This window comes from Thermobia domestica, chromosome 13 (assembly GCF_964235325.1).
Source record: "Thermobia domestica chromosome 13, izTheDome1.hap1.1, whole genome shotgun sequence".
Taxonomy (NCBI): Eukaryota; Metazoa; Arthropoda; class Insecta; order Zygentoma; family Lepismatidae; genus Thermobia; species Thermobia domestica.
In genome coordinates, this window is record NC_137466.1 from 15,962,257 (window position 1) to 16,106,435 (window position 144,179).

Genomic DNA, 144,179 nt, shown 5'->3' on the forward strand with positions numbered 1-144,179 from the left:
ATGACATTTTTCGTACCACAGTTGTGAAGAGAACCGAAAGATCACGTAACAGATTGCTACTTTTGTTTAACAAAAGTAAAATGAATTATAAGTAAATCAAAACAAAGAGTTTCATATCCAAATTCGGGATCAGCAATGCGCCCAGTTTCGCATTCCGATTCTCAGCCAGTTCCAAAACCACTAGCGACATGGACACTTGAAGATCAAACATACGATGGTAATGACAAACAAACAGATCACGAAAATCCTGAGCGCATGCATCTACATTACAGTCCCAACCACAACCACTGCCAGAAGCAGAATTGAATGATCTTGTAAGATCTAAATCTTTGAAAAAGGCAAGCTTAATTACTTGGTTGTCATCCTCAAGAAGAAAACTTACTACAACCGAACACTAAGATATTCCGTAAACGACAGCTTGGTCTTGTCACCTTTTTTGCAATGAGTGAGAATTTCGGATATTGTAAAGACATAAATGGGCTATTTGCAGAATTTGGATTAAATCACAATCCAGACGAATGGCACCAATTCATAGATTCCTCAAAAACTAGTCTCAAAGCTGTGCTCTTGCATAATGCAAACGAGAAATCGATACGAGTGGCCCATTCCGTTGACTTAAAAGAAACCTACAACAACATAAGACTACTTCTAAACTATATTGGCTATTCAAATTACAAATGGAAAGTCTGGGGCTTGTGCTGGGAATGCACACTCGTTACACAAATATTGCTGCTTTTTTGTCACTGGGACAGCAGAGCAAGAAAAGACCATTATATAGTCAAACATTGGCGTGATAAAGATGGCTTCAATCCTGGTGAAATGATGTGGTGCATGAACCTTTTGTTGACAAAGACAATGTGCTGTTACCGTCGTTATATCTGAAATTGGGCTTCATGAAGAATTTAGTGAAAGCAATGGACAAAGATGGCAGAGGTTTTCAAATTCTGATGTCCAAATTTCTATGATTAGTACACCAAAAATTAAAGAAAGTAGTTTCATTGTGCCTCAGATTCGTAAGAGAGTACCTTTCAAGAGATGCTGACAAATACTGAGAGGGCAGCTTAGCTTGCTTCAAAGATGTATGCAACAATTTCTTCGGTAATACCAGATCTGAAAACTACAGAGAACTGATAGAACACATGCTGGATTGTTACAAATCTATGAGGTGCAATATGTCCCTCAAAATACATTTCCTACATTCGCATTTGGATTTTTTCCATCTAATCACGAAGATGTCAGTGATGAACATGGTGAGTTATTTTACCAAGATATCTGTGCCATGGAAAGATGATATAATACGAGATGGTCACGAAACCTTTGGCAGATTACTGCTGGACTCTCCTGCAAGACGTTTCACCATCCACCCACAAACAGAAAGTTTCCAGGAAAAGTTTTCTAGCTACACTTCACGCTGTTTTGTAGATTTCATGTTCGTTTTTTCTTAATGTTTTGTAACAGCAAATGAATAGTGGTACACGATCTGTACCTTTTCCATCTATATATTCCTTCTGTACTGCAATCGAGTGTTTTTCACGGGTCGGGCACTTTGCTACTTTGATATTTTTATTAATTACAACGTAACGCTAACTGTATGCAATACAGGCTAAGTGGTATATATGACATATCTTATCCAGGAAAATTGGTACCTGATGGAACATTTCTGATTTCATTTTCATAATCATCGTATACCAATTATTAATAAAGAACACCTTCTTTTATCTCCCGGCAAGACACAAAGTTCAAATTGGTTGCATTGTTATGAATGTAAGTATGCAATTAACTATGTAGTTCAATTAAAACAGAAGATGTCTAATATAGGTACAGTATTACTTAATTAATAAGAAGGGTCTGGGATTTCAATATTTATTTTTATATAAAAAATAAGTTACATTTTTACATTATTGTAATTGAGGTAATGCGAGGTACTTTAATTAAACTCCTGTGTTTGTCTTGATCCATTCTCTGAAAGGAGCTATCTTTGTATAAACACTGTATTTACCGGGTCGACCACATCCAATTCCCCAGGAAAAAACTCCCACTAACTTTCCAGAAGCCTCAAGTGGTCCACCAGAGTCAGTCTGTAAAGAAAGAAAACAATGTATAGCAAGAAATATGGTCGTTTGAGATGATAAAAATATGCACTTACATATATTTGCTGGAAATTAACACTCTTTTAACACAATATTATCTTTATCTGAACATGACGTTACATTTTCCCGGCATTTTGACATTTCGAATAAGGAATAGAAAATATATTTCTTGACTTCCGGCATCTGTGATCATTCAAGCCGTATTGTATGATAACATTACCCAACGGGAAGGAATAAAGGAATGAACAAGGAAGGAAGTGGCCTGGACCCTTTCTTTTAACTAGCATCCTGGAATTTGCATTCCTGGTGTGAATGAGGAAAATCCAGGAAACACCTCAGTCAAGATAGCTAACTCTTACCCATTTACGACCAAGTGTTGAGACCGATGAAACTTCGACATGTATGATGAAAGCAACGCCTATTCCTTCCTTCTAGAAATTCCTCCACCTTTACAGCTAGTAGTGTTGTCTACAAGACGAAAATAAATAAATAAATAAATACATTTTCTTGTCTCGTCTCGTAATCTTTGTCGATCTCTCGTTTCCTCTCGAATCTCAAAGAAATCTTTCTTATCTGATCTCGAACCTCTTCAAGCTTTTATGGTTTCGACTCGGTTTTTCTTGTATCATTTTGTAAATTCATGTACAATATTTGCGGCCATGATTTTCTTTTTAATTTAATTGGAAGCTATCAGAATCCTTCGCTAGAACTTAATTAAGGATGTGATATAAGAACAATCAAAAGATATTTGTTATTGAAGTAAAATGTGGAAGGATTTGTGCGTCTTTAAACGTTGATAAAAACTCTTCATTGTATTCGAAGAATCATTTTACCAACTTATAGTTTCTACTATGAATCATCCAAATCTGAAATAGTCTCCTCGATCTAAGATTTAGGTATATTAGTGTTGCCCATGAGAAACGAAACATTTGTAGTCTCAGCTCGAAACCAATAGAAAATTGTGATGTTTCACATCTCGAATTGTCTTTTGATCAACATCAATACTTTGTCTTCTTAGCCTGGAAAAGTCATTTCTTCCTTCTTAAAACATATTTAACAAATTTCTTTAAGCACTTACACAATACCAATATTTCTTAATTGTATTTATACTTACTGCATTATATCTCTAAAGTGAGTTACAGTAGTATTGGACAATGTTGACCTGACTAAGCTACCACAAAGTTTAGGGGAGTCGTAGCTGGCGCCAGGGATGCAAAACTGCCAATATAAATATTGGAAGGGACCGATTGACACACTATCTTAAATTTTGAATATCTATGTTGTTCAATTCCTTTTAATTTTCGGGAGGGGCTCATGGAGTCATTCCCTGAATTTAGGAGATCATCAAAAAATGTAGGGCTACTGTATATCCGACCATTTTTGACGGATATTCACATTAAGAGATACCGCGCCACCACCACCGATCATGTTCTATTAGATCTTCACCATTATGGACTAACACACGGCATCGCAGTTTCCATTGCAGGAAGCTCCGGCGAAGGACACACATGAGAATTCTGTCTCACTCCTCCCTGCTTGGGAAGTATCTTATATTCACCTTCACGTTTTTATTCATCTTGCGTATCATCAACTTACCCTCATATCCGAATACCGTAACAACCATAAAGCCACAACGGAAACTTTACCTGCACTGACGAACAGGGGCGGATCCAGGATCGACTTCTGGGGGGGGGGGCGGTGGGTTGTCATAGTGCTACTTTCATGGGCTCCAAACTTTGGGATGGGTTTTATTTATATATATATATATATATATAATAAGAAAGTTCCCCCTTCTGGGGGGCAATCGCCCCGATCGCCCCCCCTCGGATCCGCCCTGCTGACGAACAAAGTTGCTGCGCCCTTTCTTGCCAACGTCACGGAATGTAATCGCCCGAATGTGACTACCAGTATTGAGATGAACATATTATTCATCCATTGTTTCAACTTTCTTCCAGTTGGAACCCGCTAAGTATTTTTCATACAGTTTCCTGCAGTTCGCTTTACGTATGGCAATGTGACGCGGTAGCAGATGGTGTACACGGGTCTTTCACACATACTTCAACCTGAGGCGCTTGCGAACTTTTGTTCACAGTTGACGGAGCGAAGTGGAGTCTGTAGCCCTTATGTTGCGTCGGGCCATTTTCTTGGCACGCCAATCTATGGACTCTTCTTAGCACTATGGGTGTCACTTCTTTGTTTGCAGCTCTTCTCCTACTGGTTTCCGTAGGTGAATGTTCAACAAGGGGAGTGTGTTGTTGTTTGTAACGGGTCACAATAGCTCCCTTAGTCGTCTTTCAGAGTTTTAACGCATTCTCCCGACACTGTTTCACAATGCGTACGTACGAAAACTTATGGAAAACGACCACTACATAACCCTCCCAATACCGGTGGATTTTCGGCGCCATTGGATAAACACTCACTACCAATACTCACGCTCCTACAAGGTCAGACACAACATTGTTCGCACCAGCAAACCCATAGTTCCAGCATACTACACCAGGCGGCAGCACCAAATCGAAAGTGGTCTGATATACAGTGAACAATCTTCTGTTGAACTACTGTATGTACCTCTGAATGTTTTGATCTTATTCCCTGTATCGATAAATATTGTAAAGAACTTAAATATGGAGGTTCTTCTAATTTATCTCCTATGCTAAATTGTTTCTTACAACATATGGTCCCATAGATGGATATGAGTCTACTCTCTTTTATAATGCACACTTACGTCCACAAGTTCTCTTACTGATCTTTGAATTTGAGGTAAATCTTGCGAAAGAAAATTTCATTTGTCTTGTTAGAAGTGTACAGAAAAAGAAAATGCGTATTTTCAAAATAAATAAATAAATAAATAAATTTAAAAAATAAAAAAACTAACCACACTGAATCTCTCATAGTGTTAGTTATTATACGTATTGCAAGTACTGATAAGCATAGGTTTTGATCATTTTACGAGTTGCACACCAAAAGTACGTGGCACTTCGTTCTAGTTTCATGCGATTTTAACAAATATTCTGTGTCCAAAAACGTATTCTTGAGGAATATGGGCCTTCAGTTAAAATCTCACTGGAATGAGCATTGGAGGAAACCTTTATTTTTTGATAAAAAGTATGACCATGTAGCATCAAGGCTCATAGGGCATTCCGTAATATTCTTTTTTATCTGTTTTTTTTAATTCATTAAACGCGGCACATAAGGCAAACATCCTGTAAGTCCTTCACCTTTTCCTTATTTCCGCTTATGTTTTCATTATGCTGTTTATTCGTAAACTCATTAAGAAATGCTGAATGCTGAATTTAAGTGATTGCTTCCGTGTTCAGTAACAAAGAAGATGAAAATCACTGAGGTTTGTATCTTCCGGGGTATCCACGTATTGGAACAAACAGAGACACCTTAATCAGTCCAGAGTATCTGAATCTGAACCTCCGGACTGCAAAGCAAGAACGCTTAGCTCTAGACTACGCCCGCTTACTATTATACACGAATAGCGATTACGTTAGTTTTGCGTCAACAAAAATGTGGATTCATAAACATGGAAGCACCTGAATATTACACACTAAAGTTCTTTTATGCACTTTAACTTATAAAAGTCACATACCATACACGCATCATCTCCACCCCAGCTGTAACCTACACATAGATTAGTGATAGGTGATATAATTCTGTGCTCAGGGAAAGCACTCCTACAGGTCCCGTAACTGCGAATAGGTATTACACTTCTGCGAAGAAGACCGTCTCTTTTCTTCTTATTTTCCTATGAAGAAAGAAACATATTGTTAACGTCAAGAGAAGAACAAAAAAGAAAAAGAATTTATTCATGACATTATATGTATGTAACAAAGAGCAAAAAACAAAATTTGAATGCTCTTCACACAAGTTATTCCCCTGGAGCAAAATAATGATAGCCCACAAAATTCTAATTTTTGAGATCAGTACCGAACAATATACTGTATGAAGGGCATGGGAGAAAACAATGCCAATTCTAAATTTAAAAACGAGTGAGTTTAATAAAGGACAGAAACGGGTAACACTCAGTGTTGCCAATTTGGGGGAAAAGTCACTAAATCTAGGGGATTCGCCTTCCAGAATTGCGACAAAAAATAATTTTTCCGATTAGCGACTTTTTTTTTTTGTGATTTTGGAATGACGATTTGGCGACTTACTTACAAATCTAGCGACTTTTGCGCTGCGAACAACTTGTCCTAAAATAAGTACTGTTAACTCGAATCAGTTCAGATATATGAATATTTTTCTTTTGCTTATTTCAATCAGTTCAGATGTTGAGCTGGGAAACTAGGCTACGTAACATTTACCTCTATATTCCCCTTTCATTGCTGTTATCTCTTATCTTCTAACGGGAACCAACTCCAACTTTTAATGTCCTATAGTTTACAGAGCTTCCGTTTAGAGGCACAAATAATACATTAACGATAGCAAACAGATTATCTGTAGAAGCGTGAATAGAAGTGAAGTAAGATTTTTTTCTAGACCTTTAATTTTGTTCGTTTCTCTTGATTTCGTTGAAGCTAAATTGATCATAAAGTTAAAAATATATAAAAGTGAAATTATTGTTAGTTATACAATGAGTCTTTGAGTATTTCATACACGTTCTTGTAGCGTAGATAGTACTATGGCTTGAATTGATCACGTATATATATATATATGAAAGAGCAAAATTCCACGAATTTTTTTTAGCGACTTTTCACCCAAAATTGGAGTCATTTCGTCTCCTATTTAGCGACTTTTTGTATCAACTTGTTGGCAACACTGGTAACACTCAAGTAAGCTGAAGTTTCCAGAAATCAGCTAACATGAGTGTTATCATCGTTTCCCTGTATTAAACTCAGTCGTTTTTAAAACGAGAGTTAGCATTGTTTTGTCTCTGCCCTTCGTACGTCTACATATTTCTAATCGACGTTTAACTTGTGACGAGGAACGACATCTAGTGGTAAAATTCAAAAGTACTATCTAAGGTAAACTGAAACAGTTATTGGTAAGACAATGGTAACTCATGGAGGAAGCAAACTGAGTGCCAACAAGACTTCATCATCGCACAGCGTCACATAGCTTCGCGTCCTTTGAAAGTGCTAACGCCTATGAACAGTATGATTTAAAGTGCCGATAATGATAGTAGTTAGAATCCTTCAATGTCAAAGGTGTTCTCTGACACACTCATACAACATTCATTGATTATTATACTGACCATTATTAGCTAGTGAAATTGTCATTTAGGTAAATTTATCCATTCTAGTTATTTTTCATTTCTCAGTCATTATATGTAAATCTACATAATGAATGCATTAAATATAGATCTTGTTGCATTTCATTATTTTCAAATACATAAAGGTGGATTAATTCCTTATACCGTGTTAGTAGTGACATGATTTGATGAGTACAAGGCAATAATTTTTACGCTGATTTACGAATTTCCTTGACAGACTTATTCCTTAGCGCTGGGTGTAATTAACTTATGTCTTTGCATTTAAACGACAAATAAATATATACCAGCGAATCTCAACCTATGGTTTGCAACCCACTGGCGACTCCTGAGGAAAGCTGAGTCGCGAGACTGTTGTGTCAAACTGAACTGTTTCACATTGTTTACTAATTTTCAATGGTGTACGGGACAAATATTCTGAAATTTAAGATGAAGAATTAACTAGCTCATATTACTGTTGACTGTATGATTGGATAAAACAAGATACGAGGTGGTATCGAAAAGCTTCAAGACTAGTTCTGTTTACAAGAAAGTACGTTTACACACTATTATCTTCAAAACGGTCACATGGCACAGCAATACAACATTCCAAGTGTTTTCGCAAACTGCGCAGCTCCCGATGGGCACAGAACGATATCCTGTGGCACAGTGACTTATGAAGGTCGGCTCTCCCTGTGCATGTGCATTCGACGTTGTGCTGCCTCTGTTGGCATGTTACAGAACTAGTTTCGAAACCTTGTGACACCACCTTGTAGAGTTTTTGGATTCATGTGCAAACGAAACCACCCATTTTTAGAATTAGAAATGAAATTTCTCCTATTATGCCTTTATTGTGAAAAAGCAGACGGATGATTAACCCAAGTGAATGATTATGAAACAATGAGTGGAATGAGAATATGGGAGGAAAGGGGAAAAACCTATCAACCATCAACTCATGTATTCTGGGATAGCATCGTGGACCCTTTGCAGCAGGGATATCACTGAGCCAACCTGATATCACTGAGCCAACCTGATATCACTGAGCCAACCTGACTCTTCTTAGAAATAAGGGTTAGGGTATTTACTCGATTATAAAACGATACCCTTATGTTAAAGCTTCTTTGAGAAATTTTAGTTTTTAACAAACTCTGAATAATCAAATTTACAAATTGTTTTATTGAAATAAAATATATTAAGACACATCTTAAAAGTTTAAACTTGTGCTAATTAGTTGCCTAAATTATGGTAATAAAAGAACAAATATCGATAGAGCAAATACTGAAAAATAAATACGGTAGTTTATGGTACACGTTCTTTTTCCCTTTTTTTCTAACTTCAAAGATTTTTTAACGTACCTAAAATCAAACCAACCATGACTAGAACAAAAGTAGACTATATTTCAACATTCAGTATAAGCTATCATACAACATAAAAGCATAGACCTCAATTACCAAAACTTAATATGCGAATGTAAGATAACCCTGTATTTTTCGAATGATTGAATTTAGGAAAAAGAAATATCTTACGGTCGGGTAAAAACAGTAGTTAATCATTATTAATCAGAACCTTCCCGGTTTATAAAGGAAGAAAGCCCATGTGTAAGGTTCATCTCCTTTTTAAAGATATACCACATTGACTTGACACCTAGTCTTCCGTTCCAAACGTTGCTATCGGCTGAAGGAATTTCACTCCCTTTCGCTAATGCTCTCGCGCTTAGCAACAGCTGAACCCTTATTGGCTCAATGCGAGGGTGTGTCGAGGGTGTGAGCTGTAGTTCGCATTTTTGCCACGGCTCAAGACATTTTGGCAGCACTATAGTATAAAAATGTTTGTTTTGTTTTTAGAGTAAAAATGTTTCTTTTGCTTTTAGTGTATCATAAGGATTTTAGTTATTCACCTGGGTTTCTTGAAGCTAGAGGAAGATTGCAGACCAAAAAAGGTAAAAAAAAAAAAACGACATATTAGGTTGTTCAGAAATTAATACAGGATTTCCACTTATAAGTTTAAACAGCCGTAACAAGACCCGTCTCCAGGGGGATCTAGGGGCCCGGGCCCCTAACCTTTTCCTCACACCCTCTAAATTTTCACAGGTAGGCTTGCGAATGAACTATAATATGGTGATGAACTATAATATGATTGGATAGGGCCCTCCTAACTTCAGCCGAGCCCCCCTACATTTTTGGGCTGACTACTGGCCTGGCCGTGACCTGCTTGAAGCTGAGAGGAAGTAAACGAAATGAAAACCATTATTAGCACAATTATGTGTACTAGAATCACAATATTAAAAAATGGCGGTTCTGAATCTGATAAGAGTATTCCAGGGCATTTTGACCACTGTCTTGTTTGTAGAAGACGTATTCCCATAAGATATGTCACATGATGAAAAGCTGATATCAGTGAGCAAGGTTTAACGAGCTTATGAATAGGACATCATTTCATATTGCAATGTACGTAAGTTGTGAAGCGTTGTTAATGGACATTGTTGACGTATAACATGATTAGGTCTCATCTCTTGACCAATGCCCGACATAGAGATTGCAGTGTTTGCTGCACTTCGCCAATTTCCTGAATTCTTGACCGTGATGGATTTGCGTGGATTGGGTAAGCTGTAATAGTGAAACCGCTATCCATCTCACAGTTACTAGAAACTTCTATCACTGCAACGTCGGCTTTGGAAGCGTTTCAGAACTGGACACGTGATCTAACCACAGGTAGAATGTGTCGCCTGCCATATCAAATGCTCCTTGCATATGTGAACATGATCGAAACATGGTTTGCTTTTGTAGACCAGGAGTCACAGCGTAGAACTGAATTCAAAGCGCTGATTTCTATGGTTCTCGGTCAATTTGTCCACTTTTTCATTTTACAACTACAGTTGAATGATCAACTCATGAATTCATGGATTCATGCATCAATGGATTCCTCTGCAAACTTGTTTTCCGCGGAGCTGTTCGACGACCAGTATCAATTCCTAGTCACCAGCAACCGAACGATTACGTGATCTTTTTTATCTTCTAAACATAAGTCACTAGGACAATTTTCGTAAGAAACAACATTGAATATTTGTTCATATTGTCTTAATTTACCCCGCACTTTCATTATTGTTTCGAGTTGTTTCGGGTCTTATGCGATTCGTTGAATACAAATCTGTTTTGGTTTCTTACCACCTCAAGTCTCAAAATAGATGAAAACACATTTTCTTAAAAGTGTCTAATTTTGAGAGTTACCATAATAGATTCCACAACACAGTTTTCTTGTTACTTACATAACATCACAAAACATTATTATATAAATTCATCCTGTGAATATATTTTGAATCAAAGATGCTAGAGTTCCAGAAAAGGTAAAAATTACCATGCTAACAGGCATATTAACAAATGACTGTCTAAAATCTTACCTGTATCGCGCCAAACCCGCTCACAGTAGCCAGTGATCCAGGAGGCACAATCAATTTTTCATCCGCCAGTGGGATTGATTTTACTTTATTGGAAAGCACAAATGGGGTTTCTACCTTCAATAAAATAGAGACAGTAAAAAAATAATGTAATGGCAATTTCAAATTATATTCTATTATTACTAACTAAATATTTTTGTGACGAAACCAATTGCTTTTACCCTGGTTTTAAACATGTATGAAAACGTATATTGCGACATACTGATGGCACTTACCATCTTTGACCCTGAAGCATGTATGACTGATAGAAGGGATGGAAACATTCTAGTTGCGGTAGTGTAGAGAAAGATTACTGAAGCAAAGTAGTCTAGTGTTTGGATTGATGAGTATTGAGATAAAACTGTTGGCAGGAAGTGTGGTGTCATGAGGGCAAATATGGAGCTACATGAGCGAAAGAAGCTGTGAACTCCGGAAAAAAACAGCGATATTACTCGCAATGTTTCACTCAGTAACTGTGAAATGGATAATTGGGAAACAAGTGCGAATTAAAGGTGACAAGAAAGAGAAGATTATCACATCACTCCCATAAGTGCCAAAGTCAAAACTAATCTTACTTCCGTTCCGCCCGTGTGCCTCATTGGGTGTCCTGAATTGGAAGCACACTATTAGCGTAGATATTGTTACCTATTAAACATTGCATATTTCAGTTGCGTTTTATGTGGATGATCATGCACTGGTATATCTGTAGAATAAACTAGAAGATGCGTTAGGTAAAATGTATCGACGTTTTAAATTTTTATTTGAACCGTTACGTTCAAATTAAACTGTAGTAGGGCCATGCCAATGTTCTGTCCATGAAATAAAATGAAAACCTGATGTTTCATTAAACTTTATCAGGCTATCCATAACCCAGTAAGAATTTCAATCTTGAAAAATCTAAGAGAAAGATTATTTAAAAGACACATCTTTGAGCACTGACTTATTTGGTTACTAGAAGCTATAGGGTATTTCCCGTAAACTAGGAAGCTTAAAATTATTATTAAATTCAGTTTTATAGTAAATGGGAAAGGAAAGATATTCTAAAGGCGACAATTTCATCCCCACAGAGGAAAGAAATAAGGATTGGATATTATACCAGGTGATGTGGTAAGGTGAAATACCTGGCGTTGCACGAAGAATCATTTCTGCACAATATTTGAAAGTGAAGAATCAATAAAATAAACACTAATATCGGTCATTTTCGATTATTTTTACATTTTGCTCTTTTCCCGCTCCCTAGGAATGTCTTACCCCATATTATTTTTTTCCAGACTTTAATTCATATGAGTATGTTAACTTGTATGTAGAAATGAGGTTACATGCCGAGTCTCATCTTCCTTACATGAGACGTTCGTGAGATATTCCATCTTTTACATACATTTCAAAAAATCTCTTCCCCTTTTAAACCCCTTCCTCCCTAGTTAGGATAAGAACCAAAAAGTTCTAAATAGCCTACGGTATCTTCTTGACTATGATCTCTTGGTCAAGTCAAGTACTCGATTTGTATACAGAACAAACACGCAGACATTAACATTAATTTTTTATACAACTAGTTCAAGTACCCGGCATTCCAAGGGAAGAATAATGTTAGTTCACAATATTTGAAAATGAAGAACAGAGTGGAATGATTAAGAGCAACGCTTTTGGCGTTGTCCCTAGCAATTGATATGCGCAATTGATTGTCCGGTGCAATTGATATGCGCAATTCCTTCTGCGCTGCTCCTATCATGAAATGAAATGAAATTTTTGAGTTTTACGTCCCACGATTATGGTGGCTAGGTTAAAGGAGACGGTGATGATGAGAAATGAATGAAATGGTGGAATGAAGAAAGGGGGAGGAAACGAGAGAACCCCGAAGAAACCCACACACATGGTGTTTGCCCACCACAAACTTCACTTGGCGGGGCTGGGATCAAACCTGGGACCCTTAGCACCAGAGGCAAATGCTCTGCTACTGAGCTACCGCGGCCCTGCTGCTTTTCTCAAAAGATAAGAACTGAGTATAATAAATAAGGAAAAAACAATGTTTTCGGCGTTGCTCCCGTCATAAAATAAGGAATCTAGTAGAATAAACATCAACAAGTAGTGCCTTCGGTATTTCTGCTCTTAAAAGTAAAGAATTCAGTAAATTCAATGACTATTAGAGAATCGCCTTCGGCATTGCCGCTATCAATTTCCGAGCCAGATGACATGAACGTTTTAAAATTAAACTTCGGCTTAAATGCCATCGGAAGTATTACCAATCAGTTTACCGGCCCCGAAAACTATAGATTCGACACTAATATCGGTCATTTTCGATTATTTATACATTTTACTCCCTTCCGATCCTCTTGGGATGTGTTACCTCCACAGATTTTCTTTCAGATTCCAAGTTATATGTGTATGTCAATTTGATTTTAGAAATAAGTTTTCACACCACCGAGTTCCATGTTCTCAACACGACGAATTCGTGAGATTTTTTATTGTTCCCAAAAATTTTAACCCCCCTTTTTCCTTTTATAGCCCTACTCCCTACCTAAGATTGAAGCCAGAAATATCTAGATAGTCTATGTCCATTCTAGAGCATGTTTCCCTCGACAAAATTACTTTGAAGTATGCGAGGTCAATTGTTTGGATTTGTATACCGAGCAAACGAACGCACAAGAAAACATTCATTCATATATACAGGGGCCAAACTTATCAAAGTGTAAAGGGATCCAATATAAGTATTTTGCTTTAGGAAATCTAAGGTCAAACACCACACTATCTTGAAGTATATCAGAACAAAATCAGAAGCAATATCAGTAGCAATATCAGAACAAAATAATACATACAGATATCACTATATGAAACAGTTACAGTATACACTATGAAACAATACGAAAGTGTTTACAACGTGACAGCACACCTCAGTAGATTCGTATACAAAAGTAAAGCAAGGTCATAATTATGTATTCATAACACGTAGTAAGCTGCTTTACTTTTCTGCATGTTAAAATCAAACTTGACATTGATGAATAGCTTTGAATTACATATTCCGTGGAGATGTTGTACATAATAATTGTTTTTACGGGCGGTCTTTTTATAGTATGACAGTTTGAAGAATGGATACACCTTTTTTCCGGTGAAAAGAAATGTTAATTAGACAAGCAGAATACAGAAAAAACCTTTCGGAAATAAAATATGCAGATCACACACGTAGAACACGGTAATATATTGTTGGATTCATTAATATGCAGCACATGTAACACGACAGCTGCTGCTGGAGAATATTCTAGAAATTTTGTCGTTGGAATGGGATATCACGTGATGGACGAAGCATATTAAATAGCCGGTGTTTTTAGTGAAAAGGAGTTATAGATTGGTTTTAAAGCATGGATTCAATGAAACCTTTGAATTTTAGTACAAGAGGTGAAAGTGATCTCGCAGAATCATCATCTTTGCCGGGGACAGGGGTTTTATCCCAACCGGTGGTGAGCCCGCAATCTCCGCCACTGGAAACAGAAGTTACCCCGGCCAACTTGGATGTATTACCGGGAACAGAAGTTTCATCCCAACCGGTGGTGAGCCCGCAACCTCCGCCACTGGAAACAGAAGTTACCCCGGCCAACTTGGATGTATTACCGGGAACGGAATTTTTATCCCAACCGGTGGTGAGCCCGCAACCTCCGCTACTGGAAACAGAAGTTTTCCCGTTACTTGATGTTGAAAACGAAATAGAAGAATATCCCCCTACACCTTCACCAACAGTGAGTAATTCCCCGGTGGAGAATTGGGAGTTGGAAGAATTTTTGAATTTGCCATGTGAGTGTACTGTGGAACGTACGTCATTGGATTGTATAAAAGACTGTATAATATACTGGAAACCAGACGATATTTGTATTTGTTTTGCTTGCGGATTCGGAGACGGCAGTCAATGGACACATGATTGTTTGGTGTTGGATACGGAATCTCTTGAACGGAAAGCTATAGATGCTGTAACGAAATTTGAAGTTCGTGAAGAATTATTATCAATTTACAGAAAAAAGCATGGGCAGCCTTTTGCGATGATATGGAATTTCATTGAACGTTTCCGAGATCTTGTGTGGGACTTTGAATATAGACCCATTCTATTAAAAATTTTACTAGAAAAGGATTATGGGAAATACGTGGACATATGGTAAATTGTGTATTGTTTGATTTCCTTTTATTAGTAATCATGTATTGTGATAGTGAGAATTGTGGACAAAACATTAGTGAAAATTGTGTGTTAGAAACGATAAGTGTATACTTACGCTCAAATGGAATAAGTGGTATGCAGCATAATCCTGGAACTTTTCTTGAAAAGCACTTGTTGAATGATAAGACTTTAGTAGAACTCTTTGAAATTTTTCATGAACGGCATCGTGAAATTTCAATCACAAACTTTATGTTAAAAACTGGTGAATGTTTAAAAAATACTGAATTTATTGGACAACTTATTCCAGTTGTCATGGAACGTTCGTGTGAAATTTCAGTTTGCCATAAAATGTATATTGTAGACATACAGGGATTTAAGATTTCCCCGAATGAATTTGTGATACGTGAATTTTGTCTTACTGCGTGTGATGATACTTTAAATTTTCATTGTTTAGTAAAAGTACCATGCGAATTTAACGATTTACCAATAGGTTGCCAAAAACAAATCGATTGGCTTACAAACCACTTGCATGGCTTGTCATGGTCTAGTAAGACTGGCTATCTCGTATCACATATTCGGAATATTATGTATGATTTTTGTGCATCAGATGCAACTTTCCTTTGTAAAGGTGGGGAAAAAGCCATTTGGATAAAGAAAATCTTTGCGTTAGCAAACGTTGTGGATCTGGAAAGAAAAGGTTGTCCACCATTAACAGAATTACAAGGTACCGTTTGTAATGAAATTTGTTCATTTCATAAGCAAGTAGAATCAAAATCGGCATGTGCATATCGAAATGCACAACAATTGAATTATTGGTGGAAAAATGAGCGATCCACAACCCTTACTAAGGGCATAGCAAGTTTAATGTTTTCATTGTAATCTTAAAACTATTGTAAGGAAGATATATTTTATGGAGAAATAAAAATATAAAAGTTTAAAAAATTGGTATTTATTTATTTCTAAAAAAATCTACAAACATCTACTTTTTTTCTTTTTCATTATGTTTTCTACATCTTTTTTGACAAGCTTATCATTATTTTTTAATTTTTTATGATTAAACATTGCAATACATTTGTCAAATGAAACACCACGTATCATATAATACAGAAAATATAATACAAAATATCCACACATGATAGAATGATTATCTTGAACTTGTACAGTATTTACAAAATAGAGTTTACAATTCCTTTGTAGGAACTGTTGAATTAGTTTAGGCACACCCTGTGCCAGAGAATCAAAATAGTATCCATGTTTATTGTTATTGATATAGATCGCTACCCAATGGCTACCAGGTAAATCAGACTTGTCCAAATTAATAATCAGTCCTACAGGGTGTTGAACAAGTATAGGTAAACGATCAATGGGATAAATTCCAGTCACATTTGCAGCGGTAATACAGTCCTTTAGTAACACTTGTAATAATTGATCACTATACATGTTTATTAGTCTATTTCATCCTTACTTTCCTCCTCTTGTTTTATTTTGGATGGAACGTACGTTGCACTATTTGGATTTACGTATAAAACATAACCATAGACTTTTAAGTATTCGGCATATAGTAAAGCTTCACGCACACAACACTTAAATTGTCCAAATCTATGTTTTAAATAAGCACAAGAGTAAACATGAAATCCCAAGGAAGACGCTTTTGGGCACTGTAAATCTTCTAAATTCACAACAGTCCGTTCCAATAGTTGCTGCAAATAGTCCTGACGTGTTTTACCATAAGTATACAAGGTACAGGTATTAGCACAATATTGTTTCAATATAGTAGGTAACAATGAGTAATCTACATCGCCATTGTACCAGTCAATACCATAATCATGTTGTACTAGATGTTTATTCGAAAGTATGAGCGGCACACGTAATTCATGTAATGGATATGGGGGTTTAAAAATCCAGCTTTGTACAAAGGGGATATCAGGATTTACAATTGCAAGTTCCTTAATAATAATATGATCATCATTATCGTTGAACGCGGAGAAGTGAACAATAACCCTCATGGCACTCAAATGACGAAATTTTACATTGTATGATCAGTATATACATTCCTGTCTTTATCGATTTGAATGAGAGAGTCAAATTGAGCGTACACAATACATGTAATGGAATTTTGTAGAGGTTGAGAAAATGATAATTTTAAATTCACAGGGGAATCACGTATGACATCCCACGTAGAATCATCTAATGTTCCTGTTGGAGATAGAATGAACGGGTACAAAGTGTATCTATGTCGAAATTCTTCACGGGAAATTGTATGTGAATGATCTTGATAATATATACCGGTACGGAAAACAGAGTGGAATATGTTTGAACATATAATCCATTTTCAAAATTAGGAGTGAGGGGTGTCGGTGGAAATGATTTTGAACCAACTTGTAATTGCAGTTTGTTAACGTTAAAATGTTGAAATTCAAAAGGATTTACATGTGGTTGACCATTAAATGCAGCGTTTGATACAAAACCTATAACAACACTTTTTGGTACTTTACCCAAAAATAAATTATCCAGATTATATGAACTTACTTCTGCGGGAATGGTATAGGTACGAGTTTCAACACGAGTAAGAGGTATGCTGGCCGGAATGTGTTCCATGCCAGCATTGATTTGCATAGCTAAGTCGGCAGCAATATCTAGACGCCGCACGTGAAGTGTTACGTCTTCAAGTTTGACTTTATATGCTGTATTTTCAGCAGACATTAAACAAAACGTATCTTTTGTACGATGTAATTTTACACGTAAGCTTACTTTATTAGGAAGCATACAACCCACACCGGCAATATCAGCATGGATACGGCCATACATATCGAATGATGCACTATTTCTAACATACTGGGCACGATTTGTAAATCCAGTATTTGCATTACCTAATACATTAAATTGGTTTGCAGTATCTTTATACCATAATCCCCCAGTTAAATGGGTTCGAGCGGCATCACTACCACAATTTAATAATGTTTCGATATAAGCACGGTACGGATATGAACCAGATGATGAACTAATTAATTTATCGTTTAATAAAACATCAACTTGACTAAATAACGAATGAAGAAAATTATTTACAGGTGCAACAATATCTGCCGCAACTAAATTTGTATTATCGTTTTTTGTAATTTTACATTTTACATAGAGATACAAGTATGCAGTGTGAATAAAATCACCAGTTTCACCAGGTACAACAAATTCAATTGGTCCTTCTGACGATAAAGTAGAAACCGGACGATATTCAACAGTTGAGGAAGATGACTCAATAGCAGTTTGAGTCATTGGAATAGTAAACAAATCAAGTTCACTTGTACAACATTCAGGACTACTTCCACCGAGTAAAGCCATGATTAACTAAATATATCACCGGAATATTTTCGATTACGTTTGACCGGAGGGCCGAATTGTACAATAGCAGGAGCCTTACGTTTTCGTGGACGTCTCTTACCACTACCGGTTAACAACTGACTAAGTTTATTTGCAGCTTTAGTTTTTAATGTTTCTCCAGCTTCTTCTACGCGAGCACGAACGGATTCTTTAAATGGACGGTCTTCTAGTACATCACCTGCAACTTGTATTCCTGTTTGTAACGCTTGCCGGCCTACAGCTTTGGCACCTTGTTTTAATAAAGGCAATGCAAAACGAAATAAACCTTTAAAGAAACTACCAATCCCATGACCCCGTTGATAAACTGGACCTGAAAAGAAGGGAAGGCCACGTCCCCGCTGATAATACGTATGTTGCTTTTTCATTTTCCAGGAGAACGTTTAAAATGAAGTGTCACTGTCAATGTCCCGGAACGAAATGGTAAATTCGTCCTGCGTGGCCCTTAGTAGTATTTCAACACTGTTAAAGCAAAATTTAGAGAGTGGTATATAGTGAATATCTTGATATCGTAACGTTTGAACTTTTCCATAAGTCATATTGCCAACAGTTGCAATACGTAGTAAGGGAGCTTGCGTATCTCCCACCAATTGATATTCAATAAGATCAGTATACACAAAAATTTGAAAAGGATATCCAATCTCTAAGTATGGTTGTTTAAATCCCTGTTTTTGAATAATGAGATCATTTTTTCATGAAAACCTAGTTGTATAGCCAAAGTAGGTGAAAGTGTTATAAATTCAACGTTTGGTTCAGAAGTAATATGAATAATATTGGAAGCGTTAAATCGTATAAATTCTGAAACTTTATTTAATTCTTCTAGTATGTGTTCAATGTTTGCATAATATCCAGGAGTAATTTTACTTTTCATAATTTCATGACCTTCTAATTTGTACCAAACGATATTTTCATCTTCGGTGACATTATGACACGTTAAAGGAATATGTATTTCACTTAATCCGACACACCAATCCGTTAACACCACCAATCTGTTAAACGTACAGTATTTTTCAAATTATTAATGAAATGGGTTGGACTATTTTTAGGATAAACGTCTGTACTTGCATCTGAAACCAGTGTAATGTAGAAACTGTCTTCGATGCTTTCAGAAATCATTTTCGTTTAAAGTGAAGTGTCAAGTTCGAAGTTCCAAAACGAAATGGTAAGTTTATACCGAGTTCATCTTTTAAGTTTACTTCTATCGTATCAAAATATTTCTTTTCAACTTTCACGTACTGCGGTTATGAAATAAAATATTTTTGATTCGTCCATACCGCTCGTAAAATATACTAATTTTACGAAGTAAAGGTCCAATTTCTTCTTGTTGTTTTACAATATCCACACATACGTTAACTTCTGTTGGAATATTATAATCAAGGTTACAGGGATATTTTCCCTGAGGAGCCAGAAGTTGTTCCCTATGTTGATCTTTTATATACACCACTGAATTATAAAAATTTGAATTTTCATTCATAAAACCGAGTATATGTTGTAAACCTTTTGTTATGTCTAGAATACACCGATCACGTGACCGGAAGGAATGTTGAATATACACTTGATTCTTAAAATAATTATATTTTATTATACGTACTTTCTCGGGAATTAGATTTAAGATTTCTTTAATGGATGCATAATATCCCTCCGTTACTTTAACAGGATATCGAATATATTCACCATCAATAAATGTATCGATTGTAATTTGTTCACCCGGACCAACATTATAAAAACTCCACGGTATATTAATTTGTGTTAAGCCCACAACCCACTCTCCGTCCGTTAAATCTATGGCCCTTGCAAGTTTTACTCGAAATGAGGATGTTGTATTATCAAAAAGTGTACTACTTGCATTGGAAGGTAACGTCACGTAAAAACCGTGTTTCAATGACGAATTCATTATGCAGACTGAATACTAGATACTCGAATCCACGAATTCATACTTTCTGGGTAGCCTAACCATTTTACGAAAACCCACCCCTTCTTACGTTGAAGAACTTTTTCAATTAAATAGGTTTTGTTTGAGCTTAGAAATATTTTTTGTAATTCTTCAGCATAAAATATTCCTTTAATTTCATCACCATTCCAGTCTTTTAATTTATAAGTTACAGGATTTGATTTTATACATTTATCAACGAGAAATATTTCTTGAGACCAATTTGGCAAATATCCTTTTTCAAGCTTATGTTTATATTTAGTAATACGAACATAATCTTCTGCTTGAAATTTACAAGTTAATTTCTTCTTATGTACAGTCTTTCCGTACAGCGTATTCCACACTTGATTGATATTTGAATCATTTACTTCTGCGGGTGCCATTTTAATAGTTGAATGATAACTATGATTATAATTGTGTACAATTTGATCCAACACATCAATGTACCGATACGTATTTTCTGCAGTAAAATAACGATATATTTTACTTTTAATGGTACGAATTACTCTTTCTACTAACGCACATTTCATTTCCGAATGTACACTATAATGATTAATCCCAAAATCTTTAAACACTTTCTTTACATGGCGATTATAAAATTCTGACCCTAAATCAGTTTGAACGTGAACCAGTAATGGCACTTGGTTTAAAATTGAAGTTATTGCATTAGCCATTTCAGGCTTTTTCTTTGTTTTCACAGGAATGCAATACAAGTACCGTGAAAAATGTCAATTGCACATAAAATATAGCGATATCCGTCATTATACTTTGCAATATTTTGCATGTCCGCCAAATCGCATTGTAATGTTTCATTAGGACCACTAACATAATATTGTTTCCGTGGAAATGTTTCTCGTATTGGAGCGTGCATTGTATATGCATCTTGTGATGCTAACCATTTTTTAATTTTCTCTCGGGTTAATTTTGTTTTACGTTCTAATGCACTAACACTGGATAAAGATGCAGGATCTGAATACTTGTAATAGATTTTTGATAATTTTGTCATTTCTTATTTACATTTTATATTCTTTCCAATACCGAAATACGTTAGCTGCAATTGCGGGAGATACTGCAGTCGAAGAAGAATGCCGTTTTCGAATTTTACTGCCAGTCACTTTCGGGGTTGTAAAAGCAGGTGAAGGCGGTCCTGGTGTACGTGAACTAATAAATTCCCGAGGAACATTAATATCATCCAATAACGTTTTAAATGGCTGTAATCCTACTGGTTGTGTTGAATATTTCCGTGTACGAACGACATCATTTACTAAATCGATAATATTGGATCCGGGAATGATATTTCCATTGATAGCTACTGTACCTGTTTGATCCCACGAGATTTTCTGTGAACTAATGAGTTGTTTAAGTAATAAATCCGTTTTCCTTCGAAGTGTTTTTGGTACTGATTGTAATATGTCGGGTACAAGAGTTAAAATACCACTATCTGTACGACTACTTGCATTTTCTGAGTCAACTATAGGTAAGGCAATAGGATTTTCCGGTGTGGGACCTGATCTATAATGTAAATATTGATGTAATACTTGCTGATACAATTTCCATTTTTGTTTTCTACTCAAATCTGTACGATGTAAGATTTCGCTCATATCTTTATCTAGTCTTGATTGATGTGCTTCATGCGTCTTTAAATTAGATTGTATTCTATGAAGTGCAATTTCTGGAACTAATAGCATTTTACGTAATTCCGACATGTTATCTTCCAAAAATTGTTGAGGCTAAGGCACCAATGAGTGGGCCGAGAATTAATGGAAGTAATGCACCACCTTTCTGTAGTAAAAATTTCTTTATCTTTTTAAGAGAAAGTTTTGAGGAGAGAGCACGTAAGATCTTCTTATGTCTACGGAGCCTTTGCTTCTGAATTAATGATATGGGGATATTTCCTTTTATAGTATTTTTTGCTACTTGTGATATGGTACGAATCAAATCACGCGGTGCGTTTTGAAGAATAACTTTCCGATCGGATGGCTTGCATTTCGCAAGCGTGCAGAGCGTATTATAATGATGTTTTACCTTCAACATCTTGATGCTAACTAAACATAAAACGGTGTGGCCGCGTTTTTAACACTACTGTACACATGCATTATTTCTCCGGGAAATATATTTGTTCTCAGTCGTAGGGCATCATGTGTTTGTTGTGTAAGATCAAACAATAAATACGTGTGTGGTTTTTGTGTAATTTCCTCAAAGACATTTACGAGTTGTTTGCTTTCACGAGGCATAATTTGTCTTGCTAAATATTTAATTTGTAACTTATCACGTGGATTCTTAAATAGCACTATATAATGTGCATTTAAACTAATATCTCGAGCATGCCGGTTTTTTGGAAATAAATTTTGAACAATAAATATTACGGTTAATTTCTTGTGGTGAGCGTACTTGGTAAATAATTTGGCCACATCGTCATTTGTTTCTGACATTAAATCATCTAATATGAGTAATGAATTTTCACTTATATCAAAAGTATTCATATCGGGGATTCCTTCCAGAAAAAGTATTTTTGCATCAACGTCCAAGTTTGGTATAACTGCGCCATAACACCATACAATTTCTTTAAAGGAAACATTAAACATATCATTTCTTTCTTTGATTAATCGATTCACAAAGTGAGTTTTACCAGCACGGGAAGGACCAGCTATGAGAATAGTGCACGGATGTTTAAAACGTAAAATCTTCGTTGCAAATAACACAATGTGATAGAAACTCTGCTTTTTATTCCCCAAAAAACGAGTCTCTGGCCAATCATTTATGAGATCTATAGCCATACGGAACAGTAACACTTCTTGGTACGTCAGTCACAATGTCAGCGTCTATTCGTCTGCGTTTACTGGTCACCATTCGATGTGTCTTTAGTTCTCTTCGAGAAAAGATGCGCAAATCTGGTTTCCGAACAATTTTGGATGGCATTTCGATTACAGTTGCCTCCCGATTCCCCGTCACTAAATCATAAAAACTATCAAAATTAATTTTATCACTTGTTCTGTGATTTAATGTTATTCCACGTATTTTATAGACATATTTCATTTCCCCACTAGCATTGCGTAAAGCGTAGGCGTAATTCTTTGCACCTAATGCTATTACTTTACGTATTTCCCAACCTTCGGGAACTTCATTTGTTAACCCACCCAAATACAAACTTAATTTTAATGGGAGTTGCTCATCTTTTCTTTGTATAAACATGATACTGTCCGTATCGCAATAGATTACATTCTGTTCTTCAACACTTGTTAGTAGATCATACAGCCACAGTCGTGCCCATGAGGTTATAAATGCTGCCAGCACAACATTTGAAAATGCTAATGGGATATTTTCACTCTCACAGTCTTTATATTGAACAATTAAATGAGTTTCGCCAACTGGTGTTACAGCTTGAATTTCATATTTAGGATCTGTTAAAATTTTTAAAAAATCCTCTGCTGTATCAACCATTGTGCACTGTGAAAGGTCTGTTCTTTGTCCCCATTTCCCGTACAGCGAATTCAAAAACAGTTTCGCTGTACTGCGCAGGCCTGGATTATATTCTATGTTCTCATAATTTAACTGTATTCCCTCATGCCTGAAATATTCTTGAATGTACTTTTCCTGCTCTTCTATTGTACTGCATTCTGCAGGAAAGCCTGAAGCTTCTTGTTTCATTTGTAAAAAGGATTTCACATATGACCCAAATAATCCTTCACAAACATCTTTTTCCGGGACTAATAAATCAAACTCCCATATTTCATGAATTTCAATTAGCTCATACCCATTGTCTAAAGCTTTGTGCAGTTCGGGGGTACAAAACGTACCGGTAATGATACGTTCAAGATCTATGTGCGTACATTCATCATCATTTTGTTCATCCATGCACGATTTACACAATCCAAAGATTGATCTTCCTCCCGTAACATAAGGGAGGATTGGAAAATATAAATCGGAGGGTGGAAGAACACTGCATTTTACAAGTCCATGAATGTTTCGCACATTGGGGAAATTGGGGCATTGTGTACTTTAGGTACATTCACAGGCATGCTTCGTTTACACATTGTTGCGGGATAAAGCGAAGTGACATCTACGTAAACTACGTATTCGTCCTCTGCACAGTCTACATATAACTTAAACTTTTCTGTTCTACCTCCTTGATAGGCAGATTTCGGAATGAGAGGACCACGAATATGTTTGCACCGTTGTTCGAGGATCTTCTGTATATGTTTATCACGTTTTACCATTGCATCCCATTCACATTCCCAAATTTCTATTAAATTATAACCTAATTTTTTCAAATAGTTGCGGCAGTGCACTGTTTGTTCGTATCTCTTTTCAAAAGTGTTGTACGCACCATTTTCTTTGCATAAAATGCTATTTCTATCATCTTTATAACAGCTTTTACAGGAATGCCAGTAACATCCCATGAACTGATATATAGTGTTTGTTTTAGCGTCAAAACCAACGACTTTATATCCGCCAAACCGTTCCTCCAACGCATTATTCGAAGTAACAATAGATCTCTTTGTTACATGTTCCATATACTTCAACCATTTTAATGCTTTAATACTCTGTTGTTGAGTAAGTTGGAACCCGTTTGGAGGAATAACTGGAATTGTGTTTTCAATCAGGTGATGACACCGGTACGCCAACATTGCTAGACTAGCGATCGTCGTGCTGGAAATAAAACATTGAATACCATTTGTTTTCTCTTCAATCATGGAGGTAAATTTAATTACTGCCTCCGCCAATATACGCACATCGTTCCGGCAGTACTCCAACAATTCTTTCTGAAAATCAAAAATATCACCATTCCGTACTCGCTCTTCATGCCACAGCATAAGTTCTGCCCGGTCTGTCGTACTACGTGAGTCTGGGTCATAATAATACAATGCCGGCCATTGTCCAACATAATTTTGATGTTCCTCTGTATTAAAGAGGTATGGAAAATCTGCTTTTCTCAATTCAACATTCAATCCTAAGGTTTTCGGTAATTTGGATAATTTTACACCAAGATAAAGAAAAGTGTCCAGAAAATAAAAACGATTACTAATACTAATTTGAAATATCTTTTGACCGTGCATAAGAACATGTGGAGTTATTTTTTGTTTCTCAATAAGTGTCCGCACACAAAATAGGCCATCATATCGCGAATTATTGTGAGCAAGTGCCACAATGATCTGATACTCTGGCCTTTCCATAAGCACATGTTCAATAAGCGCCTCCATGGTTGTGAAAGAAAACATACGGTTCCCGGATATTTTATCTCCGCATTTGAAACATAAACTATCTACTCCAGTATTTATGCAGTGGAAACATACATTCAAACAACAACATAAATTTACGGCATGTTCCCGTTCACCTTTCTCATTTGGTGCTAATAGCATGGTTTCCGCATCAAATATAATGTACAAAAACCGTTCAGTGCGTTTTAGTTTACGTGCACTTTACAACGGCCAACAGATACGTGCACTTTACAAAGACTACAATAGTAGTCGCCGCATACATGAGCTGATTTTCTTTTTCTCACATCGTAAATTACACCACATGCGTTACACAATTTCACGTAATCACATGTGGATTTCTTTACTTTATTTAGTGTTAAATGGTTATTAAAGCAAATGCCTTCAGCAAAGTTTCTATTACATTGTGTACAATGTACCAATTTCGCGTTAGTTTTTTACTATGTGAATGTTCACAGTACGAACATCTCATCAGACATTGATGAGCCGTACCTGATGCATTATATCCTTCCAAGCACGAAAAGCAAAAACTTGTCTTACCCATAAAGGAAGTAATATTCTTAATGGGCTGGAAATGGCCCACAGTATCCCCTCTCTGATACAAAATAAATATCTTTTTTTCTGCATTTATTCCTGGGTAGCGTACCACAGGTGTTCTGGAATCTTCCAGTAATTCATATACTACAATTTGATAATTCTTTTTCACTAAATAATTTTGAAAAGCAACTACATCTTCCAAATCAAATCCCTGTTTCCGTTCAACGTACATTTTTGCATCATTACACAATTTTTGTGCTTTATTTTGCCACGTTTTCTTCGTAGGCAGGGTCATATCATATAAAGCCTGCTTACTTTGTTCATGTTTCGTAATCCAATATACTATGGATTTTGACAGACAAAGAAAATCACTAGCCTTTGTGGCCACCACATGATCCTTGAGAAAAATACTCATTTCTGCATATTTTCTTACCGCTGCGCGTTTAGGTATACCCTGTCCGTGTAATCCATCAACGATATCAAACCGGAATTCTAATTGAAGAAATGATTCGTTGCTATTTAGTATGTTTTCCACCGTTCTAAGAACCACATCGGTATTCAAATTTTGACGTTTTCGCCATGGAACAAACACTTCTTTATTCAGGAGATCTCTGTCGGAATTTATTCTTAAACCAACAAAATCGTGGGGACGTGTATCCCTCAGAACGGTAGAGAGCGCATAATCCATCATGGACGTAATATAATCCATGGGATTTGTAATTACATGTTGCACCGTTGGTTTTACAATAATTTCCACCCCTTTCATATTGAAACGCGGGTACTCTCTCACATTTCTCCCCACAATTTCAAACATATTACACTCTATTTCATTCCCTCCATACCCTCGCAATGGAGAGTGCTGAGAAGTTGTGGGCCGCATATCTCCTGAATAATATGCATTATTCAGACGATCAACACGCGCATTTTCTTCCTCAATTTCTTGTAATTTTTGCCACAACATCTCTGTAAAGTCAGTTTCGGAATTTTGAATTTCTAATGGTTCATCCAAATTAATTTCATTTAATAGTGCCCAATCAATATGTAATGAGTCATCATCATCATTATCATTATGTTCTGATTGAGCATTTTCACGATTTCCCGTAAATGAAAAGAACGCGGATACACTTTTGTCACTCACTCGCTCTAACTGCCCCTTCTCAGAGGCCATATAATTTAAATATGACATAAATGCCGCATCATACAGTCGATCTTCACGGAAAAATCCGTGGTCAAAAAGCTCTATAATGTCCGCTGCTGAGCGAACATTATTCAGTATGATATATTGATTATTTTTATAATATAGGTACAAAAGCGATAGTAGATCACTTACAATTTCAGACGATCCAATATACCCTGCTGCTTACAGGTCCACTACTTGTTGCCACGTATGTAAAACACGTTCAGCAGTATCCAACCCTCTCAGTCTTCCCTGGAAAATGGTTTCATCAATCACGTTAAATTCCTCAAAGTAAAACTCCATTTTTCTGTAAAATACAAGACAAAAAAAGTGCAATCAATATATGTATACAATGACTAAAAACCTGAAAACAAACAAAATTTTGAAAATAATAATAATAATAATAATACTTACCGAATATTAATTTATCCCTGTTTAAGTGATGATCCAATTGAAATCCACGTCGCTCTCTGCTTTTCTCGTTTCTATCACTTATTTGCTACAGCACCTAAAACAGAAAAGAAAAATGCAATTAGTTACCGTATTACGACTTTTCAAATTACAAAATATAATATTCAACGTAGCATTAACCTTCTCAACCATATTGGCTTTGCATGTAAGAGAGCCATGGTTCGATTCGCGGTGCAGATTTTGTCAACTACCTATCCAATATAAGTTTGTTCATACACAGTAAAAATATAGCATTTATAACTGAAAAAAGTCTACAGTGCAAGCAAGCGTGCGGTTCTCCACGTAAAATAGCCCTGGTTCGAGTTCCGGCAGTATCATGGCTCCCTGCTCAATAAAATTTCCCATATACTTTCTAAATATCAGTTATATCTTACACAATTCATAGCTACATATAAGTAACAATAACTTCTAAGCAAAAGGTTTATCGTACGGCTTTTCACGTGGAAAAGCTCTGGTTCGATTCCCGGGAGCGCATTCTGCTAACTTTCTGTACAATATAATTTATATATACCTGTTATGTCTTACACAATTCATAGCTATGTATAAGTAATAAGTTCACATTGCAAGCATACAATTTAGCGTACGGTTCTCCACCTGAGAGAATACTAATTCGATTCCCGGTGCTATCATTAATGTTGATTCCCTACATATTACATTATACTATATCTTAGTCACGTTATAATTCCATAAAAGTACACCGACTCGTATCATTTTTCAATGCCGGAAAATTCGCAATCAATTTCCGATTAAAAAAACCCAACACTTCCGTCCCCCTTATACTCCCAACAATTACAATATGTCCCTTTCCCATATAAAAATAAAAAGTATACTACAAGAAAACTACAACGTTAGTACTTACCAATCTTCCAATCTCTCCTAGTAGTAAAATATCTTCTTCGCAAACTTAACACTTGATGTTCCTGCTGTCTTCTTTCTAAATGTACACATCATGCAAATGCATCAGTATTTATATGCCCTTCAATCTTTCCAGAAGTTTCGAGAGTGTTCTTTCCCCTATTCCAACAATAATAAGCTTAGAAAAAAGACCTGGAAGTTTCCAGTGCTTTCTTTCACTCATACCAACGATCACAATTTCTAGAATATTCTCCAGCAGCTGCCGCGTTACATGTGCTGCATATTAATGAATCCAACAATATATTACCTTGTTCTACGTGTGTGATCTGCATATTTTATTTCCGAAAGGTCTTTTCTGTATTCTGCTTGTCCAATTAACATTTCTTTTCACCGGAAAAAAGGTGTATCCATTCTTCAAACTGTCATACTATAAAAAGACCGCCCGTAAAAACAATTATTATGTACAACATCTCCACGGAATATGTAATTCAAAGCTGTTCGTCAATGTCAAGTTTGATTTTAACATGCAGAAAAGTAAAGCAGCTTACTACGTGTCATGAATATATAATTATGACCTTGCTTTACTTTTGTATACGAATCTACTCACCTCTCTACTTCAATCCTGATGTTCGCAATTATTTGAATAGCATTTCCCTAATCATTGGATTGGAAGAGGAGTGTCACAGCCGTACATCTTATTGTATTTTCTTTTTTTTTCTTTAAAAAAATTGAATATTATGTGATTGTTGTTGGTTAATCATATTTAACTATGCTATGGGATGTTAAAAGGACAGCCGATCTCTCCTTCTTAATTGAGAAGTTACCAATTGTTTATATTGTATATATCGATATGTCTGTTTCGTTTATTTCGTCTGTTTAATATGCGTTTTTTTTTTTTTTTTTTGTATTCTTAAATCCCAATAATAGAATATTCTCAATAGAAAATTCCTATTAACATTGGATATCGTAGGAGAGACTTCAAGGTTGAGACAAAGTCAAAGGGGTTATTCAGGACAGGATATGAAAGAGATTTTTGGAGATGTTTGTTAGGAAATGGTCACCAGGTCTTACACGTGATGAGGACTTAAGCACTGAATATCAATGTGTCATTTTTTTTAATATAACAAAAAATGTGAACGAAAAGGGAAAATACTAAGAGTCTATGTGCGCACGCAGCTATAGTGTTGGGTACACAAAAGAGTATATGGAAAGTTAACATTGGTGACCAAAGCACAAAATAGTTATAAGATCTGACGTAAGTTGCAGAAACTTGTCACGTTTTTAGCATTTACTATAAATCTGATGTGTCTCCAAAAACTGATGTAACTTCGTAGACACACGTCGTACTATGTAGCTCGGGAGTCCGTCGGTCAATCTCTTTTTCGGCAATTGTAAGTATAAATTAACCGACGGACTTCAACTGTAACTTTACTTCTCTTTTAATCTTGATTATATCAATAAACTGGGCAAGATAATTCGTCTCTATTATTTAACGTACTTGCCACCCCATGGATCTGTGTGCAGCTAAAGATTTAAGAGAAACTTAATATGTTTGTTGTTTATTCACGTGTTAATGCTCGCACACTGTTAATCCTGAAGTTGAAATTATAAGGTACCTTCCGCTCGCGTACTGGAGCTGCGACAGGAGATTCTATTTGGTGGCCAGTACACTCCTTGAAGCTCAACGATATTGATGTTGTTTTTTCTTTCTTTCGGAACGTATTAAGTTATTAGTGTATAAAAGATCTTTAGAATCCAAGGAGCATCTGTTTGCCAGGGTTCTGGCTAATGTTGTGAAAGCCTGGGCAAAACCCGGAAATTTTGGGTAAAGAAAACCAGTTTTTTACAGTCTTTTGAGAATTCGAGAAAAATTGAAATTTTCGAATATTTTGCTACATCATAGCTCTAAAATGAAATTATTTTATAATTACTAGTCTATAATTAAGATTATTCAGTACTTCTATTTCTTGTATTAGAATAGGGAAAATTTGTGGCAACAGATATATATGCACTACTTCTTTAAAGTCAGCACTGTAACAGAATGGAGTTATAGCTACAAAAGGTAGTAATATATAATCTAGCTAAGTTAATTAATATAAACGCATTTAAATTATCTTAAGTAATCTTATGAAGTTCCCGCTTTATGGGAGGGAAGTGTTACAATAGCGGGACCAGGATCATTTTAGTTAATATGTTAACTCCTGATGCCAATCTGATTTGCTATAACGTATCTGCAGCAAATATACAATGTATTTCGTTAGTAGTAAAAATACTTAAAGCAACAGGTTTTAATTTTACTTTTTAGTTTTCTAATTTCTGGTAAAAAATCTGCAAACTGTGGATTAGCCCCTCCCTTGATCATATCCTGGATCCGCCACTGTATCTATCTATCTATCTATCTATCTATATCTATATCTATATCTATCTATCTATCTATCTATCTATCTATATATATATATATATATATATATATATATATATATATATATATATATATATATATATATATATATATATATATAACTCTATGGCCTATGGAACCCGGAGGTTCAGTGCCGCGTTCACAAAAGCTCTCCACTGACTTCTATCCTTAGCTAATTGCATCCAGTTTCTACTTTGTATTCCTATCTCTGCGAGATCCATCTTAATATTGTCCTCCCATCTGCGCCTAGGTCTTCCTAATGGTCGTTTTCCTATGGGTCTACCAGTCAAGACTTTGAAAGCATTTCTACTTTCTTCCATTCTAGCTACATGACCTGCCCACCTAAGCCTCCTAGACTTGACGACCCTAACAATGTTGGGTAAACCGTATAAACTATGTAGTTCCTCGTTATGAAGCTTCCGCCATTCCCCATTCTCGTTCCTCTTGGGTCCGAATATTCTTCTCAGGATCCTGTTCTCAAATACTTTCAGTCTATGTTCTTCCCTCAGAGTAAGCGACCATGTTTCACAACCATACAGAACAACAGGCATGATTATCGTTTTATATATTTTAAGCTTCAAATTCCTCGACAGAATTCGCGACGACAAGAGATTTGAACCGAATAGTAACACGAATTTCCTGCTTTTAGTCGACATTTAATTTCTTCGTGAATATGATTTTCGTCTGTTAATATTGATCCTAAATATTTGAAAGTATCCACTTTATCAAAAGTATTATTTAATATTTTAACGCCTAATATATATAAAACGTCTCACTAGAAAACAGGTATTTGTTTAGATAGAGGATTTTGTACATAATGTTTATATAAAAGTCTATATTAGAATATTAACACATTGAGTTCCAAGGGAAATTCTACCGGTTCCCCCTCCCGGGCTATAATCTACTTTCAAAAGGTAACACGTTCAGGCCGTGTGTATCGGAAATGATACACATTGGTTTTCCCTCCTGGTCTTCGTATATCATTTTAATACACAATAAAGACTTTTTTCTAGCCTCGTGTATACAATACATACACGCTTACGTTTGTGTAGCGTGTTGTGTACAACTACTACGGCCCGTGAGAGTCTTTCAGCATTAATAAGTTCGGCCTGTATGGGATTTTGGTCGTGAGTATAGCTAAATAAAATAATTGGTTATACAAATTTATTATTTTCTCATTACAAAACCAAATACTGTAGGTATACTTTTACTAGCAGTGTTAGAAAACCTGATCTACTGAAATAAGCAAATGACGCGAGCTTTTCCAAATATGGTAAAAGTTTACGCGAATTAATACGTAAAATCTTAATTTAGCCCTTATGGGCCGCATGTATAATTTATGATACACACAGTAAAGTTTAACAACAATTAAAAACTACAAAGTTTTGAGACAAAAAGTAATTGTCAGCAGACACAACAATAGACGACCTTTCTCAAAGTCAACTTGGCCCGATAGGGTAAACCGGATGATTTTGCTTTGGCCCTCAATGGTGTCTCGAATGTGTAGGCGTATGTAAAGTAATACATGCGGCCCCGGAAGGAAAACCTGTGTGTATCAATCTAGATACAGACGGTGCTGAATGTGTTAAATAATAGTAATTATATGTTTTAGTACATGAGTATTAGTGAAATTTAACTACTGTTCTCTCTTTCAAGAAGTAATTTGGTTAAATTTAACATTTCACCAAATCAAAGAGCACATTAAGAACTCAGCTTCATTCAAGAGCCCTATTTGTTGCAACAGAAACTATTCATGATGGTAGATGTGTATGCAACTGTAAAAGTTATGTAATTAATGCACATCCACGAATAAACGACTACAAAGTACATAATGGAAATTAATACAGACTATTAATTTTCAAGAATAATGACAACAGTTTTATTTTCGAATGTTTCTTTTTTAAAAAATATTCGCAAGATTGAAATTTCTCAACATACATTTTTCACGCGTTCATAAAGTAACTGTTCCATTACTAGTAAAATTAACCTAATACTAAGATTTTTCTTATTTTCCTAATTTTTCCGGAAAGAAACCGGAAAAAGCTATTTTTTTACCAACAGGTTCAAAATTTCCGGAAATTTTACAACACTAGTCCTGGCTGCTTGATTTATTGTCCAGCAGGCACCGAGGATATCTTAGAGAATAAGGCAAATTTCAAAAGGCGTTGTGCTAAATATGTTGAGGTTAGTGGTCGCCACTTTGCACAACTACTGTGAGGTGTTGGTACATACGGTGTAGCAGTGGTTTTCTGTACTAAAACTTGTGCAATGTAATGTAATGTCACGCAAAATAAAAATGTTTGTACTAAACCTTAATTATTGTATATAATAAAATTTAATTTTTGCAAACATAATTAGTACTTTTATTGCATATTTGTTCCAAAATAAACATCGGACAGCTTGACAACAATATTTTTCGGGTCTTTAACGATTTTGAGCAACAAAGTAAAATCTGTAGATAATGTTGCTACCACTCCCAAATTTACCGGAATTAGCCATGACTTCCAAGAACTTATATTTATCCAAACTGTATTCAAAACATTTTTCATGAACATAGTCAAAGTGGTTGTCAGCCTCCTAGGATGTCTCTACTTCCGTTTTATTGTGTGTTATAGAAGAAAAATCTCGTCCAGTTCTTTACCAGGAGGTAATGTGCCTAAGATCGATGACACATTCCCGCGCTGGATGGCGATGCTGATACGTTGGAAAAGGAATGCAGTAGCTCGAGGGTCACCAGTTTTGATTGCTATTCGATGACCAACTTCATTAATGAAATTAGATCCTTCGTGACCCCAAGACCCACTGGTTTCTATTGCTACTGTTACAAACCAATATTTATCCAATAGGTTTGAGTATTTTAGTCTTTTGTCTGATTCTCTGTGAGCGGCGACGAGACCTGCCTGAATTGAAGAATGGGATAAGTTGGAAGGAGCAAATGTATCGGAACATGTGAAATCCCAGACTAGTGCCTTTCCATTTTTCTACGGTACCAAGGTCATGCCATCAGGCCTTTTACCATCAGAGTGGCAACAACCATTTGGTTCTTTTATTGAAGGAACTCCCGCTGAAACGAGGGCTCTACATATAATGTCGTTTACAATATGATGTCGAGATTGTCTTCCCGCACTTTTTTTTACATGAAAGACCATGTAATCCTTTATTATCAACATATGCGTTGCAAGCAGGACAACAGTGAGGCTCACAAATATTAGCACCTAAGCGCAGAGCTGTAGCAATACGAAAGCTCTCATTAGAAAGGTGTAGGCCGAGTGTGTGAGAAGGTAGGGCTTGAAGCCATGCTCCGTTTTTGGAGAAGGAGACAGCAAACAGCCTGGCTTTGTCATCTGGGTTATTGGTTGATGATAGGAGTGAAGATAAACGAAGCTTGACTATAGGTTCATCCTGAACATGTCTTTTGTCGTTAGGTGGGGGATCCATTCCAACTAGACAAGTCCATTTATCGATGCATTCTTGTACATCTCGAAGCAAGTCAAAGTCAACCTGCTGTTGAAGAAGAGATCCAATTAGTTCTCGTGAGCCATAGAATGATGCGAGGAAAGAAGGTATGGCGATATCCATGGCTCGACGAATCCCAAGGCCCCCATTCTTCACTGGTAAGGAAGCTTGTAACCATGAACTGTCTTTCAAAGAACAGTTTAGAATGGATTCCAGTCCTGTTCTAAGAGTGTGGTCGAATTTGTCAAGTAAGAATGTAAAATTTAATTGCAAGTGTAGAAGTTAAAATTGTATATGTTGTAAGCATATTGTTATAAAATTTTAAGAATACATTCTAGAAACAGAAAGATAACGAAATATATAAACAAATATCCCATGAATTGATGAATAATGAGTTTTGCTTTCAGTGATGATATCTGTGTAAATACGTGTAATTTGGATTCGAATTTGGTAAATTATTAAAACAAACCTCATAAAAGTGTAATAATTGTTTGTCAAAATTGATGTATTAGTAAATATAATTATATTCGTAACCTGAAAGCAAATGTTATAATTTGCTGCCCACCTATTTTAGTTCATCTTTCAAATTTGTGTTGAATGTGATGTGAGTATTCGCGAACTTCAGCTGCATCTTAGCTTCGCAAATTTAAAATCTGGATAAAATTGTGGTTTATTTTCGGGCCAATATGATATTACACACACACATTCAGAGTCATCTATAAGCTTATTTGCCAACTTCAGAACTTCTGTTGTAATTAAATTTGTGAAATAGTAAGTCATGGTCCATGGAAATATTCAAGCTTTCATCTTAAAGGATTCCGAAACACAAATGCCTGGAAATTTCATATTTTATCCTTTAAACACTATTGGGGTCACAGGCAGCAGTCATACATTCATCTCTAAATTTAAAGGTGGTCAATAGATGGTGCTAGTTTCTTGTCCACCCATATAGTTTACTGTGGCCTGGGTCTGATCCTGGGGGGGCGATCGAGGCAATCGGCCCCCCAGAAGAGGAAGCTTTCTTATTTTATATATAAATAAACACCATCCCAGAGTTTGAAGCTCTTGAAAGTAGCTTTAAGTAGTAGTATTACAGTCCCCCCAGAAGTCCGTCCTGGATCCGCCCCCGACTGTAACTATCATTGTATTAATAAGAACAAAGACAACTAGTGTGACTTTTAGTAATCACTTGGGGTATGAGGTACCCCATCAAGGAATGAATATGATGAGTTGAATCTCAAATATAAGTGTTTGTATTATTTTATTGAACGTCTAGAATAGTAAACTTAATTTACATATTTATTTTTTAACATATGTTTTAAAAATTTGTGTTTTCCATATAGAGCTGTCAAAATGACACAACAGATACCAGTTTCTTTAGAGAAGGCGTTACCATTTGCGGTTAGCCCATATTCAAATGGGAATGAAATTGCAACCTTTTTATAAAATATATTGTACTGTACCAATGTCTGTTGAATTGTGTATGTGAAATTACTATTTGCTTGGGAATGCCAAGACAAGGACTGATTTATCAAGAATTTTCCTTAGAGTCTTATAGTGCAGTCAAATTACCAAAAAGTAAGAAACAAATTAGAAACAAACTGAAACTTGGTACAGATGTTGGGAATGATGCTCTAAACAACATACTAAAAGTCCTCTGAAATCGCACGTGACCTTCGCCGCCATATTGGAAAATGGCCGCCGGAAGTGCCAAATGAACAATACCCACATAAAAATAGCAATATCTTCGGTATGGTTGAACATAAAGGGATAAACTAAGTGTCGTTTTATAGAACACAGATAACACAATATTTTTTTTATATATAGAGAAACAATTTTTCATAAAACGCATACTTTTAGAAATATTTAGCTCTAACTTCTAAAATTAAGAAATTTACCATCAAACTGATTTACAATTTTATTGAACTTAGAAAGTAAATTTGACATAGATGTTGGTAAAGATTATTTAAATGACATACTAAAATCCCGCAACTTCTTCGTTCGCTATATTGGAAAATGCCCAAATATTCAAAGTAATTGAAAGATAATATTTTGTTAAGTTAAATTCAAAATCTGGACTGGGCTAAATATTTGAGAAACTGCCAATGCAGTTGATCCGAAGTCAATTGCGATTAATGCTGGTGGTAGGAGCGAAACATTATGACGTGTTTAAATTTGTCGTCCGCCATCTTGGAATTAATTCGTTTATTTTAAATAGGAGCATTGTCGTGTGACATATTAAAAAACATCCTCGTTCGAAGTGAAACTCAATGGTAAGGTTATTTTTCCAGAACCTGCAACAGTTTTGAAGTTGTGAATAGATTTAGGATATGTTATGTGAGAAATGCTGTGAAATGTGCTGTGCAAAGTTTTGAATTAAAGAATAAAGATAAAGTAAAAACAAGCTTTGTAACATCTCACATTATGTATACTCTAATAACCAGGAAAAGAAAGAGCTAACACACATAATACAATTATAATCACATGACAGGTTGAACATGACAACCGTTTCGTTCCATGCACATGCTTAACCGTGAGACCAGTGCTTGTGCGCTCTGCGAAGTATAGTTGGTGATATATATTCACAGGCCTTAATGATTCTCCTTTTCAGGTAGCCAATGTCATTTATTTTACACTGGTAGACAATAGCATTAAAGTGCCCCCAAATATAGAAATCCAACTGAGTTAGGTCGGTGGACCTTGCTGGCCACTCAACTGGTCCATGGTGACCTATCCAGCAACAGGCAAAGTGTTCATTGAGCCATTGATTACGTTCGACCATACGTCTGTGTCTCATCTTGTTGCCAATATTGATGAAATCACAATTCCTCGTTCAACGAAAGTGGCATAACAGTGTTGTCAAGCATATCTCCATATTATGCAGCATCCAAAGTCCCATCAATGAAAATAGGTCCAAGAAGTCCCATCAATGGAAACAGGTCCAATAAGTTTTTTCGTTCCATATTCCACAGCACAAAATTACCTTAGCTGCACCTTGAATTTTTGATGCATCTAACTAATTAAGATTTGTATTAGCCCAGTTCCGAACATTATGCCCAGTACCGAGAAATCCTACAGTAACGTTTCTTTTTTCTAATCAGCAACGGTCTCGAAGTTGTGAATGGATTTATATGTTATCCTTTAGACATAATGTTTATTTGCGTTGATTTTGAGTTTAACGTCACATTCAGGAGAGAGGCTATATGGGACGTGGACCTACTGATTAACGTGGAATCCGAACCACATAAGCTTCTGCCGGGAATCGAACCCAGGTTTCCCACGCCAAAAACGCTTACGCTAACCGCTTAGCCACGAAGGACCTCTCATTTAGACTTAAGTTTTGCTTTGTGTGGAACATTGTATAGACGGGAACCGACTGTCTCTTTACTTTTTTCTTGTAGATAGGACAGAATGGTAACTCGAGAGGCAAGATTCGAAATTATTCTTTAGGTTGAAGGACGCAGTTCAGCAATAATAACAGTCGTCTTCAAAGAGCGACATCTTACTTGCGAGTTGGTGACACACAGTGCTGTACGAAAACTAGTCCACAAATTCAGGGCAACGGGAAATGATGATTTACCTCGATCAGGACGACCACGAAGTGCAACTGATCCAGACACGTCGCCAGCTGTGTTGGGTGTATTCGTGACAAGTCCTATGGAGAGTGTGAGACGTCTATCAAGTGAACATAATGTTGGTGGCAAAAGTGTTCAAAGAATATTAAAAAGGGAAAAGCGGCATCCTTATAAATTACAGTTGAATCTAAAAATGTCAGAGGATGATTCTGATAGACACAGAGTTTTGTGAGTAGGCATTGGCCCAGATAGCTTGTGACCCAGTCTTTCGTAATAACATTGTTTTTAGTGATGAGGCAAATTTCTATGTAACAGGTGAGTTTAACAACGAAAATGTCCGGTACTGGGCTAACACAAATCTTAATTGGATAGATGAATCAAAGATGCAAAATGCAGCTAAGGTAATGGTATGGTATGGAATATGAGTAGAGAAACTATTGGACTTTGGATGCTGCATAATATGGAGATATGCTTGAAAACACTTATGCCACTTTCGTTGAACGAGGAATTGTGATTTCATCAATATTGGCAACAAGATGAGACACAGACGTATGGTCGAACGTAATCAATGGCTCAATGAACACATTGCCTGTTGCTGGATAGGTCACCATGGACCAGTTGAGTGGCTAGCAAGGTCCACCGACCTAACTCAGTTGGATTTCTATATTTGGGGGCACTTTAATGCTATTGTCTACCAGTGTAAAATAAATGACATTGGCTACCTGAAAAGGAGAATCATTAAGGCCTGTGAATATATATCACCAACTATACTTCGCAGAGCGCACAAGCACTGGTCTCACGGTTAAGGATGTGCATGGAACGAAACGGTTGTCATGTTCAACCTGTCATGTGATTATAATTGTATTATGTGTGTTAGCTCTTTCTTTTCCTGGTTATTAGAGTATACATAATGTGAGATGTTACAAAGCTTGTTTTTACTTTATCTTTATTCTTTAATTCAAAACTTTGCACAGCACATTTCACAGCATTTCTCACATAACATATCCTAAATCTATTCACAACTTCAAAACTGTTGCAGGTTCTGGAAAAATAACCTTACCATTGAGTTTCACTTCGAACGAGGATGTTTTTTAATATGTCACACGACAATGCTCCTATTTAAAATAAACGAATTAATTCCAAGATGGCGGACGACAAATTTAAACACGTCATAATGTTTCGCTCCTACCACCAGCATTAATCGCAATTGACTTCGGATCGACTGCATTGGCAGTTTCTCAAATATTTAGCCCAGTCCAGATTTTGAATTTCACTTAACAAAATATTATCTTTCAATTACTTTAAATATTTGGGCATTTTCCAATATAGCGAACGAAGAAGTTGCGGGATTTTAGTATGTCATTTAAATAATCTTTACCAACATCTATGTCAAATTTACTTTCTAAGTTCAATAAAATTGTAAATCAGTTTGATGGTAAATTTCTTAATTTTAGAAGTTAGAGCTAAATATTTCTAAAAGTATGCGTTTTATGAAAAATTGTTTCTCTATATATAAAAAAAATATTGTGTTATCTGTGTTCTATAAAACGACACTTAGTTTATCCCTTTATGTTCAACCATACCGAAGATATTGCTATTTTTATGTGGGTATTGTTCATTTGGCACTTCCGGCGGCCATTTTCCAATATGGCGGTGAAGGTCACGTGCAATTTCAGAGGACTTTTAGTGTGTTGTTTAGAATATCATTTCCAACACCTGTGGCAATTTTCAGCTTGTTACTAATTTGGTCCTTGCTTCATTTAAATTAAAGCTTCATTTGTTGCACTATTAAAGACCGTTTCAAGAGGAGACAGACGAAGAAATGCAAAGGGAAGTAAGTGAAAATCAATCGAAAGAGAGAGAGTAGTCACTAGTGACGAATGTCTTGAAGGAAGTGAAAATTATTTTACATTACCAAACTGGTGATGAAAACAGCATAAGAAACGAAAAAAAAAGCCAAAGAAAGTACATTGATTGACTTCGTGAAAACAATCTTTTCCAACTTCATATTTCTCAACGTGACAAAAATAACTTCTGAGATTTGCGTTTAAGGTTACATGTAGTCATTACTTGAAAGTAGTTCGAATATGGGGCAACCGAATTTTAAATGCAAAGGCTAAAGATTAGTTAATCATTAGTGCTCAAAAAATACTAAGCACTAACATTAGTGCTATCATAATTTAGGAATTATGAATGAATAACTCGGACGAGACTGAATTTAAATTTATCGAATTTTACAATAATTGTTTTCTCAAAGGTGGAATAGACATCAAAGGTTAATGCATCGTTACTCACTCCCGAAACACCAAGAAGTAACGTCAGTTCTATCATAGTACAGAAGTGAGAGCAAAATTCAATAAATTAGTGTAGAATTCGATAAACTTAAATTCAGTCATGCCCAAGTTATTCATTAATAACTCCTAAGCACTCCTAAACGTTAGTGCTTAGTGTTTTTGGAGCTCTAACGATGCACTACTTTTTGACGTTTATCCCAACTTTATGAGACAATTATAAAATTCGCTAAATTTAAATTTAGTCAGGAGTGAACTATTCACATATAACTCCTAAACCATGATAACACTAACCTTAGTGCTTGGGGTTTTGGGAAGCACTACCGATGCACCAACTAAACCCTGACGTTTATCCCACCTTTGTGGGATCATTATTGTAAAATTCGATAAATATAAATGTAACCAAAATCAAGTTATTCGCTGATAACTTCTAAAATATTGTAGCACTAAAATTAGTGCTTAGTGTTTTATACAGCTCTAACAATGTACTAACCGCTGGTGTTTATACCACTTTCATGCCACAATTAATGCAAAACTGTGTAAATTTTGAAAGATCTAAAGTTAGCTTCGCCCGTGTTACCCATTAGTAACTTCTAGATTATCTTAGCACTAACGTTAATGGTTAGTGCACTAACGTAGCACCAACCATGTGAAAGGTTTTAGTAGTATTTGAGATGTGGACGGGGCTAACCTTACACACGTGAAATTTTTCCTTTAGTAAAATTCACGCTAAATTTAAAAGCTCTAATGACCACATAAAGTGTAATGGTTACCACTTCTTCATTACTTGGTTTTATTGCACAACTTCCAACATTAGTCCTTCAACAGTATGGACGCTAGAAGATAAAATTTACCGGATGCTATCTACACGCTTGCGACTTCCCGCATAAGCATTCATGATGAGAAGAACTAACTTTCAGAGTTGATGCACTAGAACGCAGTAACGAAGTACTAACTATTACACCATAATTGGCAATCAGTGCCTTCAAAATCAAAATTTCCCCATGTATTTCTTATGGGAGTTTCGTGACATATAATTGGCCACATCTACAGTAATAGGTAAGCACTAACAAAACTCTTAGTTTTCTAGAAGCACTAACGACGCACTATCTATTCCACTAGCTTTCATCATTAGTGGTTTCTGGGAAGCTAACGTGAAGTTAGCTCCCAAAGTTTCTTGGTTCTAGCATCCACACTACTGAAGCATTAATGTTGTGAGTTGGTGCTCAAAGAAGTACTAACGATTGCACTAGAAGAGATCAATAGTGCTTTTGAATTTGGCGAGAATTTGACCAATAAAGAATTCCCCATGTATTCCATATGAGAATTTCGTGACATGTAATTGGAAGTATTTACACTAAAAGCGAAGTACTAACAAAACTATTAGTGTTTTCTACAAGCATTAACGATGCAATATGTATTGCACTAGGTTTCATCGTTAGTGCTTTGTGACGGGCGCTAAAGTGAAGTTAGTTTCCTCAAAGTTTTCGCTTCTAGCATCCAAACTATCGAACCACGACTGTTGAGATTTTGTAATCTAATAAGCACTAACGATTGCACTAAAATAGATCATTAGCGCTGCAATGAGGGCCCACCTCATGGAGGTAATTCTAAGAACAATGTCTCTAGCCTGCTCCCCAATTCCGATTCTGGTTTCACATTGTTTCAGTACCATCACCTCAGTTCGTTAATAACTTTACGTAGATGAGAACACTTACATTGTGTTTGAAGCACTAACGAAACACTAACGATTGATACCACTTTTGTATGTTTTGGACAATATTATAAAGTGGCGATTCTAGTTTGATGTGATGTGAATATCGCCTCTTTAATTCGTTAATAACTTTACATAGATAAGAACACTAACGTTGTGCCAGAAGCACTAACCAGCACTAACGACTGACACCATTTCTGCACACTTCGGACAATATTTTACAAAGTGGCGATTTTGGCTTGACGTCAAGTGAATATAGCCACGTTAATTGGTTACTAACTTTACGTGATGAAGGCACTAACGTTCTGCATGAAGTACTGAACAACACTAACGTAGAACTAACGATTGACATCACTTTTGTATACTTTGGGCAATATTTTAAAAAAGTGGTAATTCTGACTTGACGTCAAGTGAATATTGCCATTTTGGTTCGTTAATAATTTTATGTGGGTGAGAGTACTAACATAGTGCTTGCAGCACTAACCAGTACTAACGAAGCACTAACGATTTAAACTACGTTTGTATACTTTGGACAATATTTAAAAAATGGCGACTGTGGTTTGATGTCAAGTGAATACCGCCATTTTAATACGTTAATAACTATACGTGGGTGAGAGTACTAACGTAATGCTTACAGTACCTATTAAAATTAACATAGCACTAATGATTAGTATTTTTTTAATGTAAGTATTAGTAAGTGGCGATTTTGACTTGACAAACGTGTAATGACTACCATTTTACGTAGAGGCATTTACTACTACAATCTCCTTACTTGGAATTTTGATTACGTTATTGTTTCTATTGTTGAAAGTAGAGATGCAAGGGCTCGAAAAAAAACGGCTTTTTTGAAAAAAACTCGGTTTTTTCTGCTTCGCTTTTTTGCTTGGGAAATTTTGGGCTTTTCTCAAAATTCTGCTTTAAATTGATAAAACAGACTTTGTTTCGCTTCTCTATAACACAAAAAGTCATTTAATTAGTGGTTGATGCCATGAACCATGAATTTTGAAAAGATATTTCAAACAATTTTTCTTCAACATATTTACGTTATGAACTCCAAAGGATTAACCAATGTATATAATAAGAATTTTTTAACCTCCTATATACAAAAATAAGCAGGGTTGGCAAAAACCATGGTTGCTTTTTAAAATGTCAAAAACCCGTTTTGGGGGGGAAGTTTAAACCAGTTTTTTTTTTTTTTTTGTTTAAACCACGTTTTTTGATTTAGATATTTTGCTTTATGTATTTATATTACATATTCACAGAAATAACATTGTTTCGCCTTGGTGTTATTATGCAACAACGGGATTATGCTGGAAGAGGTCCCATAAGCTTAAAAAAGTCCGGTCAGTAAATTTCTTAAATTGAAAAACTCCCGCCCTAGCCATAGGGAGAATCCCGTCATTACTTTACATGTAAAACAATAACGGGAAAATCCTGTTATTGCTTTGCATGTAAAATTTAAAGATCAATGTATCATAATCAGTATGCTAAAACTGAGGTATTAAATTACAAATTTAGTATGTAGATATCATTGAAAGTCTAACCCAAGCTAATGTTGGAAGCTACGTAGGCAATCGATAAATTTTGCCAATTTCTATCAATATATTTAAGCAACCTTAGCTTCTTTCTAAAACAGCAGGCATTCAGGCATGTAGAATTATACAATTTGGTTTCGTTTCGTATGTTTAGACTTAACATCCTTACGTAATACCGAGGTTATCAAGAAGACTTTCGCTTAAAGTGACATCCGAACCGCTACTTGGTTTACGCATGAAAGAAGTGTTGTGGTTCGACCAAGAATTGAACATGGGACACTCTGATTAAAAGGTGAAAAGGAAATAAAACTAATTCAGATGGTTTGATATGTGGAAACGTTACCATGAAGTTCACACGATTTTTCGTTCTTTTTAATTTTTTGGTCTAAACCAGTTAGTAAAAAAAAAAAAAAAGAAAAAAAAAAAAAGCTGGCGTAAACCAGTCAACCCTAAAAGTAAACATTTCTTTTAAAAAAATACACAAATAAGTAGCAAAATTGTATGTAGACCCTAGTATTTTTACTTCAAAATATTCCATACCCTCTTTTTGAAACAAAATAAAATTGAAACATAAGAGAAATACTTAGATTTATATGATACACGTAAAGGCTGCATATCTAGAGCTTTTGGTTCTGTATATTCTTGAAATTCTACAGTTAAGTTTTATATAACCATCATCACGGTTTACCCAATCCTCAAGTTTTCTGAATTTTTAACAAGAGGGATTCAACATATCATTACGGAACTTCCCCCCCTACCAAAAAAGGACTACGGAATATATTTAAGATAAATACAACTGCACAACGAACATGACTGAGTGGTTAGCTTTTGCGATTCTATCAGGAAGTCCGGGATTCGACCATTCTGACAAAGCTTTTCCTCATTCCATCTGTGAATGTAGAAATAGTGCGTGTACTGTGAGTTGGCCGACTTCCTTCCTTATTGTTTTTAAATCGTTATTATTACTTTTTACCTGCAGTGACGGTTTTACGAAGGTTAGGGGGGCGGTCTTTCGGACTGAAGCCTGTTCCCCAAAGTTACGGAATGTCCAAAGCAAACGAAATATCTATTAGTTATGCCTTTACTCATAAACTTTAACCTCCCGTCAAATAAAAATAACGAATGTTTACAAAAACTAAACATTAGTAAGAAAAACCCCTTCCAAAATACTTTTATAAATCCGCCACTGATTCTCAGTATAAAATGATCTTCAACGTTGTATCCGGAAGATTATTGCTAAATATATAAACGAAACCAAATATTAGTTATGCCTGTACTCATAAACTTCAAGCACCTCCCAAATAAAATTAGGACTTTTTAGAAAACGAAACAAGTAAAGAAACCCCTCCCAAAGTACTTTTCTAAATCCGCTACTGATTATTTGTATAAATTAGTATTCAAGGTTGTATCCGGAAAATTATTGCTAAATCATTGCACAGCTACAGTATAACAGAAATGTGACGTACGGTTTGGCGGATATATAGAAAAACGTAACTTTACCTTTTGCGGTAGAATCTGAAGCTCTTAGAAATGAAACACATTTTCTCTCTCCTCATACACAGATTTACAGCTACTTAACAATACTTACCAACTCAGAAAGAATTTTAATGGAGCTCCCGTAACGGTCCCGTTTGCTACTTTTTAATTATTTTAATTTTCGTGTTATCATTGCAAGAATGAAAGTTTTCTAAGAACAATTTAGTAAACTGTTCAATTTATCAAGTCACAGAGACTGTTTTTGTTTATTAAAGGAAACAAATAGGATACCTAATTAGCTTGAAAACTCTTAATGCAATCATGATGATTCATATGGGTGTACGGAAAAATAAGTGTTTGAAAGAACTATGACCTGCCGAAAGAAGTACTATCCTACTGAAAATTGAAACAATTGCACTCTACACAAACACAGCCAATCCACAATCCAACGATGGTGCATCTAATTCCAGCGCCTTGGCTAGCTCTGACGTCATCGATGATGACTTATTCCAATTCAACTGATAATATGGCCGATGACTTTAACAAATCAGATCAATTGTTGATGGACTTTATTGTAATTTAAAGGCATTCATATTGCTTGTTAGTCTTCAGCGAATAAAATTCAACATTCCAAATTTTACTGTAACTCACTTACAATTCTACATACAAAAAGGGATTTAAAATCTACAATGTGGGTTATAGGTAGCTTTCCCATTGGAGGCATTGTTTTCTCAGTGTCAAGTCCAGGCTGTGATTATTACGTATTTGTGGACGCAAGTACGGCAAGTCTCAGCAACGGCCGAGAGAGTGGGAGAGATTAAGGGTTTCACTCGAGTGGAGACTGCGTTACCGTACACATTAGTGTACATATTTTTGGAAGCTTAGCTTCATCATTCATTCATTTCATCTCTTCATTTCGTCACACTGTTTCACTCATTACCTACACCGTGACTTATGGCGTCCCAACCTGTCATTGGACAACATTCTGGCTTACCACCTATAGCACCGGAACCTTTTTCCTCATCCGGGAAACCGCTTAGACGACGTTGCCACTCTCTGGAAAGGATTTCTAGCAGTCAGGGTTCATCAGCTTGTCAACGCTCTCCTGTTGCATCCACAAAACTACCACCTGCTAAACGTCAACATAAGTTAAGCGATGCCAGCTCTGAGGCATCCATGATCATGGACATTCAGGATGACCGCCAGTTTCCAAACCTGCCTCCTCCTAGTCGACCAACCATCCATTCTTTCTTGCTTCAGAACTTTGATCCAAAATTTTCAAATCCAAAGCTACTTTTAGTACAGATCACAAAATACATGCCTCGGGCGAACATCACTCAGATAGTCAAGACTAGGAATGGCATGATTATTAAGACGCCTGACCCGGAGTTTCTCCGTACGACACGGAACAAGTGCAGCTTTGAATTTTTGGCTCCAAATACACCATGACAAAGCTTAGCGACCAACGCCCGAAACAGCCACCACCACCGAGGAAATCACCAACATTGTCTGTCGTTACACGAGGGGTGGATCCAAGTTATAGTGACGAGGAGGTCTTTGAAGAACTCAAACTGGAAGGGCACAATATCATAAAATGTATCCGAATCAAAGACGATCATGGGTTGACCTACATGGTGCGAGTTCTTACAAGCTCTCAACAGACTATCGATGAGTTATTCACCCATGGCGCCTATATCTATAAACAGCGCCATCGTGTCGAATCATCACGCACCTCCGCTCCTTTACCCCTTCGCTGTGAACGGTGTCAGGTATATGGTCAACACTCTACTTCCCAATGTAGAAATCCGTTCAAATGTGGTTACTGTTCCGGCCCACATCCTACAAGAAGCTGTACAAATTTACAATCACCTCCAACCTGCTCCACGTGTCAGGATCATTCTCACCCGACATACAGTTACAAATGCCGATCTAAACCAGCTCCGGAACCAACAAAACCAGAAACTGTGGCACCATTACGCATACCGGAACAAATCCAACCACCCGCCAATCCAGTCTTACAACAACCTGTAACTGTCCATCAGCTTCTCACCTTCCTTACTTTCTCGCTACAAAATATCCATCCATTCCTTCGAGATCACATCGCCCAACAAATTCAAACCGCGGCTAAAGCAATTTTCCACGCCAATATCTGCCCAACATATTCCGGCAATAATGTCTATTATCACTCAAATGCACTCGAAACCGAGGTTTAAGAGCTATCCTCTAGCCATCCATATTATCATTCACTGCATTATGGCGCTTTCTTTCTTGTTCTTAAACATCCGTTCTTTACCAAAGCATAAGCCGCTCTTCGAAGCACTTTTACTCGAAGAACAAATCCATGCCTTTATCCTTAATGAGACACATCTCACATCCCGATTGTCATGCCGCATACCTCGCTTCCAATTGTTACGTCAAGATAGCACTTTACCTGCTATGCGAGCCAACGGGGGAGTAGCGATTGGGTTTTCACCTTCTATTCCATTTCGGAGTCATTCTCCGGCTCTGCACAATCTTCCTGAATACCTTATCACATCATTATACTACAAGGAATTGTATGTGACTGTAGCAACCATATACATCCGTCCTGGGCACGATATTCCGTTCAGCTTCTTTCAGTATATCTCCAATACCTTCCGAACCTACATAATTATGGCAGATGTGAATCTACATAGCCGGACACATACGCAACGGGACCGTTTCCTCAATTACATCACCAGTCATACTACTGGAGTGACTCTGCCACTTCCAAAACCGACTCGTCCCACGAGTCAGACTACTCCAGATATAGTTATTGTTTCGAGCAACGTATCACATCGTAGCTGTGTTAACGTTCTTGATCTTATTGGTAGCGATCATTCTCCAATCAAACTAGACATTCAGACCCGTGTAACTACCACTTCTCAGCCTTCTCCTCACCGTACTATCTATCGTTACGATAAAGCAAATTGGACTGCCTACAGATCGTATCTTCAGGATCATCTTCATCATTTACCTCCACCAACTGCAGAATCAGAACTTTCTGAAACTCTGGATGCTCTGGTCAATACTATGCATAACGCCACAGACAAATACATTCCTAAGTCAACAGTTTCGACTTTTCGCCCCTCTTTACCGCCTCACTACTTACCACTGATCAAACGGTCCCGACAGTTTTATAGAGATTATGCTGCCACAGGCAACCTTGACTCTCTTCATCATTACCGGCAGTTGCAACGAACGGTGCATAACTACCTTAAAGCTTACAAATTGCGATGCTGGGTCAAAGCTTGCAACAATCTCGGTTCACTTTCACACCCCTCTCAATACTGGAAACGATTCCGGCAACTTACAGGTCGCAATACTCGCACAACATATCCTCTTATCGACAACAATACTCCGCTGCATACCGATACAGATAAGGCAAATGCGTTTGCAAGGTATCTCCAGGACATCTTTACACCTCTTGCACCTGATTATCCCCATCGTTCGCATCCAGTCGACAAACTCAATCTGGATTCTCCTCATCTCCAGCCTAATGTTAATCACACTCTGCCCGACAACAATCCACTTACTGCACCAATCTCTATCTCTGACGTCACTTCAGTTGTAGCTCACAGACGTAACACAGCCCCTGGCATGGATTCTATTACATATAGACACATTAAAGAAAGTCCGTACGTAGTCTTATATCTGCTTTGTCACATCTTTACCTTTATTCTTCTCACTGGATTTGTACCTGCTGACTGGAAAACTTCGAAAACTCTTATGTTTCTCAAACCACATAAACCTGTTGCTTCTGTTAGCTCATATCGTCCTATTCAACTAACATCGACCTTCAGTAAAATATTGGAACGGATCATTGTCAAACGTCTTCATTCATACTTGGCACATCATGACGTCATTCCACTCGAACAAGCTGGTTTCAGCCCTTCTTTTAGTATTAATGACCAATTGCTTCGCCTCTCAAATTCCATATCTAATCATTTTAACACAGGCAATCCCTCCTGCTTGGTCCTGTTTGATCTCGAGAAGGCATTCGATAAGGTCTGGCATCCCGCTCTCATCTATAAACTCAAACAGCTTCGCCTGCCTATTGCTTATCTTCGATTCATCTTTAATTTTCTTAGCTGTCGACTGGCTTACGTCTGTATCAACACTAGTTTTTCATTTCCTATTTTTCTTCATTCTGGAGTTCCCCAAGGATCGGCTTTGTCGCCCTTACTATATATCCTATTCGTTTCTGATTTCCCAGCAACCCCAGATTCTGTTAAGCTCTTTCAGTATGCCGATGACACTGCACTTTTTGCCACGGGAAAAACATTTCATCAGCTCAATTTGGCTCTCCAGGATGCTATCAATGCCTTTGTTGATTGGTGCTCCCACTGGAGACTGAAAATAAACCCAGCAAAAACTCAATCTATTGTATTTCTTGCTCCGAAGCGTCGCTCCCGTGTACATCGCAACCCAACACTCTTGAACCTCACTGTACAAGATGTACCTTTAAAACCTACTCGCAGTGTCAAATATCTAGGAGTAACCTTCGATCACCATCTAACCTGGACAGCACATCTGAAAGATATCTCCAAGAAGGCGTACTCTCGCCTCAATCTTCTGAAAAGTCTTGCTGGAACTACCTGGGGACTTCATACTCATACAATTCTGAACACATACAAAGTTTTTCTCCGCCCTATTCTCACGTACGCATTTACAGCTTGGATATCTGCTCCGACCTCATACTACGAGAAATTACTCATCCTGGAACGTCATGCCTTGCGAATCGCTTTTCGTATCAAATTGCCTAGTCCCACTCAAGATCTCTACCATAGACTTACATTTCCGCACATCTTATATCATCTAGAAACACTACGTACTAAATATATCACCCAGCGCTTGCACAACAATCATCCACTCCTTCAGCAAACTTTTGCCGACCACGCTCGAAGTACTTCCTCCGTTGCTGCTCTGTACCCTCCGCTCTCATTACTATTCACTTTGTACCGTTACACTCTGCCTCCAGACCACCCTGACGCCGTCTACTACGAGCCATACACTACAGCCGCTCATCTACCTCACATATGGCCATCATACGCACAGTAACACCTTCTGTACTAACAGGGCTCCTGTGTCTTCATTAATGCCTAGCGTCGCCCCTAGGCGAGAAGATAACCTGCATTTGTTCCACTAACAGAACCTGTGTATTGTGATGTGTTTCGCACTTCATTTCATCATCTCACATAATATCATTACCAGTTATAACTTCCTTCACTGAAGTATGTACCTACCTTACCTCATGTTTATGGTTAAATTCCATAAAGACCGTTACAGTATGTGCAATAAAGTTTTGGATCTACCCATATCCCCACCACTGATTCCTGCACATCGTACTACATTTTCTTGCATCTCTTCCCCTACAGAGGGCGTAACCCTCTTCGGGTAGTAGCTAGCGTGCGCTAGCTGGACAAAAAAAAAGTTATAGGTTAGCAGTTTAATATCTAGCCATTTTTTTTCGTAAGAAAACTGATTTTGCTCTTCAGCGCCATAAAAATTAAATTTTGTCAGAAACTGTATGCATCCTTCCAACATCTAATTTTATTCAGCTTGATATGATCTATCAATTCATCTGCGTCTTATCTCTTCTCATTATTATGTGTGAACAAACATTAAAATTTAAAAGTTATAATTTTGGACCGTATTTCAATAACCGTCTTGATAGTATCATAATGAAAAGGTGTTTAAATTTTGACGAGAAATATTGATTGATTGATATACAAATTGTGTCATCTGTGGATTGTTTATTTATTTTTGTTAAAAGCTAATAATATTCGAAAATTCGTACTCTTGACTAATAATAATAATAATAATACAAATAATAATTTTGTGAGTTTCAAAAAATGGGAAAATAACAACTGAAGTTAACAATTGAAATTTAACCTAGATAAATATTTGTATTGTTAAAACACTATCTCTTCGCAACGAAAAATCTAAATAGAAACGACTTGGAGGTTAGTTGTTCATCCCTTATATATTCATAACGAAGATGTCTGTACTAGATAGATACCCATCGAACAAATATGTATTATACTTTTCTGGGATTGTTTTTCAGAGTAAACTATGAAATCATGCGTTCTTTTCATCTGTAATGGTGGTTCCCAATAGCTCCAGCTATATGCCCTGCTTTGTCTTGGTCTGCAGGAGTGTTCCTTATTGGCTGTATGGGCGTTGTTGTACCTATAGGAGTTTTGAGATACATCGCTATCTGGTCACCTCCCATGTACTTACATTTCAATAACTAGATAAATATGTATGCCTAATAATATTGAATGACTGCTGCAAATAATGGTTATTCTTATGAAATTCAGAAAAATGGACGTAGAATGTTACTACAATATTAAGCTAGAATTGACAACACTGAAATACATTGAGAAGGTAAGATTTTCTTTCTTACTCACAGTGTGTAACATTAGAAGTTATTTCTAATAGGTATTATACGTAGTGTAGCACTCCAATGCATATCAGAGCGATTCGGCCCCGAAGTTTTGAAGGTTAAATAAATAAATAAATAAAACAAAGGGCGAACCACAACGACTGCACAAAAGAGGCAGTCACAGAATATATTCAAGCTATATAGAATTATACCCAATATTCCATTAATACATTAAAATGAGACAACAATTATCAAGAAAGTGGGAGGAAACGAGAGAACCCCAAGGAAACCCAAACACCGTGTGCGTGGGTTTCCTCGTGGTTCTCCCGTTTTCTCCCACTTTCTTCATTGCACCATTTCATTCATTGCTCATCATCACTATCTCCTTTAGCCTAACCGGCATAACTGTGGGACGTAAAACTCAAAAATTTCATTTTCATTTCAACAATTGTCAAAGTGTTATTTCAAGGCTGAAATATTCAATACAGTTGAAAAAATAGCAAATTCGAAAGGTAACAATTTATTATGATTAATGTTCTAATAATATTCAACAAATATACAAGAAATTCAATAAAAATTTGATTTATAATAGTACTAATAACGTATACTTGATTAAACCAAGATATCAAAGTTTTCTATATTTTACTCAATTTTACCCCCCCCAAAAAGTAACAGAAAATATGTATATATCAGCACCAAAAGACGAGGAAAGCAAGATTTTAATGTTTATTTCTTGAAAATCGACCATTAATTGCAAGCTTAACTGGAGGATATGCAATCCACCAACACAACTTTTGTAGTCGAGTGTACAAAGCAAGATTATCATTAAAACTGAACCTTTCCGTATTTTATTTGATAATGACAAATTATGGTAATTTGAGTCTAAAACTTGAATAACAGACAGTTTTAACGGTTATAAACTTAAAAAATCTTCAAACTTTCATACTCTTACTAATTAAAACTATTTAGCATTGTTCCACTGTTACGACATTTAGGCGAAACTAGTCATATGATTAATAAATAGGAGAACTCTGATAAAAAACACAGGCAATGTCCGTAACAAATTCAGATGGCTTAGATTCTAACTAACAACTCTTCGCACAAGAGATAAGCACAGGACCTTTTCTGAATACAGATTTTTTTCTATCTAATTGGGATTTTCTAGAGGTGTTAGTACTACGCTCCACGTCAAATAACTTAAGAAAAGTAGAAAACGTAGAACACATTCATAATAATTGAAATCGATGTTCCATTCATCCGTGCCGATGCTGGAGATCCCGTGGAAACCTTCCCATCAAGTTTGCTTGAGCCTTCCAAAATCTATTTATCTTTGCTTTGATCTTTGGATATCTAACAAGACACATATGCGTGAACTTCCCCTCCAAAACTCAAACAGAAATCGGGACCACTGGTTGCATATTGCCTTTTCACAACAAAACATATGAACCTTTTGAAATTTAATTTTCAACATAGAGCGAAAGTTGAGCCGGATTTTTATTAGTTCATTTTGACTACAATGTGCATCCTAAGGCACTTGAAGGTTCAAACTATATGACGAAAATTATGCCTCAAAGAGTCCTTCAACTTAGGGAGATAGATGAAACTGTATTTAAGTTCCTCACAAACACAGAAAAAAAAGGATATAACGCATTTCAAGGTTCCACATTTTATCATATCTTTTAATCTTCAATAAGAGAGCAAAAAGTCTACCCTGTGCTCAACCATCCAAAAAGAAAAAGAAAAGTTCTAAAGGAGAAAAGTGGACAATCTCAATATTTTAATTTTTGAATTTGTGTTCAGAACTATCTTTCTCGTGCTAGAAATGAGCACTCCTGATGGTATTACACATAGAAATAAAGAAAATAATGAACTACATTAAGATTCATTTTTAGAATGAAAAGTTTATTTTCTTCATTTGATACACATTCCCCATACAAGGATTTAAAGTACTTATTGTAAGATTTGTCTAAATAAGTATAAAAATTCTTCCTATGTAAGTTAAATATCTATAGAGTTACCATTATTTTGAAACCTATCTGTATGTTCGAATTGATTTCTAAAATAAAAAACTTGATGATGTTTATAATATCAATATATATATATATATATATATATATATATATATATATATATATATGTGTGTGTGTGTGTGTGTGTGTGTATGAATATATATATAAGAGATAAACAGAGGTTGATAGGCTTCCATATACGACTTTTAATTGTTTAAGAAGCTCCACACATTCACCACTGGTTATATTCTATGCGATTCTCACTAGTCCTGACGATTTCCTGGCAGTGCACTTTGAACTAGAGAAGACTTTTTAAAGGTATACAAGTTTTTTTTTTTTTTTTTTTGGTAACTATACCTTTTTTGAGATGCTTTCCAGAGGCCGGAAATTATGCATACCTTACCAAAAGAAGCACAATATTTTAGAAGCCCAAATGCACAGCTGTACAGTCGGTTGGTTTCCTAACTCTTTGCTGACATGGCGGTGGATGGAATAGCTCTAATCCCAGTTCTAGCTTCCATCTCTCTGTAAAGTACCAACGATTAATTGGCAGTGCGACTGTACAGTACACCTTATCCTGATGCAGTTCCACTCGGTTGGTGTCCACTTACAACGGTGCAAGGATTTCATTGTTGTAAATATCCTTTAAATCATGTTCTTGGTAATACACAGGATTGATTTTCGTATTATTCGCGACGTCAAGTAGCCTTAATTTTCCCCAATAACAAAATTATCCACAGTCACGAAACCGAATAACATTCTTCAATGACCTGACGAACGAAATTACTTCATCCTTTTCGCATCAACTTTGTATGGTAGCTCGAACTTTTCCTCAATTGTTGAGATATATCTATTCCTCATTCACGGCGACTAACATCTCCCGATCTCCAGCCAGGTGGCGCTGGTCTGCAGTTGATTTTCTGTTATACCTGCTAGCGGCTTCTACCGTATAAATCACATTTAGTGAATGACATGGTAGATAATAGTTGGGGTACATGTAACTAGTGTATACAGAAGGATTATTCGGTGGAATCTCTGATACCGTCACAGTCTTAATTTCGCACAACAGCAGCAGTATTAACTTCACGAATACGTTTCGATTTCGGCTTAGTCGGTGATGCATAGTTCATTTGCCATCGCGCTACGTACCGTAATACTTTATGACCTTCACACTGGAGCTTACGAGTCATCTCCACACTGAACAGCAAATCTGTGCTTGTAGCACCTTTTAGCTATGATGGAAAGACATAAGTGTACATTGGAAAGTACGTACTAGAATCTTACCTTCCCAGAACTGAGTTACTTTCTACAGCATTAAACTTGACAAGCACTCAGTCACTTTGAAAGCAGACACGTACTGTTTCTGTGATGGTATTTTATATGCTGCACCGAGCCCCCTGGATTTCCACTTTATGGAAGCCTATCATCATCTATATATTTTCGGCACTTAACTTTACAGTGACGTCATCATCAATATGCAAAAGAAATTATGAAGTTACTCAACTCGGAGTGTGACAATACTTTTCTGAGGATGCCATACGTCAAAGGATACTCATGAACAATATTGATCTGTTAATAGTTACATACAGTCGCTCGGCAGTCGCGGCGATTGGACGTTAAAAATGGGGGGGGCAAGACATGATCTGAATATTTGTATATCAATGTTAATATACAAATTTCCCTGGTTGAAACTACACACATTAATAGGCCATTTCAGAAAAGTGGGGGGAGGCAACTGCCCCTTTGCCCCCCCTAATCGCCGCCCATGACTCTCGGGTCGGGTACATTGCCGAAAACGACGTAGGTATTAGAAAGATGACAATCTAAGACATACATTTAAGTATATGCATGTCCTGTCTACTTTTAAAAATATCTTTTTATCTTTTATATTTATGTTTTAATTCTGGTTTCCCTGTTTACGATGCTGTAGATACTTTGAACCAGACAAGCTGAAAATAGATATGGAAGATGGTTTGGAGCATTGCTCCACAAATCTCACAGCACCCGATTCTGAATAAAGACCTCAACCATGCAATTATTTTATAACAATAATGTAAGAATATCGTACATGTTAGTTTCTGGTTCTTAGCATTGCGAGAGGGTATTTACCAAGGTAAATGGAAGAAAGATATAAGAAACTTCTACTAATAGCATTAGTAAGCTGGAAGGGTGTTGAGGGATAAAATAGGGTACCTGGGAACAGCCTCCAACATCTAGATTCTGATATCTGGTAAAACTATGGAGCTCGCTGAAGAACTAACGGGAGATTTCCATATGCCCCACTATTAGGATTTACATAATGCACATGATAATTATTTAGGCAAACTTTGTTGTTGAGGCAGTAAACTACACTTTCAGGATCTTCTGTCCATGAACAGGGCCACTGTGGCTTCAAATGTCGGAGAGAATGCCACAACACCACAAAAACACGACTATAGGCTCTAAGCGGACTGACATCCACCCAGACTTCCAGTCCAGTCATAAACGATGCCTATTACCTGTAGCCTTAGTAGTCATCGTCAGCATCAGTTCAGTGTTTTCATCTGGTAGCCAGACGCTGTCGGTCACTAGTCTATTACAGATCAACAGTAGTCACCAGAAGTCTTCACATTCTTCTGGTGCTAGAAACAGTCGCGCCGAGCATCCAACTAAGGGAAGCGGGAAGAACCTCCATTATTAAACTATATTCTCGAGTAATATGGCTGAAGCCTGTTGCAAATGGTATTTCCCAGCTACCGACTGCTTCTACTCTCAGCTTCTCATCTGGCCTGGTGCTGACTGCTTCATCATGAAGTCTGTATGCCGCAAGATACCTTTAACTGTTTGTTGCAACTACAAGTTTGCATAGTCATTGTTAAATGAGAGTGACGTTAGAAGATCCTTCTTGTAGTGCCCTTCGAATTTTCCACAGGGTGTTTTCGTTGCAGACTTTAGTTACCAATAAAAATAAAGAAAAACTAAAATACTCTGCTAATGAATGGATTATACCTGTAATTTTGGTTTTTCCTCTAAAAGAGATCCCTCTTCCTTTCTGAACATGGGCTTGGGACCGGCTATGGCGGAATCAGAAATTGGTCCTGATCTTGAAATGCATTTAATTTTCTCGTTAGTCTGATTTCCGAACCAACGGCATCAGTATTGTAACAAGAATTCAGATTGCCAACACAACTTGATCATAGAGGACACACTATTCGCTCATAACTGTATAATTGGCCTTTTCACTTTATCAATGCTACTTCACGTTACTGCAGACAATGATTTTTGTACCATCCTCCTTTCGTACAACTTGCTTCTGCATTTTTCATACTGAATTTGTAAATTAAGACGCGTGTTATCTATATATAAAAAAGGATACTTAATTTCGTGCTGTCAGGTTCAACAGGGCAAAATACATAATAATTTCCCCCCTTTATTCTTACTTTCTAGCGGTGGAACCTTCAAAATTCGTGAAAACGAATTAGCTATTCTCCTGCTGTGTATCCAAGCATTAAGAGACAAAATAATCGCGCGTTCCTGTACACGCAGAGCTCTAAAATGCCTGCTCCAATACATGCAATAACTTTATTGAATTCATCCTTGTGCTATGTTCACATATTTTACATTCAGCAGATCCAAAGAAAAGTGACAGTAGTGTAATTTGGCTTCCATATCAATTCGATATTTAATTTTTAAAAATAGTTCAAAGTAAGATCAGTCGACATATTACAATTTTCTTTGATTAATGGTAATATAAAACTTGTATATATATATATAAACAAGGGACACGAAAATGATGTGCATACAGAGAAATTGCAGAGGTGGATCTAACCCGGGGCCAGGGAGCTTAGGCCCTCCTAGCCTTTTGAGTGACAAAAATAATTTAAGCTATTATTTATATATTTTTGAAAGTTTATAGTAAACTCATGATATACCTATTATAGTCTGAGTTCTGGTTACCCCTTTCCCCCAGTTTTTACCTTCTAGATTCGCCTCTGAGAAATTGTCTGACGACGTTTCTAATTGCTCTCCAATATAATTCATATTCGAATACAAAACATCCATTCCATCGTATATTGACTACTTTTACGAACTGAGAACCCACGCTTGGTCTAGTGGCAAGCACGCTTGACTTCGATTCGCGTGATCAGTGTTCGACTCCCATTGGGGGTACAGTTGAACGGCCACTATAATCAGTAGGTCAACGTCTCCTTTAGCCTAGCAGGCATACCTGTGGGACGTTAAACTAAATCAAACCAAACCAAACTTTTACGAGCTGAATAGTGTAAGAATAGAAAGCTGATGGTCAAAAGGAATTTAAAACCGTACTTAGGGGTCATCTTCTCTCTACTGTTTGTTTCATATGTCTAACCCAATTAGGGGTGAGAAGCTAAGAACATTTGAAAGTACTATATACATTTTGCATTTTCTGATAAAGCACATTAGGCTTGGTAACCAAAATGTTAAAGAATATATTTTCATAAGAAGCAGCCATTTGGCCATCAAGAAATAGATAGTTATTTATATAAATGAAACATTAAAAGCGGTAGCAAGCTTAAATGTTTTAATTTTAATTGGGTTATTTCCTGAGTCATTTCTACATGGGATTAGCATCATACCAAGGGCATGACTAAGGCATGAATCATACAGTAGTCAAATTCTGATATGACGCTAATTAGAAGTAAAAATGGCTCCAAGTACAATCTGTTCTATTTCTTCAACTTTTACGTCATAGCCACAGAAGTGCGTTAAACTGCACCACAGTTCCTCACTTCTAAGTTAAGTTGCCGAAAAGATTACTTAATTATTAAGGTTCCGGCCCTCAGAACCTCTTCAAAAAGAATATATAAGAGAAAAGGAAGCTTCGACGGTAACGGAAACTCAACGTCGATTATTTTGCCAGAAAACCAACCTCAAAACACTACAAGAGCTTGGAAAAATAATTACAGAGGTGATCGCAAGCAAAAACTTGTGCACTTCTGAAAAAGGAAAATGTCATGTGGTTCTTTCTCTGCAAATATTACTGATAATTTTATTTTTGAATCCATTTGAGAGGAGAAAACTTTCACTAAAAGTGAGAGTTTCTCTCCCTGCCATCTCACAGTAATGTTCTGAAAGATTAAACATTTTTAGATTATGTCGTATGTGGATATATGAACGTCTTTAGAAGTTCGTTATAAAAAATACTTATGTTTTCTATTGCTAGGATAGTGTACAGTAGACTATACATAACATCGATATTTCTATTCGTACAAAACTTTGTTTTAGTTACTGCCTTTAAAAAGTATGAAATGTAATCTTTACGTTTTACGTCCCAAGGTGATAGTGATGAGAAATGAGATGGTGATGAGAAATGAATCAAATGTGGAATGAAGAAAGTGGGTGGTAACGGGAGAACCCCGAGAAAACCCACGCACACGGTGTTTATCCACCACAAAGTTTACTTGGCGCGAGCTGGGATCGAACCAAGGACCCCATGTACCAGAAGTGAACGCTCTACCACTGAGCCACTGAATACTACTACTACTACTACTACTACTACTACTACTACTACTACTACTACTACTAATAATAATAATAATAATAATAATAATAATAATAATAATAATAATAATAATAATAATAATAATAATAATAATATACGTCAAGAAACAAATGAAGTTGAATATAAATCCCTTTGATGCTGCAGGTAAATAGCTACATGCAAATAGTTATCGATCTGAACCCAGATATTCACATGGTAAATATCTTGCCATGTTGGTTTATGTTGAATTTTTAATCGGATCCCACTGAGTGCCCAAAATGAAACTTTATGATGTTTTAGTACACATCTGAGACTACAATCTGGACAATTTTGAACAAATCTACAAGGACATTTCTATGCGAAATTCAAAATTTAAATTTGTATTTGAATTTTTGAAGTGTTATTTTTATTGTACAGGTATTTTAATATGGTAACTTATAGAGCAATCTTTAAGCTTTCTAATGTTGTTTGTTCCATGTCTCTAGTGCACATATTAACCATTTTATGACAATTTTTAATAATCACTGTAACTGAAACAATGCCCTTTCTGGACATTTTCAAACACCCAGCATGGGAACACTAAGAAGGAGAGAGGTAATATTTAGAATTATTTCATCTCCCACTGTAATAAAGCTGTGCACAAATTTTTACAAAAATCTAGGGTCGTCAGGTCAGATTGTGTTATTTCATTGGTTGATTTCACGTGGAATGTCCCTATAATAATAATAATAATAATAATAATAATAATAATAATAATAATAATAATAATAATAATAATAATAATAATAATAATAATAATAATAATAATAATAAATATTTAGAAAAATCTTGAAGCGAGCTTAAAGAAGTCTCTAGATCCTTTGAATTTCAAGCGTGCCCTCGAAAAATATGTGAAACATACTTCGGTCCCACCTGTGCCACCCTCTGACGGAGGAAACTCTCCCTTTGCAACCTTTTTGTTTGGTCTTGACGATAGAAGTTCGTAAGGTACTTAAAATGGCCAACAAGATAGCGCACAGCAAAGTCCGTGGAAATTCATTGTGGCAACCCTTACGCCATCAACAATAGAAAGATTTCGACCGCAGCAACTTGTCCCTCCTCTTTCGAGGGAGATACGGGAAAACACACATCGACAGCAGCGCCAGAAGGGGCACACTTGAAATAGAAAGGTACTATTGTGCTGCCAAAATGTCTTGAGCCGTGGCAAAAATGCGAACTAAAAATCACACCCTCACACATCCACGCGTTGAGCCAATAAGGGTTCTGCTGTGGCTAAGCGAGAGAAAGCGAGTGGAATTCCTTCAGCCGATAGGAGCGCTTGCAACGGAAGACTAGGGATCAAGTCAATGTGGTATATTTATAGCATTGAACACACTGTGTAAATAACAGGAGTAACTTTTGTAAAATTAATCTGACTTAAACTTATCATTTCCTTTTCCATGGCTTAAGTAAATAGTCCTATGATCAAAAATAAGAGGAGAAGGGAGGAAAGAAATTCACCACAATGAGGAAATTTATGCAGATATATAATTTGATAGAAAATCTTATCCGGGCTTAACTACAGTAAAAACAAACAAACAAAAAATATCTATTTTAGAGCCATATATCATATTTCCAATATTTTGATTGAAGCCGAGTTTCTAGAAAATGACTTTAATGAACACTTTCGTATTTCATAAATGATCTATTGAAGAACTATGTAAAACAGTTAGCAATCTTATATAGTGATTGGATGGGTTATGGTTTCTTGTATTTTTCATCAAACGATTTTGTTCATATTTCATTATTACTACAATATGGCATAATAGGCTTCTTTCCAGAAGTCCAGAAGTCCAGTATACTGAAAGAATGATTTTCTTTCTATAAAGTTTTTCGTGAACATCTATGACAATTTTCTGAAAAATGAAGATATTAGTAGTAACTTTGCAGTACGGCATAATTTCTTATTCAATTTAAGAAACACGGAAATATTCTGCCTTTTAGTTTTATCTTCATTCATAGTCTCTCTGTTAATATTAAATTAGTAACGCCATCTCTGATACTCGCCTGTTTTATCGGGAGTGGTGGATCTGGGCCGGGGTCGGGGATCTAGGCAGGGCCGTGCCGTGGGGGGGGCGAGAGGGATGTAGGCCCCGGGCGCCGAAGTAAGGGGGACGAAAAATCGGGAGAAAAGGAAGCAAATGAAAGGAAAAATGATTTTGAATATATGTATGGTGGCTCCATCGTATACTCTCGCCCCGGGCGCTGATTTTCCAAGGCACGGCACTGGACCTAGGGTCCCCAGGTCTTTGAGCGACAAAAATAATTTAAGCTATTATTTATGTATTTTCAAAATTTATAGTAAACTCACGATATACCGATCATACTGGCTCCTGTCCCCCGCACAGTTTTTACCTTGTAGATCCGCTACTGCCTATAGAATGGATTCTGAAATTTTAGAATTAAAAAATGATGAAACATTTACTGGTTAGTTGAAATTAATTTTCAGACAGGCTGTTCCAGTCAATGCCTAACGACCTTCACACACTACGCAACTTCGTGTGTCGTAGAAGCGGCACAATTTGTGTTTTCGTCAACCAGATACTCATTCTGAAAGATGAGCTCAATAGAAGCTTTCGACACAGACGCTTTCATTGCAGAAATTCAGGCACAACTTAGGATATGGAACTCCAGAAGTGATTCCTATAGAAACAGAATTGAAAAAGCGAAAGCATGAAAAAAAAAAAGTCTATTGTGCCTTCCATAGTGGATTCATAGATATGCCATCGAAAGAGAAGAATCATATCGGTACGTACACTGAATGTTGCCATTTTGTTCTTTCTTACATTTTCCAAAATTCGGCACCAAGTCAATGAACTGTTGGGCGGAAATTGCAACATAAAATTACATTGTTTATCCCTTCACTTTAATATTTCAAATTAGACTTGAAAAATAGAACAAATGACCAGATATTCCCAAATATATTTTACACATTCACGAACTGCAATCCCCCAGGCCAATATATGATTTTATAACAGTTCATTATTGTTTTATATGTTCTGTGTATTTAATAGTGTATACTGTACTACATACTTTATATGTTCTGTGTATGTATGCTGTACAAAAATACGAGAAATGTTTTGTAAGCACTTAACGCTGATGCCTCGTAACACTCCATAATGAAATTTATAAGAAGAGGCCGCGAGGCATGAAGGTAATACCTCTGTAACCAGTGATGGCTTTAGGAATGCTGACTAGGCCCTGTATTTAGTCCGCGGCTCAAGGGGGACGACAAATTCCAGGCTATATACGTACTCCTTATAAATGTATTGCACTTTGTCGTTAAAGACGCACACAAAATTAGAACACTATTAGCATTGTGATGAATAAATCAGCCAAATTTAGTGTCACATTCCTGCGATATTTGAAGTAAGATCTAGCGTCTGTGGCGCCGCTGGTGTGTGTCGAATATTAGGGACCCGACGACAAAGCCTGTGGAGCATTATTGACACACGAAGTGGCGTAGTGTGCGATAGCCCTAAGGGGCAGCAACAATGGCCAGTACTTACATAGACTGACTACTTTATAAAAACTTATAGTCTTACTCACTCTCAGTAGCATATTTACGATTTTGTTGGGGACTTTGCTAATTTTATTCCTGGAAATGAAAATTCTGCAAGATATTTCATATACTTTATTATAGTAAATAAAATTTCGGGGAGGAAGTTAAGCCCGGAGATCCCCCTTAAATACGCCACTGGTCTTACTACACTACTATAATTTATGTTATAGTAGAGTCCCTGAAACTCGGCCTAATGTAGATCGAATTGTGGTCAAGTTTGTGAAAATATTAGGTTATCGGGAATTGGGTTAAAAAAAGAATAAGTACGAGTGTTTCCTCAGAAAATACAGTATTGTATAGCTCACAGATGATGAGAAGAACCCTAAAACCGGACAGCGGGGAAAGGTCAACGACACGGTCAAGTCCATTTTCGGTTTTTGAGATATGCTCTATACTTAGATGTCGTCTGCTACTTCGGATAATTATCTGTATGCTATTCCGTTGTGTCATTTGAAGCCCCCGTGCGAAAAGTGGGTGAGCCCATATCTACGTCACACTACTTCTGCTAGGGTTCTTCTCATCTGTGAGCTTTTACTTGTATGTATTGCTTGCTTGAGAATATAACAAAGAATAAACTCCTCGAAGCCATAGAGCCAGACACGAGACGGAGGAGTGGCAGTGTGATGGGAGAAAGAAGAATGCGCGAGGAAGAGACACATGCACGCGGTCAATGACATTGAACGGGTCTGTGCGCGGTTTTTATCGCCCTGCCACTGTGTGGTCGAGTTATCTGGACTGTGTTGTTATCGAACGCCGAGTTCTAGTGACTCAACTGTATTATTAGTCCGTCCTGATGGAACAATTTTTTTATGAATTAATTATTTTAAAATCTGTACTTAGAACTAGCACACAAAAGATTTCATGTCCATCATTCCTTATTTTCAGTGAACATAATTTATAGAAACTAAACAATCAACAATGGGAAGTCAAAGTATTAAACTGATATTCCTAAGAGTTTCTATATTAGTTATTAGTTGACTTAGTAACTAGTTTCCTTTAAGCTACTTTAAGTTTGCGTGAAATCGGGTGTAGATGAAATCCCGGCTGAGTTAATTTTAGCTGGAGGCGAAAAATTGTGGAACAAGATACACAAACTCATTCTTCTTATCTGGAACAAGGAAGAATTGCCACAAGAGTGGAAAGAATCAATCATTGTTCCAATTCACAAGAAAGGCGACAAAACTGACTGTAATAATTATCGAGGCATTTCTCTTCTGTCAACATCCTATAAAATCCTTTCAAATATTCTGTTAGCAAGATTGACCCCATACGCGGATGAAATTATTGGAGATTATCAGTGCGGATTAGACGAAATCGATCAACTATCGACCAAATATTTACCATTCGCCAAATACTCGAAAAGAAGTGGGAATACAATACCCCGGTACATCAACTATTTATTGATTTTAGAAAGGCTTACGACTCGCTTAGGAGAGAAACATTATACAACGTTTTTACAGAACTTGGAATACCCAGAAAGCTAATTAGATTAATTAAGATATGTTTAAGTGAATCCCAAAGTAAAGTCCGGGTAGGAAATTTTTTGTCCACGAGCTTCCACGTCGAAAATGGCCTGAAACAAGGAGATGCGTTGTCGCCATTATTATTTAACTTTGTGCTGGAATACGCCATAAGGAAAATCAAAGATAGCAACCAGGGCCTAGAGTTGAACGGCATTCACCAGGTTATGGCATATGCTGACGATGTAAATTTAATAGGGGATGATAGGAGAACAGTAGAAATAAATGCAGAGATATTATTAAACGCTTGCAGGGACATGGGTTTAGAAGTAAATGCAGATAAAACTAAATACATGGAAGTGCGTCGGGACCGTAATACGGCAAATTGCGGAGGCGTTAAAATATTAAATAATGCTTTTGATAAAGTGGATACTTTCAAATATTTAGGATCAATATTAACAGACGAAAATCATATTCACGAAGAAATTAAATGTCGACTAAAAGCAGGGAATTCGTGTTACTACTCGGTTCAAAATCTCTTGTCGTCGCGAATTCTATCGAGGAATTTGAAGCTTAAAATATATAAAACGATAATCATGCCTGTTGTTCTGTATGGTTGCGAAACATGGTCGCTTACTCTGAGGGAAGAACATAGACTGAAAGTATTTGAGAACAGGATCCTGAGAAGAATATTCGGACCCAAGAGGAACGAGAATGGGGAATGGCGGAAGCTTCATAACGAGGAACTACATAGTTTATACGGTTTACCCAACATTGTTAGGGTCGTCAAGTCTAGGAGGCTTAGGTGGGCAGGTCATGTAGCTAGAATGGAAGAAAGTAGAAACGCTTTCAAAGTCTTGACTGGTAGACCCATAGGAAAACGACCATTAGGAAGACCTAGGCGCAGATGGGAGGATAATATTAAGATGGATCTCGCAGAGATAGGAATACAAAGTAGAAACTGGATGCAATTAGCTAAGGATAGAAGTCAGTGGAGAGCTTTTGTGAACGCGGCACTGAACCTCCGGGTTCCATAGGCCATAGAGTTAGTTAGTTAGTTAGTTAGTTAGAAATAACTTGTAATGTTTATGTACTGTGAGTTTTTTTTTTTTAACACCCAGGTATGGCGAAGATGAAAAATTGTGATTGGATATTGGAGAGGGATAAGCTGCACGTGTACAGGCCTACCACTACTTGCAGAATGACATACTTATTTTTTTTTTATCACGACTGCATTTTGTTTTCAGTGTGGTTTGAATGCCTTTAATAAATTGATTCTCATTTTGATATAAATTGATTGATCTTTTAATACATTTTTCGAAATTAATTTGTAAGAATACATAATTATTTTTCGAATTCATTTGACCTACTTTTACGTCGGCCAATTCTCTTATCAAGTGACGTTTGGCCTTGCGCACAATCCTTTGCCTACCAACCCGCTTACACCAAATGTTGACGACAGTGTTCGTAGGTTTCCTTAAGAAAATTTCCCTACTGTCACAAAATTGTCCCTTTTCTTATCAAATTTTCTCTAGTTCGTTGTGTCCAATTCCTATGTCAGAAATTATAAGATTAATTTAGCTACATTAAAGGAAGTGTCAACCACATTTGTTTTTTGCTTCTGTTTTTTTTTTTACTCTTTCCATTTTTTTTTTTTTTTTTTTTACAGAAAGATATATACAGAAATACACCCAGCCAACAATGAGTCCATATTATGCTGCTTTGAACAGACACACACATACTGTTGCTATTGTATTGGTTTGTTTCTGAAGAACAAAATAATATTTAACAACTTGTGTTGTTCAATCAGTCAGCGCTAAAACTTCCCTGGATTTTCCCGTTTTATCGAAAAATTCCTTTCTCCTGTTTTCCTAAATTTACCTGCGAAATTTCTCTAGATTAGGAAAATTTCCCTCAAACTATGAACACTGGTTGGCAACGTTGTTAGCAGAATTGCCAACCTTAGAAAACAAAATTATCATTTTTCTAAAATAAATTTACATTTTAAAAAATTGTATATTCATTATCCACATGATAATTGTAGAAACAAGTATAATACTTCTGGAACTCCAATTTGGAGTCACTGTCCTCATCATTCGTTCAATCCTTTTTAACAACCCCATGCCGTAAACTTCGCCAATTGCCGCTAGTGTGCCACTGGCGACAAGGTTTTGTCGAGTCGAAACAGATATCTAGAGTCGGGGTGTTGAAGTTACCACCGTGTAGCAGCGAGAACTTCATTTTGGTCCATGCCCCTTCGATTAGTCGCTGAGAAGCGCGAAGGGACCAACACGAACTATTGCCAGTCATGTGTATATGATTATCATATTATTTTTTCCTGACGAATTGTTCCTAAAGTTAGCTCCCGGGGTCAGGAGTAACCCTTGCCTCTACATCATGAAATGAAAAATCATCAGATGAGTGCGTATGATTGTATGAATTTAGATACCAACTGTCTCCAATCATTAGAGTGTGAATATGGAGAACTATGAAATAAAGTAAATACATGGGTGTCATTTTGTTATAAAATTACATGGCGAATGTATTTGATCTGATCCCAAACAATAATCGTCGAATATACACTATTAAAGGTTCACTCTGATTAGCCAAACCGGCGGGAGCTCATGTTCTTCTGATTAAAGGTTAATCAGTTGGTCCCATCTCACATAGCTTCTTCTTCATCGCCTCGTGACGAAGTCGAAAGAACACGCGGCTAGTAATCATAAGCTTGGTGGCTCGCGTCCATTCCGGGGTGATCCTTTGCTTTTACTTCTTTAAAAGTGTTTGTTAGACTCACATTAATGTAAACAAATCCCCGCATATAGGCGGTTTAACGTATTTTTGGGGGAGTAATTTTGCGGTTCATTGGCGTTCCGTCGCATATCTGCCGCTGGTGGGCCTGTAGTGGTATAATTTTCAAAACGGAAGTGCGACAACCGCGGATTGTCGCTGCGGTTCCTCTAATTTTTGATGAGATGTCGCTAGTTGTCCATTGGTGGTGCACCGACGCTTACGGTATGGGAATTACTGTAAAAACAACAGTATTTCCACTTTTCGTAAACGTAATTGAATTTAAAGAATGGATGTAGATTGCCATTTACCAATTCTAAAATCGTTATTGTTTAATTTTTAGCGGGAATGACTGTTGAAAACCTCAGTATGTGTCACTGTTGGGCAAATTTCAATTGAATTAACAGTTAACAATTGCAATTATTAATTGATAATTGCAATTAATAATTAAAGTAAGTAATGGTCAATTGTTAATTGCAGTTGCCATTAACAAATTAGAATCAATTGCAATTAATCAATTGAAAGTAATTGCGGAGGAATGTAATTGCAATTGAATTCAGTCATTCAATTGCAATTGAAATTAATTGGCAATTAATTCAATTGCAATTGATTTCCACAGCAATTACTTTCAATTGATTGATCAATAGAGATGCAAGGGCTCGGAAAAAACCGGCTTTTTTTTTTTTGGAGAAAACTCGTTTTTTTCTGCTTCGCTTTTTTACTTGGGAAATTTTGGGCTTTTTTTCAAAATTCTGATTTAAATTGATACAGCAGACTTTGTTTCGCTTCTCTCTATATAAAAAAAGTCATTTAATTAGTGGTTGATGCCGATAATAATATAAAACCTCGAAAATGAACCATGAATTTCGAAAAGATATTTCAAACAATGTTTCTTCAACATATTTACGTTATGAATTCCAAAGGATTAACCAATGTATATTGTAATATCCCATGTGAAGTTGTTTAAAAACAAATACATGCATCAAGTGTTTATAAACAACACCACGTGCTTCATCACGAGGAACTTCCACCAGGGGGACCTGCAATCACCTGCATACGACATTTAGTCCCTCCCACGGAGCAGAAGACGAAATCGAAGCAGAAGCACCACCGCCACCCAAGGGACGCTATAAATTGGGCAGAAGAATCCAACTCAGTACCAGTTTTCTGGTGACCCTCCTACTGTCTGCTTCGGGACTTTAGGAGTAACCTAACCTCAGGGCCGATAGTCTGCTTCGGGACTACGCCTATCCTTTCTCCTGGCTTTGCCTGCTTCGGGGCTCTGTTGGCCATCTAACTACCCACTGCTTGCTTCGGAGCTTTGGGCACCTAATTCCACTCCACTTTGCCTGCTTCGGGGCTCTGTTGGAGATCCTGTCTGCGACCTTACGGTCAAAGACTACCTTTTACTTACCCTCTTGAAATAGAGAATAAATTGTATAGTATTTTGTACAAATACTCTTATATAGTGGATTTTTATAATAAAAACTGGTAGTGGGAGTCGATTCCGGACGCTCTTTTTATTAACTGCTCTACCTCTTCCTTATATGAGACGAAATTACACAAAGTTTTACATGGTAGAGGCTTGACCGACTCAGAATAAGCTCTGAATACTCCCCTACCGGACAGTATATTTATTAATCGGAAGTGGACTTTTTTTCTTTTCTTTGGAAGGTATGTGAATTTTTAAGCGTTAGTGCTTTTAGTGAACTGAGTTTGTTTATGCCTCAAACTAGAACTGGTAAAAACACTTTCCCAGAAAACAATTTTAACATGGAGCAGAATTCGCTCCCTTCTTTTAATATACCACACCTCACTAAGTATTCGGGACACGTTACGGAGGACCCCGATAGATTTTTTATGCTTTTTGACCATCTTGCATTGTTGCATTCATGGAATGATCAGAAAAAGAAAGAACTATTACCTATGTACTTACAAGACGTAGCACTTGACTTAGTCCTACAGTTAAAGGCCCAGAATCAGTTAGACGCTCTTAATTATGAACAATTAAAAGACAAATTAGTTGCACTGAGTAGACCAAGATTACCGGCGTACCGGGCGGAATTTGAAATTTTTCAAGTCCAACAAGGTGAAAACGAGCCTATAGATGCGTATTTTCTCAGAAAATTAAGAGTCATTAGACAAGTTCTGCCTCAGGCTTACATTACTTTAAATGTAAAACAATAACGGGAAAATCCTGTTATTGCTTTGCATGTAAAATTTAAAGATCAACGTATCATAATCAGTACGCTAAAACTGAGGTATTAAATTACAAATTTAGTATGTAGATATCATTGAAAGTCCAATCCAAGCTAATGTTGGAAGCTACGTAGGCAATCGATAAATTTTGCCAATTTCTATCAACATATTTAAGCAACCTTAGCTTCTTTATAAAACAGCAGCTATTCAGGCATGTAGAATTATACAATTTGGTTTCGTTTCGTATGTTTAGACTTAACATTCTTACGTAATACCGAGGTTATCAAGAAGACTTTCGCTTAAAGTGACATCCGAACCGCTTCTTGGTTTACGGATGAAAGAAGGGTTGCGGTTCGACCGAGAATTGAACATGGGACACATTGATTAAAAGGTGAAAAGGAAATAAAACTAATGCAGATGGTTTGATATGTGGAAACGTCACCATGAAGTTCACATGATTCGCATTTTTCGTTCTTTTTAATTTTTTGGTTTAAACCAGTTATTAACAAAAAAAAAAAAAAAAAGCTGGTGTAAACCAGCCAACCCTAAAAGTAAATATTTCTTTTAAAAAATACACAAATAAGTAGCAAAATTGTATGTAGTATTTTTACTTCAAAATATTCCATACCCTCTTTTTGAAACAAAATAAAATTAAAACATAAGAGAAATACTTAGATTTATATGATACATTTAAAGGCTGCACATCTAGAGCTTTTGGTTCTGTATATTCTTGAAATTCTACAGTTAAGTTTTATATAACCATCATCACGGTTTACCCAATCCTAAAGTTTTCTGAATTTTTAACAAGATGGAGTTAAGATAAATACAACTGCACAACAAACATGACTGAGTGGTTAGCTTTTGCGCTTCTATCAGGAAGTCCGGGATTCGACCCAGCATTCGACCATTCTGACAAAGCTTTTCCTCATTCCATCTGTGAGTGTAGAAATAGTGCGTGTACTGTGAGTTGGCCGACTTCCTTTCTTATTGTTTTTAACTCGTTATTATTACTAATTACAAGCAGTGACGGTTTTGCGAAGGTTAGGGGGGCGGTCTTTCGGACTGAAGTACGTTCCCCAAAGTTACGGAATGTCTAAAACAAACGAAATATCTATTAGTTATGCCTTTACTCATTAACTTTAAGCTCCCGTCAAATAAAAATTACGAATGTTTACAAAAACTAAACATTAGTAAGAAAAACCCCTCCCAAAATACTTTTATAAATCCGCCATTGATTCTCAGTATAAAATGATCTTCAACGTTGTATCCGGAATATTATTGCTAAATATATAAACGAAAGCGAAATATTAGTTATGCCTGTAGTCATAAACTTCAAGCACCTCCCAAATAAAATTAGGAGTTTTTAGAAAACGAAACAATCAAAGAAACCCCTCCCAAAGTACTTTTCTAAATCCGCTACTGATTATTTGTATAAATTAGTATTCAAGGTTGTATCCGGAAAATTATTGCTAAATCATTGCACAGCTACAGTATAACAGAAATGTGACGTACGGTTTGACGAATATATAGAAAAACGTAACTATAACTTTTGCGCTAGAAGCTGGAGTACTAAGCTCTTAGAAATGAAACACGGATGACAAACTAAAATGATCTAGAGAAGAAAAAAATGTAGATAACTCAAAAGTTAAAATAAAGTTAAATAGCCTCTAAAGTTGTCCTAAAATACTACATTCTTCATGTTAGCTTTCATTCGTAAAACATGTCTCGATCCACCTTGATGGTGAATTTCAGAGCGAAATATGGCATTTAGGTCATGGAATTCTTATTTAACTATAGAATATACTATAAGAAAGCTATTTAGAAAAATCATGAAAATGAAAAAAAGCCAAAATTTCCAAAAGTCTCATTTTTTATGTGAAGAAAACCATCGATTCAAAAAAGCCGGCTTTTTTTGCATCTCTAGTTGTAAGCATTCTACTATTGAAAATATTAACCGCGATATCTCTGTATGAATTTAGCAATGGCTATGGTTTTCATATACAGTAGGACGTCGATAATCCGAAAGTCAAACATCCAAAACGTCAAAAATCCGAACGTAGTCCTTGGAAGCTTTTTGTTGTTGTTTTGTCTTAGTGCTAGCGATAAACAAACAATAGGGCATTGTGTGAAGTCAGTGTTTCTACAAAAGCTCATTCATATGTAATTGTTTGTCATACATATTTTTATTTGTATTTTCCCTTAGGCCTATACAAATTAAGTTTTAAATATGAGTTATAAAAACAGTGTAATTTAGTGTACGAGCAGGTTGTTCAGAAACATTAAATGTAGGCTTAAGTAGCATTACGTACGGTATTGTTATTACTGTATAACCACTGTATGGATAAAAGAGCATACCGTACAGTATATTTAAACCTAAATGGCATTTTCTTGGTTATTTTCGAAAATCTGAACAATTTAAAAATCCGAACTACCTGTGATTACAATTAGTTCGGATTTTCGACTTCCTACTGTAGCTATATTCAACGAGATAATATATTTTGGTACTTTGTAGTACAAGAGACAAACACTACAACACTGATTTAGCCGTTGAATTAGAAAAAAAACGCACAAGAAAGTACTTATTTGGGAAAGAAACAAGTAGATTGTCAGACCATACAGTAGCGTCTTAATTTCAATGACATTGTTTAACATTGTTTAACTGAAGGCTGACTAATTCACTCACCAAAACCTATGGTATTAACTTAGCATACTTGTGCAATCGTGGAAATGGAAGACGTGAAGATTTGCACAAATAGGCTATAGGAAATGTAGCAAAGGTAAAAATTTAGTCAGAATCGTAATTTGTACTTTCCATTGAAAAATAATAGGAATTGCATTTTAAATTGTATTGTCTATACTACTGTTATACGTTATTGAAATTTTTATACCTCCCTGATTTAGACGAACTTGATTGGTAGGTTTGAAGTTTAAGTCGTTTTCAGCATTGAGATTAGCCTATATGAAACGTAGGTTCTTGTTACAGCGGAATCCGAATCAAGTAAGTTTCCATCCATAATCACCGAATAATAATAATAATAATAATAATAATAATAATAATAATAATAGTTCTAGATCGTGAGTTGTCAAAATGATCAATATTGCCAAAATGTAGGAAGTATGTAGTGTGGAAAGTAAAGGAAAATCCAACATCCAATCGAATAAATCAGTAAATAAAATCGAAATGTGCAAATAAAATTTAAGTGAGTTGCTTATCATAACAGCTATTTGAAAAATATTGATATATAAAATAAACGTAACAAGGGTAGAAGGAAAGATTGCCAAGTCTGACCAGATAATTCGTATTATTTTTTTCCGCACTTGCTTCCTTTTTATTATTATTATTATTATTATTATTATTATTATTATTATTATTATTATTATTATTATTATTATTATTAATTAATTAATTAATTAATTAATTAATGTTCGGAATTAAAATCGAACTTGGAATCAATTTAGATTTCCATTTCTTTTTCGGTGTAACAAACCAATTGCGCCGAATTTGGCTAAGTGCTTCACATCCACAATACTGCCGCTAGTGTAGTGTCTAGTGCGTCTAGCTTTGCTGCACGTGATCACATGTACGATCATTCACTTTTATTAATTATTCGTATCTTTTAGCGTAAAGGGCGTCACCGTTTGATGTTAAAATAAAAGATCACTTTTTCACATTCATGTTTTGGAGGGATGTAGGAATACTGTTTTCACGGTTTCAAACCCCAATTCTACTATATACACCCTACGACCTTCAGTTTATCTTCCAAAAGCCAAGAGCAAGCGTTAACACCTCATTAATAAAATTGAATGTAATCTACAAACGGAATTAGAAAACTAAATATTTCCCATACGCTTCACTCTGTACGTCCAATATAAATAAATAAATAAAATATTTACTTAGTCGTACAAAAACTTCAAAATTAAAACTGATTCTAGGCAAGTGTTCAACATAGATAACGGTTTATTACCAACTATCGTCAATTATCCGCTTCTCTGGGTTAAAATAAGAAATATTAGTAATACGTTCCGATAATCAGTCACGTTTTACTTTCACTGGAGCGCTTTCTGATACATGATGTTTTTTCTTTTGCTTTCTTTAACCAGAACATATAAATTTTCGGGATTTCCAACTCGAGACATTGGCACATTAAATTGGCCGTGTGAGGAGCAAGGAATTGGATTTAAACGGCATCGGAAGTGTCACTGTTTTCACGGTTTCAAACCCCAATTCTACTATATACACCCCGAAAATTATGGGTTTGACACTAATACCTATCATTTTCAGTTATTTATATATATCCCCCTCCTCTCCCCTAAGTTGCATCGTCAAACTGAAATGATAAAAACCATCCCAGGCTCGAACCTCATCAAAGGTAACTGCAGGAATATACGCCAGTGTAGCTAAATACGCTAAGTGTTCAGCGCTGGGGCGTTTCCGACGAAATCCGCTAAAATGGGCTTCCAATATGTGCCACAGTATTTGACAAATCCGATTTGACGACTACTGCGGGAGACAGCGCTGAGACCGCCACGCCGTACAGTGTTGTTTGCTTCGGGAAGATTCCGTGGAAGGACGTTATTATTTCAATAAAAGTAAGAATCCATTATTAGTAGCGTGCTAACTCAGAACATTGCAGATTGTTTACAGCGATGTGTGGCTTATTTTGTGTCCGTGTAGGAATACTTTGTTTTGTGAGTGCAATTTCAGTATTTGTGATTCCATGGCTACTAAATCAATACCAAGCATGGTTCAGTGAAATACGCCAGGGTTTGTGTAGGACTGACTGCGCAGTACAAAGATGTTTTCATTAGTCCCACATGTTCCATGTAATATCGGTGTAGTTTTTTTTTTAAGTCACAGTACATAACACTATGTGTTTATCTTCTTATGGACAAAAGCTTTTTAGTTTGGAACTTCATTTCAACTTTGGAGATTATCGTTTCTATATTTTATGTTTTTTATCTTCATCTTGCACTTTGGTTATTCTATGTTTTGTTCCAGACATGTCGTGTACTAATATTTGAATTCGTATAATACAGACGATGTAAGCAGTTGCAAGATTTATTCCAGGTTTCTAGTAGTATCCTAGACTTGGCGTGGCGTAATTACATGCACGTGTTGGTAAATATGCCACTTTGTAACAGTTTTTTTCTTTTACGTTGGGTACAAAATAGAAATGAGTCACACTATTTCCACATTTTTTCTATACGCGGAAAAGGCTACTCTGCAACGCACATGTCTTATTCTTTGTGTTAAATGAAAATTAAGGCCATAAAAAATACAACACCCGTAACATGGCGTATTTACCTCCACCTACATTATGTTGAAAACTTGATCGAAACCGGTCAAGTGGTTTAAGAGTTATTAAGTCACAAACATTGTCACTTTCATTTCTTTTTGTATAGATTTATCCAAATATGTCAAATTTCACAAAATAAAATTTTCGTAATTACTTTTTTTTAATGACTTGTGTATTACTGTCCACATCCTTATTTTATGTTACTGTGTGGGAGGAAAGAAAGGCTTACTTAGATTTTGCTGACTTTGAACGTTTAAGTATCTTATGCTGATATAGTGAAGTTCCTTACCTTTAATATAGCGATATCATTTTCATATGTGACGTAATCGACATCTGGATGAATAATAACGTTTTGTACATTGTGTCTACTTCCTTTTGTGCTTCTTAAATCATCAATTCCCACGATTACTTTCATTCTCTTAGGATCTTCTCTGGAAACAAAGGAGGAATACATATTTCTACACAAATAACATAAAACTTGTTATTGTATAAAGATACATTATAAAATTTGAAAGAATAGCTCATGCAAATCACTAACTTTTCAACTAACGAAATATATGAGTTCAATCAGTTAACTAAGTGTACGCTATGGTTCAATGTATGAACACGCTAAATAGAAAATGGCTAATAGAGTTAACAACTCTAAAAAATAAAATTACCGAGAACTGCTCATAACCTTCAAAACAGATGAAGAATAATTGTATTTTAAACGTTCAATTGTAGTTGACCCTCACAAAATACCTGTAAGTTGGCAACCCCACTGACTAATATTTTTGTCCTAAAACCCTTTTGTGCATAACTGTAAGTAGAATAATTTAAAACTTACGTAGTTACAGAACATAATTTCTTCTGCATTAAATTTAGTGTTGCTCACGAGTTGGCACAAGACGAGAAAGGTTTTATCTTCTCGTCTCTTTAATTTTGTAGAATTCTCGAAGATTTTTTTCACGTCTCGTTTTGTAAATCTATCTACAAAACTTAATCCATTATTTTCTTCTTAATTTCACCTAGAAGTTATCACAGTCTTTCACCTTGTGAGAAGTCCACGTAAGATGTGATGTAAAATATTCAGACCATATTTCTTATTGGAGTATATTATGTAATCACTTTCGTCTTTTAAACCTTGGTCAATGCTTCTCATTGTGTTCGTACAACCACGTTATGAATTTACAGTTTTGTTTTCTACAGAGAATTACGCACCATTACATCAGTCTTTGAGACCCAAAACTTGAGTGAACTAATTCTGCCCACAAGACTGAAGAAATTTCTCCTCTCTGAAAACGATACTAGAATTGTCATCTTTGTCGAATTTCAAAATGTATTCTTGTCTCGTGGTCAGGACTAATTAAATTCCTCATATATATAAGGTAGTTTCGGAAATGAAAAGTTGGGTTTAAAGGAGCGGCTCTAGTCATTAATAGATGGCACCACTTTTCCCTTTCTTTGCAATTTTGTTTGCAGTTAGTGACAAAAATCACAGTACTTCAAAGTCAAAAAATGAGCCGAGTAGCAAATAATTATGTACATCATGTTTGACTGACTACACTGAGAAAAAAAAGGACTAGGATTTCCGTGTGGATACATCGTATTTACGGGGGTGCACTCCTTAGGTAATGTAATTTCATGTATAAAAGTACAGCAGGTGGGAACACCATGCCAAGTCTGGAGTTCGGCGTCGAACTAGACTCGATATGATTGGATAATTTTATTCACATGATTGATTTCGTGTTAAACACTATTACTCTCGTAAGACAGGGAGTCACAGATTTAGAAAGAACCAAGAGGAGACACTCGTAGGAAGGTAGTAACATCTTTATATATCTAAGTTACCACCGTGGGAATGGGTATGGCGTTAATTCTAGATTTGAAATGGTGGTCCCACAATTCAAAATTTTCGCTGGACGGTGGTGTAGATCGTACTACTGAGGAAACAACATTACTTAATGTGGTGACGCGCGTAACCTGGTAAAAACAGCATTTACATGCCGACTGGATTATGCATTTTTCTCCGTGTAGTATTTGTAATTCTGGACAAAATGTTTCGATATGGCAACACTGTGTAGCCTAAAAGTGGGGATAACAGTCACTGGACTTAGAACCGTTCGTGTATGAGAGACAGGATAATGGGGCTTAACGAAACATTCCCGAACCGCTGTATCGGTCCATGTGAGTCTGCGGGGTGGCCAGCTCAATTTCCTGATTTGTAACAACCTGGCTTTTTATGTGGAGTGTTTTAAAGTACAAAGTGTATCAACATCACATCCTCAATTTAGCCAAACTACGAGAAGCTATCAGAGAAGACTTCCACAGGATACCAGTACGCGTCTGTCAAGTTGCTTGTGCCAATATTCCTCTTTGTCTCCAGGTATGTATCGACTTGGATAGTGCAATGGTGGACCATGCTGTAGAGAGCAGAGATTACAATTCTTGTAACAAAAGGTATAAGAGTAATGCGTTTATGTTCAAGGTTCTAGTTTCTTAAGTCACTAGATTCTTTAGAGCAGTCTTTCAAACATCGTATATATAATTATTTCTATGGACCACTCTAGATATTGAGATCTTACTTTTAAAATAATCAATAAGCAGCTATAAATGCTGTTTGATTGATTGTTAAGGAAGCTTTGATATTAGAAGCGTGTTGCTGAACACTAAAATTAAATATACTCTGAAATGTATTAAACAAAATTGTACAATATCTTCAGCGTCTAACGAAAAAAATGTCCCAAGATTTAGACATATTTAAACCAAGAGATCTCACTGAGTTTAAGAAAAGGATGTGCATAATTGTAAAAGCTTATACGCAGCTTGAGAGAAAATTGAGAAAACAAACTTAAGAGGATTCTGTACGGAAACCAAGCCATTTATTGAGCCATATATATATACAGTGGCGGATCTGAGGGGGCTATAGGGGATATAGCCCCCCTTGACGCTCAAATATACACTGGGTAAAATGGGCTTCAATCCTGCTTTACACTGGATAAAACGTCAAAATATGGTTCATATCCCTTGATCATATCCTGGATCCACCCCTGTATATATATAGGGGAAGGAAGAAAATCTAAAAACACGTCCAGTAACCAGTTTACCTGTGAGTGTCGTGGTGTGAAAGTGGTGCGGTAAAATGGGCGATCTGACAGATTTTCAAAGAGGCATGATCGTATGCCCGTCTGGTTTGAGCTTCAGTGGCGAACTTTTGGGGAGTATCGAAAGGCACTGTGTCCAATGCCACGAGGGCATACACAATTCATGGGCAAACGACGTCTTGAAAGCACAACAGTGGTCGAAAGACAATCCTGTCAGATAGGGACCAGAGAGCATTAAAACGGATTGTAGCAGCTAACAAGAAGACCACTGCAATGAAAATTACGTCTGAACTCAATACCGACCTACAGAACCCGGTTTCATCGAAAACAGTGCGACGGGAACTTCATAAAATGAAAATTCATGGCAGGACCGCTATCGCCAAACCCCTGGTCACAGCAGTAAATGCGAAGAGGCGTATCCAGTGGTGCAAGGACTACAAGGAGTGGACTCATGAGCAGTGAAAACACGTAATGTGGTCCGATGAATCGACCTTCACCTTGTTTCCAACAACCGGTCGTGTTTACGTATGGAGAATACCGTCGCAGGCCTATGATACAGACTGTCTGCTCCCAAATGTAAAGCATGGGTATGGTTCTGTTACAGTATGGGCAGTGATATCCTGGTTTTCTGCAAGTCCCAGAATGGAATGATGAATGGTAAGACGTATGAGGCCATTTTGGGGGACCAGGTTCTACCCATTGCCCAAATATTGTTCCCTGATGGTGATGGCATCTACCAAGATGATATGCCACACTATCACGCTGAAAAAAACGGTGAAATCATGGTTTGAGGAGTATGACAAGGAGCTATCACACCTTCCCTGGGTCCCACAATCACCAGATCTGAACATCATTGAGCCATTGTGGTCTGAGTTAGAAAGGCGTGTTTGGTCTCTTTACCCTCAGCCAGCATCCCTTAAGGAACTGGAGCATGTTTTGGAGGAACGACGGTACAAAATTTGACACACCACTATTCAGGAGCTGGTACGTCCATTCCACGTCGGATCATACAAAAGGAGGCCCCACACCATACTAGGTATGCTTTTCACACTTTTGCAAACGTTTTAGATTTTTGTCCACCCCTGTAGCGTGTTTAGTGTGTTTCAAAACAACACCGACAACGTTTGGGAGATGATTCCTGACACCAACATAAGACAAAAAGTACCAACCTGGGTACACAAATGCTTCCTTTAGGAGTTATAAGCTGCCGAAGAGAAGCTCCCGAAAAAATGAACTTTGAATATCCATAGCTCCAACACTATGGAACTTACCATAGTCGGGCCAAGACTTCACTTAGGAACTAGTATATGCCGTATCCAAATTTCCATGTTTCAGAATGCTAAGGTACTCACGCAGCAATTTTATAGAGGGAATTTGGCTACGGGCATATAATCTGAAGTACTCACCAAGTACCCCTATAAAAATTGTTGCGTGAGTACCGAAGGATTCTGACACATGGTTACTTGAATACGACATATACTAGTTCCTAAGTGAAGTCCTGACCCTACGGCGGCCGGTCCCATAATGTTGGAGCTATGGACCCTTAAAGTTGTTTTTTTTTTCATGATTTCGGGGCAGCCTATAACTGCGAAAATAAGGATTTGTGTACCCAGGTTGGTCTACACTTTTTGTCTTATCTTAGTGTCAGGAATCACCTCCCAAACGTTGTTGGTGTTGTTTTGAAACACCCTATAAATTTCGAGTTGAACAAAGTAACATGCTTCAGGCAGGCACGTAACCAAGGGAGGGGGGCTCCAGGTGGTCCAGATCCCTCTTCGAGACCAGAAATGAAAAAAAAAATTAAGGAAGGGTGAAACAAAATGAAATGAGGAAAAGAAGGATCAGCGTTTAATATAAAAAATAAAAACTACAGGAAACTTTCGGTTACTCTTTCTTATGAGGAGATTTGTATTACTTGCAATATATGATGGCGAGGTGAGCGAGATATCCTGGAAGAGTCAGGGAATTTTAAATTTCTAGAAAAGTAACGGAATTCACGGAATTTCTGGTACTAGTCAGGGAGATTTCGAACTTCCAAAAGCATAGTGCCGTTGCGTAACACCGTGAACATTTTTTAACATAATTTTTCTTCATCGCATCCTTGCAGTTCAAACATGTTATTTCAAAAACAATTTTCTACTGAACCTGTCATTTGGAATCGACAGTAATTGACAAAATAATAAAAACAAAAATGTATGTGGAAATAAAGTTCTGTTAGCAATTGATTCAACAGAGAAAGGAACGCAGAGATTGTAAAATATTTTACAAGACATTATTGAGTATGTACTTTTTATAATAGTTAATATAAAAATTACATTGTTTGAATAAACATAAAAAATATTTGAATAAACAGAGGAAGGACGTAAATATTGTAAAATCGTTTTCAATACTTTTTTTTGTTTTAATTATTTTACTCGAGATTTCTTCATAGTTTGTTATTAAAATACTTACCAACATATCTTCATTTTATTGTCCCAACAAACTAATATATGTTGATAGTAAAGTAGTTTAGATTGATCAAGCTCCTGGGCCTTCAGAATTTCATGTCAGCCCCCGTACCCCCCCCCCCCCCCCCGAAATCCTGGCTAAACGAACCAATATATGTTCCAGTAAAATAGTTTAGAATAATCGATGATCACAGTATTTCATGTCACGGACTCCCCCCTCCTTCACGAAATCCTGGAGAGGAATCTTTGTGTCGTTAAGAAGCATGCCATTCGTTGCTAATAATAATATTTTTTTTTTTATCTGGTGAAAGAAATTATATATTTATATACTGAATATGTATCAAAATTTACTGTTACCTAGCATCTGCTAGTATACTGTATCTACTTTTGTATATCTTTTATTAACGATGACACGCAGTCTACACGCACAAATTACTTAGAATTAAAAGTGCATGAATATCCTCTGGGCATTTATGTCTAATAAAACCTTGCTGCTGAAAGGGACACTAAACTAAAACTCAATCAATCAATTAACTTGCCTTTGGACAACGTTTGCATATTCATATCTTTAAATTGATTGAACTACGTGAATATTGAATCTGCACATAGTTGAATCAATTAAGGAAATTTCATTTCAAAGATAATGGAAAAGGGCTGCCATCCAGAGGCGTCATTTGGAGAGGCCAGGGGAAATTGCATATTATATTTGATTATATACAGATGTCTTAATCAATTGTGTACTAATATACTACTAAAAATCTGAAATTGTCATGTCAATAACGAGTCTTCTCCCCTTTGCAAAATATGAAATGTTGATGGTGCTGCCATCTATTGACAATAGTCTACCTTTTACACTTAACTGCATCTATGAAGTGAATAACATATGAATAAATTTCCCAATCACAGTGCAATTTCTCAATATTAAATAAAATTATTATTCATTTTTCATGTTAGACATATCTCTGAAATCAGTTCATCCATTTCTCACTTATTTTAAAATGAAACTTTGTCAGTGTTTAAATTGAACGACTGACCGAGAGAGGAGGCCAAAGCACACACCAACGAAAAATGAGATGATGGTAGAAATGGATTGCGCCGTCGTCTGTGCATCAGTTTCCGAACTAAGTATGTGTGTGATTTGTTCCCTGTGTTTTCGAAAGTACAAATGAAAATACGTAACGGTTTGCGGCACAACTCGTGTCCTGAGAGAAGAGGTCAAACCACAGTCGAGCTGGAACGACCAATCAGAAGACAAGTTTGCTTGTTAACAAAGATGGCAGAGTTGGTAGCACGCTACCAAACTCAACGGCAACAAAAGGTCGTAAACGTGTCTCAAATGCGAAGAAGTGGAAATGAAATGTTGCTCAAAAGGAATGAAACAGTGGACAGCAGTGGAATATGAAAAATGCCTACATGTGTATGCGGTCAGAAAAAGTAGCATCCCGTGGTTTACCTGAAATCGGATCCTGCTTGCTGGAATTTCTTGTGAATCCGGGCCATGTTCTACACATGAAAAAACTTTTTTTCGGACTTCTGCTTTGGATAAAACAAGAACATTACCATTTTATTGTGGTATTACATTCTGGTTCACTCAAACAAGTTTGAAGAAATATGTCACTACTACCTGGTTCCAGGTCACAACTTTCTGCCATGTGATGCTGATTTTGCACTTATCGAGAAAAAATCAGGAAAACATTTTATATACACACATCTGAGCAGCGTTACGATCTTGTTGGAAGAGCCAGAGTGCAGGATCCATTTCTTGTAATACGCATGATGTCCTCTGGTGTCAAAGATGTACAGTCCATTTACGAAGTTTTATTCAATGATACAGTAGATGAAACTGGCCGTAAGGTGAAAATGTGAAAGATTACGGCGGTCAGAGTATCGGCTACTGGACCTGGACTCATCTCGGTTAAGTGCACCTACTCATCTGTTGAGGTATGTGAGAAAATCCGTGTGTTCCAGAAACACCTAAGTACGGGACGCAAATGTGTTGTGTCGGCTACGAATGACCTATGGCCTCTGTTGGATAGTTTGCACGTGCTGTATACTGATTGAAGGAAGGTCAACGATCTGAAGTACAGTGATCTGATAAAGATGATGCCATTCATTCCAACTGTGTACCGTCCATTCTACTGAAATCTAAAATCAGATCATAATACGGACAGTATTGGTACAATGTAATGCTTGTTCTGCTGTAACGATTTACATCATTCAACCGGCAGTTACATGAGCATGGGGGAAGAAGAATTTAAAGAATTGTCATGTAATACTGAATAGCTGTTACATATGTAAAGTTCTTTCGGGTATGTAATAACAAATTAGGTTATGATAGGTTAGAAATCTAATCTACCCTAACTTAACAACCGAACTTAATCTAATCTAATTTGGATATGTTAGGTTAGAAATTTAACCTAACCTATTGTATTTAGTGTGAATTAACCAAACTGTCAGATATCATCACTGCAAAATATTTTCTTTACATTACTAATATTCGTTTATTACTCTTAATGCAACACACTTTACATCATGTAATACAGGTTAAAAGTTGCACAGATATCTGTAGAGTTGTAAGCAGAAATAAAAGAACTACCTTCACACGAGAAAATTTGCAGTTATTTGTCCTATACTTTACCCTTCGATTTCTTGGAATATAATTTTTGTGGCCCCCTCTCTCGGTCAACCCTTCAATTGTTCAGAATTAAAGTGTACTTACTGTATTTAAGTGTTACATATGTAATCTCTTAATAAGTACTGGACATTACTGATTTGTGTTGTATTATTTGCTTTAATTATCGCCTCAAGGATATAAGTAATAAGTCAGTGTGTTTCTCTTTGGCACATCCCACAGTTCAAGATATAGTTAAAAATGACAATAGAATCACTTGAAATTAGGACTTTGGCTTTGTATTATGTCCTTATTTATGTACAAAACGTCCTGTCTATGTTCTTTTACTGTTGTACAGAAATTAATTCGACAAGCATTAACTTAAACTATTAGACGTCTTTTTAAAATTGTGCATTTCATAGCATTTTGCTTTCTACAGTAACCAGCAGAGAACATAACGTATTTTACACAGTTCGATAGAACGCATATATAAATTATACTATTTTCTTGCGTAGCAAAGTACGTAATAACGTTTTCCTTACCCTACAACGCAATGGGCTGCCGTTAATACGTAAAATTCACTAATGACTGAAGCTCCACAATCTGGTATCCTGTTTACGAGCAACACAGCCTGAAATAAACAGAAGCTTTTACAGTTTATTTTAAAATATTTACTCAACAATTGTTACACTCGTACCTCTTGGCCCAAAATCTAACCACTAAGAGGTGGGTAGCAAAGAAAGAAAAGAGGTGGAAAAATAAACATACTGCTTTCGAATTTTTATGTTCTGCAATATCAGAAGAACAAAGTAACTGATTCATTTTAAACGACGAAGAAAGTAAACCAAGAAGAAAGAAATTTAAAAAAAAATCCTTTATGAGAATAATCATACTTTTACAGGCACTTTTGACAAGCTTTACATAGAGCATGGACCACCTAACTCACTTTGCTGCTGTGTTGATTTATTAATATATGTAACCAATTTTCATTGTAAAAGAAAAGAAAAAACTAGTTCAAAGAGTATATTCATAAATATCAATGAAACCGAATATATTAGACTATTGTATAATTTATTTTCTTTGTAGTAGGAAATTAGATATTTTTCTCTTTACCATTATCCATTAAATTTATATTAATGGCCAATCTAAGAAGAAAAATGAATTTCGTCTCTAAATTCCAAGTCACCAAAGCAAAGTTTCTAAATAATAATAATAATAATAATAATAATAATAATAATAATGATCGAGCAGTCGTAAACAAAACGGCATAATGGCGAGACAAAAGCTATCTATTGAAGAGACATTGGCCTATTTGGAGGAGCTCAACAGTGACGAAGAAGACACTTTTCAGGACAGTTTGAGCTAGGATGAGAGTGATGAAGAATTCAATGAAGATGTTAATTCCCATAGTGAGGAAAGTGCAAGTGAGTCTGAGTGCGAGGAAGAAAACGGTAGTGATGCAATACTTGAGAAGGATGGATACGTCTGAGAAACAAAGGCAAAACGATCAAGAACACCTTCAATAAATTTGGTAAGTGGAAAACCAGGTCCTAAAGGAGCTGGAAGTCAAGCTGACACTCCTCTGAAAGCATTTTCCCTGGTCATGTCTTCCTCAATGATATCTGTGATTGTGAAATGTACAAACCAGAAAATTGAAGCTGTGAAAACCAAGTACAAGGATAGATGCTGATTCTCCTACGAGACTGATGAGAAAGAACTAAAAGCATTACTCTTTCTCGGTGTAACTAAAAGTTCCAAGAAAAGTGTGTCAAGCATTTGGGCAAAGGATGGCACTGGAAAACTGCTCTGCGTTGCAGCTTATTTCTCCTTTATTGCTTGAGATTCGATGACGGGACAACGCGAGACCAGCGTAGGGCTGTTGATAAATTGGCACCTATCAAAGAAGTTTTTGACATGTTTGTAGACTCCTGCAAAACGAACTACACGCCTGGGACTGGGTGTAAATGGATGAATCTCTGTTAGGGTTTCGAGGAAGATGCAGCTTCAAACAGTATATCCTGAAAAATCCCAGTAAATATGGAATAAAAGTGTATGTGTTATCTGATAGCACGACTTTCTATTCATTGTGTCCCAAAGTGTATACAGGTAAAGGTACTCACAATCCTGGTTTGCCAGTTCCTACTCAAGCTGTACTCGACTTGATAGGTTTAGTTGCTGGAACCAATCGGAACATTACAACAGACAATTATTATACATCATTTCCGTTGGACAATGAACTCAAGTCACCGAGCCTAACACTGGTCGGAACCATGAAGAAAAACAAGACATGCATACCACCTTCTTTCCTTACAAAATCTGAAGGGAAAGTGCAGTATGCATTTGATAATGCTAATGGTATCACGTTGCTGTCCATTACACCAAAGCAAAACAGGAAAGTGATCTTCTTGTTTACAATGCATCTGGAAAGCAAAAAAGGTGTGGATAGTGGTAAAGAACAGATCAACCAATTCTACAACAAAAACAAGAGACCGGTTAACAGCCATGATCAGAAGTGTGCTGTTTACATAACGTCACGAAAGACCAACCGATGGCCCATGCGCCTTTTCTATGGGATTCTGGACAGCGCCACTCTCAATGCCTACATAATCTTCATTAAAAACGTACCAGACTTTGCATCAAGAAAAAAAGACCGAAGGTGTGTCTTTCTCAAAGAATTGTCTCTTCAAATTATTAACCCATACGCAATGAAAAGACTTGCGGCCCAGCAAACCTCACAGGAAGTGAAGAAAATCATCGAGAGCTTTGGAATGAGGATAACAAGTAATCCTTCATAACCAAGTGGTACAGAGCCATATGGAAAGCGTGGACGGTGTTATCTATGTCCATGAGCGAAGGACAACAAATACGCCACATTCTGCATCAAGTGCAACAATTTTGTGTGCGAACAGCATAGCAAGAATCTTGTTAAGTGCGACGTGTGCAAGGACGATTAAACAGAATTACAAAGGAACAATTACAGAAATAACGAATACTCTTGTGCAAATGTGAAATGTGTTAAAGTTGAGTGTGCATAAAACATTTATAATAAAAAATAGCATACGAATATTGAAACATAAAGGAAAACATTGTTCACATTCTTTAATAAAGATGTCCGGACACAGAAATATAATTCTAGAAGTAATATTGTTTGTATAAATGTGTTTTGTTAATGGGGTCAAATTTGACCCCATGGTACCTTTAGTGTATTTTTTTTTCGTGGTACCAGACGGAGGTTAAGGCATTGTCACCCTAAACTGTTTTTAAAGCTATCGAAGTCTTTGAATCAGATTTCCTCAATTCGCACATGAACTTGATGTTTGCGCGTTGCTTGAATTCCGACTGATCACCACATACTCTCCTCCGTCCCAGCTACACTATTCCTAAACTGTTATGACCTGTTCACACTTGTCAACCTCACAATTAGACAACTGCACAAGAGACATTCTGATTGCATCACAAATGCCAAAACCACAACAACATTCCAGAACCTTTTTGACTGCCGTGGAAATATTAAATAACTGATCACCAATAATGATTTCTAAATTCTTAATTCACTGATTCACTGCTCGTGAGGATAAATGAAAAAGAGAAAGGCAAGACTAATTTCACAAACTTTACAATTGATTTAATACAAAATTATGCACTTCATTAAAAGAGATTTGCTGGTACTTACAATTATTATAACACTACAGATAAGCTAAGACGTTACCTTAGGAGCAATTCGAACGTTGTACTGGAAGTAATCTTTTCAGTCCTAGCTCATTACAGAATATAAAATGAAATACTATCTGAAAAGTGAAGGCCCCCACCACAAAATGGAGAAACAATCTCTACAGCCATAACCACGGCAACACTGTAATATACACAAGCCGGGACCAACACAAAATTACTAATAATTTATTAATTGAGAAAACTTGCTACATGTTGAGAAACTCCTATAAAATGAGCTTATTTATTATGTTTTCAAAAAGATTAGTATATGTAGCGGAATAATAATAAGTATTCAATAGACAAACTCACATTTAGCACTTCACAATCTTACAACACCTCTGGAAATAATTATTTATCCCGAAGTGAATAGATGACCAAATAATGACTTAAAGACTGAAATAAGTCCGTAATATTAACTATATTCTGATCTGTAAGTGGGAAACAAGTACTTTTATAAACCTAATGTTCACTTTAATTGACACTTAACTTAGTTAATTGGTATAAGATATGATGTACGTAGATTAATACTAGAAACGGTATATACTTGTAACACAGGAAAGTCAATATATACCATTGCAAAACATTTATAGAAAACACAATATTTATAACGTAGCAAGGCAGAGTAAAAGGAAAGTGTATAGAAATATGACATGAAATAGTAATATATTCCCAACATGAGCATACGCAACCAATTAATGTCTTCAATAATACAATAAATTCTTCATAGTAAACACATATCATAAATGAAGAATACGAAAATAATAAGCCAATAATAAAATCTATATCGAATTAATATACAGTAGGAAGTACATATCGAAACGTGGTCATAATGCGCAGAGTTACTTTGTTGCGCTCACAAAGTCTAACCCGAAGGACAAAGTGAAAAGCTTACACTAACATGATAAAATACATATTAAGTTATGGCAAAATGACATACTCAAAAATAATAATTACACTAAAGTTGAAATTTAGAAAATAACTAAGCGATATGGCCTCTTAATTTCTGTATTTACTCAAAGCTATTGACGAAATTTGACGTCACAATGAAACAAACTGATAAATCATACTATTCTGAAGAAAACTGTCATAACGATCAGTTAATTCACGAATTCAAACAGGCAATGATATTCAAAAAATATTTTTTATCCAAAGAAGAAAGTTAACTGATATTCCTAACAGTGGAAATACTCTCCAAAGACATGGAAATTTAGTGTCAATGGTTGTAGATCAGTTACTGCGTCATTCATAGCTATGTGATCACTCGGGAAATTCGTCAAATTTACAGCAATATGAGGCCATCAAATGTAATTAAACAGAAAAATATTACTTGATGAGATGCGTAGACTATACCTCTTAGAAACCATTCTGCTTTCATAACCATAATAACTGAATTGATACACCAAACAAACTCATCACTTTGAAAAAAGTATTATTATAACTTATACAATGAAAGCATTTCATTTCTTATATTTGCAATAATTAATTTAGATGTTTCCTGAAGTAGTTGCTATTTCTAGAATTTTCCTTCTGTCTTTCTTCTGTCATTTGCCGTCTGTGGAGTGAATGAAGACATTCTGCTCTCGCATGGTCATAGAACAATGCAAGATAGACTACCATCAAAATTATGAAAAGCCGCCATATTGAATCTAAAGTAAGTATAAATATTTGCTAAAACGTAAATAGATGAAAAATAAATAATGTGATAGAACGGGTCCGTAACACAACATTCTGTAAAGTATAGTAAGTCGGATTTTGGAAAGTAAACCACAACTAAATTATTTATGAAAGTTCGTCTGAAACGACTTATAGAATACTTCTTTAGTATGTGTAATAGGCTATAGATATAAGCGTAGCTACGAGGTGTGCCTGTGCACACCCAGTTTTTCTTTTCTAGGTTTTTTCAATTGTCTTCCATGTAAAATTTTCTTGCTTGTAATTCTTCAATTTATTGAAATGGCATTTCATCTCCTTCTTAATACATTTAAAACTCAATAATACGATAATGTAAGAATGTTGTAATGGAAGGATTAGTGCGCTCTAATTTCCTTTCTGCATACTCATATAAAAAAGTTCTGGCTAACTTATGCCCTACCTTTCTCACTTTACTTTCCCAGGCACACCCGCTTTGTAAATCCTGTACAGTGCATTTCTTGTGCACGTGAGTTTGGTTTCAGATGGAAATGTATTAAATTATTACACACGTCTGCAGCACAAAAGCTGTTTGCATAAGTTTAGTTGATTTTTACGCTTCTGGGTGCACCGAAGTCGAAAATGACACCCGTTTCTTCCTGGGATGTCAAGTTTTTGCACAATCGAAATGTAGCGTGGTCAAACAGGTAGGTGGAAATCGCTAAATTGCAAATGCATCACACGGAATCAAAAATGAACATGAAAGATTAAATGTATTTGTGCTCCCCGAAACATGAAAATACATGTATATTGGTCCGGATGGGGATCACTGACACATACCGTAATGTGTCATGAAGAAGAGTACGAGATTACAAAGAAAAACAAAAACAATAAATTTGTACATAAAACGAATTTAGTAAGATTACATCTTAGATTTGTAAAACATTGGTAAGTAGTTCTGGCTACACTGTTTGTTGTTCAAATACTACGAGTACGTGAGTACGGAGGTTTTTGTTGGCCCTGATATTAGAAAACTGATATCCGACAAAGACTTCATCAGTTCAATGACTCCAACTCAAAAACAGGCTTGGGTTGCCTTTGCTGTGGTCATTAAAATGTTGTTGGGAAACCGAAAGGACCCACAATACAAGGAAATGGTTGTATTGTTCCGAAAGCTTGATTGCTCCATGAGCCTACAAGTCCACTTTATCAACTCCCATCTTGACTACTTTCCTGACAATGTGGGAACAGTGAGTGAAGAGCAGAGGGAGCGTTTCCATCAAGATATCAAAGAAATGGAACGACGGTATCAGGAGAACTGGAGTGTTACGATGATGGCAGATTACTGCTGGATGTTGTTTAGGGATCTTCCGACAGCCACCTACAAAAGGACAAGCACCAAACGAAGTTTGACCTTTAAAAAAGACGATTGCATACGTAATCTGATTAAAGGTAGTATTACTTTTTTGTCTTCATGTGTGTGCGTGTTTCTGCACATTAATTTGTATTAAGCTGTTAATGGTATTTCTGTAAATCGCATATTTGTGTTAATATTTTTGTTCAAAAATAACCACCCGTTTGTTCGAAACCCAGAAGTCCCAGGACAAAATGGTTGTCATTCCTGAATTCAGCGCACCCAACACATACGAATCAGTTAACTAAACCGAAACAGCTTAGCATCGTTTTATTTTTACAGACCTGTGCTATTTTTCGTTATCTCTTTTACTCGGTAAGGCAAAATTTCTCAGTAATTTATATGAAACTCTGATTTGAGAAACGTCATAAGTCAATAATGTCAATAATGCTCTAGGATAAGTCGATGATTTGTGACGTTTCTCAACTCAGGGACACTTGTTGCAGCTCGATATTGAACGGACTATTGGCGTGTCTTCCGATATCATAACTCAACGGTGTAGCTATCCTTCAAGAATGAAAGCTGCATGTAAACTCATTTTCGGTCAATGGGTGACTTAGGACGTTTCTCAAATCAGCGAATCATATATCCTGTCACTTTTCTGTCTTGTTTCTTCACTAATTTAATCCAATAATTGTACTACTTACAACAGCTACAAAATTTAGAGTCAAAACAGCAAAAACTATTCACAAACTAATGTGAAAGGTACAATTAAGAAAATAATTTTCCACGGAGTGCAGAAGCTAATAAAACGTTAAAAACCATTGGTGCGAATAGCTAATCAATCAGTATACCTATTTGAAGTTTAAATGGTGCATTTACTTTACCTGATATGGTACTTCTCCCTCCTTCACAATGTGCCTTTGTGTAACTTCTACTTGTAGCATATTGACTTTTATATATCCGGCTCTTCCTACTAAAAATAAACAGAAACACTTCAGTGGCGAAATACATTCTAATACTCGGTCATTTTACGTATTTCAAACACTATTTCCCTTAAAAATATTCTACTTATATTCATTTAAAGTGCTTATTACCTGTATTCATTACCTGTTCTACTAAAACCATAAACGAAAAGTCTTTTTTGAGGGTAAAGTAAAAAGGAAAGATGTATAGTGAAGCTTGAAACCTTTGTTTGATGCCCTTTTATGTGTGTGTTTTAATTTAGCATCCGTTCCTTTTCAGCATTGAGAATGTGAGCCAAGTTTAGCGTAGGATTAAAAACACATGAACTCTTACCAGTAATCGCTCTTCAACACAAAGTACAATAATGATAATATTTTAGTTACGGCCTTTGTGCTTAATACTCGTAGAGAATAACTAGTCCGTAGTAGAGAAAAAAGCAAACGCAAACGAAAGTTTACCACTAGACCCCCTTTTGTTGAAATCAATTAATGTCAATTGCCGTTTCATTGTTCTTATTCTCAAGACATACCCTTACTTAATATTATAGCAATCAACGAGAAAATAGTATAGACGTTGTTTGGTCAGATGTTGCAACAACGGATTCTCCCTCAGGAGTAGGACTCAGGATATCTAGTCGAAGATCAAAGATTAGGTGTACAACGTACCCAGTCTAAATTATATAGGAGTATCTTGGTCTATCCTCTAAATTTTGGGAAGGGTACATAAGACATCCTCTTAAATTTAGGAATTTCCAAATTTTTAAAAATGGAATAGTAGCATAGAACCAGGGTATATACCTCTAGAAGTTTAATTGGACAATCTTGTTCTCTTTTATGGGTAAAAAATGCCAAAATATCAAATTTCGGAGATCTCTATTATCCTCTTGAAGAGACTTTATTATCTTATATGGTTGTATGATAAACCACTTAAATTTTGGAAATAGTTAAAAACCAAACGGATTTATTCACAGTTCCATTGCCAAGGACCCCAGAAGGTAGACGTTGACTAATAGGTGTAATAGGATTTACTCGTCAAACCATGTCTAGAGATACTATTATTTTGGCCCTAAAGCCTGAGCAAGTTGGTCAAAAAGGGCAGCAGAGGTAAGGGAGTCATTGGTATTTAGAGAAATTGAGAGATTTTAGGAATGCAATCAATATGGGAATAAGATCAGTATGCAATTGTATTTTGCATATGTGAGAAACATTCATAGAGGATAGCGCTAAGCTGAGATTGGTAAATATTCTCTAGGATCCTAATATATACTTTTTGTAAATGCGGTTGGTCATCTTTATCCACTTTCATAGACAACAAATTACCAAAAATATTCCCCGTGCTCACCACATGGTCGGTTATTGATCTAGTATATCTTGTTTGATGAGCCTTTATGACATTATATAGTTGAGTGTTGAGATTAATTGTTTCTCATGAGATATAAATATATATTGATACACCATTTTAAATTTCGGATGGGATACTTAGACCACCCCTTAAGATTAGGAAACTGCCAAAACTAAAAAGTTGATATGACAGTATATGACCGAGGTTATGCTTCCGTCTTAAATGTTGGGACAAGTACATAACACCATCCTATAAAATTGGGAATTATAAAAAAGTATAAATTGGTAAATGTTTCCTAGGATCCTATATACAATTCTGTAATTTTGGTTGATCTTCTTTATCGCCTTTTATTGCTGAAAATGACAAAAATATAAACGTAATCAATGCATTGTATTATGTGGTCGATTATTGACCTAACTTTTCTTCTTTGTCGAGTGTTTATCACGCTATATGACTATATAATACACCTTTCCTATGACATGGCTACATTGACGCATCCATTTCAAAATGTGGAATATTACATAGAGCCATACTTAAAATTGGTAATTCTCAGAAACTAAAAGTTGATAAATATTATCTAGAACGTTAATATATGCCTCTGCAATTTTGGTCACTTTTTGCTTGTTCAATTCTATAGGTAAAAATTCGTTAAAAAAGAATATACCAAGTACTCGGTACATAATTAGTTATTATCCTAATTTACCATTCTTTGATGAGGCTTAGTTATAAGATACTATGTGGCTTTATTATAACATATGGTTTTATAATTGAGTATAAAGTTCCATTATCTTTCATAAGAAATTTGTACTTTGATGTAATCCTCTTAAATTTTACTACGGGTAAATAGTTCCACCCTTTAAATTTGGAAATCATTAACCCTTTGGGGATCTTATCGTACATTTTGTACGATACGCATTTTTCATCGTACATTGCGTTATTTCTATTCTATTTGAGCTTTTTTGTCCGGTTTTTTTTGTTTTGTTTTTTAAGTCCAGATACATTGTAGAAAACACTACTTATGGTTTCAGACCGTCCTGCATCCAGACATAGGAGGTGATGACGTCATAATTTTGAAATAGAAATTTTCCCTTATGAACCCTATGTTCATTTTTTTTTTTTGGCGGGCTTCTTTTTTCACGTAGAAGATTGAAATTTTGCACAAACATTCAGCCCACCGAGTAGTATTTACCAGAGTTTTTGTTCCGATGTCAGTGCTAAAACAGGGGGGAACCAGAGGAGCAAAGGGTTAGAAAAGGGATATTTTTACCCCAAAAATCCCGTTTTTCGTCATTTTCCCGCCTCACATACATGATAGGACCACGTGAGTCATACCGTCTGAAAGGCAGTTCCATTCTGAAGAGAACGACGGTAGAGTTATTATTCTAGGGTAATTAGGGCCGTCTCAGTGAATTTTTATCCAAATATACTTCTGTATAGGGTAAATTTTTTAAGTGGGGCATGGTAGGGAAATTTTTTCTGGCGGGCCTATTTTTTCACGTAGACGATTGAAATTTTCCACAAACATTCAGTCCACCGAGTAGTATTTACCAGAAGTTTTTTTTCCGATTTCTGAGTAAAAACATGGGGGTCCAGAGGGGCAAAAGTTGAAGAAAGGGATTTTTAGACCCAAAAAATCCCTTTCTTCGGGATTTTACCCCTTTACATACATGATAGAGACACGTGAGTCATACTGTCTGAAAGGCAGTTCTGTTCTGAAGAGAATGATGGGCGAAACATGACCCTAGGGTAATTAGGGATGTCTCAGGAAATTTTTTCCCTGAGATCATAGTGTTTTGTGCTAATTTGGGGCATTGTGGGAATTTTTGATAAAATTTCTCCAGCCCTTACTATTCAAGATAGAAACTTGAAATTTGGTACACACATTTAGTTTACCAAGTACTATTTGTCAGATTTTTTGGAGGTCTCTACGTTCACACGGGAAGGGGGCATGGGGGCCCAAAGTTGGGCAAAAGCAAATTTCCCCTCAAAAGTTTCCCTTCGACATCAATTTTCCCTCTCCTGGTATATGGTATGGGTATGCAAGTAGTACCATTTGAAAGCCAGCTCTATTTCGAAGAGAATGAGGTATGAACCATGATCCTAGGATAAATAGTGACGATGCAGTAGCTGCTTGACTGAAAGTCTAAAAAATAGCCCAAAATGCCAGGATCCCCAAAGGGTTAAAAATAGTAGAAATTGGTAAATATTTTCTATGATCTATATATATAACTCTGTAAATTTGGTTGTTTTACCTTGTATCTCCGTATGATGAAAAATAATGAAAAATAGACGGTGCAAAATTTGAATTTTCGTGGAAGATTTAAATTAGCATGAGGCGATATTTTGAATGTATTGCTCCAAGGGCCACTAAAGAGCATTTCTTTCTATTGCGTTCATGTATGTGTTAAACTACTTTTACACTTATAGTATTTAATTATGTAAACATCCTGCCTAAGAAAATCAATAGTGTATGATATGAAATACAAGAGTTCATATAGATTCCTTGCTACACATCTATTTGTACTTTAATGAAGTTCACGATCCAAATTACTTATATTTTATATTACTCAACTTCTTAAACTCTTGTTGTAACTTACGACTACATGGAGAGAAAAATTGAGCGCGTTTAGAATGAAAATTCATAGATTTTGTTTACAGGCGGCCAGAGATGGAGTGGGTCAAGTTTTCTGAGTGGGTTAGTGGGTTACTGCGATCCACCACCCACTGTGACACTGCTATCCACTCAGGGTTAATGACGATGAGTTTTGGTGGGTCAGAATGGGTTACAGTGGGTGGTGGGTCGGAGTGGGTCATAGTGGATCAGTGTTGGTCACGTTAGTTCATGAGTCAGTGGTCGTGGGTCACGGTTGATGGTGGGTCAAGTTTTTAGCCACGTCACCTCTGCAGGCGGCTTTCCTGGCATGGCAGGAGAACTGTAATCCTAGAAAATGCATGTTGTGGTGCAGATATTCTGGGCTGTGTAGTGTCTGCACACAACCAGATAGTATTTATCAAAGTACATGACCATGATTTTCTGTATTCCCACATAAGGACGGAGGATGCACGGGATTTCCCTTCATTTTCGGCTGCACAGATTGCTACTGACTAAGCAATAAATTTGTGTGTAGCTTGGTACAGAAAATCTTGCGTGTGATACATAATCCAGCTTAATTTCGACTGTCCGGATTTTCTAGACTAAAAGTAAGATTATTCTCTCCTTGTGTTTTCTGCCTTTTTGTACAAATTTGTGCGCATTTCGGTGGATCATAGCGCTAAGAATAAGCGCTGGTAGCTATATTTACATTCGTCATACTTTTATCCTACTTTTAGTGCGAAAAATTACCTCCCAAATTTCGTTGGAAATGTTTCAAAACACCTTTTGTACACATGTTATAAGAAGCAACTCTGGACATGCTCGCATACCTTGACAAATGACACTGATGAATGAGAAGGACACAAATAGTTTCAGAAATTTCTGTTGACATTTACTAAATATTGTCTCTTGATATTCTTGTGATGAAAATGGTAGAATTGTTATCCTTCTTAAAAGCATCACGGTAGAGAAATAAATCTGTAAGGAAATAGAGAGCTTAAATGAGTTTCATCACATCACAATATATCATATAATGTACAATATATGCTGCTTAATTGTGATTTGGAACTTAGCATAGAAGTACGTACGTAGGCTTATACTACGGATTTACCTTTTTGTACGTTAGCACCCTTTTCTATTAACTATACACAAGACATAGCGCTACAATATAAAGTGGTATGAGCTACAAGGTATGAACACTAGCCACGAAGTAATTAACTTCCTGATCAAAGCAGTATATATACTCTTAAAATATATCTAGTTGGTCAGTTGGAGTTTTATTAGTAATCTTGAATTTTCCAAACCTGTAATGAATAATTTACAACTCACTTCCATTGCATTTTCATGTATTACTAATTACAGCTTTCAAATGCAACTTCGTTACTTACTTATTTCGCAAGTATTGCAAACTTATCCAGCAGGAGTAACCATTCATGGAATTTAGTCATATTTCAAAATATAATCTACAACATAAGACTGTAAGGTCCGTGAAAATATTATGTGGGTAAATATTGGGACTAGAAGTCAAGTCTCAGAAATTTGTAGTTATGTTTTCTTTCCATTGAGCCCCGTCTTTCTTTATATTTTTCTTTAAGTAAATCCTGGCGAATAACTTGACTCGTAGTGCAATTATGCTAAGAATATGTTGAAGCCAAATCATTCGGCCAGCCGTGTGTAACTTTCGTGCTGCCACTCCACTAGGTGCATTCGCTATGAGTTGGGTGAAATGAAACCACATCTCACCCATGATTGGATCACATCTACCAAAGTAATAGATAACCTGACAAGTGGTTAAGATTGTCGCTGTAAAACAATGTGGAAGGAAGGTGCCGGAAATAACTCGCTAAAAATATCGACAAGAAATATGTCAAGATTGTATGAAGCTTACATCATGGACAGAAAACGAAAAACTTCAAAAACCCGTAGCCAGTACTTTCGGAAGCGATCGTCGTCATCTGAAGAGAATATTGAAATCAGACGTATGGCAACATTATAAATTACGAAGCCATTCAATGAGAACCTGAATATAACAATTTCCCAACATACAACAACAACGGGAACTGAAAGATGTCTGGCCTGCAAGTTGCACCCCCACACGCAAACCGCATGTGAAAATTACAGACAAACCTCAAAGTCACTGCTGGGCGAAAGACTGCCTTCAATGGAATGTAAAAAGGTAGTGAGAAGCGATGTGGAGCGATGAGAGCAGATTTACACAGTTTAAATCCAATGCGAGACGATGGGTGCAACGGAACAGAACGAAGCTCTTCATCCAGATTCCATTGTTCCTATTGTCCAAAGTCACAGAACTGGTGAAGGATATCTGGAACGTCTGGAGGAATTATTAAGCACTTAATGGAATAGTTGTTTCCAGATGACGATGTAAGAACGCCAACGCGATATCACATAGTTCTAAGGTTGTTCAGCGGTTGTTTACTGATAACAGTAGGATGTTTGCATTTCAATTGGCCAGTAAAAAGCTCCAACACAAGCCCGATTGAAAACCTCTGGGACGAGTTGGAAACCCCGTTAAATTCTTGACCAGTTGCCCAGGAATTTAACAGAACTGGACGCAGCATTTCATCAAGTATGGAACAATATGTATCTCAATAGATTCCACAACCTTATTGCATCACTTCTACGACGTGTGGTAGCTGCATACTGTGCTAGGAGTGGAAGCAGTAAGTACTGAGATGAGAGCCAAGACATCTGGCCAGGACCTTTACTTCTCGACTAATTTACCTAACAAACTATATGTATTTCTGGAAATATCATGTAATAAGTTTCAGAATTATTTATTGTTCTTACTATCGGCACTCGGAGGTGATTTTGATGTGAACTTTATTCCTTAGGTCTAATATTGACAGATTTTAAAATATAGTAAATATGTTACTCAATGATTTACATAGAAGGTAACTTAAGTCAATAGTTTAAAATAAAATGAAAGCTTAAGTACGATTCAAATTTGCTTTATGAGTAAACACACTGGTCTCTCTTGTCATAATTTCTAATCTAATACAAATTAATTAGACAAATACTGAGTATAAATAAAATAGTGCTGTCATATAAAGTAGAGCCTAACGATGGAATGAACACGTAACCCATATTGTACTAATATCATATACCTTGCGTTTCTTTCTTACAATAAAATCCGAATTTACTTCCTTTCGCATTAATTGTCTTAAGGGGACAGACTACTAAATATTTTTCAAAACCTGACAATTTTTCTTTTGCCAGTTTTTCGTAAATGAAAAGAGACAACGAAATGTAACTTACCTCAATAATAGATAATGTTATTCTACGAACGAAAATAGGAATCGGAAGAATTTTCAGTGTTGCCATCCATAGAAATTACAGTGTGACCAGAATTTGAATTACCCAAAAATCTAGGTTAAGGCAACGACTAGAAAACTGAACTCAACTGTAACTGATGACTTATCATGCTGTCTGTGTTCCTTGTTTACTACTTTTTAAATAATATTTGTATTTATTTTGTAATAACTTATTTATTTTGTAATAACGTATGTAAGTTATTACAGAATAAATACAAATATTATTTGAAAAGTAGTTAACAAGAAACACAGACAGTGTGATAAATCATCAATTACCGTTGAGTTCATTTTTCTAGTCGTTGCCTTAACCTAGATTTTTGGGTAATTCAAATTCTGGTCACACTGTAATTTCTATGGATGGCAACACTGAAAATTTTTCCGATTCGTATTGTCGGGTGTAGAATAACACAAGTTACATTTCATTATCTCTTTTCATTTACGGAAACTGGCAAAAGAAAAATTGTTAGGTTTTGAAAAATATTTAGTAGTCTGCCTCCTTAATCACAAGCAACAGAAACAATTGAGAAATAGCAAAGAAAGTACACACGATGTTCCATGAAAGCTGGATAACTTTTTGAAAGTGTCATGTTTATTTTTTCAATTTGATATGAATTCACCCTTTGCCTCTGACTATTCCAAACAATAAGAGTAAACCTTAAGTCTTAGACAAACACCATATTTTATAAGTACCATAAAAAGTTTGCAAATTTAAGTCATTAATGAATATACATATATAAATTGGAATAAAGTCACTCCTGATTCCTGAGCAATTTCAACCTTAAACAGTACAGATAATTGAAAAGTATGAAGGAAAATATACAAAATATTCCATCAAAGCCCAATAATTTTCACGAGTTTTTTTCTTATTTATATTAAGAATCTTCTACGTTGAAAGTGGATTTATGGCGTTTCACCCACCTTACCAACGACCACTTTTCAAGCAATGGGGATAACCTGAAAACTTCAAGCAAAATACTATGAACAACATAGTGTAAAAATCGAATAATATTGTGTATACCAAAGTCATACTGGAAAATTGTTTACATATCACATTAAGTATATGTGTAAAATTTTAACATAGAATTGATCTTGGCCACCTTTGTCCCTTATTATTGACATATTTTGACTTTAAAAGATATGTTTGTTTCCTAAGATTCGAGAAAGACATGCAAGAATTATCATTAGAATATAATAAATGTTCATGGAAAACGTGGGGAGAAAGCAGACGGACGGACACAAATGATGCTTGAGTCGAAGGTAGAAGGTCATTTGCGATCACTTCAATAAATAAAATTAGTGTTACCATGCGAGAGAAGCGAGAGAAAAAATTTTGGTTCAAAGTTTTCATTTCTCCCACCCTCCTTCAAGAATTTAGTCACCATCCGATAAGAGTAATTGTTCATTTTCAAAGGAAACTCAGTTCATATTTCATGAGCGATACACTTTATTATTATTATTATTATTATTATTATTATTATTATTATTATTATTATTATTATTATTATTATTATTATTATTATTATTATTATTATTATTATTATTATTATGAAAGTTGCGTGTGCAATCTGTACTTCAAATTGGATTCACTCTGTTGCCCTTGGTTAATATCAATCACAAGCAGTGGAACCTATTGGGAAGCACAAAGATATCACAAGCAATGTTTCATAGTAATATCAACACTTCTATCAAATATAATTAGAATTTTAACTTCTCTTCAAAAAGGTAGGATGAATCCATCCCTTTTTACTGGGATCATATTGATATGCTTCCAAGAAACAACACATTTTATTTCATGAAAATCCTATACGTTCTAGGAAAATTAGTGATTTTTAAGACATTCCGTTGCCTCTGATTTATTCCAGCCACAACAATCTTAAATCTTAGGTAAAACACGTCCTATCCTTCATAAAATTCGAAGAGATTTTATAACATTTAACGTGCAATATATATATATATATATATATATATATATATATATATATATACAGAGGGTTTTGATTAATTCGTGTGTCAATTTCATTTGTTCACTGTGCAAAAGTGGTATTAGTCCGGGATCCACAGTACATGCCCGTGAAAATTTGTGGGTGCACGGAATTTTATTGTTGCATCGTGTTCTTCGACCTATCGCTTTCTACTTTTTCTTGGGTAGACATCTCAACTATGGTCGCTTACCTCCACAGACACCATTTTCCAATATGGCCGCCATATAAGCAATCAGCATACATAACTAAGGAACTAAGTCACCTAGGAAAGTGATCTTGGTGTACAATCATGGGTTTTCGGGGTCTGGGAATTCAAATATTACCTTACATTTGCGATATATTGAAGTCTTGTGTATAATATAGCCAGGGGCGTGCGCAGAAATTTATTTCGGAGGATGTTCAATGCTGACACGTAGATACCAAGTCATTTCAACTTAAGAGATTTCACAATAAAAACTCTTGACAACTTCGACTTTGAGGACAAGTCATCGCTCTCAGGTAAATTTGGAAGTCATCATACTGCCATGGCTCTTTTTCAACATAAGACATCACAGAAAGAAAAAACATTTCACAAACTGCACTGATGAAGAGAACTTGTAAACTTCAGTGTGAGCTACCGTGTCAAAAAATACTAAATCGAAGAAAGAGTACAATCAAACCTGCTCTTTTGAACAACTTTAAAGTAGCTGAGGATGTTGGCATTCATTCATCTGATGAGGCATCCACATGTGCTCTAAAAACTGAGTGTTATTTCTCTTACTCGATGTGGTGCGTTTTTAGGCGACATTCAGCCTGTATCACCAATGTGGAGCAGTATACAATCTTTAATTTCATCCAAGATTGCACCAATTAAACAAGTTGGGTTTCTGTCAGTCATTCCTTCCCCAGTTACTGATTACGCTATTGTGTGTACTGCCCTTTAAAAATTTGAATCTCTGAGACAACAATTGAGACAACCCAACCTTCCGGTTTTCTGCGACGAAGGAGTGTTCTATACAGTAGCGGACATAGTTCTCAGTAACCCCGAGGAATTTCATGGCGTATTGCCAATGCTTGGAATGTTTCATTGCACAAAAGTGGCTCTACAGTGTGGTAAGAGGTGCCTCCTTGGTAGCGGTTTCGATGATGATCTGGTTGAAACAGAAATCTTCGGAGTGAATTCAGTTAAAGTGTACTAAATAAAAAATATTATGTTCAGGCCTTTCAAGGAATGTTAATTGTCTTTGATGTACTCGAGAAAATGATTTGGGATGCTTTCTGGGGTAGTAACGAAAAGGAAGCAAACAACAATTTGCTCAAAGAAGTAAATCAGTTTTGACTGGTCTTGCAAAATAAAGAAAAAGAAAAGTGTAAATTCCTCCATGCTCAAATCAACAATTAAGAGACTGCTATTTAAGACTTGTGAACGAATGTATCGAGAAATAAGAACTTTGAGGTTACCTAACATTGTAGGAAACCTTATGTCTGATCGCAAAGGAGACTGGAATTTACATGTTGAGACCGTTGAGTCATTAATCCCTATATTTGAGCATTTCAATTGCCTGAATTATTTACGTTATGGATTATGGTACTTGGAGCTAATGAAGCGCCTTGAAATAGTTGCTTGTATGAAAAGTTCTTGGATGGTCAGTTTGTAGTTCCTGAAAAGATTGTGCACCATTACACGCAGTAGTCCCCGATATGAAACTGGAACAAACAACCAACGAGCTCAAAAAGTACGAGAGGAATCATTGGACAAACGCGTAAAACTCAGTACGTCACTGAATGGCAACTGATTTATCACGAAGTTCTCGCCATTGTCAATGTTTGTAACAACCTTACAAGTGCACATTAATCACAAAGAAACATCAATTAACAGGGAAGCAAAGTCAATAGTTTCACTTCTAATGTCACATGTTTGCTTCAGTTCATAATAGAAGAAGGTAATCCATTCAAAACACACACAATATTGTGACAAAATAAATTGTTCCTGAAGATGTGAGGGCAAAACTTTTAGGTGTATTAAGAGATGGGAGACATAACTATGAGAAGTTTAGGAAAGAGCGCTTTGTTATCAAGGAAAGGAAACTGACGAACAGAATTGAAAAACCTGTGTCCCCCGCCTTCAAAAGTCTTATCATAAACAACACAACTGTGACACCTACCATCATCAAGGCAAGGAATTTTTCACAGATTCAGAAGAAAATCGATATTGAAAAGAAAGAGGCTTGACAATGGAAGAAATACTCTCTCATGATCCCATAAATTCAAGTCAGTTGTTTGAAGGTGATGCATCTTGGGAACCAACAAAACATGAGTTAGTGTTACATTTGGAGATAAAATCGACAAGAACACATTTCATCCAGAATTTCTGGAACGGACTACTGTAGTTGTTGATTTTATGTCGCAGATAAGAATGATGAAGATGTCATTATTTAAGAACTTTGGGAAAGCAATAGACACCGTTATTGAACGAACGACTAAAGTATGCCCAGCCAAAGAAAAACACTTTATTTTTGACAGTTTACTCAAAGAAATTGCGAGAGTACGTCGATCACACAACACCGGATCTATTCATCTTGCTCGCCTTCAGTCTCAGACTCACATACCAATTCAAATTGAAAACGTCTGGAATACCGTTCAAAATAAAATAAAACTGCAAGCATTAACCCCAAAAAAAGTGATACTTGAAAAACCTTCAACAGACTTAATTCTTGTTATAAGCGGAATGGTAATAAACGACAGTGTCTTTCCTGCTACAGTATGCTTAAAAGGGAAAGTAACTAATATTGAAACGGTCACATGAAAGATTGAAGAAACCGACCAATGAATTGTGCCTCACACGTACTGGGCAGTTGAAAGCGGCACGCAGCGAGTTGTTGTGATGTACAATGATACTGATATGGTTGTTTTGGTTCTAAGATATTTGCAACCTTAAGTAGTAAAGAGCTGAAGCAATTGTGGGTATGTTTGGAGTGGAAGAAAAGCGTCGTTTCATTCCTATTCACCACTTATATGATACACCTGGAGACAAAATGAGTAGCGTCATCTTCAACGCTCACATTTTCACTGGCAATAACACTGTAAGTAAAGTAGGTACAAAAATGCAGCACTGAATGCACAACCAATAAATTATCTTCTTCATGTTGCTAAAACCAGTAGTATCTCAGCTAAAGACATAAGGAATGCAGAAACATATTTAACGAAAGTGAGGGCCAGATCGACTGAAGTGAAACTTTTGATGCTTTAATCTATGAACTTCATCGATTGAGCGTAAACCCACCAGCTGCCACCCACTTCATTTGCTATTCGAGGCCACATTAGAGGCGCGAACTTGGTCATCAGAGAATCTCTGTTGTTATTAGAAAAGAAACACATTACTGAAAACCCTGTGGAATTTGGATGGGAGGAAGTAAACGGTTTCCTGAGACCAGAAAGTGTTTCCGACCATTGCCAGATGCTGTATTGCGAGTGTGTTCTTGCAAAACAAACAATTGTAAACAATGTATATGTAAGAAATTTCAAGTGTTGTGTACAGTGCACTGTCTTTGTCAGAAGTGCTGTGAAAATTCTCAGTTGTGTCACATGCATTTTGTTTTAGACTTGTAAATTTGGACACATATTAAGTAATCTTTAACCTGTATTAGCAAAAAAAAAAAAAAAAAAAAAAAAAAAGTAGTTTAAATAAGAAAGTTGCTCAAATATGAGATATAGTATTCATATTTTAAATTTTGACAGAAAAATTAGCATACATCAAACATGACAAAATAATATTAGAGACTATAAATATTGTGATTGCTCAAATATTGTGTATAATGTTGTTTATGTGTGTTAAATATTGTAAGAATATTCAGTTGTTTAGTCACATCAGCACCTTTTCTAATAGTTTAATTTGTTTATATTAATGATATTTTGGACCATCAATAAATATTAATTCATGATGGTACTAATAGCACAATATTTGATATACTGCTTTCACATTTATTGTAATCCTTAAACTATTTTGTATATCAACTTTGTTTTCGGTATAAAGCATTTTCAAAAACTCCATTTTTTAATTTCTTATAATTTTGTTTCCATCTATTCGAAATTCGTCAGATCATAATGATAGTATTTGACACTAAGGTTCATTCGATATACATTGTCCTGTTTGTTTCACTTGCGTTGTTATTATTATTATTTTGGAAAGCTTCAAAGTTTGGTTGTTTTTAATATTTGTGATACTGTAGCGTCGTTAGTTTACAAAACTGAACAATAAGTGTGATATTGTTTGTTTTCTTTCTAATGTAGAATTGACATTTGTAATAACCTGATGTAGTGACATTTGAAAAAATACATCTTTGTGTTGGATTAGCAACACTGCTAATCTGGTGGTAATAAAGAGCACACCAAAATGTCTCTCTCTTCGTGGTATACAGATATAATTGAAACATTATCTTGCTTCGGTTTGTAGCTTTCCAGATAATCCTGTGGATGAATTAAAATGACCCACACTATATATGTAGTGTATTTTTGTCTGTAATATGTAAAATTCTTCAATATATAGCAATTTCATGGTAATATTTGAATTCCTTGACTTTGAAAACCTAAGATTCGATACCAAGATGACTTTCCTAGGTGACTTAGTTCCTTAGTTATGCATGCTGGTTGCTTATTTGGCGGCCATATTGGAAAATGGCGTCTGTGGAGATAAGCAACCATAATTGAGATGTCTACCCAAGAAAAAGTAGACAACGATAGGTCGAAGAACACGATGCATCAATAAAACTCCGTGCACCTACAAATTTTTACGGGCATGTACTGTGGATCCAGGACTATATGAGGTAAAGCCGTGCAATTTGGTGTAACTTTGGACGAAGGACATAAGTTTTGTTTCTCCATAGAAGCATGCCACTTCTACTAAAGATTGAAGAGATATAGGGTCAAAGGTCAAATTTCGATTTTTTCCTTATGGGATTGCAATGGTAAATTCTGAAAGAGCCTGGAAAAACATAAATCGAAGTGATAACAAAGAAAAAGCTATATGGTATTTTTCTATGTCGCAAGCCGGCCAAATATGCGTCAATCAAGTGTCAAGGTCAGAGGTGACGGTCAGATCAAGGTCACAGATCACCTTGAGAACCCATTTGACATGATGAAGTACGGACATTGCGTTGTTTTCATTGTATTCAAATGGGTTCTCAAGATGACCTGTGACCTTGATCTGACCGTCACCTCTGACCTTGACACTTGATTGACGCATATTTGGCCGGCTTGCGACATAGAATCATACCATATAGCTTTTTCTTTGTTATCACTTCGATTTATGTTTTTCCAGGCTCTTTCAGAATTTAGCATTGCAATCCCATAAGGAAAAAATCGAAATTTGACCTTTGACCCTATATCTCTTCAATCTTTAGTAGAAGTGGCATGCTTCTATGGCGAAACATTCTTTTTCCAAGATACTGTATATTTCACTCCTTACCTATGATAAATTTCAATTCCAAACAATAAGTAATTTTAAAGTCTAAAATGGAACAAGAGGATATGTTTGAAAAAATTACGAATTCACGAAATTTATGGTGGAATATAACTTAAAATTATGAGATATATTTATCTTCTCACTATGAACTGATTTGGAACCCAACCAGTGTAAATGATTATAATGCTTGGACGAAAATAGAGAAAATAGAAAGTATACTGCCTCAAATTCGGTGTTTACCGAAGATTCAAAAAATGATATTTTATAAGAAAGATATACTTATTATTGTTTGAAGATAGCGCGAATAAATAATAATAATAAAACATACGTTATATCCATTAAAATGTATAAACTTTTACTAAAATTTCTGTTAGCTTCTAGAGAAGATATACTTAATTATTTTACTAGAAAGTATGATTTCACAATCTTGCCTCTAATTTAAAATTGATAATTTCTGGGAAATATACTATATATTTACATGACTTTTATACTTTAATGTGGAATTTCTTTTGTTTTAACTGATTTCAGCCTTAAATGATATACTTTATTGGAAAGTCTCGAAGGAAGCACGCACAAAGTTTCATGAAAATAGACATAAGTTTTAGTTACTTTCGTTAATCTTTTCTTCATTTTTTTTTTAAATGGAATGAATTTACCCCTTTCCGCAGGTTAATATTAACCCTGAAAAATAGTCTTAAAAACCCTTATCTTTCGTAAAAGTATATATTAACCTATACGCGAGTTCCCCCTCTCTTTACGTGTCAACCCGAAGCAATGGACTCCCTTGGTAAGCCTTAAAGAAAGAAGATGAAAATTTAGCAATTTCTTGAAAATGTGTATTTAAACTGTCTTTAAGATGAAAAAAAAAATTCACTTCGTTGGTCCTTGACGCAGTGTAACCCAAAACAATAAGTTTGTTTCCTAAAGCAGAAGGAAATTACTAACCAAGTATCTTGGAAATTTGAGAAAGTCTAGTCACATTATCTTAAAACAAACACAGCAGTGGGGATTCAGTCGAATACTGTAGTAGAACAATCACTTTAAAAGTAACATTTCATTCCCGTATTTTTAGTGATGAAAAGTACTTAGCCTCATAAACTGTGAATAAAATTTACTTTCAGTGCCTTAAATAATAGTTTTAACATGCTTTAAAGATCATACTATTATTAGAACTTCCAATATGGACAAGAATTAATGTATATTGCTAGTTTGTTGTAATAATTCCTTTATATATATATATATTTCAAAATAACCACTGAATTCTGTTCTATTCTTGATATCATGATAAAATTATTCTTTGAGAGACTTCTACTTCTAATGCAGTGAGTAGTCGAGTGTTCCAATACTGTACATTCGCATTAGCATAACACCAATACAAAATTGAGACTTGAATTGAGACGACAAAATTGAGAGTCACGACAGTGATTTTTTCCAACCCTTCAACTTTCATTCCAAAATAGGTTCCTATGATTCCGGGACCTGTGCCACTTTGATTTTTCTTTCTAAGGTAATTAAAACGTATTTTACAGTATATATAGTTGCACGTAAGAAGATACATAATATGAATTTTTTAATTTAAAATAGAAAAATACAGTATGATAATTAATTATAAAGTACTAATTTTATTTCATCACTTTCAGCCCAACAAATGAAATTCAAACAATTCGCTCCCTGGGTCGTGGTCATCAATACTGCGTCTTATCCTTTGTCTTGCAGTCAAGTCTTGGTCCTGCATTTCGTAGTCTTGGTTATCTTTCATGCTATACAAGAGCCAAGAATGCTCGCCTCATCGGTACAAATGAAGACCAAGTGTGATTTTGATTATGGTCTTTCATACTATACGGAAAGCAAGAAAATACGCTCATCGCTACTTGGTGATCACCAAAACAAGGCCAAGAGCAAGATTATTATGCACTTCGTCTTGCATATCCAATCTTTATCTTGTTCTTGTATCGGTGTCCTTGGGCTTGGTGAAATAAAATGAAATATTCAGTTTAAGGACCCTCGATTCTGCACCGAGGCTAAGGGATATGGTGACCATGAGAAATGAATGAAATGGTGGAATGAAGAAAGTGGGAGGAAACAGGAGAACCCCGAAAAAACCCACTACAATGCGTTTTTCCACCACAAAGCCCACTTATTACAAGCTGGGATCGAACCATGGACACCATCAGTGGCGGAGCCAAGTGAGGGCCAAGGGGGACCAGGCCCCCTTGCTTAAATTCTTGGCCCCCTAGTGGTCCCCCACACAGATGATGCTATTATAGGTCGACAAACGCTGAGTTGCCTGTGGCTACAAGTGAAACTACTTCCGAAACATCTTTCGACAACGAAGTTACGAACTGCAGAATACCGTTGCGTTCCGAATAAAATAGCTCCACTCGTTTTAGTTTGAAGTACAGGAAGATCTAATTCACGGAAATCTGTGGGATGCTTGCATTGACCTCGCCACCTGGACATTCATTTTAACCTCTGTCCATTATCTAGTTATCTCCTTTGTTTTTGACAAACAACCAGAAAAATAGAAAATCAGTCGGCATTCCCATTCGCTTCAATGTTGAAAGTCATACTAAAATATGATATACATACTTACAAATAACATGCACTGCAGCAAAACATTACACTTGTGTTGGACGAAAAAAGTCTTCGTACACTAAGTAATTGATTTCCATTGATTATGGCGACATTGAACAAATGCATAGCATCAATTAAATGATTTGGTATTATTATTATTATTATTATTATTATTATTATTATTATTATTATTATTATTTGATTATTGTTAATAATAATAATAATAATAATAATAATAATAATAATAATAATAATAATAATAATAATAATAATAATAATAATAATAATAATAATATGAGTTTATCTACCAAACAACTATTTATTGATTAATAAAAATGATTAATCAATTATATTTAGTTACGTATGGTGGATGACTTCAGATTATATTATTTACTGACCGACAGTATCCCACGCTGTCGTATCTGTGCATAAGAGGTAAGTTCTAATCTTCTCTTTGTAGAAGCTAAGTAAAAGAACCTGTTTTACCTCGAAATGCTTAATTATAATTTTATTTACACAAAGACAATTCTAACATACAAGATGATATTAACGATGCTATTTGCATATACGAGTTACTTGACGCTAGGAAACTAAAACTATGCTCAGACTGTCTTCCTTAGCTAACTTTACAAGTGGTAGCAATTGAAACTCACATGAGTATATGGTAACCTCTCACCCGAAGTCCAAGGTTAATCTCTTTGCACATGGCTAAAAAAAAATGTCTCTGTTGCCTCCGTTTTCACTCTCCCCCTGTGCCAGCCTGAATCCCCATTATATTACCAAATGTTATCATGTTTAATTTCAAATTAAGTGCTTTATGATTTTCTTTTCAATTATAAAGTCTCATTAGTTTCTATCACCGTTGTCCCTTAGGACAAGTTATTATAACAAAGGAAAAACATATTAATGGTTCCTCTTGATTACTTTTCAAGGCTTTTTCTTATAATTCACTTAAGCACTATCACTTTTTTTTACAAATTATCAAATCCATTTATTCCTTTTTTTTTTTTTTTTTCATAAAATCTGTTTTCAACACATTATATTATCGTGCGGTATTAAAACAAACCTGGAACTTTTGATATTTATTTACCTCCATCATTCCATCCGGAAAATTAGTGTGATCTGTACACGAGGGAGTGTTTTCGGGCTGCTAAAATTAAGATTACTGGTGCCATGCTATAACTTTGAGTTTCGCCTTATCTCAAGTAGATGCAGACATGTCAGAAGGTTTGATCCTTGTAGATACACTAGTTCAAACGCTGTTCAAGATGAGGTCTGGTAAATATGACTCTCAACGAACAATATTCGAACAAATTTATCAAGAATGTTTGGAGATGTGCAAAGAAAATGGTCTCGAATTCCAGAGCCGGAAACAAATAGAATATAGGGGTTCCTCGTGGAAACGAACTAGACATCCGCCATCGAAATATCACAAATTCATTTTGGATGAATCTTTTCCTTCATTGGATGCAGAAAACGAATTTTCTAAAGATAAGATATATATCAAAAGACATTTTTCTCCCTACTATTGATAGACAATCACTGATATGGAAAATCGCTTTGTATCATGTTGCAAAATCATCAGATCAATCACCACTCAACATCCAAAAAGTAAAAACTTTTTTAAATTACAACATTGTCGAGCCTATAACCCAGCATTATGGAGTGATCTGCAAACATTAAAGTGAGAACACAAAATCCTCCCAAAATCCTCCCAAGAGCAACCCAAAAGCATAAAAAGCATATAAAGCATAACAGCAATTTACACATATGGTCGGTACCTTGAACATGATTGTGATTGTCTACGAGTCCAGAAGAAACTATTTTTAAAAGCATAATTTTAGAAAATAAAGCATAAAACATAATTTAAAATATATAGCACAATTCTTGGAAAATTCTCTTTAACTGAAAGTTTAACATACTGTATTAATATGTTTTAAAACCAATATTTACAATGCAAAATCATTGAGAACATAACAACGCAACAATGAAAAGCTTATTTTCATTTCTGTAAACTTTTCGGTGTAATCCTTTGATGTGGAGAAAAGAAAAAAGTAAAAGCAGAAATTTTTCCGCCAACAATGAATAGTATGCAAGAACTCCATACCATATTGTTATGTTTACTTTTTGAACTTAAGCACTTTCTGTACTTTTTGGTGGCATCTTTTACTTTCCCTTTCAGTATATACGTACCTGTAAGGCGCTCACAAATGATAGAAAAAATTTATTCGAGCAAAGCACATCTCTTTACAATGAATTAAGTAGAAAGTTCGGTTAGAGGGAAGCAAACTGTGCCCCATCTTTTTTCGCTTGATTCTTGTAGTATGTGACGAGACAAACATGACGGTACCAAAATTATTGAAATTGCACCGGGGGAACATGGGTAATTTGGGTAATTTTGTACCTTAGTATGGAAAATGAAGGGGAGGGAGCAAACTGGGCCAAATCTTTTTTTCATTAATTCTTGTAGTATGTGACGAGACAAACACCACGGTACCAAAATTATCGAAATTGCACCGGGAGAACATGGGTAATTTGGGTAATTTTGTAGCTTAGTATGGAAAATGAAGGGGAGGGAGCAAACTGGGCCCCATCTTTTTTGATTGATTCTTGTAGTATGTGACGAGACAAACACCACGGTACCAAAATTATCGAAATTGCAACGGGGGAACATAGGTAATTTGGGTAATTTTGTAGCATGGTATGGAAAATGAAGGGGAGGGAGCAAACTGGGCCCCATCTTTTTTTGATTAATTCTTGTAGTATGTGACGAGACAAACACCACGGTACCAAAATTATCGAAATTGCACCGGGGGAACATGGGTAATTTGGGTAATTTTGTAGCTTAGTACGGAAAATGAAGGGGAGGGAGCAAACTGGGCCCCATCTTTTTTTGATTGATTCTTGTAGTATGTGACGAGACAAACACCACGGTACCAAAATTATCGAAATTGCACCGGGGGAACATGGGTAATTTGGGTAAATTTGTAGCTTAGTATGGAAAATGAAGGGGAGGGAGCAAACTGGGCCCCATCTTTTTTCGCTTGATTCTTGTAGTATGTCACGAGACAAACATGACGGTACCAAAATTATCGAAATTGCACCGGGGGAACATGGGTAATTTGGGTAATTTTGTAGCTTAGTATGGAAAATGAAGCGGAGGGAGCAAACTGGGCCCCATCTTTTTTGATTGATTCTTGTAGTATGTGACGAGACAAACACCACGGTACCAAAATTATCGAAATTGCAACGGGGGAACATAGGTAATTTGGGTAATTTTGTAGCTTGGTATGGAAAATGAAGGGGAGAGAGCAAACTGGGCCCCATCTTTTTTTCATTAATTCTTGTAGTATGTGACGAGACAAACACCACGGTACCAAAATTATCGAAATTGCACCGGGGGGACATGGGTAATTTGGGTAATTTTGTAGCTTGGTATGGAAAATGAAGAGGAGGGAGCAAACTGGGCCCCATCTCTTTTTCATTAATTCTTGTAGCATGTGACGAGACAAACACCACGGTACCAAAATTATCGAAATTGCACCGGGGGAACATAGGTAATTTGGGTAATTTTGTAGCTTGGTATGGAAAATGAAGGGGAGGGAGCAAACTGGGCTCCATCTTCTTTTCATTAACTCTTGTAGTATGTGACGAGACCAACACCACGGTACCAAAATTATCGAAATTGCACCGGGGGAACATAGGTAATTTGGGTAATTTTGTAGCTTAGTATGGAAAATGAAGGGGAGGGAGCAAACTGGGCCCCATCTTTTTTGATTGATTCTTGAGGTATGTGATGAGACAAACACGACGGTACCAAAATTATCGAAATTGCACCGGGGGAACATGGGTAATTTGGGTAATTTTGTAGCTTAGTATGGAAAATGAAGGGGAGGGAGCAAACTGGGCCCCATGTTTTTTGATTGATTCTTGTAGTATGTGATGAGACAAACACGACGGTACCAAATTTATCGAAATTGCACTGGGGGAACATGGGTAATTCGGGTAATTTTGTAGCTTAGTATGGAAAATGAAGGGGAGGGAGTAAACTGGGCCCCATCTTTTTTTGATTGATTCTTGTAGTATGTGACGAGACAAACACCACGGTACCAAAATTATCGAAATTGCAACGGGGGAACATGGGTAATTTGGGTAATTTTGTAGCTTGGTATGGAAAATGAAGGGGAGGGGGCAAACTGGGCCCCATCTTTTTTTATTGATTCTTGTAGTATGTGACGAGACAAACACCACGGTACCAAAATTATCGAAATTGCAACGGGGGAACATAGGTAATTTGGGTAATTTTGTAGCTTGGTATGGAAAATGAAGGGGAGAGAGCAAACTGGGCCCCATCTTTTTTTCATTAATTCTTGTAGTATGTGACGAGACAAACACCACGGTACCAAAATTATCGAAATTGCAACGGGGCAAAATAGGTAATTTGGGTAATTTTGTAGCTTGGTATGGAAAATGAAGAGGAGGGAGCAAACTGGGCCCCATCTCTTTTTCATTAATTCTTGTAGCATGTGACGAGACAAACACCACGGTACCAAAATTATCGAAATTGCAACGGGGGAACATAGGTAATTTGGGTAATTTTGTAGCTTGGTATGGAAAATGAAGGGGAGGGAGCAAACTGGGCTCCATCTTCTTTTCATTAACTCTTGTAGTATGTGACGAGACCAACACCACGGTACCAAAATTATCGAAATTGCACCGGGGGAACATAGGTAATTTGGGTAATTTTGTAGCTTAGTATGGAAAATGAAGGGGAGGGAGCAAACTGGGCCCCATCTTTTTTGATTGATTCTTGAGGTATGTGATGAGACAAACACGACGGTACCAAAATTATCGAAATTGCACCGGGGGAACATGGGTAATTTGGGTAATTTTGTAGCTTAGTATGGAAAATGAAGGGGAGGGAGCAAACTGGGCCCCATGTTTTTTGATTGATTCTTGTAGTATGTGATGAGACAAACACGACGGTACCAAATTTATCGAAATTGCACTGGGGGAACATGGGTAATTCGGGTAATTTTGTAGCTTAGTATGGAAAATGAAGGGGAGGGAGTAAACTGGGCCCCATCTTTTTTTGATTGATTCTTGTAGTATGTGACGAGACAAACACCACGGTACCAAAATTATCGAAATTGCAACGGGGGAACATGGGTAATTTGGGTAATTTTGTAGCTTGGTATGGAAAATGAAGGGGAGGGGGCAAACTGGGCCCCATCTTTTTTTATTGATTCTTGTAGTATGTGACGAGACAAACACCACGGTACCAAAATTATCGAAATTGCACCGGGGGAACATAGGTAATTTGGGTAATTTTGTAGCTTGGTATGGAAAATGAAGGGGAGGGAGCAAACTGGGCCCCATCTTTTTTTCATTAATTCTTGTAGTATGTGACGAGACAAACACCACGGTACCAAAATTATCGAAATTGCACCGGGGGAACATAGGTAATTTGGGTAATTTTGTAGCTTGGTATGGAAAATGAAGGGGAGGGAGCAAACTGGGCCCCATCTTTTTTTCATTAATTCTTGTAGTATGTGACGAGACAAACACCACGGTACCAAAATTATCGAAATTGCACCGGGGGAACATAGGTAATTTGGGTAATTTTGTAGCTTGCTATGGAAAATGAAGGGGAGGGAGCAAACTGGGCCCCATCTTTTTTCATTAATTCTTGTAGTATGTGACGAGTCAAACACCACGGTACCAAAATTATCGAAATTGCACCGGGGGAACACAGGTAATTTGGGTAATTTTGTAGCTTAGTATGGAAAATGAAGGGGAGGGAGCAAACTGGGCCCCATCTTTTTTTCATTAATTCTTGTAGTATGTGACGAGACAAACACCACGGTACCAAAATTATCGAAATTGCAAAGGGGGAACATAGGTAATTTGGGTAATTTTGTAGCTTGGTATGGAAAATGAAAGGGAGGGAGCAAACTGGGCCCCATCTTTTTTTCATTAATTCTTGTAGTATGTGACGAGACAAACACCACGGTACCAAAATTATCGAAATTGCACCGGGGGAACATAGGTAATTTGGGTAATTTTGTAGCATGGTATGGAAAATGAAGGGGAGGGAGCAAACTGGGCCCAATAATTTTTTCATTAATTCTTGTAGTATGTGACGAAACAAACACCACGGTACCAAAATTATCGAAATTGCAACGAAGGAACATAGGTAATTTGGGTAATTTTGTAGCTTAGTATGGAAAATGAAGGGGAGGGAGCCAACTGGGCCCCATCTTTTTTTCATTAATTCTTGTAGTATGTGACGAGACAAACACCACGGTACCAAAATTATCGAAATTGCACCGGGGGAACATAGGTAATTTGGGTAATTTTGTAGCTCGCTATGGAAAATGAAGGGGAGGGAGCAAACTGGGCCCCATCTTTTTTTCATTAGTTCTTGTAGTATGTGACGAGACAAACACCACGGTACCAAAATTATCGGAATTACACCGGGGAAACATAGGTAATTTGGGTAATTTTGTAGCTTGGTATGGAAAATGAAGGGGAGGGAGCAAACTGAGCCCCATCTTTTTTTCATTAATTCTTGTAGTATGTGACGAGACAAACACGACGGTACCAAAATTATCGAAATTGCAACGGGGGAACATAGGTAATTTGGGTAATTTTGTAGCTTAGTATGGAAAATGAAGGGGAGGGAGCAAACTGGGCCCCATCTTTTTTTCATTAATTCTTGTAGTATGTGACGAGACAAACACCACGGTACCAAAAATTATCGAAATTGCACCGGAGGAACATAGGTAATTTGGGTAATTTTGTAGCTTGGTATGGAAAATGAAGGGGAGGGAGCAAACTGGGCCCAATCTTTTTTTTATTAATTCTTGTAGTATGTGACGAAACAAACGCCACGGTACCAAAATTATCGAAATTGCAACGGGGGAACATAGGTAATTTGGGTAATTTTGTAGCTTAGTATGGAAAATGAAGGGGAGGCAGCAAACTGGGCCCCATCTTTTTTTCATTAATTCTTGTAGTATGTTACGATACAAACACCACGGTACCAAAATTTTCGAAATTGAACCGGGGGAACATAGGTAATTTGGGTAATTTTGTAGTTTGGTATGGAAAATGAAGGGGAGGGAGCAAACTGGGCCCCTTCTTTTTTTCATTAATTCTTGTAGTATGTGACGAGACAAACACCACGGTACCAAAATTATCGGAATTGCACCGGGGAAACATAGGTAATTTGGGTAATTTTGTAGCTTGGTATGGAAAATGAAGGGGTGGGAGCAAACTGGGCCCCATCTTTTTTTCATTAATTCTTGTAGTATGTGACGAGACAAACACCACGGTACCAAAATTATCGAAATTGCAACGGGGGAACATAGGCAATTTGGGTAATTTTGTAGCTTAGTATGGAAAATGAAGGGGAGGGAGCAAACTGGGCCCCATCTTTTTTTCATTAATTTTTGTAGTATGTGACGAGACAAACACCACGGTACCAAAATTATCGAAATTGCAACGGGGGAACATAGGTAATTTGGGTAATTTTGTAGCTTGGTATGGAAAATGAAGGGGAGGGAGCAAACTGGGCCCCATCTTTTTTTCATTAATTCTTGTAGTATGTGACGAGACAAACACCACGGTACCAAAATTATCGAAATTGCACCGGGGGAACATGGATAATTTGGGTAATTTTGTAGCTTGGTATGGAAAATGAAGGGGAGGGAGCAAACTGGGCCCCATCTTTTTTTCATTAATTCTTGTAGTATGTGACGAGACAAACACCACGGTACCAAAATTATCGAAATTGCACCGGGGGAACATAGGTAATTTGGGTAATTTTGTAGCTTGGTATGGAAAATGAAGGGGAGGGAGCAAACTGGGCTTCATCTTTTTTTGATTGATTCTTGTAGTATGTGACGAGACAAACACCACGGTACCAAAATTATCGAAAATGCAACGGGGGAACATAGGTAATTTGGGTAATTTTGTAGCTTAGTATGGAAAATGAAGGGGAGGGAGCAAACTGGGCGCCATTAGTTCTTGTAGTATGTGACGAGACAAACACCACGGTACCAAAATTATCGAAATTGCAACGGGGGAACATAGGTAATTTGGGTAATTTTGTAGCTTGGTATGGAAAATGAAGGGGAGGGAGCAAACTGGGCCCTATCTTTTTTTCATTAATTCTTGTAGTATGTGACGAGACAAACACCACGGTACCAAAATTATCGAAATTGCAACGGGGGAACATAGGTGATTTGGGTAATTTTGTAGCTTGGTATGGAAAATGAAGGGGAGGGAGCAAACTGGGCCCCATCTTTTTTTCGTTAATTCTTGTAGTATGTGACGAGACAAACATGACGGTACCAAAATTATCGAAATTGCACCGGGGGAACATAGGTAATTTGGGCAATTTTGTAGCTTAGTATGGAAAATGAAGGGGAGGGAGCAAACTGGGCCCAATCTTTTTTTGATTGATTCTTGTAGTAGGTGACGAGACAAAAACCACGGTACAAAAATTATCGAAGTTGCACCGGGGGAACATTGGTAATTTTGATAATTTTGTAGGTTAGTATGGAAAATGAAGGGGAGGGAGCAAACTGGGCTCCATATTTTTTACAGGTAGAGAGAGCGGTGAGCGGTTCTTGGCCACAAGTGAGACTAACAGCAATACATCCTTGGAAGCAGGGTTAGCAAATACAGAATATGTTGCAGTAATCTGCGCCCCAAGTAAGATACCAGCAATGCATTGTTTGATCTAATGTCGTGTGAAATGTACGAGAATTTTGAAATGCTATTCAGTATATTATTAGTTTAATTATGTTGTGCAATGTTATTTAATAATGTGTTTAGAAGGGATTTGAAAAATTTAGTCGGATGAATGGTAATTGCTGGACAATTAGATTTTTCGCCAGTAAAATTGATATATAATTTGTAACTCGTGAAACAACAGGTCTTACTACACATAGACGATCCTAGGATTTGATCCCGGCATTACAGCGATTTAAAACCAGACCACTAAATGCTAAACTTTCACTTGTTCTCATTGCGTTATAGGAAAGAAATTAAGATTTGATATAGGGAGTCCACCATTTGAAAAATATTTAATTTCCTAACTAAAATAAGATATCTCATTCTTCTCTAACACTCACACCCGTTCAGTTTAACCATTTGTTGTGTAATTTCACGGTCAGTCAGTATGACAGTTGTGCGTACCGACTGATCGACTAGAATTTCGAATGTTCCCACGAAAACTTCGATAATTCGAAAACTTCGGGCAATGTCGATAATTTTAGAACCATAGTCTTTGACGTCTCATATAGTAGAAGAACCAAACGAAAAAGGATCGGCCCAGTTTGCTCCCTCCCCTTGATTTTACATACTCAACTACAAAATCACCCCACTTAAACAAGCTCCATAGGTACAATTTCGTTAATTTTGGTACCATTGAGATTGTATTATCACATTGTAAAGAATCAAGTTGGACCCCAGTTTGCTTAATCCCCTTCATTTTACATACCAAGCTACAAAATTACCCAAATTACCATGTTCCCCCGGTGCAATTTCGATAATTTTGGTACAGTCGTGTTTGCCTCGTCACATACTACAAGAATCAATCAAAAAAAGATGGGACCCAGTTTGCTCCCTCCCCTCATTTTCCATACCAAGCTACAAAATTACCCAAATTACCATGTCCCCCGGTGCAATTTTGATAATTTTGGTACCGTCATGTTTGTCTCGTCAAATACTACAAGAATCAATCAAAAAAGATGGGGCCCAGTTTGCTCCCTCCCCTTCATTTTCCATAGCGAGCTACAAAATTACCAAAATTACCTATGTTCCCCCGGTGCAATTTCGATAATTTTGGTACCGTGGTGTTTGTCTCGTCACATACTACAAGAATCAATCAAAAAAAGATGGGGCCCAGCTTGCTCCCTCCCCTTCATTTTCCATAGCGAGCTACAAAATTACCCAAATTACTTATGTTCCCCCGGTGCAATTACGAAAAATTTGGTACCGTCGTGTTTGTCTCATCACATACTACAAGAATCAATCAAAAAAAGATGGGGCCCAGTTTGCTCCCTCCCCTTCATTTTCCATAGCGAGCTACAACATTACTCAAATTACCTATGTTCCCCCGGTGCAATTTCGATAAATTTGGTACCGTCGTGTTTGTCTCATCACATACTACAAGAATCAATCAAAAAAGATGGGGCCCAGTTTGCTCCCTCCCCTTCATTTTCCATAGCGAGCTACAAAATTACCCAAATTACCTATGTTCCCCCGGTGCAATTTCGATAAATTTGGTACAGTGGTGTTTGTCTCATCACATACTACAAGAATCTATCAAAACAAGATGGGGCCCAGTTTACTCCCTCAACTTCATTTTCCATAGCGAGCTTCAAAATTACCGAAATTACCTATGTTCCCCCGGTGCTATTTCGATAATTTTGGTACCGTGGTGTTTGTCTCGTCACATACTACAAGAATCAATCAAAAAAAGATGGGGCCCAGTCTGCTCCCTCCCCTTCATTTTCCATACTAAGCTAGAAAATTACCCAAATTACCTATGTTCCCCAGGTGCAATTTCGATAATTTTGGTACCGTGGTGTTTGTCTCGTCACATACTACAAGAATCAATCAAAAAAAGATGGGGCCCAGTTTGCTCCCTCCCCTTCATTTTCCATACTAAGCTACAAAATTACCCAAATTACCCATGTTCCCCCGGTGCAATTTCGATAATTTTGGTACCGTGGTGTTTGTCTCGTCACATACTACAAGAATCAATAAAAAAAAGATGAAGCCCAGTTTGCTCCCTCCCCTCATTTTCCATAGCGAGCTACAAAATTACCCAAATTACCTATGTTCCCCCGGTGCGATTTCGATAAATTTAGTACCGTCGTGTTTGTTTCATCACATACTACAAGAATCAATCAAAACAAGATGGGGCCCAGTTTACTCCCTCAACTTCATTTTCCATAGCGAGTTTCAAAATTACCCAAATTACCTAGGTTCCCCCGTTGCAATTTCGATAATTTTGGTACCGTGGTGTTTGCCTCGTCACATATTACACGAATTAATGAAAAAAAGATGGGGCCCAGTTTGTTCCCTCCCCTCATTTTCCATAGCGAGCTACAAAATTACCCAAATTACCTATGTTCCCCCGGTGCGATTTCGATAAATTTAATACCGTGGTGTTTGTCTCGTCACATACTACAAGAATCAATCAAAAAAAGATGGGGCCCAGTTTGCTCCCTCCCCTTCATTTTCCATACTGAGCTACAAAATTTCCCAAACTACCTATGTTCCCCAGGTGCAATTTTGATAATTTTGGTACCGTCATGTTTGTCTCGTCACATACTACAAGAATCAATCAAAAAAAGATGGGGCCCAGTCTGCTCCCTTCCCTTCATTTTCTATACTAATCTACAAAATTACCCAAATTACCCATGTTCCCCCGGTGCAATTTCGATAATTTTGGTACCGTGGTGTTTGTCTCGTCACATACTACAAGAATCAATCAAAAAAAGATGGGGCCCAGTTTGCTCCCTCCCCTCATTTTCCATAGCGAGCTACAAAATTACCCAAATTACCTATGTTCCCCCGTTGCAATTTCGATAATTTTGGTACCGTGGTGTTTGTCTCGTCACATACTACAAGAATCAATCAAAAAAAGATGGGGCCCAGTTTGCTCCCTCCCCTTCATTTTCCATACTAAGCTACAAAATTACCCAAATTACCCATGTTCCCCCGGTGCAATTTCGATAATTTTGGTACCGTGGTGTTTGTCTCGTCACATACTACAAGAATCAATCAAAAAAAGATGGGGCCCAGTTTGCTCCCTCCGCTTCATTTTCCATACTAAGCTACAAAATTACCCAAATTACCTATGTTCCCCCCGTGCAATTTCGATAATTTTGGTACCGTGGTGTTTGTCTCGTCACATACTACAAGAATCAATCAAAACAAGATGAGGCCCAGTTTACTCCCTCAACTTCATTTTCAATAGCGAGCTTCAAAATTACCCAAATTACCTGTTCTCCCGTTGCAATTTCGATAATTTTGGTACCGTGGTGTTTGTCTCGTCACATACTACAAGAATCAATCAAAAAGATGGGGCCCAGTTTACTCCCTCAACTTCATTTTCCATAGCGAGCTTCAAAATTACCCAAATTACCTATGTCCCCCCGTTGCAATTTCGATAATTTTGGTACCGTGGTGTTTGTCTCGTCACATACTACAAGAATCAATCAAAACAAGATGAGGCCCAGTTTACTCCCTCAACTTTATTTTCCATAGCGAGCTTCAAAATTACCCAAATTACCTATGTTCCCCCGTTGCAATTTCGATAATTTTGGTACCGTTGTGTTTGTCTCGTCACATACTACAAGAATCAATCAAAACAAGATGAGGCCCAGTTTACTCCCTCAACTTCATTTTCCATACCGAGCTTCAAAATTACCCAAATTACCTATGTTCCCCCGTTGCAATTTCGATAATTTTGGTACCGTGGTGTTTGTCTCGTCACATACTACAAGAATCAATCAAAACAAGATGAGGCCAAGTTTACTCCCTCAACTTCATTTTCCATAGCGAGCTTCAAAATTACCCAAATTACCTATGTTCCCCCGTTGCAATTTCGATAATTTTGGTACCGTGGTGTTTGTCTTGTCACATACTACAAGAATCAATCAAAACAAGATGAGGCCCAGTTTACTCCCTCAACTTCATTTTCCATAGCGAGCTTCAAAATTACCCAAATTACCTATGTTCCCCCGTTGCAATTTCGATAATTTTGGTACCGTGGTGTTTGTCTCGTCACATACTACATGAATCAATCAAAAAAAGATGGGGCCCAGTTTACTCCCTCAACTTCATTTTCCGTAGCGAGCATCAAAATTACCCAAATTACCTATGTTCCCCCGTTGCAATTTCGATAATTTTGGTACCGTGGTGCTTGTCTCGTCACATACTACAAGAATCAATCAAAAAAAGATGGGGCCCAGTTTGCTCCCTCCCCTTCATTTTCCATACTAAGCTATAAAATTACCCAAATTACCCATGTTCCCCCGGTGCGATTTCGATAAATTTGGTACCGTCGTGTTTGTCTCATCACATACTACAAGAATCAATCAAAACAAGATGACGCCCAGTTTACTCCCTCAACTTCATTTTCCTTAGCGAGCTTCAAAATTACCCAAATTACCTATGTTCCCCGGTGCAATTTCGATAATTTTGGTACCGTGGTGTTTGTCTCGTCACATACTACAAGAATCAATCAAAAAAAGATGGGGCCCAGTTTACTCCCTCAACTTCATTTTCCATAGCGAGCTTCAAAATTACCCAAATTACCTATGTTCCCCCGTTCCAATTTCGATAAATTTGGTACCGTGGTGTTTGTCTCGTCACATACTACAAGAATCAATCAAAACAAGATGACGCCCAGTTTACTCCCTCAACTTCATTTTCCATAGCGAGCTTCAAAATTACCCAAATTACCTATGTTCCCCCGGTGCTATTTCGATAATTTTGGTACCGTGGTGTTTGTCTCGTCACATACTACAAGAATCAATCAAAAAAAGATGGGGCCCAGTTTGCTTCCTCCCCTTCATTTTCCATACTAAGCTACAAATTTAACCAAATTACCCATATTCCCCCGGTGCAATTTCGATAATTTTGGTACCGTGGTGTTTGTCTCGTCACATACTACAAGAATCAATCAAAAAAAGGTGGGGCCCACTTTGCTCCCTCCCCTTCATTTTCCATACTAAGCTACAAAATTACCCAAGTTACCCATGTTCCCCCGGTGCAATTACGATAATTTTGGTACCGTGGTGTTTGTCTCGTCACATACTACAAGAATCAATCAAAAAAGATGGGGCCCAGTTTGCTCCTTGCCCTTCATTATCCATACTAAGCTACAAAATTACCCAAATTACCCATGTTCCCCCGGTGCAATTTCGATAATTTTGGTACCGTGGTGTTTGTCTCGTCACATACTACAAGAATCAATCAAAAAAAAAGATGGGGCCCATTTTGCTCCCTCCCCTCATTTTCCATAGCGAGCTTCAAAATTACCCAAATTACCTATGTTCCCCCGGTGCAATTTCGATAAATTTGGTACCGTCGTGTTTGTCTCATCACATACTACAAGAATCAATCAAAACAAGAAGGGGCCCAGTTTACTCCCTCAACTTCATTTTCCATAGCGAGCTTCAAAATTACCCAAATTACCTATATTCCCCCGGTGCAATTTCGATAAATTTGGTACCGTGGTGTTTGTGTCGTCACATACTACAAGAATCAATCGAAAAAAGATGGGGCCCAGTTTGCTTCCTCCCCTTCATTTTCCATACTAAGCTATAAAATTACCCAAATTACCCATGTTCCCCCGGTGCAATTTCGATAATTTTGGTACCGTGGTGTTTGTCTCGTCACATACTACAAGAATCAATCAAAAACAAGATGGGGCCCAGTTTGCTCCCTCCCCTCATTTTCCATAGCGAGCTACAAAATTACCCAAATTACCCATGTTCCCCCGGTGCAATTTCGATAATTTTGGTACCGTGGTGTTTGTCTCGTCACATACTACAAGAATCAATCAAAAAAAGATGGGGCCCAGTTTGCTCCCTTGCCTTCATTTTCCATATTAAGCTACAAAATTACCCAAATTACCCATGTTCCCCCGGTGCAATTTCGATAATTTTGGTACCGTGGTGTTTGTCTCGTCACATACTACAAGAATCAATCAAAAAAAGATGGGGCCCAGTTTGCTCCCTTGCCTTCATTTTCCATACTAAGCTGCAAAATTACCAAAATTACCCATGTTCCCCCGGTGCAATTTTATAATTTTGGTACCGTGGTGTTTGTCTCGTCACATACTACAAGAATCAATCAAAAAAAAAAAGATGGGGCCCAGTTTGCTCCCTCCCCTTCATTTTCCATAGCGAGCTACAAAATTACCCAAATTACCTATGTTCCCCCGGTGCAATTTCGATAATTTTGGTACCGTGGTGTTTGTCTCGTCACATACTACAAGAATCAAGCGAAAAAAGATGGGGCCCGGTTTGCCTCCCTCTAACCGAAAGTTCATTAAATATGAGAGAAACTAGTTGCAAAAAATATCAATAAATAGATCAAGATATCTAGAATATTTAATGTATAATAAATATTATACATTATACACGATTAATGTAAAATAATCATTGAAATTAACAATAAAGCATATTTTTTTTTTAAAAAAAAAAAAGAAGCATAATTAAACAAGAAATAAAGCATAATGTGGGTTGCTCTAACAATTAAGTTGTATGAAGACGAGAAGAAAACCAAAGCTGATACCTTAACGAATTTCGTTGATCTTTGTGTCTAAAAAAACGCATTTCTAGAAACGTAAAAGCTAGGTATCATCTCTGTGATTATATGAGTTTCTAGTGCTACATGTGAAAGGTCAAGCTTCTCTTCTTTGAAAAGATTAAAAACTTGTATTCGCAATTCAATGACTCATGATAGGTTGAAAAGCTTAGTGTTACTTTATATTGAGAAGAAAATTGCTAAATCGTTAGATCTTTAACAAGTTGTGGATATGTTTGCTGCTGCCCACACGAATAGAAAGATTCTCTTCAAGTAGAGGCATGAACCTATAAGTTATTTTCTTTACCTGTAAAAGTGTGTTTGCTTCCACTTAAGTCAACCAGCTACACATATTTTAAACGCCATGATTAAATAACTAGTATATTTACTTATATTAGAAATCAATTGCATTAATGAATCCTAGTTGTTTGAGGTACTAAATTCTTATATTTTCACTGTTTTCCAAAGACTAAAATCATGAACAACAAAGATGAGATGGATGGAAACATTCACCTTGAATACACACACACACACACACACACACATATATATATATATATATATATATATATATATATATATATATATATATATATATATATATATATATATATATATATTGGAGATGGACCCCTCAAAATCCTCTTGGACCCTTCATTGGTCCCCCTGAAAAAACTCTAGCTACGCTACTGGACACCGTGCACCAGAGATAAATTCTCTACCACTGAGCCACCGCGGCCCTGCTTGGGCTTGGTCGTTTATATCCAATCTCTCTTTTGGCGTTGCTTAAACAACTTCTAGTTTTGTTCTAAATCCAGACTCCATATTCTGAGTTGAGATTGATTCTATATTCTTTTATTTAACAATAGCTTTCATACAATATGCTACTTGACCCCCGGTTCCATTTGCAAATTTTGAGTTGGACCCCGCCTGTGACTCTGCCAGTGCCCCGGGGACACAAATTTTTCATTCAAAAGGCGCTGTGAATAATTTCCCACACTAATTTGATATGTATTCCCTGAGTTTCCTTACTCGACTGTTTCCGAAAAATCTGACCCAGAATGTGACTTCGTAATGTATAGTATGGAGCTCAATTTCTAATTTTGCACGGTCTTGGCGCGGGAGACCCGGGTTCGATTCTCGGCGGGAGCTCATATGGTTCGGATTCCACGTTAATCAGTAGGTCCACGTCTCATATAGCCTCGCTGCTGAAAGGGACGCTAAACTAGAATTAACTTAACTCTAATTTTGCACGCTTATATCTACGCAACGGTTGCTATCGAGGATGTATTCCTTTTAGTGTTATGTTCTTTTGGGACAAGGTATCCAACGGCCATAGTGCCGACTCGAAGTCAGAGTTACACTTGCATAGGTTCCCTCGTTAGACATAGTGGTTTGCAGTATTGGATCCCCCACCCCAAAGCTTGGTCCCCTCCCAGCAAAGTTTCTGGATGCGCGGCTGGTGACAGGAAAGAAAGAGAGATGTGGAAAGGGGCTGCAATTGATGAACGATACTAAAACACAAAAACCGTACGTGAAGACGAAGAGGTTAGGGTGCTCAAAGCTTCTCGGTCGCGGTAAGTAATTTGCCAATGATTATGGATTTTCTATGATGATGACGATGATTTAAGAATCTCTAAGGATTATCGCCACAGAAACAAAAAATCCTGAGTGAACCATTTTCTTTACGTATAGGCCTATATTTGATCAGTGGTCGAAGTGAGACGGTATTCGGTGATATGCCATACCGCCTCTAGTTTTTCAGTAATGAGGACATACTGAGTCAAAATCATAAAACATACCCCGTCTGCTTTTTTTCCACTTCGAACACTGTATTTGATAATAATTATAATCTGTCCTATCGTCGCGTCTATCTATACGAGACTCTCTGCCTACTTCACGATAAAACAAAATTCTCCCTTTCTCTCTGTCTTACTTGAACATTTCTAAATTAAAACTCCACGCGGCGACATTATACAACTCAGTCAAAATACTCTATTAGTGAGGTGACACGTGTAATAATTTTGAACTAGCCTATCATAAATAAACATGACAAAAGAGATTTGTTAAACACAAATTATAAAATAATTGGTAACTGTAGCAATCCGCAAGAAACGGGAGAACACGAGACTATACTTAAGGGTTTCTCGTCTCGTCTACTGAAAATGATCTCTTGTCTCGAAAATATGTCCCTACTTGTCTCGACTCGAATTTCTAGGCGAGACGAAAGTAATACGAATTAAAATAAATTTTAGAAAAATCTAAAGTGCTGGAAATTTTCAACTTTCTGATCAGCATTCAGTAAATCTCTCAAGCTATGGCGGAAGCAAGTCAAAATTAGATAAGACGGACGGTGAACAAACATTTGACATGTAATATTTTTTTCTGTTTCTTTGACCTGGCCAATTTTCAGGTCAATAATTTATTTTATGTTTAATGAAATTTTGATGTTTCGTTGCTCATAGTAATAACTCCATTTTTGCACCTTGTTGGAAATATTACCTCTTAGTAGAATAGCTTTTTTTGTTGGTATGCCTTCCATTCTGAAAGAATAAATGTTCAATTCGATTTTGATGCTATTGGCTGAGAGAGCAGACAACCACATCGAAGACTATTTCAGAAACATTGGTTAGTGTACCAAGTATGCGTAGTATTTTGTATTCTCAAAAACATTACATTAATATTATAATATTATTAATTCATTTATTACTATTTTGAAAAAGAAAACGGGGGGTATGCCTGATAAGCACCTAAGTCTCGAATCACGAGTCACAAGCTGCTACAAAGATGCATGTGTTAGATTCTTTTATACAAATAATTTCGATGCGACTACGCTTATCATATCAAAAGTACATATCGCCAGCTTTTGTGCTAATGCATATACATTTAATACACTTGATATATTATATACCTACTCGATGTCGGCACTTGACTGCTTCGTGGCTATATGGTCAGTACACCCCTAATGTTGTTCGTATGCCACATAAAGTTGTAAACCCACGCCACATTGAGTATCGGTGTTAGGATGGACGTTAAACTTCCAAACAAACTGACTACAAATGACCTCCACCTTGAATATGACCTCGACATTTGAATAAAGGAAATGTCAAGTAAATACATTTTACACAGTACTAGCAGATTATAAGATGACCGTTCTTCGCATGAGGGAAATACATTTCATTTTGGACATAAAGGGCAATGGGGACTGAATTCGGGTTTAAACGGCATCGGAGGTGTCACTGTTCATCTTAGTAATCCCGAAAACTGTGGATTCAACGCTAATATCGGTAATTTTCAATCACTTTTATACATACATACATACATACATACATACATATACAGGGTAGCCCAAAAGTAGGTATACCCCTGCATAGATCAAGTATAACATTCTAGTTTATGAGTATATGCTTCGGCTCTTCCGAGCTTGATATGTAAGTAAAAACACATTGAGAACAAATAATAAACTAAGTCTACCTGATGGATAATAATAAGAAATGATATAAAATGCAATGAGCTGATCAGTACGGTACTGTATACTTACTTTCGGGCCACCCTATATATACTTTCGGGGCTGAATTTGAATTTAAGCAACATTCGAAGTGTCACTGTTCATCTAAGCGACCCCGAAAAGTATGGATTCGACACTAATATCGGTCATTTTCGATTATTTTCAAATATATCTCCCTCCTCGATCATTTTAATTGTCTCCCCCTCCCCCTCAACTAACTTGCACCGTCAAAGTGAAATGGTAAAAAATCATCTCAGGTCCGAACCTCCATCCCGGGAGGGGGGGGATCACTTGAAATTGCAGTATTGATAATAAAAAAATTGCCAAGTCTTGATAAAAAATTGCCAAATGTTTCGAAAATCTTTTCACTTTTACCAACCTTGTGGAAAACTACATATTACATCAATCTTATTTTCATATTCTTCCCATCCTATGCCCCGTCTGAGATACGAATATGAACAGCCATTATTCCGCTTTCGAGTTCAATTTTACACCTCAACTCAGGATCATTATCATCACCCACGATGCACAACTGATAATTTGACAACTTATGTCTAAGTTAGGTAATCCCTGCCAGCCAATCCTCACGAGAACCTCTAAAGCTACCATCTGTTGTAGAAATGTATTTTTTAAAAACGTAGAATAAGATAGGCTATATTTACTGATTGTGATGTGGGGATCTAATTTACATAAACATTCAATTGAGGGGTTCAGTGAGAGACCAGGGTACCTGTACACAAATAACTCCTTAGCTCATCTGGTTCATATTTTAAGGACGTTTGGTAAAACGCCGTAGCTTGTTGAGTAGGATGCGGAACAAGGCTCTAACAAAGAAGGGAGAGCAAGCCTGAGAGAATGTCTTTGTAGAATGATTTTCTACGAAAATGAATAATATACGTGGTTAGGGAAGAGGAAATTCCACTATAATACATACTTTAATGTATGAGAATATATCCTACATGAAATTTATTATCTATTTGAAATAGTGAAATTTATCATGAAAAGCAGGGTGCGAAATCCTTGGGGAACGGGGGAATCCTGCATTAAATATTGTTTGACAAAATTCCCCTTACTAAATCCTTGCTGGGGATAATACGTGAAATAATGTCAGAAGTTTGCAAAATAATTCCTTCCACTTCGATTTCATGATTTCGCACTAGAGATGTAAGGGCTCGGAAAAAAACGACTTTTTTGAAAAAAAAAACTCGCTTTTTTCTGCTTCGCTCTTTTGCTTGGGAAATTTTGTTTTTTTTTTTTTCAAAATTCTGCTTTAAATTGATAAAGCAGAATTTGTTTCGCTTCTCTATAACACAAAAAGTCATTTAATTAGTGGTTGATGCCGATAATAATATAAAACCTCGAAAATAAACTATAAATTTCGAAAAGATATTTCAAACAATTTTTCTTCGACATATTTACATTATGAATTCCACAGGATTAACCAATGTATATAATAAGAATTTTTTAATTTCCTATATACAAAAGTAAGCAGAGTTGGCAAGAACCATGGTTGTTTTTGAAAATGCCAAAAACCCGTTTTTGGGGGGATGTTTAAACCAGGCTTTTTTGATTTAGATCTTTTGCTTTATGTATTTATATTACATATTCACAGAAATAAGTTTGTTTCGCCTTAGTGTTAATATGCAACAGCGGGATTATGCCGGAAGCACTCCCATAAGCTTAAAGAAGTCCGGTTAGTAAATTTCTTAAATTGAGAATCTCCCGCCCTAGCCATGGGGAAAATCCTGTCATTAGTTGAAATGTAAGACAATAACGGGAAAATTCTGCAAAATTTGCATGCAAAATTTAAAGATCAACGTATCATAATCAGTACGCTAAAACTCAGGTATTAAATTACAAATTTAGTACGTAGATATCATTGAAAGTCCAATCCAAGCTAATGTTGGAAGCTACGTAGGCAATCGATAAATTTTGCCAATTTCTATTAATATATTTAAGCAATCTTGGCTTCTTTATAAAACAACATGCATTTAGGCATGCAGAAATATACAATTTGGTTTCGTTTCGTATGTTTAGGCTTAACATCCTTACGAAATACCGAGGCTATCAAGGAGAAGACTTTCGCTTAAACTGACATCCGAACCACTACTTGGTTTACGCATGAAAGAAGGGTTGTGGTTCGACCGAGAATTGAACATGTGACACCTTGATTAAAAGGGAAAGGGAAATAAAACTATTGCAGGTGGTTTGATATCTGGAAACGTTACCATGAAGTTCACACAAATCGCATTTTTCATTCTTTTTATTTTTGTGGTTTAAACCAGTTATTAAAAAAAAAAAAAAAAGGTGTAAACCAGCCAACCCTAAAAGTAAACACTTCTTTTAAAAAAATACACAAATAACTAGCAAAATAGTATGTAGTATTTTTTCTTCAAAATATTCCATACCCTCTTTTTGAAACAAAATAAAATTAACATAAGAGAAATACTTAGATTTATATGATACACTTAAAGGCCGCACATCTAGAGCTTTTGGTTCTGTATATTCTTGAAATTCTACAGTTAAGTTTTGTATAACCACCATCACGTTTTACCCAATCCTTAAGTTTTCTCAATTTTTAACAAGAGGAATTCAAATATCATTACGGACCCCCCCCCCACCACCACCAAAAAAAAAAAAAAGGACTACGGAATATATTTAAGTTAAGCTAAATACAACTGCACAACAAACATGACTGAGTGATTAGCTTTTGCGCTTCTATCGGGAAGTCCGGGATTCAACCAGCATTCAACCATTCTGACAAAGCTTTTCCTCATTCCATCTGTGAATGTAGAAATAGTGCGTGTACTGTGAGTTGGGCGACTTCCTTTCTTATTGTTTTTAAATCGTTATTATTACTAATTACAAGCAGTGACGGTTTTGCGAAGGTTAGGAGGGCGGTCTTTCGGACTGAAGCCCGTTCCCCAAAGTTACGGAATGTCTAAAACAAACGAAATATCTATTAGTTATGCCTTTACTCATTAACTTTAAGCTCCCGTCCAATAAAAATTACGAATGTTTAGAAAAACTAAACATTAGTAAGAAAAACCCTTCCCAAAATACTTTTCTAAATCCGCCACTGATTCTCAGTATAAAATGATTTTTAAGATTGTATCCGGAAGATTATTGCTAAACATATAAACGAAACGAAATATTAGTTATGCCTGTACTCATAAACTTCAAGCACGTCCCAAATAAAATTAGGATTTTTTTTTTAAAGGAAACGAAACAATCAGAAAAAACCCTCGTAAAGTACTTTTCTAAATCCGCTACTGATTATTTGTATAAATTGGTATTCAAGGTTGTGTCCGGAAAATTATTGCTAAATCACTTCACAGCTATAGTATAACAGAAATGTGGAAGTACGATTTGACGGATATATTGAAAAACGTACTCTTTGACGGATAAATAGAAACACGGGCAAGTTTAACTTTTGCGCTAGAAGCTAGAGTACTAAAAGCTCTTAGAAATGAAACACGGATGACAACCTAAAATGATCTAGAGAAGAAAAAAGATGTCGATAACTCAAAAGTTAAAATAAAGTTAAATAGCCTCTAAAATTGCCCTCAAATTCTTCATGTTAGCTTTAATTCGTGTGCTCCATCCATCTTGATGGTGAATTTTAGAGCGAAATATTGCATTTAGGTCATGGAATTCTTATCTAACTATAGAATATACTATAAGAAAGCTATTTAAATAGAAAAACCATGAAAATGAAAAAAGCCAAAATTTCCAAAATTTTCTGTTTTTTTTTTTTTTTCAAAAAAAGCCGGCTTTTTATGTGAAAAAAACCATCCATTCAAAAAAGCCGGATTTTTTGCATCTCTATTTCGCACTCTGGTGACCCGTGAAATGTATTAAATATCGTTAGGAAAAATACTAATATGTAACCTCCCTTTTATGCGCTCCTCCAACCATGCGCCTGGAGCACGTGCCTGGTTTGCTTCCCCTAGTTGCGGCCCTTTGAACTACATAAGTAAAATACAATGGTTACTCAATGCTTTGACTTACAAATACTATAAAGAAAGGAAGAATTGCAATTTTTGTTTAACTTTCCGAAAGAAGCAACTACGGGATTAAAAATAAGGTAGGAAAGGCAACACATATGTATGAAAATGAAGTGAAACACACACCGGTCTATGCTTTCACCCAGCAGAAGTATTGCAAACTAGGGAAATTTTGATAAGAAAAGGGAAAATTTTGTGTTAGTCGAGGGAAATTTTCTTATGAAAACCTAGCCCAATGCTCTACCTGCCACCGAAACGCTTCTTCTGTCTGTCTTTGTTTTAATTTTGCACTTCATCTCTATTCTGCTTTTGTCAGTGCTACAATTTCGCGATTTTTCATTAAAGATTCTTCAAAATGTTTAGGAATATGAAATGAGCAAAAGTGAAGTGTGATCACTTGCAACAAGTAAAGCAGCTTTACAAGAATATATCAATTTATTTCAATATAGGAAACTACATAAAGTTTATGTCAAGTCTACAAAAGAACTGATAGTAATTTACAACAGCTGGGTGCCTAAGAAAATGTTACACCAATTAACCCTTTAATTGACAAGCATTGCTACCATTTCCATTAAAATATTTAGTTTGCTTTTATGGTTGAACCATGTCTTCCTTATCATAATTTCGTAATTTTTAAAGTATTTTTGTACTTAGGTTACAAAATAGAGGGTGCTTATTTCAAAGCAACATTGTCATAAAATAGGTCTTATGTGTAGCTACTGAGCAGCATTGCGATATTATGGTAAAATATCATAAGAATACTCTCACTAATTGCCAACAGTTTCGTTGAAATATTTTCCTACAGAGCAAGAAACCACAAATAAAAAAGAAAGAACTTTCACGGAACGTAGGAGATAAAGCTTCTACAATACTAAATTTGACTTGTCCTCTGTTGACAAAGATTAGAAGTATTTAAAGAAACGACCCGCAAATCATGCATATGAATATTGTATGAAAGCAATAATACCAATTAAATGATCACTTAAGTTATAATTCGTGCGGATAACACAATAGAATGCGATGTTGCTTGAGAGCAACAGTGCCAAATAAAGGATTAAGTCAATTGAACTAAACGGCATTCTACAAATTGCCAACTAGGTAATTTAATTTTCCAACTTGTTAAGAAATTGGTAAGTTTGAGGAGGAAGCTCCTCCCGTACCCCCACTTAACGACGCCCCTGCGAACCTCGTTTATGTTGAATATCTGATCGAGATCGGTCGGGTGGTTCAATAGTTACTTCACATAGCGACTTTCAATTTTATCCTATTAGAGCACACAAGGGACATGTTTTAATTCGTATTAATTTCGGTTTGCCTGGAAATTCGAGAAGAGATGAGAAATCCTTAAGTCTCGTCTCGTGTTCTTCCGTTTCTTGCGAATCGCTATAATTGCAAATCATTTTGTAATTTGTATTTAACAAATGTTTTCTGACAATTATTTATAATAGGCTAATCCTAATTTATTTCACTTCATTAAAAGAGTTTCTGAACTGATATGTCTAATATCACCGCGTTGCTCTTACGGAAAATATATGTGCAGTTTTAGTTGAGAAATCTTTAAAAAAAAAAAAAAATGTAATACCGAGAAATAGGTAGAAAGTCTTGTATAAATAGGTGTCACAATAGAACAGATAACCCTGCTAAGAAAGAAGTAAAACTATAGAAATGAAGAAATCTAATCTAATATAAATAAAATAAATCGTTTTGTTTGGCTGTGTGTCCGTGTGTCTGTCTGTGTGCGGTCTGGAGACCGTACGACTAGACCGAAAGTTACCAAATTTCTGTTACGGATACCTTGGTTTAGACCCCAGACCAAGACAAAGCGTTTTTTTTTTGTTTTTTTTTGGAAAAAATTCGAACCAGGGGGTTCTCAGGACATGTAGAAGTAGTATAAAATGACCGACGTTAGTGTCAAATTCATAGTTTTCGCAATCGCTGGGATCAATGGTGAAACTCCGATCTAGGGATGCGCACGAGACAAGATTTGAGGCTGTCTCGTCTCGAAAATGAGCTGTAAAAGTGATGTCTCGACTCGAAAAATGTATTCTTCTCTATTGGAAGAGCTGTGTCTCGACTCGAATTTTGTCAGGAAAATTCTGTCTCGACACCTCTCGTGCGCCTGCACATCCCTACTCCGATAGCATTAACATCAAATTCCACCCCATTTGTTGCGGTACGGGGGTCACCGATGTTGAATATACCGAAACAATCCAAGATGACCGATATTAGTGTCAAATCCATAGTTTTCGCGGTCGCTGAGATGAATGATGATACTCCCACAGGCGTTAACTTCCAAATACAGCCCCATGCGAAGAATGGGTATTTCAGCTAGTATGTTATATAATTGAAGCTTATGAAGCCACAAGGAATTTGCGAAACTCATATTTTTGATATCGACTGAACAATCTAAGTAGGCTATCAAAGTTTCCTTGTTATGGGTAGTGTACCATAAAAGTAATTAAAACAAAATGACTGTTGGTAAAATAACCAGACAATATTTAAAAAGATCTATCTCAATTAAACACAATAAAATAATAATAATAATAATAATAATAATAATAATAATAATAATAATAATAATAATAATAATAATAATAATAATAAACGTTAAGAGAACTTACCTCTTTTTAAAGACGCACTCCGAGATGCCAAACGAAACCTGACTACCGTTGAGGTTTGTTCATCTATCATAAAATCGTACACAATAATAATCGTTTATTACGATGTCAGCTAAGTCATTTACATTTGTTGAACATAACCAAACATGTCAGTTCATGTCCTTATCATTGGAATGTGCGGTACAAGTACAGTTTCATTATCAGGTTCATTGTCATCAATTAATAGCTTGCACCGTTGTTCTTTCATTCTAGTGGAGTAGATGCATACACAGTCAGCAGTTCTATAATTACTCACACAAAATCAAAGCAGACAAGCGAAACGAAAGAAAAAAATACTCCGGAAATAACCTTATGAACTAATCACTACGCCTAACCTTGTCTTGTTCTTTGTAATGTTGCTACAAGCTAGAGAGATTTTGGCTCTTTTAGATCATAAGTAGCACGATATACTAATAATAAGCTAAAAAAAGCACTGGGAGCAAACTTAGGTAAATCTGCCATACTTTTTTCATGAGAATACGGGACACCTTCTATCTCCCCCCCCCTCCATCCAAACTTTCAAACACAATACATTTTTCCTTCGTGACTAAACGGTTAGCGTACACGCCTTTGGCGTGGGAGACCCGAGTTCGATTCCCGGCGGGAGTTCATGTGGTTCGGATTCCACATTAATCAGTAGGTCTCGTCTCATATAGCCTCGCTGCTGAAAGGGACATTAAACACAAAATCAACTCAACAATGCATTTTCGGAAACATTTTTACTGCATGATTTGAAATGGATACAAAGAAGTTGCGAACAATCAGTACAATCTGTTCTCAGGAAACTTTAGGTCTTTGGAGAACTCCTATGAGAGCTCCTTCGTGAATAAGCTATTAGAGTATGCATCTTTGGCGTGGGAGACCCGGGTTCGATTCCCGGTGGTAGCTCGTGTGGTTCGGATGTCACGTTAATCAGTAGATCCACGTCTGATATAGCTTCATTGCTGAAAGGGATGCTAAACTTAAAAATCAAACAAACAAACAAGACCTCCTATAAGTGTTTCGCATTCATATGAGATTTTTTCATCTGCATAGGGTTCCCAAATACTATGGACACGGTAGTGCGTATTCCAGAATGACTTAAGAAATTAAGTGTTGTTGCTACAAATAATAATAATGTAAATAGAGTTATAACATACAAAAAAATAGTACATGAAACTTTACTCATATATTGTACGAAATATAATTTTCTTTCCTTAAACAATGAACGTTACGTCTTGTTGTACCAAATATTAATGACAACACTCACGAAATACAAGAAATATAACAGTAACAACCTTAATACGATTGTACCATATCTCAATATAATTTATTAACAAGAATATAAATAACATGGAGGTCCCAATTGCATATTTAGCATATATCGTTTGTATAACAGACACACAAGGAATCCTTCAACTTACATAGGCCAATAAACGTATTTATCACTAGAATTGATTTTTCTCAGATTTTTATTGTTGAACAACTGATCGTACATTTCAGCATGCGCGCCGACTACGTGGGTGCTCCGGGGCACATCCACAAGATTTTTAGTTTGGATCTGTGTTTGAACGCGTTACTCTTGCGTTTAAGGCAGCCAGTGGCGTATTTACGATTTTGTTTCGGGGAGGGATTCATTAACTTTCGAGAGGGGGGCTTTGCCTGAACATGTGAAAATTCTGCAAGATATTTCATATTCTTCACTATAGTAAGTAAGATTTCGGGGGGGCTTAAGCCCGGAACCCCCCTAAATACGCCACTGAAGGCAGCCGGGATGCACGCGAGACGCGAGAAGTCTCGTCTCGTCTCGCGTCTCGTCTCGCATTTGCGAGACGAGACACGAGACGAGACTGAAAATTTTATGCGAGACGCGAGACGAGACAAAACTATGCGAGACGAGACGCTAGACGAGACTCTGTTAAGTCTCGCACGAGAAGTCTCGCGAGACTTCTCGCAGTCTCGCAACATTTATGAATTACATTTAATTGTATATTTAGTGATTTTACATTTATTGAGTTTTCTAAGTTGATCGTTAATGCCTCCAGGAACAAAAAAGTGATTGGGGCAATAGACATTTTATGAGATTTATTATTATTCAAGATTATTTTTATTATCTTGAATATTATTATTCAAGGTTGATTTTAAGAATTAAAGCCTTCTTTAGTTTCTAAACATCATTAAAAAAGAAAAACTTCGTAAATTGGAAATTTATTACAGCATCGATTTAGGACTTTATTTTGCGACACAAACAAACACGCGGGCGCGCACGAATACATGAACTTCTGTTTTTGGTCTGAAAAGCGAATAAGACTCCCTATTGCTTCGAAATGTGATATTTCTCTTGTTTCTGTCTTTTTCACATTACTACTAGCGATCAGTGTTGGGTAAGTTACTTGTAGAAATGTAACGCGTTACAATTTACTTTACTTTCTCTTAAAATGTAACGCGTTACTTGCCTAAAAAAGTAACTGGTTACTTTACTTCGAAAGTAACGCGTTACTTTTAGGTCCGAAACTTTGAATATGTGAAAAAATCTTCTTACTTCAGTTTTCCGTACTACTATTACTACCGCTATTATTATTATTATTATTATTATTATTATTATTATTATTATTATTATTATTATTATTATTATTATTATTATTATTGCACGTTCTCAATCGATTTATGTAAATGCAAGGACAAATTTTTACTTCACAGCTATATGAACATTTTAATGTAATGTAACATTGACTAAAATGCCATACTGCGTTACTCGTAGGGATGAGCACGAGTGAGTTCGAGCAAGTTTTCTTTGAAACTCGATTCGACTAGAAATAGACATCTTTGCGCTCGATCCGAGAACTCAGCTTGAAAAATTTCCTCCAACTCGACTCGAATTCCGGTCGAGTTTCGAGTCGAGTCGAGCCATATCTGGTGTATAATTTCGAGTATTCTGTTCAAGTATCTAGTAAGACAATATAATTATTATCAATGGTACTACTACTACTACTACAACTTATTATTATTATTATTATTATTATTATTATTATTATTATTATTATTATTATTATTATTATTATTATTATTATTATTATTATTATTATTATTATTATTATTATTATAACAACACTGTGTATAAACATGAAAGATAGGCGATTTATATCTGAATACTAAAAAAGTAGTTGATTGTCAACCTCGGTAGTCGTGAAGTCGAGTCAAGGACATTATTCACGAGCTTATGAATTTGGGTTGAGGGTTTAGGTTAAGTATTCCGGCTCGAGCCAAACATTGTTAAAAGTTATAGGGCACTGGCCAAATATCTTCAAAACTGCTCGGCCCGGGTTTAGAATTGTCAACGATTCGAGCAGATCGGCTCACAGCTCATTTACTATCGAATCAAACCGAGAAGTTAGCCGAGCCAGGTTTAGAATTGTCAATGACTCGAGCAGATCTGCTCACAGCTCATTCACTATCGACCCAAACCGAGAAGTGAGGCGATCCAACAGCTCACCCAACCGAGTCGGCTAGAGCCTTCTCTGAGTTGAGTCTAGCCGAGCAGATGGCTCATCCCAACCAAGCCAACTCGTGTCGATGGTTCACCCCAAGCGAGCCGGCTCGAGCCATCGGCTCAGTTAAGCCGAGCCGAGCTAAGCTTGTTATAAAAAATCTATTGTAGTCTCGCTATCGAAACGAGACGAGTTGCGAGCAGTGTCCCCTCTCGTGAGAAACACTAAAAATATTCCACATGACTGCTTAGCTTACATTTCTCATGGCTTTCGCTTTCCATAGGCTATGATTTCAAAACGAGTTAAAACGATCGAGCCATTTATCAAACTCGACTCGACTCGAAACTCGACGCCAAAAACAGTGAATCGGCTCTGAACTCGACTCGAGAATATTACTTTTGACTCGACTCGAAACTCGACTTGGATTCGAGTCGAGTTTTAGCTTGACTCGTGTCCATCCCTATACGTTAGAAAAAAAAATGGTTGCTTATTATTATTCTGGTAAACTAATTATATAATAATAACAATGTTGCTATGTAAAATTAAAAATACAGAATATAGAGAAACATTACACTACAACTGACAAAATGAACATATGAACTAGGAGTGAATCAAAACTTGCCAATAACTAAAATCGATACAAGCTTTTTAAAGCTAGTTGTTCCAAACTCTATAATCAACGGGACTTCAGGATACGCAAACTGATCTAAAAGAACGCTAATATTACATACCATCAACATTATATCAATAAAGTAGGCCTGCTCATCAGAACAGTTTATTCATATTAACCCCTTACTGTATGTCGTTAATTATAACACCCTAGTTGTTGATAAATATTTCCCGCCGGGGCACCACTTTACTTTTAAATTCTGTTCACCATCATCTTCAGCTTTTAAGAAAAAGTATTCTTTCAAATGTTCAAACGATAAAATATTTTCGTTCTCCATCTTTATAAAAACAACACCAATCAAAGTAAAATAGACCAGTACCATTGGACTTGTAGTTCGCTCATTGAATGTATTGATTTGGAGTTGTCAAAATCTAAGACAAAATCTTCCGGGTGCTTGCAATCAGTACACGTTATTTCCCTGAACCTGTCCTCATCTTCCAAAAAACAGCAAGTGGCACTATATTTTGTTATATGAATAGAAATCAAATTGTATCTATAAATTTATTTGCAAACCTACCAACATAAAGTTCGTAAGACGAAACGGGAAAATGCACATCGAAATTTACCGTTCCGCCTTACATTAAAATGAAAAGTGATAACATGTTTTACATGTAAATTTCATTGCTAGAGATCATAAGGCGAAACGGGAAAAGGCGAACAGTGCAGGAATCGTCGGTCACTGACATCGTTCATGCTCCATTGTTCCACTCTGAGAAATTCACTTGCAGGAAAGAAACATTTGTTTCCAAATATATATATATATATATATATATATATATATATATATATATATATATATATATATATATATATATATATATATATATATATATATACGTATATTGTAGTTACTCATCCGAAATGTAACGCGAAAAAAGTAACGCAAATTAGGTACGTTACTTAAAAATTTGTAACGCATTACCGTTACAGTTACTTTGGAAAAAATGTTACGCGTTACTAGGAAACGTCACTTAAAAAGTAACGCGTTACAAGTAACGCGTTACTTGCGTTACGTTACTTCCCAAGACTGTTAGCAATTAATGTTGGGGGATGGCTGGGAAATCCCCTCTCGTCAAAGTTTATCCCCGGCCCGGCTCGCAGAAATAACATGATATTTTTACATGGAATAAGTATTTTCTTTCCATATATTTATCAGAAACATCCCCCTCTAGTTCGGAAGTTTAATTCAAACACTGGTTTGGTAGGATGGCCCTATAGGTTTGGTGGGAGATGGTAGGAATGGCCCTATATCTGTCAATAAATTTATTTTCTAGATCTGGCAACACTATATAAGTTAAAAGCGAAAGTTGATAAAATGCGAATTCTGGCAACACTGCAGTTAGTTCAACTGTATGATCTGGAAATTGATCCAGAAAGCACTTTTTGTATCAACTATAGTTTGCTGGATATTTATGTTATTCCTTGGTGGTTGGTGTAAAGGGAGATAGGTGACAATAGATGGCAGCACTGTTCTCCTTCATAAGTAACGTATTTTTATAGTTTCTCTGCTGCTTCCTCAAATTTAATGTTAGAGAGTTTAAACTTTCTGAGAAGAAAGTTCAAACCTATTCTAAGGGAACAATCCGTGTCAATTTTTGATATTGTGACGTTAGAGCATTCCTCGGACTAGAAGCAGGCAAAGACAAGGTTGAAATCCGGTTAAATAAGGACGAAGCAATTTACATATAGATATAGTAAAAGGATCCGGGTTTGGTTCAATGAGTTCAGAAAAACATATACGGAAACGTTATATTCTTTATATCCTAATTACATTCGCGACTTTTTTTCGGGGCAAAAATGTGCCCGCATGGCATACTGGAAAATATTGCTGGAGACCTCTAAGCTGGAAAACAATGTTGGATCCAGTAACAATTTATGCTGGTTTTGCTGTAAATTATGCTATAAATCTGACGAAAATTAATGGTCCAGCAATCAAATTCCAGCACAACTTTTCTTTTAATTTGGAGCGGAGGGGGACACAAGTTCGGATACCATGTTGAACTCTAGGTTCCGTCTCCTTAGGATGTTATGAACATGCATCCCATGGAAAGCAATGGCAAACCACCATGGATTTACCTTGCCAAGGGACTTTTAGGTCAAATACCTGCCTTCGGACAGAATATCACATCATCATTCATTAACAGCCATAGAATAACACATTGCAAAATTTTGACCCAGAATATATGCGAGACTGCGAGACCATGCGAGAAAGTCTCGCGCGAGACGCGAGACGAGACTCAAAATTTTATGCGAGACGCGAGACGAGACTTCACATTTGCGAGACGAGACGAGACGCGAGACGAGACCAACATTTGAGGCTGCGAGACGAGACGAGACTTTTCCATTTCTCGTCTCGTCTCGTCTCGCGTGCATCCCTACGTGTTACCGACTGAGCTACAACTCATCCTTATGGTATCGGTATATTTTACTTTATCACGCCACAGCCCTTTATGACAGTGTTCATAAAAGATTTTAACTAAGAATTAATCAATCAAATATCGAGACTTTCCTGAAATCATATAGGTTATAATGTCACGTCATTGATATGCACCTACATAAATTTTAGAAAGTCAGCGCCATTGCATTTCAGTGCATGAAAAGTGGAAGTTTTGGTTCAGAATTAAAGCATTTGCAATAGTGGATTGTGAGATCTCACATATATATTTGTTTTCTCACTAAATTAGTAGGGGAGAGTGGGGTAAAACCGGGATCCTAAGGCTTGAAGGCTTCCAGAAATCACTGTTTTTACCGCAAAAGAACAAAATTTGGTAAAGGTATGCACTATTTATCTGTTAATGCAGCCACAGTCTTAAAAACATGATTTGTTTCTGTAATTGTACTTACTGCTTTTGTAAAATAAGTTATTTTACCCGGTTTTACTTCACTAGTGAGGTCAAACCGGGTAGACGTGGTTATGGGAAAATAAAATTTATTGTTATGGGAAAATAAAAATGTTAAAAGTTTCCACAAAATTCAAGTTTCTTTTTATTAACATAAGTAAATTGTTATAAAATATAGGAATAAGTCTAAAAGAACACAATTTGATGAGGTACCGTATTAATAAATTTAATTGTCTTTGTCTTTACTTTTTCGTTGTAATAGAAGGCCTATTGACACAAGTCGCAAGTAAAATAGTCATCTTCCTCTTCGGCCCCAGAGCAGCTTCCATGGGCCCAACAACGACATTGAATGCATTGGATCCATCCCTCACCACCCTTGGGGTCGGAATAAAACTCATTGCATTAAATGCAGGCAGTATTGTCATCCTCTTCAATAGAGTAATCCCACATTTGCTCTGCTGTCTCAAGTTGATGCTTGTATGGGGAGCCCGTCAAAATGACTGTCTTTCCTTTTCTCTTGTCCTCCTTCGGCTGCGTCTCTCTCTCCATGTATGGGGGAGGCATCAATTTGGTGGGTGAAACACTGAATATTGCTTCGGGAACATGTTTAGAGTTAGGCGTCAAGGACTTAGAACAGCAGGATAAATTGAGTGGTTCGGGTTCAGAAAGCGTTGATTTGATGGTGTTGACACATTAGGAACACTTGCTGCAGGACCTTTAGGGACTCTTACTTCTAAACCTTGTTTGTAAAGTCTTAATGCTGGATTTGAGAATTCCTTGGAACTTCCACTGCGGTTTCTTCCGTTCGTGGTTCAAATCCCGCTGGGGGGCTTCAAACCTTCGATACAACCCCTTCCGATGTCGATAAAGTGACAAAGTAGCTGAGATGTCACTTTAAACAGTAGACCACGTCTCATACAGACACAGTGCTGATACAGAACGTAAAACTGGAACCAATCAACCAACCAATTCACGGGAGCGAAAAAACTGCAAGGTTGTTATTGTAAAATATTATTATTGTATTATATTAAACATGAATATAATACAATAAGAATATTTTACAATAATAATTAGGCCTATATACAATAATAATATTTTATTATTATTGTTTAATATATTTTGTTTCGTAACCTCTTACATTGTCAACTAATATAGTCAAATAAAAGTATTTCGGGGTATATAATAATAGACTTTCTGTTTTAAAAACCCAAGGGCCAAAACCGGGTAGTGGTTATACTCAAACTGAATTTTCTCCACAGCAACAAAAGCAGTGATTCTATTGCGTTCTGGTAATGGCTACGACTCCTTCGTCAAGGTGAAACGTAGTTCGTGCGATTTCCCCGCAATCGCAGCGAATGCAAAAGCTAGAAGGGGGTACCCGGTTTGCACTCGACTTCCCGATTTTACCCCACTCTCCCCTAGTAGTTAACTAAAAAAAGGCGTTCTATTCTTGCATTTAACCCTGGAATGCAGCGACAAAACTCGACAATTTTTTGGAGGACTGTTACTATAAATCTTTTCTTGGGTATACTGAACACAGTCACACTCGATCTTGTGCTTTGACATTTGAGCTATTCCATTTACTTAACTCTTTGCTACAATGCGTTTAATAATAGAAAACTCATCAATGAGTGTTGTGCTGTTAACTTGCATATTATCTAAATCTTCTATTAATAATATAATTTCTTGAACGTTTGATCATTCAGACTGATTTCAAAGTACACCAAGTTAATGTGTTAAGATATGAAAATTGCTTTCTCTATGAAATTAGATAATCATATGATACAGTGCAGAATGTGTGAACATAATCCTATGTATAAAAAAATATCCTGAGCTTGTTTGGTATATTCATACATGTCCTTCAAGAGAGATTTAGATTTTAGACTCAAAATATTATTATATTTCCTATTTTTCACCTTTATTGCGAGAAGTTCATAACATGCTAAAGCATCAGCAATATATTCATGCTATTTTCCAATTTCTCGTATATTTATATCAAAAATATTCAGCTGATTGCGCACAGACCACAACCACAATTCTGACTCTTCACCATTAAGAATTATTTCAAAGCGTTATGAGATTCTTAACTCAGGCAGAAAAAATATTTTAGAGCAAAATATAAACTAACAATTCTTTTAAGAGTCGGCAACAGAACCAGCCACTTTCTACTACTGTAATCCAACACTTATTGAAAATTCACAAAATTCTTTGAGCCTTTCTACTAAATTTCAGAACTTTTAAGTGCACCCCATTTTAAGAAATATTAAACTAGAACTGGTAGGAATGTTTACTGATTTGTGGTTAGTGGTTTCAATGGATAAAACTGAAGGAAGGGAGCCACGGTGGCTCAATGGTAGAATGTTCACCTCTGGTGCTAGAGGTCCCGGCTTCGGAACAGCCCCCTCCAAGTGAACCTTGTGGTGGACAAACACTGTGTGCTTGAGTTTCCTCGGGGTTCTCCCACTTAGTTCATTCCACCATTTTATTCATTTCTCATAATCAACGTCTCCTTTAGCCTCACCGGCATAACCGTGGGACGTAAAACTCAAAAATTTCATTTCATTTTATTTTGAAACGGGACATGTTGCATTGTCAGTGGCACTTTCCGCCTACTCTCTATTTTCAATTCCCTACAACTTGTACAGCCGAACAAGATAAATAATTGGAAACGTGCGAAATATAGTACTTTGTTACTGAGTCATTTGTACTGTTACAAAACAGTAGATGAGAAACAAACTAGTAAGATCCTTAAATAGGATATGATTGGAACCAGTGTTTCTTTCAGAAGCAGTTCCGGGGGGGGGGCACTGCTGATACTATTCTATTTATTATTATACTACAATCGTATTATTTTGGTCTTCTCCGGGGCGGCAGTGCCCCCAAAAAAACAGGTCTGGAAGAAACACTGATTGGAACGATTCCCATACCAATGAAACCTCATCGTCTACTGAATGTCATTTCATGATGGGATCTCTTAAACGCCACTAAGAAACATGCCGTAGGCGTAGCTACCACTAAAAGTAAAAAGTCAGGAGAATTTCTTGTTATTCGGCAGCCACTAAATCTTACCCTCAGTTTTTTTTCTTTTTTTTTTTTTTTACTTTAATGACAAAAATTGAATATTGTCGATTAAAAGGATTAAAAGTACGTCCCAATATTCACAGTCCTCTTCGCTGGTTTTCAAATGACAGCACTTTGGGTACACCAGCTCATCGAGCAATGTGACTGCTGCTATTCGCGCTAATAATAACCACGGAAGTCATAACACGAAGCATGTGTAGTGTTCAAGCCCTACCTACACTAAACAGAGTGACTAACCTTACAATTAACGTAATACGTTAATTATAAGGATAATTACTCTGCTTGGTGCAGGTTTTCAAGACAAAAAGAAAAGAAAGAAACGAATCCGAGAACTCATGGTAATTGAAAATATTTCCGCTACTGAAAAGTGTTCAATTCCGCTCCCCATTGCGTTTACAATCTGTACTTGCAACTTCAAGGAGGTTATTTCAGCCTACGCATCTACGTTTTCACTCAAACTGAATGTAAAACTCCAGTGGCTTCCTCGTGTAGCTTACAACCAAAGTCTTTGCGTGTTGTTTCTAGTTGTACCCAGGGCCGGATCCAGGATTTTCTGAGGGGAGTGCACCGAGACCAAAATAACCAATCACATTGAAACTCGTCAAAGTGACATGTGACAATTTTCTTTACCGCTGACAACGAAGATGCACAGAACGGAGAAAAGTATTTTAAAGAAGGTGTTATGCAGAAAAAAAAATATTTTCTTTCCTACTTGACAAATGTTAGACTATATTATTTTGCTTGGTGAATACTTTTCCTTCAACTTTCAGAAAATCGACTAAGCTATTGCTTTTGCGAAGTTTTGCTTTCTTTTAAGACCCAAACGGAAACGTATTGAGAGAAATTTTTGCTTTTTCGTTGCTAGTTTCAAAGTTTAGACAGTGTATATTTGGGAAAGGGATGGGGTTGCACGTGCATCGTGGACCCCCTAAATCCGGCTCTGGTAGTACATTAAAACTAACTCCAACTTATCGTCACTCGTCATACATTGCTGCATCGAATTAAGACAGCACATTTGTCGTCGCTTCAGCGAACGTATCTTTTGTCAGGGGAAGCCGAAATTCCCATCAGTTTGCAAACCACCAACAATTTTACTGAAATCTAATCTGGTGAAGGATGAATTGATGGATGGTAAGTGGACGATAGCTGGGTCACGAAACAAGGTCTGTCTCAAATGTTAATGTTTCAAAAAATGGCGCTTCTTCAATAGAACCTTAACGACTTTAGCAGTCCTCCTTGAGAAATTGAAGCAACTGATTGATGTATGACCACTCACCAACAAGGGATTTCTTACATTTGAAATAGATTGCAGACATCGATATTCCCTTTTAACAATGACCAATTAAGTCATTACAAGGAACTAATTTTCAGCTTCATAGTCATTTGTTTTAACTTGTTTT

The 144,179-nt window shown here is 36.4% G+C and overlaps 1 protein-coding gene across 1 annotated transcript; it reads right to left on the reverse strand.

Moving 5' to 3' along the window:
- Positions 1-1,849: 1,849 nt before the first annotated feature.
- Positions 1,850-107,976, reverse strand: LOC145669133 (trypsin-2-like). The gene is made up of 8 exons (XM_081737479.1): positions 107,861-107,976; positions 94,710-94,857; positions 89,867-89,955; positions 82,828-82,916; positions 74,434-74,575; positions 10,682-10,795; positions 5,686-5,841; positions 1,850-2,078 (listed from the first exon to the last, which is right to left on the reverse strand). The coding sequence occupies exons 2-8, from the start codon at positions 94,837-94,839 to the stop codon at positions 1,932-1,934; spliced, it is 867 nt and encodes a 288-aa protein (XP_081593605.1). The 5' UTR covers positions 94,840-94,857; positions 107,861-107,976; the 3' UTR covers positions 1,850-1,931.
- Positions 107,977-144,179: the final 36,203 nt, after the last annotated feature.

Bases quoted from the DNA above. Each gene is read 5' to 3' on its own strand.
- LOC145669133 (XM_081737479.1), bottom strand. From the start codon at position 94,839: ATGCTTTTAAGAAGGATAACAATTCTACCATTTTCATCACAAGAATAT. The intron at 74,576-82,827 runs GTAAGGAAAACG...CTTTGTTTCCAG, and splicing joins GCAGCCCATTGCGTTGTAGG to AGAAGATCCTAAGAGAATGA. The intron at 2,079-5,685 runs GTATGTGACTTT...CTTTCTTTACAG, and splicing joins GTGGAGATGATGCGTGTATG to ACTGACTCTGGTGGACCACT.